Raw genomic sequence first — 144,179 nt, forward strand, 5'->3', positions numbered from 1 at the left:
GGAGCGAGCAAAGGTCCTGAGTTCAATTCCCAGCAATGACATGATGGCTCATATCCATCTGTACAGCTACAGTGTACTCATATACATGAAATAAATAGATAACTCTTAAACACACACACAAAGACGACAGCATGGTCTAACTGTGGAAAGAAAAGAAATGAGCTGGGGGGGAGGGGCAGTGTGGGGCCAGGGAATAGGAGGGCGTAGGGGAGTTGAACAAAAGAAGAAAAAACGTATATCACATATACAAAAGTACCATAAGGATGGGCTGACCAGCTCAGCTCCCTCCCAGGCCCAGCTCCTGGGCTCTGAGATTGGCCTGCCCACCCCAACATCTACCAATGAACTGCTGGAGTGCATGAAGGAGCAGGTCCTACATATGCAAAAATAAGCATCTCCATGACACAGGGCAACATCAGGATGCCTGAGAGAAGTCTCCGTGAGGATCCAGTATTCACAGAGTCGCAGAAGCCAGAGGCCTCCGACCTGAGCCAGGAGTCATTGCAATGAACATTCACAAGCAAAGAAGCAGGCTGAAGGGTACACCATGGGACACACTGTGACACAATAGAGATTTTTTTTCCTCTGTTGCGGGGAGGTTGCAAGGGTGGGCGGCAGGTACGAGGGGAGGGGGTGGTGAATGGGACTGGGTGGCATGATAGGACATTCACAAAGAAACCAACAAAAGGATAAAATGGACAGAATTGCCCTATGGCAGAGCCAGCGGAAGGACTGAAGGAGCTGAAGGGGGTGGCAACCGCATAGGAAGAACAACAGTGTTAACTAACCTGGACCCCTGGGACTGAGCCACCAACCAAACGCTATACACAGGCTGGTCTGAGTTCTCCAGCACATATGTAGCACAGGCTACTTTGTCTGGCCTCAGTGGGAGAAGATGCCCTTAATCCTGTAGAGACTTGATCCCCAGGCAAGGGGGAAGGGAGCACCCTCTCAGAGGCAAAGGAGAGGGAAGATGGGGCAAGAAATCTGTAAAGAGGGCGGGGGGGGGGGGCGGCAACATTTAGGGATATAAAAAATGAATAAGGAAAAGAGAAAAGAAAATTCGATAATGAGCCCATTACTTTGTATGCTAACCTGAAAAGATTAATTTTAAAAATTCCCTTTAACTAAGGCCTACCATGAAGCCATGACTATCTGTGACAGAAGCAACTGGAAGACTGGCGCTTTCCCAGGACTGTGGCTTGGGTGACAAGAGAGAAATCTGTGGGACACTCTGTAAATGGGGTGTGAAACCAGGATATGAACTACCCAGGAGTCACCTCCTTCTCACACATGAGCAAGTACAGCCTCCTTGCCTTCTCGCTCACCCGCTCGCCCGCTCGCTCACTCACTGCCTCCCTCACCACTTCCCTGGCAGCCAGTGAGGTGTTTTCATTCCAATGGGGCTTTTCCAGAGCCAGGAGCTCTGAAGCTGTGGAGCATCAGCAACGGGAACTGAGCAGCCAGCATCCAGGGCGCCTGAACTGGAGATCACCTTGGAGAGCCAGCCCTACCTCATCCTTGGAGCAAGCTGGCTTGGAGTGGACCTTGAACCTGGCTCTGCCTGCTTCAGAGCTGGGGTGTAAGCATACAGACCACTACATACAATCTAGCAGTCTGCAGGAAAAGCTGGCAGGTGGAATTTCATGCCTAAGTAAGTGGAAAGAACTGAGGTTGTAGTGGTCTTTTGGGGTTTTTTTTCCCCCGTTTTATCTGATGTGCTATTTCTTTTTAATCCACTTCTTCTAACATCCTGTTGGGCCTACGCTGCCTCTTATATATTTGGGGTTGGGGAGGAGGGACAGGAAGGGAGGCTGCAGGGAAGATTGTGATGGATCTGAACAGGAAATGTCTTTTTGACAAATGAAGGCTCTCTTCCCTTGCCTAGTTCTGAAACGCCTCTGGCTTGAAAGTTCTCCATATGCTCATAGCTGTTATTTAGGTACACCACGCAATTTCTAAACAAAGAGCTCCATTCTTGGCCCCCACTTACACAGCCTGCAACAGCAAGGCAATGTTCCACTGGAGAAATACAGGAGATCTAGGGCTGAGTGAGACCACAGGTCACAGAATAAAACGTGATTGGCAATGACAATAGGACGGTGTGGGTAGTCAGGGCCAATCAGCCTGCCCGAGAAGAAGCTTCTACCTGTTTCCAGAAAGTTCCAACATTCCCATGGGTGTTGCTTAGCTAGGCTTGCTATAACAAAGCACCCTAGACTGGGTGGCTTAAAGAGCAGGAAGGTAGCCTCACACTTTTGAGACTAAAGGGCTAAGACCAAGGTCTTAGCAAGGTTAATTCCTTCTGAGACTTTGTGAATCGGTCCTGTCTCTCTTCTGGATTCTGGTGGTTTTCTACCCATTGCTATTGACCCCCCGGGCTATCACCTTGAAATCCACATTTGTATCCATATACTGCCCTCCCCACGGGCATGGCCTATGACCACATTTCCCTTTCCATCCGCACACTGTGCAGCATGCACACACACAAACACACAAACCTCACTCGATTAGAGGTAAGCAGCCAGTGTTGGTAGATCTCTTCAGCCAGGTTCCAGAGAGAGGATCCATTCCTCTGTCTGAGCCTCTGAAGGAGGATTCCACAAGCCAAAGGGTGGAAAAGCGAGCTCACCTCCTAACCCCTTCCAACTCCTGATCCCGTCCACCTCCCCTCACCCCCTCACCCCCCCACCCCACCCCCCACCCCCAACTCCCATGCCATTCTAACCCTGGATGAATCCAGGCTCTTTTCAGCTCCCACCAGAATCACTTCAATTCAGTTTAAAATCAGGGAAACTACACCACAGGTTCTCAGCCTGTGGGTTGTGACCTCTTAGGACTTGACAGACCCTCTCACAGGAGAAGCCTAAGACCATCGGGGAAACACATTATATGATGCATAACAGTAACAAAATTACAGTTATAAAGTAGCAGTGAAAATAATTTTGTGGTTATGAGGTCACCACAACATGAGAAATATATTAAAGGTTGAGAACCGCCGAACTACAGGGCTTTTCTTCAGACGTGCCAGCTCTCTGCTCCAGAAAATTCTGATTTGACCCAATTTGGACTCACTATCCCAAAAATCATACCTACTCCAATAGAAGGAAAAGCTTGTGGTCAGCTCAGGGGTAGCCTAAGAAAAGCCAGTGGACACTTTTTCTGGGACACATGGGGCCCTCAAAAAGGTCAGGCCTTAAAAGGACAAAATCCTTTGTAACTGAGGGTGAAAATCAGCTCTGGAACACTGGGGCTTTGACACACGCACACTGGCTTTCGGGTACCTGCTCCCTATAGCAAAAGCTGCTACATTTACAACCCAATTCATGAAGGCTAAGCTTCCCACTTAAGGCGGCAGGTGTTTATTGGCAAATAAAATACCCAGCATCCACCTGAAACTGTCCCATATGTCCTTTGCGGGTATTAAGCCATTAAAATCCGGTAGCTGGTGAGATGGCTCAGAGGTTAAAAGCACTGACTGCTCCTTCCAGGGGTCCTGAGTTCAATTCCCAGCAACCACATGGTGGCTCACAGCCATCTGTAATGGGATCCGAAGCTCTCTTCTGGTGTGTCTGATGGCAGCTAGCATGTACTCATATAAATAAATAAACCTTTTAAAAATCAAATATTTAAATATTTGAAATCCACACAGCCGCTTGAAGCAGGTACAAGTATTCCCTCATTTTAGCAAGGAACATGGTGCACAAAGGCCAAGCAGCCCCCCTGAGCACACCCAACCTGTGAGTGCTGGAGCCTAGGTCTGAACTTTTGACATTAATAGTCTAGGTGCTGAACTGCTGCAATGGAGGACTAATGTAACTTTTAAGGAGTTGACAGAGCAAAACGTAGACGGAAATAACCGGAAGCTACAGCTGAACCGGAACCTGCTTGACTGTGCCACAGTAGCTGCATTTGAGAATGCGCTTTCTCCCACTCAACAAGCCTAGCCAGAGAATAAACAAAACTGTGTCCCCTGCCAGCCCTGCAGCATAGTGTGAACCGAAAAGGGGAGGCAGGGTGGGAGTGGGGAGTGGGGGTGGGGAAGGTGTGCCTGCTCCTATCAGGACAGCAATCTCTGGAGCTGCAGGCTGGGCTGTAATGTCCCCTAAGAGTCTTCCCTCTTTGCTTGCTCTTCCGTAAATGCAAATTCTAAAATGGCAAACAAACAAAAACCTGGCCCAGTTTCTACTTAAGAGTGTGATTTCCACCTGTGGGAAGAAGAGTGCTGCCTAAGCCTCCCACACTTCCGTGCGCAGCTGTCACAGACCTTGACAGCCTCACCTCAGAGCCGGGAGGATGCTGGGACTGGCTTCTTTGTTTTTGAGTCAGTTCTTAACTCTTGGGAAGAGAGTTGACCATCATCCCCTTGGAAAGCACTCAGAAGCCCTCCCCCTCTTTAAACCAATCTGGACTACAGCATCTGTCAGTTTCACCCCCAAGGTTACTGCTGCTCTGCAAATGCAGGGGTCAGAGTGACTACAGCTGCGCACTAAGTTAAGCTTAACAGCCTTGTTTACTCTAGCAGGTTCCTGGTAAACAGTGCTGGGGCTGGAGAGGCTTGTCCTGTTTACATTAGCATGACAGATCCTAGTTGGGGGTCCCAGAGCAGGGCAGAGGCTGTGCTCCCCCCAGTGCCAGCTGTTTGAAGAGCCTGTGTTTTGAAGAATGGTGTTTATGTAAGGAACCACTGTTGATGTGATCTCTCTATCAACTGTGAGCTTGTGACGTAGATGGACGTTGTTCTATTTCAGGACCTGCCAGGCCCCCCCGAAAGAAGAGAATCATCACTGTGTGCAAAGACTAGAAGTCCCCCACAGGTCACCCTCCATACACAGTGTGACCTTCATGAGTTTCAGGCTTTGTGTCAGCACTTCTTGACGTCAGCACTATTAGCATTTGGACAGGATAATTGTAGAAGCTGTCCAGTGCATTGTTCAGCTTCCTGCAGCATCCCAACCCTTCATGTCCTTTGTTACTTCTCCAAAATGGGGGGAGAGGGCGGTGCAGGGGAGGTTAATGTGTGTATGTCGGGTGTGTGTGTGTGTGTGTGTGTGTGTGTGTGTGTGTGTTTTGAAAGTATAGTATCAGCATGTGATTCTTATAGTTGATTTATAAGGAAAGGAACCTGACTGTGAAAATCAAACCTCGATTAAGACCAAAGGAGATGATCACCAAAGACTGATCCATCCAGAAAGTTGTACAGAGACCCTGTTGTAGGTTTTGTCAGAGGAGAAGTGAGATGTTGGTACTCTGTGCCACCCACCTCCCCAGATCAGCTCCACTTCCAGGGGCTCCTCCCACAGCCTGTCTCTTAAGAGTTATACCACCAAGAAACAGTCTAGTATCCCTGAACAGCTAATGTACTGTTATCATTTAAGCAATTGATCCTCACTCCCAGAACTGGAGTCCAAAATGCAATCCAGTCATAAGAGTAAGAAAATAAAAAAGTAGTGTGCACCGCCCGACTCAATAAACTTATGTTGTAATGGATCAAAAAGAATGCTAACCAAAAAAAAATTACTGCCCTGTATTCTAGAGGGATCTATGAGATGAAATCGAAGCAAAACAAAGTCTTTGCCTGAAGGAGAAGAGGGCTCAGGAAAAATTTGAAGTGGGTCTGGATTGTTGAAAATGGCAGGAAGGAATACTAGCTACTTCAGGCAGAAGTGAAATACAGCGAGACCTGGAGCAAAGATATCCATAGTGGGCGTCAGACTGACAGGACAAGGAGATCGGTGAAGGACACCAGAAGTGAAGGACACCAGAACATGAGCTTCTAGTTATGAGCCCTCAATAATGCTGCACTCTCTCAATGCAGAAACAATGCATAGATGGTTGTCATAACCCCAAGTTATAACAACACCGACAGATAGATAGACAGATAGATAGATAGATAGATAGATAGATAGATAGATAGATAGATAGAGGATGGATGGATGGATGGATGGATGGATGGATAGATGATAGATAGATAGATAGATAGATAGATAGATAGATAGATAGATAGAATGGAAAAGCAGGTGGGACTGTTAGAGTGACAGGGAGATGAAATGTGAATTAGCGTTCGCTACTTCCAAGTTGTAAGCACTCTGCCCATCCCTCCATCCAGCATCAAATGGGCTGAAACTAAGAGGAAAGGAGTGGGAAGAAAGCCATTGAGCAGCAATTGCTGCAAAAGGTGTCTTAGATAGGCAAAAGAATCTGCAAGTGTAGAGAATAGTGGATCCATTCCCTTCCCACCATACCATACTATGCCATCCAGGTCCCTGTCAAGCATTTCTGTGAGTGACGCAGCCAGAGGAGGAGGTCACTGGTACAGATCAATTGTTACCTTCCATGGATTCCACAGCAAATCTTTAACAGTAGGATTGTATTGTCTCAGTTCTGGAGGCTGCACGTCTTAGAAGGTGTTGGCAGGGCCATGGTTCCTCTAGGAGGTGCAGGAAGTTCTTTCTGGTTTTATTACTTGGCATGAAGATGCATCATTCTAGCTGGCTATTTCTATGAGGCACTCTCCATGTGCAGCTGTGTCTTCACGTCGTGCTTATAGAAGGACATCACCCACACTAGTATAACCTCAACTTAAAATGTATTATACTCACCAAAAGTGACTCTCCATTCTGGGGCACTGGGAATTAGAAATCCAACATAACTTTCCAGGGACACAACCCCCAGCACCCCAAAATGCGAAAGAAACCTCTTTCCTCTTCGTGTGGCTTACTCAGAGATCTTGCCCACTATAAGGTCAAAGACGACAGTAGACTGGGGTATATAATCTAATACAGAAAGCAAGTGTAGCTCGGTGCTTACAGGAGCAAAAGATAGTTAATCCCCCAATGCAGAAAGCTTGTATTAACCTGAAACTCCACTGTGATCTATGCCCCTGAGGTCTACAGCTTTCATTGCTCCCTAAACATCAGATTCTACAGTTTGCCTCATTATATAAGACCACACAGTGCTTTATGGAATCATAAAGGAGACAGCTCAGTCCTTAAAGCATATGTTTTAATCAGTTTGCAGCTAATCAGGCAAGGAAAGACTGTAAATGTCCTTCTTCGCAGCACACTGTACCCAAGATGTTAGCAAAGCTGTGCAGGTCTGCTACTCTGAGGGTTGCTATCTGCAGGCGAGGAAGAAAACAGACATGGCTTTTCCCCACTTTCTCCTCTATAAGTTTCAGTGTCTCTGGTTTTATGTGAAGTTCCTTGATCCACTTAGATTTGACCTTAGTACAAGGAGATAGGAATGGATCAATTCGCATTCTTCTACATGATAACCACCAGTTGTGCCAGCACCATTTGTTGAAAATGCTGTCTTTCTTCCACTGGATGGTTTTAGCTCCCTTGTCGAAGATCTAGTGACCATAGGTGTGTGGGTTCATTTCTGGGTCTTCAATTCTATCCATTGGTCTACTTGTCTGTCTCTATACCAGTACCATGCAGTTTTTATCACAATTGCTCTGTAGTAAAGCTTTAGGTCAGGCATGGTGATTCCACCAGAGGTTCTTTTATCCTTGAGAAGAGCTTTTGCTATCCTAGGTTTTTTGTTATTCCAGATGAATTTGCAGATTGCTCTTTCTAATTCGTTGAAGAATTGAGTTGGAATTTTGATGGGGATTGCATTGAATCTGTAGATTGCTTTTGGCAAGATAGCCATTTTTACAATGTTGATCCTGCCAATCCATGAGCATGGGAGATCTTTCCATCTTCTGAGATCTTCTTTAATTTCTTTCTTCAGGGACTTGAAGTTTTTATCATACAGATCTTTCACTTCCTTAGTTAGAGTCACGCCATGATATTTTATATTATTTGCACAGGGAAAAAAATTCCTGAATAGAACAGCAATGGCTTGTGCTGTAAGATCGAGAATTGACAAATGGGACCTCATGAAACTGCAAAGCTTCTGCAAGGCAAAAGACACCTTCAATAAGACAAAAAGGCCACCAACAGATTGGGAAAAGATCTTTACCTATCTTAAATCAGATAGGGGACTAATATCCAATATATATAAAGAACTCAAGAGGGTGGACTCCAGAAAATCAAATAACCCCCTTAAAAGATGGGGCTCAGAGCTGAACAAAGAATTCTCACCTGAAGTATACCGAAAGGCTGAGAAACACCTGAAAAAATGTTCAACATCCTTAATCATCAGAGAAATGCAAATCAAAACAACCCTGAGATTCCATTCACACCAGTCAGAATGGCTAAAATCAAAATTTCAGTTGACAGCAGATGCTGGCGAGGATGTGGAGAAAGAGGAACACTCCTCCATTGTTGGTGGGATTGCAAGCTTGTACAACCACTCTGGAAATCAGTCTGGCGGTTCCTCAGAAAATTGGACATAGTACTACCGGAGGATCCCCCAATACCTCTCCTGGGCATATATCCAGAAGATGTCCCAACCGGTAAGAAGGACACATGCTCCACTATGTTTATAGCAGCCTTATTTAGAATAGCCAGAAGCTGGAAAGAACCCAGATGCCCCTCAACAGAGGAATGGATACAAAAAATGTGGTACATTTACATAATGGAGTACTACTCAGCTATTAAAAAGAATGAATTTACGAAATTCCTAGGCAAATGGTTGGACCTGGAGGGCATCATCCTGAGTGAGGTAACCCAATCACAAAAGAACTCAAATGAAATGTACTCACTGATAAGTGGATATTAGCCCAGAAACTTAGTATAGCGAGGTATAAGGTATAATATGCAAAACACATGAAACTGAAGAAGAATGAAGACCAAAGTGTGGACACTTTGCTCCTTCTTAGAATTGGAAACAATCACCCGTGGAAGGAGTTACAGAGACAAAGTTTGGAGCTGAGACAAAAGGATGGACCATCTAGAGACTGCCATATCCAGGGATCCATCCCATAATTAGCGTCCAAACTATGACACCATTGCATACACTAGCAAGCCTTTGTTGCAAAGACCGTGATATAGCTGTCCCTTGTGAGACTAGGCCGGGGCCTAGCAAATACAGAAGTGGATGCTCACAGTCAACTATTGGATGGATCACAGGGCCCCCCAATGGAGGAGCTAGAGAAAGTATCCAAGGAGCTAAAGAGATCTGCAACCCTGTAGGTGCAACAACATTATGAACTAACCAGTACCCCAGAGCTCTTGACTCTAGCTGCATATGTATCAAAAGATGGCCTAGTCGGCCATCACTGGAAAGAGAGGCCCATTGGTCAGGCAAACTTTATATGCCCCAGTACAGGGGAACGCCAGGGCCAAAAAATGGGAATGGGTGGGTAGGGGAGTGGGGGTGGAGGGTGTGAGGGACTTTTGGGATAGCATTGGAAATGTAATTGAGGAAAATACATAATAAAAAAAAAAGATAAAAATTTAAGCCAAAAATTTTCAGTCTGATGAGTAGAGCACATTGGCTGTGTTAACAGTTTTATATTTATATTTATGTATTATAAAATTTAACTTTGGAGATGCAATAAATTTATGAAAAATTATAAAACCAAAAAAAAAAAAAAGAAAACAGACATGGCAAGTAGAAAGCAGAGCTAGCAATCAAGAGGAAACTCAAGGTCAGGACAGAGAAGGAAAGCCTGCTCTATAAAGACAGCATTTACCTCCAGTCTATAATAACTTAACTTTGTTTAAATATTCAGAGGCACTACCAGGCAATGGTGAGACACCCCTTTAGTCCCAGCACTTAGAAAGCAGAAGCAGTGGATCTCTGAGTTCAGGACCAGCCTGAAACAAATTCCACAATAATCAGGGCTATACAAGGAAACCCTGACGTGTGTGTGTGTGTGTGTGTGTGTGTGTGTGTGTGTGTGTGTGTGTGTGTGTTGCATATTTATAATATATATACACCACATGCTTATGATATATATATATATATATACATACATTTATACTTTTAGATATGCTACCAAATAGCAGATGCACACATTCTTTGCCTTATTAGCTGCAAACTGATTTAACAAATACGCTTTAAGAACTGACATGCCTACTTTATGCTTTCATAAAGAGCTGTATGGTCTTATATAATGAGGCACATTATATAATCTGCTATCTATGGAGCAGTAGATAGATAGATAGATAGATAGATAGATAGATAGATAGATAGATAGAGTATACCATATACCATATAAATATATATATGGATATATATATCCCACATATATACTACATATAGTATATATGTGGATGTATATGTGTATTGTATGTGTATGTATATAATATGTAATATGTTATATTATATATATATATGTATATATGCAAGGAGCTTGGAGCTGAACTTGTTATGACCTTGGCTTAGACTGAGTTTCTGAGAGTTCTGATAGAACCAACAGACCTTTTATTTTCCTGATACAAAGAATTCTGAACTTCTAGGTGACTTTTGCTGCCTCTGTGACTTAGTTTGTTTCTCTGTTGCTAGGATATAACATTGACTAAGAACAACTCAGAGAGAAATGGGTTTATTTCATCTTCCAGGTTACAGTCCATCATTACAAGAAACCAGAGCTATGAAGAGACCTGGATGCAGAAGCCAAGCAGAGACCATGTAGGAATGTTGTTTGGGGGCTCACTCCCATGGCTTGCTCAGCCTGTTCTCTTATACAGCCAGGGTAACCTACCCAGGGATGGCATTGCCCATAGTGGGTTAGGCTCTCACATATCAATCAGCAATTGAGAAACTGCCCTATAGACATGCCCACAAACCAATCTTATGATGGCAACTCCTCACCTTTTCCTCTCTCTTTTCAGGTATATCTAGATTCACGTCAAGTAGGCAAAAACTAACAATGACACCCTGCAAACGATGACTACTAGATAAGTAAAGAGCATCTGGACTACTATGATCTGGAAGCTTTTGGACTCACCTGGAGGTCAGGGCACCTTACATTCCACCAATAGCATCACTGGAGAGGCATGCTACTTCTTTTCACAGAATCCTGATTTTTAACCACAACATTTTTTATTGGATATTTTCTTTATTTATATTTCAAATGTTATCCCCATTCCTGGTTGCCCTCAAACATATGGGCACAGGGGAAAAATTCCTGAACAGAATACCAATGGCTTGTACTGTAAGATCAAGAATTGACAAATGGAGCCGGGCACGGTGGCACATGCCTTTAATCCTAGCACTCTGGAGGCAGAGGCAGGCAAATTTCTGAGTTCGTGGCCAGCCTGGTCTACAGAATGAGTTCCAGGACAGCCAGGGCTACACAGACAAACCCTGTCTCGAAAAACCAAAAAAAAAAAAAAAAAAAGAATTGACAAATGGGACCTCATAAAATTTCAAAGCTTCTGTAAGGCAAAAAGACACTGTCGATAAGACAAAAAGGCCACCAACAGATTGGGAAAAGATCTTTACCAATCCTTCATCTGAAAGAGAGCTAATATATATATATATATACAAAGAACTCAAGAAGTTAACAACAGTAATTAAGACATCAAGATTCAACCAAGGAAGCTGAGCGCAGCAGTGAACACCTTTGATCACAGCACTTGGGAGATAGAGAGGGAAGCCAGTCTCTGACTTTGAGGCCAGCCTGATCTACAGAGCAAGTTTCAGGACAGCCATGGCTACCCAGAGAAACCTTGTCTTGTAAACCAATGAACAAAATTGAAAGAGAAAGCAAGGAGAGAAGGGAGGAAGGGAGGGACAAAGGAAGGAAGGAAGGAAGGAAGGAAGGAAGGAAGGAAGGAAGGAAGGAAGGAAGGAAGGAAGGAAGGAAGGAAGGGAAACAGAAAGAAAGGTCAACCAAGCAATCGTTCACTAAGCAGCTTGCTGTTAGAGCTCTATCAAGCCCCTAGCCATCGTCCACTGACCACCTGAGATATACTTGCTCTCACAGCCCTCCATAAGAGAGCAACCCCACAGCCTTCTTTCCACTCTCCCACTGAAGTGTTTAGCAGCTTCTTTGACTCACTAAAGTGTCCCCATGTGTATTGAAAAGTTCACAGTCCATTTCCTTATTCACCCTTGGCCTCTGCCCTCCGCGCCACCGCCTTGCATTGCCAACAGAATTGAAGTAACGCAAATTACGTTTCATTTCTTTCTCCGCTTCCCTGAGAGATGTCAGGCAGACGGTCCATCATTTGATGAACTTCACTAAACTGAAATACTGTAGTCCTGTAACCCTAACATCTAATTCAGCATCAGAGCAGACAGGAAGTAGCCTCTACCTCAAGAGGATGCAGGATTGTGAGGTCTCACAACAGCCAGCAAGTACCTGGCTAGTACGTTGCCTATGCCCCATCCTATATACATATGGGTCCTGTTCTTTCTACCAGCATCCTGGTCCCATGTGTGCTGGCTAGTTTTATGACAACTTGACACAAACTAGAGACAGTGGAGAGGAGGGAGCCTCCACTGAGAAATCTGGCTATGAGCCAAACTGTGGGATATTTTCATAATTAGTGATGAGAGCGGAGCAGCCCATTGTGGAGGGGACCATCCCTGGGCAGGTGGTCCTGGATTCTATAGGAAAGCAGGCTGAGCAAGCATCCCCAGCATACTTACCGGGGAGCATGCCAGTAAGTATGGCCTCTTCATCAGCTCCGGCCTCCAGGTGCCAGCCCTGCTTGAGTTCCTGCCCTTACTGCTTTTTCTAATAAACTGTTATATGAAACTGTGAGTAGAATAAAACCCTTTGCAGTGCCCTATAGGAACTTCCAATATCAAACACAACAATGCAGCAGCAACGGGAGAAAGAAAGAAAGAAAGCAATGTTAATCAACATATCAAAAGTTAACATATCAAAACAGTTAAGAGCTAGGGATGTAGCTCAGAGGCAGAGAGACCTGGTGTGTGTGAAGCCTTGGGGCTCAATCCTCATTACAGAGAGAGAGAGAGAGAGAGAGAGAGAGAGAGAGAGAGAGGAGCTACATTATTAGAACCATGAATATTACATAAGTGTGACTCACTGAACTGAGTTGAGCATCTGGTTAATGTGAAAACCCAAGGTGGGTGGATTACAATTTCCCACCCTCAGAAGACTGGAGATTCTCTAGGTGTGGCCCTCCACCCCACAGCATCACCTGAGAGTTTGTATGAAATGCGCATTCTAGGTTCCAGCCCAGATGTTCTGAATCAGAAACTCTCGGTGGGATCGGCACTCTATACTGGAACACACTCTGCTCTAACCCAGTGGCATGCAAACATTTGAAAGCCAGTGGAAGAAACACGTGTGACCATTCAACACGCACGCACGCACCCACCCACGCATGCATGAGCTGTAGCACGAGGCAGTGTGAGAGTGTCTGTTTCTTGTGTGTGAGCCCCAGCTCAGGTCTGGAGAGGGCTCAAAGTGAATATGCGTTCTAGAATTCCAGCCTCAGCCCAGGTCTGGTAGGTCTGGGAAGTTTCTCTGTTTTCTCTTAACCAGCAGGTCCTTTCCTCGAATCTCACAGGGTGAGGGTTTGTGTGCCAAGGTGAGACTGTCATAGTGAGCTGCTAAGTTGCACTGCTCTCATCCAAATTGTATTTTAACTCTGTAACCGAGGACCCCAGAATCCCAGGTCCTATGCTCCTATGACAGGCTCTGTGTTCCAGTGAGGCTCTGTGCAGTTAAGGGCTCTGGTGAACTCAGAGTTGATTCTGTTGGGCTTAGGAACAGAGAAAGCAACTGGAATTTTTCCCTGTGGAAACAAACGCAAGCCAGCCTTCACAGACCTTCTCCCGAACTCTATTTCCATTTACAGCAGACTAGAGGATCCTGAAGACAACTTTCAAAGTCAGATGAAACACACAAAAATATTTTCATGAAAGGATCAAATAGCAAGCGAGAGAGTGAGCAATTGCTTGGCAATGGTCTAGGGGAAACTGGAAATTTGGAGACGCAGGACCTACATCTAGGGCTGTCACTGCCCCTGCGAGGCAGACAGAAGACAAGACAGTACGTTTGTCATTTTATGAAAATACCAGGAAGAAAAAGAAGACTCTCAGGAGATGCCAGTGCTGGGTGAACGGGGCTTCCCGAGGTTGGGGGCGGGGCTTCCCAAGGGCTGTATCCTAGAGAGGACCACGTGTGTGTGTGTGTGTGTGTGTGTGTGTGTGTGTGTGTGTGTGTGTGTTGCTTGCCTGCAGGTCTCAGTTTCTCAGTTCAAGTAACATGACACTGGATTCTATATCTAAACACCTCCAGGCACCTAGTGAGAGTCAAATAAAATCTTCTCCAAAAGAAAATATCGTATTAAGTCTCAAGTTATTTTTGCAAATTAAGCTTTTTAAATCCAAAGTCCAGCACATGACACGAGGTAAAATTGTACCTCTGTAATCGAGGTGACACATTCTTATATTCCAGCATTTGGGAGTCAGATGGAGGAGAACTATAAGTTCAAGGACAACCCTGACTATACAACGCATTCTAGACATAACATAGTTAAGGCATCTTAGAGACAGAGCAGGGGACAACACCACCATTCACCCCTTGTCCTTACAATAAGGCTCAGGTCTGAGCCCTGGACTAAAATTCTGACAGAAGCCAAAGAAACTGTGGAATGCATTGATATATATGAAATAAAATCGCACAGAGTTAGCTGTATGGCGGTCCCCAGTTCAAGAAACATAGCTTCCAATTGCTCTATCGGGACTCTAAGGAATGGAGCAGTCAATCAGAAACTTAGGAAGGGCAAAGACTCCTGGCTGGGGCACTGGCCCTGGGGAAGCATTTGCTGTGGTCCATCTAACTCTGATCCTTGTGTGGCTTCCCAAGCCAACAGCAGACGGACAGACAGAACCCAGCAACATTCAAATAAGGTATTCACGGCTTTCCCATGCAAAAATGAGTTCCCTATTATTTATTCCTTAGGTGCACAGAGAGAGAGACAGGGAGCAGTCTGAAGGAGAGACTGCCACTGACAGACAGCAGTGCACAGTCTTTTGTCATGCACAAATCAAGGCAGGGGGGGGGGCAGTCATTCTTAGCCTGTCTGTGCTGTAGATTTTCCCTTCCTCAGAGCATCAGTACCACAAGTGACCCCTTTGTCTGTGTATCCTCTTCACTTTGAGGCAGGATTCCAGGTTCCTCAGGAGCCATCCAGTATGTGTGTGTGTGTGTGTGTGTGTGTGTGTGTGTGCATGCATGTGTGTATATGCATGCGTGCATGTGTGTGTGCATGCGTGCATGCGTGCGTGTGTATGTGTGTGTGTGTGTGTGAGAGAGAGAGAGAGAGAGAGAGAGAGAGAGAGAGAGATCAGACACATTTCCTACGTTAGTCTGACCTCAAAATGCCTCCTCGGTAAATACGCTGTTGTGTTGTCTCTTATAAAATATCCACCCCTGTTTTTGCTGTAGAAAGACAGAAAGAAAGAAAGAAAGAAAGAAAGAAAGAAAGAAAGACCTTGAACATGCAAAGAATTTTTCAAGTTTCACCTGAGGCTCAAGACAGAGGTATGAAGTCTCCTGGCATGGAGGAAGGGTCACAGAGTCAAGGGCAGGCTGGTCAGAATTTCTGCATATTTCTCTCTCTCTCTCTCTCTTTCTCTCTCTCTCTCTCTCTCTCTCTCTCTCTCCCTTCCCTTCCCCCCTCTCCCTTCCCCTCTTCCTCCCTTCCCCTCTTCCTCCCTTCCCCTCTTCCTCACCCTGTTTCCTTAGAAAGACAATCCCAAATAAACCACAGAAGTTCTTTGAAGCCCAGTTCACCCTTGTACTGGCTAGTTTCATGTCAACTTGACACAGCTGGAGTTATCACAGAGAAAGGAGCTTCAGTTGAGGAAATGCCTCCATGAGATCCAACTGTAAGGCATTTTCTCAATTAGTGATTAAGGGGGAAAGTCTCCTTGTGGGTGGGGCCATCTCTGGGCTGGTAGTCTTGGTTCTATAAGAGAGCAGGCTGAGCAAGCCAGGGGAGGCAAGCCAGTAAAGAACATCCCTCCATGGCCTCTGCATTAGCTCTTTCTTTCTGACCTCCTTGAGTTCCAGTCCTGACTTCCTTTGGTGATGAACAGCAGTATGGAAGTGTAAGCTGAATAAACCCTTTCCTCCCCAACTTGCTTCTTGGTCATGATGTTTGTGCAGGAATAGAAACCCTGACTAAGACAACCATGAAACCTTATATTCACAAAAGAAGTAAACAACCATAATGGGGCAGGCTTCGGTTGAGGTTTTCTGGACGATGGGGTACAGTGTTTAGTGAATAAGATGAACATCCCATGTCGGGAGAAGCAACTTTGGGTGAGGTGCTTGGGGCTATTGGAGTCCTCGGAAAGAGAAAGAGAAAACAGGGAGAGATCATACAGCAGTCACAAACTCAGATTAAGTGGGCCTGTTGCTGCCTTTGCTAGAGTCAGCTAAGACCGCCTCAGAATCAGAGCTCTGGCTTGACGTGGTAGCATGGTACAGAGGCTGTGTTGAATGGCATTGCCCTTCAGAATGAACGCAGAGCTTGATGCATTGAGACCTAATCTTCAAGCTAGGAAACAAGCATTGAGGCTTTATAATTCCCTTTGAAGGATAACAACTCCTGGAGACAGGAAATGAAACACGTTCCCAAAATTAGCCTGCTGATAGGTGGCAGGTGCTGGCGCTGAGACACCCATTCCTTCTAAGACTTCTATCACTCAGCCATTTGAGTAAATGTCCCAGCTCCTGTATCCAGTAGGTGGGGCCCATTGTGTCATGTGCAGTCAAGTCACTGAGGTTTAAAAACTAAGTTTTGATGTCAGTGTAGCCTAACCAAGATCCTGTCACTACAGCGGCTGTAATATACTAACTGCTCCACCCTGTGTGTGTGCGTGTGTGAGCGTGTGTGTGTGTGTGTGTGTGTGCACACGCGTGTGCATGTGCGCGCGCTCGCACAGACTAGTTTAAGTAATTTTCTTGGAAACTTATTTGAATTCAAAATAGACTTGCAGCATTTTTGATAGATTGTGGGTGGATGGATGGACAGACAGACGGACAGTGAACGGGAATACTAGCAATGATCTAGCATGGATATTCGTGTCTTGGGAGCAAACCCCAGTTACACTTCTCCCTGCCACAAATCTATACCACAGACCAACACTAAGAAAAATATAATTTAGTAGAAGAAGGTGAAGTCTGGGATCTACTTCAAATCTGATTCAGGGGCACAATTTTCCTTAAGAGACACTCTCTAGAATGACTTCGTTTTATAAGTGAGGGAGGAGAGGTTACGGAACTCACTCAAGGTTGCATAACTCATGAGAGACCGCCATCATAACCCAGTGCTCCAAGCTCAGTTGGCACCTCTATTAGATGTTTTTACCAGAATATATCACCCAGTACCAACCATGTGAGTCCCGGAGACAGAGCTCCACTCTCTGCCAGCAGTGACCACACTCAGCCATCATATACAGCCAAATGTGGCACGTCTTTTCTCCCACAACTTAGACGGGGGAATCAGAAGCGGCAACTGAGAAGATATCCTGGCTTATCAGTCCCATCTTAAGCAGAGGAAACAGGATTAGAATGAAGCACCGAGCCAAATCCAGCACAGCTTTCTGACTGTCCAGTGCATCCTTCGAGACACTACAGGGTCATCCCTATGAGCACGCTCACAGGACCCCACCCCACCCCACCCCCCAGGGTTTACAATCCGTAACAGAGAGAGAGAGAGAGGCTGCCTCTCCCCAGAAGACTCAGTATGTCCTAAGAGGACCAAAGTTAGCAGTCTTTGAAAATGAACTGAGAGAGGTCCCTGCAGAAACACTACCTACAAGTGTGTGTGCTTGGAAAGCAAATCATGGAGCCAGGGAGGTGATGTGGAGGAAAACACAAAGCAAGCACAAAGATTTGAGTGAGGCTGGGTGCAGAGAAGCATCTTGAATATCAGGGCAGCTCTTTCTTGACGCTAGTCAGCAAACACCTCCTCTTTTACAGGAAAACAGCTTTGGAGCTCGAATGAATTTTTGCCGACAGTGTTTTGCCGCCCTCTAGTGTTCGATTTTTAATTTTAAAAAGGCATTTAACACACCTGGATTAACGTGGCCTTTCATCCCTTCCAGTCTCCTGGAAGTTAATGGTTTTTGGACTGTCATTGCACTAGGCAGATTGAATCACAAACGTCAGTTAAAGACACAAGTTTCGTTGCTGTTTACTAACACAGGATCTTAGTATATAGCTCAGCCTGGCCTTGATCTCACTATCTTCCTTCCTCATCCTCCCAAATGGAACATGCATGCACGATCATGCCTGGTGCATGTTATAATAGACTCTTATGAAAATGTAACATACACATATGAGTGAACATTGTGAACAATAAATATGCTGTACAGTTAAAAAGAAAGCTAGGGTGCTTTCATTTTGTTTTTCTTCACCAAAAATACTGCAAATATTTGAGAAGACAGACATGTTTGTCATCATGTAAACGTCACATAAAATGTACATTTATCAAGACATCATGTGGTACTGATAAATATGTAAAGATGTGTATACCAATTTTAAAATAATACTTCTAAAAATCTAATACTTACCTGACAACTTCTTAGCACATAAATGTCCTTTCTGGGTATAGAATTTCAGTTATGTGCTATGCGTGCATTCTTGAGATCTCATGTGCAATAAAAAGGATGGCCACAACACATAGCCCTGTATTATTCAGTTTAAAAGGAAATTTTTACAAACGTTCTTTCTGCCTCTCCCTCAGATACCACCCACTAAACTGGGTTGCTTGAGTCCCACAAGCAAGGAGGAAACTCGAAAGACCACATGATAAAGCCAGGCTGTAAGTCACTATCTGGGTTACTCTAATATAGTTTAAGAAGAAAGTAACGCTATGCCTGAGAGAAGTCTTCAGTGCTCCGGTGATTTCCCAACCAGATCAGGCATCTGGAGACTAGTGTTTTATGTATAGAACCTTGACCCCAGAGCTTTTGAAAAAGTAGCATCAAGATATATATAAAAGAGAGGCGAGTGCGAGGCGATGTTTCCTGCCATGATGATAATAGATTAAACCATTATCTGAAATGCAAGCCATTTTTTTTTAAGTAAGAATTGTTGTGGCCATGGTTTCCTCTTCCGAGCTATTGAAACCCAAACAAGGACAGGGTATACTTGGACTTGGACGAAGAACCATCAATGAGAAGAGGATGCTAGGTAGGGGACACCAAGGAAAGGGGCGCATGCTGCACACATGCCCCAAGGTCCTAGCGCTCAACCTTCTTCTGTGCTCTCTCATCAAACAACACACAGCCTGCCCCGTGAATTAGCTAACAGCAAAGTTATAGAAGGGATGAGGATGGAGAGCGTAAGACAACCTTGTCTGCCATCATGCCACTGTGGACTGCTGCCCGCCCTGCACTTATGATCACTCTTGGTAACCAGTAGTCAGTGTCTGCTGATAGATATATATACCAATGATCAATACACCACCTCTGTGGAACAGAGGTAGGACTCCTGAATTCCTATTTGAAAGTTTTGTGTGTGTGTGCATGTGTGTATATATATATATGTGTATATATATATATATATATATATATATATGTATATGTATATATATGTATATATATATTAAAGAATTATTACATTTGTTAAAGGACTTGTCATATATGGCAGGATTTATTTTTAAAACTGCCTTACAGAGGTGGACATTCATTGAAGTGGGGCGGCTAAGGATCTAGTGGGAAAGAAAGGTGTCATTCACCAAGACTCTTTGGTACCTTTTTTTTCCCCCAGAGAGTGGGATGGAGTGGAGTGGGGGGACATAGTTTCTCTGTGTAGCCCTGGCTGTACTAGAACTTGATCCATAGACCAGGCTGGCCTCAAACTTGACATCCACCTGTCTTTGCCTCCTGAGTGCTGGGATTAAAGGCATTCACCGCCACCACCAGGCCCTTCGGTACATTTTTAAATGTGTGTTTTGTTGTCAAATTACTTTTAAAAAATACATGTTTTTCCCCAAGGCAAAGTAAAGTCAGTGTCTAAAATGTCTGATTCTGGACCCTGGAATTGGAGAGAATGTGGAGGAGGGAAGCTATCTACTGAATCATTTAGTAGTTTGGTGGCCTTGTTTTTGTATGTAAAAAGCATTTCTTTCATAACTCTTGGGATTCTTGCAACAAGATACCTGTACAATTCTATGCATATATTAGCCTCACTTCCGTCAGAAAAATTAAAGCCATGATACTTTCTGGATACAAAGTTTAAACATTATCATGTGTGCTGTGCGAGTAGACATCAACAGCTCTTTGGCCCCCTCTGCTGGTCACTGAGATATATACCTGTGAAAATGATCTTCGAATATATTTGACATTTGTTGTCATGTCAGAAAAGGAATTATTTCCATTTCTGTGAGTCCAAAGAGCCTTTCTCCTTGGCCGATAATTTCACAAAGATCAAAGATATGTGTTTCTAAATGCTTCATCTGTATACAGAATACCAAGTAGAAATTTGCTAATCCCAGCACTCGGGAGGCAGAGGCAGGCAGATTTCTGAGTTCGAGGCCAGCCTGGTCTACAGAGTGAGTTCCAGGACAGTCAGGGCTACACAGAGAAACCCTGTCTCGAAGGAAAAAAAAGAAAGAAATTTGCTTCTGACTTTTGCTTGCTTTTCAGGTAGATTCGAGGAGCTACAGACAGAAACACTGGAGATTCATGAGTAGTCACAGTCTAAAGTTACTGATCGCTGGGCAGTGGTGGCACACGTCTTTAATCCCAGCACTGGGAGGCAAAGGCAAGCAGATCTCTGAGTTCAAGGCCAGCCTGGTCTATAAGGTAAGTTCCAGGACAGCCAAGGTTACACAGAGAAACCCTTATCTTGAAAAGCCAAAATAAACAAGCAAAAGAACAACAAAAAACCCAACAGTCTAAACCTTCCCCAACTCCTGTTCAGGAGAGGATTGTTCTGGAAGAGAGCCAGTACTAGCGAGAATCTACAAACATTAGGTACTAGATACTATTCTTGTGTATCTGGTGGGCATAGATAATTCCAGGGTACCCTATGGATTGTCACTATTTTGGATTACAAATGCAATATACAATTGCCTTTAAAGCTATACAACACTTTATTGTTTGTAAATTTTTAAAATCTCCTCCAGTCAGGTAGAGCACATGCATGTATCCAAGAACCTGTGAGGAAGCCGGAAGATTGTGAGTTCGAAGAGAACCTGGCTACACTGACTAACTCTGTGGTAAAATTCTGACGTGCAAGCAGTTCACATTCTACCGCTCATAGCAAGCCGAGCGTGACAGCACAAATGTGTAAGCCTGTTTCTTAGTTAGGGTTCTATTACTGTGAAGAGATACTACGACCAAGGCAACTCTTATAAAAAGAAAGCATTTCATTGGAGCTGACTTACAGTTTCAGAGGTTCAGTCTATTATCATCATGGCAGGAAGTATGGCAGCATGCAGGCAGACTTGGTGCTGGAGGAGCTAAGCGTTCTACATCATGATCCAAAGACAGCCCAGGAAGAAACTGTCTTCTACAACCAATCAAGAAGAGGCTCTCTTCCACACTGAGTGGAGCTGAGCATAGGAAGAGATCTCAAAGCTCCCCCTGAGAGCAACACATGTCCTCAAACAAGGCCATGCCTCCTAATAGTGCCACTCTCCGTGGGCCAAGCATTCAAATACATGAGTCTATCACCACCAAACCTATCCAAACCACCACAACTGAGTACCAGTGAGTGGAGACTGGAAGATGCCTGTGTTTGCTGGCCAGTTAGTCCAGCCAATCACTGAGTTCCAGATTCAGTATAAAGAGTCCCTGTGTGGTGGTTTCAGACCCTATCAGGTAACATGAAAAGCACCACACACACTACATACATAGGCTCATATATTTGAATGTTTGATCTCTAATTTGTAGAAATGTTTTGAGAAGAGTTAGGAGGTATGGGCTTATTGGAGGGGTTTTGTCACTGGGGACAGGAGGGAGGTGAGCTTTGAAGTTTCGAAAGCCCACGCCAGGCTCATTCTGTCTTTCCTCCAACTTGCAGATAAGATCTACTGCCCAAGCACCATGCCTGCCTGCCTGCCTGCCTGCCTGCCTGCCTGCCTGCCTGCCTGCCTGCCTGCCTGCCTGCCTGCCGCCACGTTTTCCACTGGTCATGGACTCACCCTCTGAAACTATAAGCAAGTCCCCAATTAAATACTTTAATTAGTAAGTTGCCTTTGTCGTGATGTCTCTTCAGAGCAATAGAACAGTAACTGAGACCCCCTACCCCAAAAACAACAACAACAACAAAACAAGATAAAAAAGTAATAAAGAAAGACACCTGGCATTGGTCTCTACCCTCCACAAGTGCATATAGGAAGCATAAACCTGTATGTATTGTATACACACACAGAAGTAAAATAAAAATTTTAAAACTTCCTTTGGATTATGAAACAAAACATATATTTGTACATTCTTTTAAAGGCATTTCCACAAAATTAAATAAAGGCAACTCCTTAGAATCTATTTTTAAAATCGTCTTTAACTTTTTATTCTCTGTGACCCAAAAATAATACATTTTACCTCTGTGAGTTTCTCTACCAAGGGATAGGCTGGTAAGATGGTTCAGTGGAGAAAGATACCTACCCAAGCTTGATGGCCTGACGTCAATCCTCAAGACCTACTAATGGAAAAAAAGAACTAACTTCTCTTGGTCCTCTGACATCCACAAATGCACAATGTTGCACACACCACACAGACACACACCCATACACAAACACATAAATAAGTAGAGAAATACAACAGGGAAAATTAAGAAGCTTTGGAGCAGAAAAGTATCTTATAGAAGGACCCTTACTACATGGTTCCAAACATTGTTACATGTATAAAAATCTCTTCCTGTACAGATAAAGCTACATAAATGGACAGAAAACATGAGGAAGGCTACATGTTCCATTAGGAATAATAGATGGAGATAGGATTACGAGTGTCAATCAAGGGACCAACTTTGCCTCTGTCTTTGTCAGTGTTCTATTGCTTTGAAGAGACACCATGACCATGGGGACCTTTATGAAAGAAATCATTTAATCGGGGCTTTCCTACAGTTTCAGAACTTGGTACTCAGTTGTGGTGGTTGGAATAGGTTTGGTAGTCTATTATCATAGTGAGAAGCATGGCAGCACACGGGAAGACATAGTGTCTACAGAGAACTACGGAGAGGTCGGCATCAGGATCCACTGGCAGCAGGATGAGAAGACACTGGGACTGGCTTGGGAACTCAAAGTCCACCCCCAGTGACACTTCCTTCATCCAGGCCACACCTCCTAATCCCTTCCAATAGCGTAACTCTCTGGTAACCAAGCATTCACATCTGAGCCTGTAGTGACTATTCTCATTCAAGCTACCACGACCTCTAAATTTTATTCACAAGCATAACAGATTTATTACTTGAGTAATTAAAGCTTAGCCAACAATTGTTTTTCTCCTTTCCCGTCCAAGTCCTCTCTTCTTGTTCAGAAACAATTACTTCTTAAGAAGTAGTTTGATAGAACTCTGCACTAAACCCGTCTGGTAGGGGATTGGGGGTGGGTGGGTATGGGGGACTTTTGGTATAGCATTGGAAATGTAAATGAGCTAAATACCTAATAAAAAATGGAAAAAAAAAAGAAGTAGTTTAAAACTTTTGCCATGCTCTGATGTACAGCTTGTGTGCACACAGACTTCTTTACTTTCCTTTTAAATTTCCTTTTAAACTAGCACCATCCCATACCTAATAATCTGCAATTTTCCTTTTTCACTTAATATCTCAAGGGTATCCTCCAGGCAAAAATGTAGAGATCTTCATTTTTTATGTTTTTACAATAGTTCATATTATGCATGTAATACCTTATATAAAATCCCTTTATGAAAATTTATGTTGTTTCCAGTGGCTTTTTTGGTATACAGGTATATGATATACATTTGTCACTTATATATATAATATGTGGTTAAAAATACAAATACATATGTAGAAGCATATATTTAATATGAAATAGCACCAAAAAAAAATCAAAAATACAAAAACCACTAGAACTGTTGATATTGACACCCCCTCCAAAAGGAATGCTAGACCAGAAGGCGTTCAAATGTTTAGTTCTATTTTATAAAAAGGCCACATTATTTCCAGAATTCATATCCCCACCAAAACTCCATGAAAGTTCACATTTAGCCAGGCGTGGTGGCACATGTCTGTAATCCCAGCACTCGGGAGGCAGAGGCAGGCAGATTTCTGAGTTCGAGACCAGCCTGGTCTACAAAGTGAGTTCCAAGACAGCCAGGGCTATACAGAGAAACCCTGTCTCAAAAAAAGAAAAAAAGGAAGAAAAAAAGAAAGTTCACCTTTCCCCATGCACACACCAGTTCGGCATGCTGTCTCTTACCATACATAAACTTGGGATGGAAATCTAAGCATTACTGCTTTCTTGTTTTTACATGAGAAAATTAAGACCTAAACAAATTAGTTGCCTAAATAAATAACTACAAACTGAACTGAAATTTAGAGGTGCCCTCTAATTAGTCCTTCCCCTAAAACAGCTCCCTGAATTGACAGTGTGGTGGGCAGAACAATGGCCCCCACAGCTGTCCCATCCCAACCTCTTTAACCTGAGAATATGTTACCTTGCAAGGCAAGCACTTTCAAATATAACTAAAGATTCTTGAGAAAGAGGATCATGAAGGGCCAACCAATAATCAATATCAGCTATATAAAGTACAAAAGAACCTCACTTGGGGTTGAGTATAGCAGACGCTGTTGCAGTGTAATCCCCTAAAGGCTCATCAACTGAGCAATCAGTTGCAGGCTACTGATAACATTTGGGAAAGTTGTAGACCCTTTAGAAAATTGAGCCTTGCTGAGCAGTGGTGGCTCATGCCTTTAATCCCAGCATTCAGGAGGCAGGCGGATGGATCTCTGAGTTCAAGTCCAGAGTGCCTGGTTTACAGAGTGAGTTCTAGCACAGCCAGGACTAAGCACACACACACACACACATGCAACGACAACAAAAAATCTATGTTGAAAATTAAAACAAAAGAAAAGAAAAGAAGGAGGGAGGGAGCCTTCCTGGAGGAAGTAGTCAGACTTGTTTTATGCCTGGCCCTACTTCCTATTTACTCTGTGTCCTGACAGCAAATGTAACGTGATCAGCTTCCTTGTTTGTTCAGTCATCAGCCTTGTAGTTATACTAGGTCCAGCTGGTATGAAGCCATTGGACATTCTTAGACCAAATCACTCTGGTCAGAGAAAGTCTTCCAATATGGAGCCTGGATATCCTCTAGAGGGAGTATGTTGAGATGCCTACAGACTGTGCAGTATGCTCCAGGTTTCTCAGCGTTTGTAAACTGGTTCACTCATATTGGAGTGGGCCTTGGTGCAGCTGTCTTTGAGTAATTTCTGCTCCTGTAAGTAACCTCCTACCCAGATTCCTGTAAGTAATCCCAATAAAATGTATTGATCAAGTTTGGGCTTTGGTAATATCCATACTTTGGTAATGTTATGAGATCCCTGAAGGGGTGAGTAGACAAACGTGTGTTCTGTCCCCTAGAAAAAGTTGTCAGACACTAATCTCCTTAAGAAAAGAAGACAAAACTAATGATGAAAAGGCTTTTTGCTCAAATGGCCGATTTTGAGAATGAAAATGAAGTATTTTAACCCAAATTCTGGGTACTGACCTGAGCTGCAGGCCTAAGTAGAGAGTTGGGACAGGGGGTAAGGTAAGCATAACCTGTCCACCGTGGCTAAATTGTGGTCAAGCTTATTATTATGAGTCCTGGCTCTTCAGAGTGAATGAGCAAACCCTTACTGTCTCTTTGTTGCCCGAACCCAGCATATTCTGCTTACCGAAACTCAATCTTCCTTTAGAAACTGCATCTGGCCTCCACCCACCCACCAAAATTCTCCAAAAAGCATTAACCAAAGTGTCCACTCCTCCGCAACCATGAGTGTGTGACCTAGGCCTGGCCTATGCCTCACCTTTTCTCTGCTCTTCTCCACAGAAGGCAGAAGCAGAATTTCCCAGGGTTGCTAAGCTTTTTGCATTAGAAGGCAATTTAGCAAAAGTTACTAGAACGTGTGCTTCAAGAATCTGGTTTTGCCGGGCGTGGTGGCGCACACCTTTGATCCTAGCACTCAGGAGGCAGAGGCAGGCGGATTTCTGAGTTCGAGGCCAGCCTAGTCTACAGAGTGAGTTCCAGGACAGCCAAGGCAATACAGAGAAACCCTGTCTCAAAAAAAAAGGAGAGAAGAGAGAGGAGAGGGGAGAGGGGAGAGGGGAGAGAGGGGGAGAGAGCGGAGAGAGTGGAGAGGGGGGAGGGGAAAGGGAGGGGAGGGAAGGGGAAAGGGGAGGGGAGGGTAGAGAAGAGAGGGGAGGGGGGAGGGGAGGGAAGGGGAAAGGGGAGGGGAGGGTAGAGAAGAGAGGGGAGGGGGGAGGGGAGGGAAGGGGAAAGGGGAGGGGAGGGTAGAGAAGAGAGGGGAGGGGGAGGGGAGGGGAGGGGAGGGAAGGGGAGGGGAGGGGAGGGAATCTGGTTTTATGGCCATCTTCCACATCCTCTGAAACATCCTCTCATTAACTGGTCACAGACAGTTTTGAGATCTGAAGATGAGGCTGAGTTAGGGATACATTTAGCCTGCAGTGAGTGGGATATAGTTTATATTAAAGTGGATTTACCATACATGTGTAAAGTCGTCAGATAATAAGAGGTATGGAAATTATATATATGGCAGGTATGGCTGCACACTTTTAATTCCCAGAACAGAGGAGGCAAAGGCAGATGGACCTCAACCTCAAGTTCAATGCCAGTCTAATAGCAAGTTCCATTGTTTCCTCTCCCTCCCTCCCTCCCTCCTCTACCCTTCTGACACACACAGCATACACATATACAGTAGTTTTAAACATTTTTTTCCTCCTCAGTCTCACTATGTAGCCCTGCTTGGTCTTGAACTCAGAGATCTACCTTCTCTGCAGCATTGGGACTGAAGGTGTTCGAAACCATGACACTTTTTTTTCGAAGATTTATTTATTTATGTGTAAGTACACTGTAACTGTCTTCAGATACCCCAGAAGAGGGCATCAAATATCATCACAGATGGTTGTGAGCCACCATGTGGTTGCTGGGATTTGAACTCAGGACCTTCAGAAGAGCAGTCAGTGCTCTTTAACTGCTGAGCCATCTCTCCAGCCCACAAATGTAAATGTTCTATTGGGTTGCTTTTTGTTCTAATGTCTTGGAGACAGTGTCTTTGTGGCATAGGCTGGTCTTCATTTCCTAGGCTTAAGTAATCTTTCTATTTAATAAAAATAAAAGTTAAAGACTTGGTGTAGTGACACATGCCAGCAATTTCAGCATTGAGCAGTGCAGAATCAAGACTGGTTCAGATACATAGCAAGCCTAAGGCCAATAATGGACTGCATAAAACCCTGTCTCAAGAAGCAAAAAGTGCAAGAGTGGCCATATCACATACATGCTTGATGGAAATCTCTATATATTTTCCTAGTCATAGAACTGGAATTCTTCCTGTCCTTCCTTTCAGTTACTTTGGTGAACTCCGGAACCACAATGCCCTAAACTGACTATAGGACAAGCAGTTCTCTTCATAGTCATCCTTTGCTATTCATGAGGGACTGGTTTGAGGGACACTAAAGATATCAAAATCCAGATGCAAAGGTCACCTATATAATTGTATAACCTAAACATATCCTCCCAAATATTGTACATAATCTCAACATACTTATAATACCAATGCAATGTAAATGTCATAAGTTATTATCCTATTGTAGTATTTGGAAGATTGTGCATAGTCATTTTTTTAGATATTTTCAATTCATGATTGGTTGACTCTATACATGCCAATAAACAGGGCTGGCTGTATTGACCAAAGTTCAGATTCCAAACAGTAACAGGGAAAAGAACCTATATTTTCCTAGACCTATGAGCTACATGTAAATAGTACCCACTCTTTTAGTCAGCAGTACATGAACCCAAAAATTCATACAAGTTCATGTATTTTGTAAGAGGCATATCAAAAACTTAAAAATGCAAAAATGGCCTTACCATTCTAAATGATATAAATATATGCTCTGGAAAAAAAAAAGACAGTCATAGAGAAATACAATGGCAAATGATTATGGTGAAAGGCCCATGATAACTCAAGAACCCTGCTAAGTATAGAACTCACCCTCTTAATCAGGAAACTAACTGCCATAGTGCGAGTCGTTAACATTTCCTGAAGAATAAGAAATGAGCAAACATGGTACACTTGTCATGTAATTGTGATACTATTTTATAATGAATAGGGCCATTTGAAGTTGTATCTAAACAAGAGGTGGGGATATAATTCATATAGTTTATTGTACATGTGCAAGACAATTTGAACTGTAGAAAAATCTTAATATATAGAAATAGCAATTTAAGTCAAAGGATGCTCAAATTTTATAGTCTTCCTAAGCTGTTTTGCAACATTATGACACTTGAGGGCACCAGAGCTCAATGTTTTCTTCCAGTTTCAGTTTGTTTGTTTTTCCAAATTTTGTTGGGCATGGTGGCACAAATCTGTAATCCTAACACCTGGCAAGTGGAAGTAAGGTCATCCTTGTCTATGCAGCATGTTTGAGGCCAGCCTAAGCACACTGACACACACACAGGCAGGGGAAGGTAGTTCATTCTCAAGAGTTCACACCTCTTCAGTGGGCCGTTAGACAAAAAGATGTTTTTCAAGCCATGGTGTCCCTGTGTAACTGCCCATCCTGGAACTTACCAAGCAGACCAAGCCTCCAACTCAAGAGATGCAACTGTCTCCGTACTCCGTACTCGCTGGATACCATTATAGGTTTTGTTTTGGTTTTTTGTTTGTTTTTTCCAGACAGGGTTTCTCTGTGTAGCCCTGGCTGTCTTGGAACTCACTTTGTAGACCAGGCTGGCCTCGAACTCAGAAATCCGCCTGTCTCTGCCTCCTGAGTGCTGGGATTAAAGGCGTGCGCCACCACCACCTGGCCCATCTTTCTTTCTATTTAGAGCCTCCACTGTGGCTCTATTCAGTGCTTAAAGGCGTGCACCACCACGCCCAGCCTCAAAGAGGTTATTTTAGATGATGCAGGAGGGTAGATGTAGATCTAAAGCCACTCTGAGGTACAGAATGAGTTCAAAGCCAGCTTTTGGTTACTATAATAAAAAAGAAAACATTAAAAAATTAAAAATCCTGGGGGCTAAGGAGATGACAAATATTAAGAGGTTAAGCATTCCTGCAGGGTACTTGAGCTGGGTCCCCAGCACCCACCAGAATTCACAACCACCTGGGACTCATCTCAAGAGGATCTGGAACAGTATCTTGGCCTCTGCAGACACCCAAGCTTATATGAGCAGCATATACTACCCACTGAGAAATAGCATACTACAATCAAAGTGGGGTGTTTTTTTTTTCCTTTTAGAGTCAAGAGCACCCTACAACCTAATTTTCTCAAAAACATTCATGTCACCTAGACCTGGTGAGCTTGATACCAAAGCATTCATTACAAATGGATTCTCTCCATATACCATTAGCATCCAGAAAACAATAAACTTTCAAAGAAATGAGTTGGCATGTCAAACTCAACTTACCTCACGGTAGAACTTACCTTATTTCAAATAATTATTATCATTATTATTATTATTTCAAATAAACTTTGTTTTGAAATATCTTCAAGTATAGAAGACAAACTTTCCAAAACTTTCGTGAGAAAATGATTTACCATTGAAATCCAATGATTATACTTTGTCAAAATGGCCAATCTTTTAAATACTGAAGAAAGTCAAACTACCAAGCTTACAATTGAGCACAATGCCAAATAAAGCAGAAATGGCAGCTGTTCATCTGAGAACTCAGCTACTTCTTCCTGTCCTTATAACAGTGTTTAGATATAATTCTAGACAGTCTTGGGCTCAAACACAGCTAGAGCCTGGCATCAGTGGCACATACCTTAAATCCCAGCACGTGGGAGTCAGAAAAGCAGAAGGATCGCCTTGAGTTTGAGGTTATAAGACTACTTCCAGGATAGCCAAGGAAAGAGGAAAGGGAAAGAGAAGGAAAATAAAGAGAAAGGAAAGAGATGGAAAGGGAGGAAGAGATGGGGAGGGGAGGGAAGGGGAGGGGAGGGGAGGGGAGGGGAGGGGAGGGGGGAGAGGAGAGGAGAGGAGGAGAGGGGAGGAAGGGAGGATGGAAGGAGAGAGGAAAGGAAGGGGGAAGGGGAAAGGGGAAGGAAAGGGGAAGGGGAAAGGGGAAGGAAAAGGGAAGGGGAAGGGGAAAGGGAAAGGGGAAGGAAAAGGGAAGGGGAAAGGGGAAGGAAAAGGGAAAAGGGAAAAGGGAAAAGAAAGGCAGGGCAAGTACAAATATAAAACCAGATGAAAATAGGTGTGGGGATTAGTTGGGAAGTAAGACTAACAATACAAGACAGAGGATGATGAAATAATAGGAAGGGAATATGACCAAAATATATTATGTTCATGTAAGAAATATTATAATGAAATAATCATGTATAACAAACATATCCTAACAAAAGGTATTGAATATCACAAAATACCTTGTATAGGTTACACCCAATAAGCAAACAAACTATTACTATAAAACATGTTACCTAGGCTAAGTAATGAAATAGACAGTCCCAAATACTGAACAAAGAACTCTGGGTTAAAACAATCACCTGTCTACTTAGAATACCGCTGCTATGGTTAAATGCCACTATCCAACCTCACCAGCGGAAGGAAACATGTTAAGCGGAAAAAAGAACTGCCGCCTCTGAACCGCTTGGTTCTTTTACAGGCTTTGCCCTCTGCCCATGGCCTTCCCAACGGCTACTATAATAAACTCAGAAAATCTTCCCAAAAGCCAAGCTTCCAGTTCCCAACTGTTGATGCTTTTAATTTCCATAAATATATGAAATTCAAATAAACATAGACGTATAAACCCAAATATAGCAATGTTGATTTATGATAGCAGTTTTGTTAAAATTTAGGCTGTTGGAATTTGTGGTTTTTAAACCCTAATTCTTTTGCTAATACCTAGAAGCATTGTTAGGTTATCACTTGTTTAAATTTTATAGAATTTAACAAATGAGTTTTGTGTATGATTTAAAAAAAAATGCTTCCAACATCAGAATCCCTTTGGGTGTTCCACAATCTCTTCGAAACTTCATAAAAGAGGTTTTACAATATAGACAGAAACTAGAAAACTAAGCTAGAAAAGACAATGAAGAAATTGCTAAAAGTGAGGTTTGTATTTCAAATAAAATTAGTTTTTTGGGTGAATTCAATATACTTATGGAAATTATAATCATTCTAAATCCTTATCTTAAATTAAAACAAGATATATTTTGAAATGCTATTTTAAATAGGATTAGCATAAGGATTCTGCTTATTAATTACAATTTACACAAGAAATGTGAGAGTGAGGAGTCAAAGACTTACAAAGTCACTACCTTGTGGTACTATGCAGAAAATGAGCATTCAAATCCGAGCTAGTTCTGTTCCACAGTTCCATATTACATCTACAATTTAACCACTCTGCATTTGTAGGCTCTTTTCTAATGACTCAAGCTTTTACTAGAAGCCAACTCTTTAGACAGCAAGTTAAAACTATGACTAAATACACTCGAATTACATGTATATGTCTCCATCCTCTGCTTATGCCATCATGAATGGGTAGAACTGTACTGCAGCTAATGCACCATATTTATAAAACATTACATTAAGACACAAACATTAGCTAAGAGCTGCCTAGACTAAAATAAAAGCAAAAGAACTGCCTGAATACAAAGATGCTCCAAAATAAGTTTTCATTATTCTATTTTGCAAATAATAGTGCAATCCAATAGGCAATGTTACACCGCCAGCTTTGCCATACTACCCATTAGGTATTCTCGTGGCTGATTTCATATATATATATATATATATATATATATATATATATATATAAATATAATATAACTTTTTCCATTTAGAATGAATTCTGGCAAACTCCAAAATAAAAGACCTACTTTTTAAAACCTATATTTAGTATTTTGTTATACTTAGACTGAAATTTTATGGGAGCAAAAACGTAGGCGTATTTTGGTTTAATTTCTAGTCTTGGCGGGAAACAAAACAAGGAAAAAGTAAGTCCTAGCTTATGGTGAGAGCTGAGGATTAATACAAAAACAGATAAAAATATTGTAGTCTGGCATAAAACGCCAAAACACCTGGTCTATGACTACTTTCTTTATAACAGACAAGGTCTTTATACTGCACCCCTATCAGGCAGCTCACAACTACTAGCAACTCCAGCTCCAGGGGATCTGACCTCCTCCTATGCAGAATATAAATGAGGTTGGGAGAGAGGAATATAAAAGCACCTGAGAGTAAACCAAGCTTGAAAATTGGCTACAATTATAGTTAGTGGTCTAACATGCTATCTAAACAAAAATGATTCTAAATTTGATGTGCAGGTGAGAAGTCAACATTCTTCAAATAGCTTTGTGAAATTGATAAAACTTTAAAAGCTTTTTCTAAGCTCAAGGAATTGCATTTTAACAAAGAAAAGTATAAACCTGTAGGAAATAAAGCATGTGTAGAGACCAGTATCTTGAACACTACAAAGAACAACAATATTCTGAAAATCCAGTTTATTTTCCATGTTGTGGACAGATCCAGTCAGTGATCAGGTTTTCTGCATGTGTAATAATTTATCAAAATAAGTTTTCCCACAACTCTTGCAATCCCCTCTGAGAATCCTGATCTGACAGCACACCGAACAAAGCTCCTGACAAGCCCCTCCTGAAGCTTGGAAGAGCGCCTGGCATGTCTCCTCTCCCACATTCACTGCTACCAAAGACTAAAGAGGAATTTGTTTGGAAAGGTGACTTAGTACAAGAGTTGAGTTCAAGAAGCTAATGTTTTAGTCACTCTGCTCCGGTTTTAGCCAACATGCTACATTTTCCTTTTTGCTGTTGTTTTGTTTTAGGGGGAGTGGATAAGGAGGTGCACACGTAGAGTTGAAGATTTCCACAGTTTGAAAAAGATAGGACTCTGCAAGCAAAACTGTAAGCTGCCTTGTACCTTAAGACCTGAACATTTTAAGACAGAAGCTTTGCAAAACATCACACAATTTTTTATTATTAAATGAGAAAATCTCATTTGTTACATCGTCACATTGCTAGTCAAGAGAAATGCTGCAGTGATGAAGAAAGTCAATGTTGGATCAACCAAAGTCCTCATTTCTACAACATTCATTTACAAAGAAATAATGTTCAACACAGCCCAACACAACATTCTTGGTTTTCTTCATATCGAAGTCCCCCAAAAAATCATCTTCTAATGGGGTAGGTTCACTACATAAATTATAGTTCTTCATTTTTACAATTCACCCCAAACTGCATGAGAGATGTATCACACTAACATTTCTAAAGCTGTGAGGATCTCCTTCACACATCGTCATCATCCGACGTGTCGCTGCTACTTGTCTCTGTGTCATCATTCTCAATTGTGGGTTTGAAAGTGCTGTTTTTCCAGGGTCCAAACTTGAAGTCACAGATCAGGCCATTTTTCAAAATACCATTTTTTCTCAGACCATTCTTCTGTAACTAAAATGTCAAAAACAAGCAAATTAACAATCATTATCTTACCCTGAAAATTCCTGAAACAAGTACATCATGCCCCCAAATAAGCTATTTCAATAGTCACATGCAACTGACCAACTTATCTAACAAAGTATCTGTAACAGAATTAATCTATTCTTAGTTGAACATGGTAGCCTAAATCTATTAGCACTTGAGAGGCTGGAGATCTTAAATTCTAGGTAAGCTCTAAGCTACATAGAAGAATTCCAGGCCTGTCTGGCTGCATAGCAAGACCTTGTTACAAAATGAGAAAATGGAAATTAAAATCTATTCTTTGAGTAGAACAAACACTAACCACCTACCAAGAAACTGTTAAAAAGTAAGAATAGAGATATTGGGGGGGGGGGGGGGCTGGTGAGATGGCTCAGTGGGTAAGAGCACCCGACTGCTCTTCCGAAGGTCCGGAGTTCAAATCCCAGCAACCACATGGTGACTCACAACCATCTGTAACAAGATCTGATGCCCTCTTCTGGAGTGTCTGAAGACAGCTACAGTGTACTTACATATAATAAATAAATAAATCTTTTAAAAAAAAGAATAGAGGTATTGGAAATACAAAGGGTAGATGTGACTCAAAACTGTTACACTAAAGTTTTAAACCTTTCCAAGTTTTTGTTGTATTACATAAACATTATGATAAATATACTTTGACGTGCTACTAAACAATAACTGTATGCTAATATGTAAATAATAACAGTAACTGTATGCTGATCTCTTCATTTCCATGACCTAAAGTAACAAAAAGTGGTGGCGCACGCCTTTAATCCCAGCACTTGGGAGGCAGAGGCAGGCGGATTTCTAAGTTCGAGGCCAGCCTGGTCTACAGAGTAAGTTCCAAAACAGTCAGGGCTACTCAGAGAAACCCTGTCTCCAAAATAGCTCCTTAAACATGACACTTTCATTACATTTAGGAATTCCAAAATCCTGATGCTTGTAACTCAGGTATTTTATATTCTCAAAACCATGTTACCTAACATCTCTCCAGTACAAGCTGTAATCCTGCAAACTGATAGTGTCTTGATATAATCCTTTCAGCTATAGATGACTTGGTAGTTCAGGCTGGCATTAAATTCAGTCTTCATTCTTTTGCCACCCACATGTTACAGGCAGAACTTCCAGTTTAGTAATAGGCCTCACATTCAATGACTGAATCATGTGGAGACTAACTGAGGAAGATAACTGACATGGACATTTACCACCCCCCCCAAATGCATTGACACACACACACACACAACTGTACACAGGTGTGTACCAGTATACACATACAGATTTTGTTTTCATTGGCATTCTTGACAGATGATTTTGTGTGATGTTTGTGGCAGATAAGATGATATTGGCTCATAAATTGTGTGACGTAAGAGTAGAACTTTAAATAGAGAAGAAACATTTTTCAGAGAGGGACCAGACATATTTATAAGTATGGTGGCTAGGGACATTAGAAATGGATGTGTTCAAAATGGTAGAGAGTGGCTCTTTGTGCTTGCACAGCAATCACTTTACCAAGTAACCCATCCCCTGAGCTCCAAGTCTTTTATTCCTTATATTTTCTATAAGCTTATACATCCCCCAGAAAAATCTAACATTTTAAAGCATTTTCTTAAAATAGCTCCTTAAACATGACACTTTCATTACATTTAGGAATTCCAAAATCCTGATGCTTGTAACTCAGGTATTTTATATTCTCAAAACCACGTTACCTAACATTTCTCCAGTACAAGCTGTAATCCTGCAAATTGCTACAACATATTCCCAATTCATCATATCCTGATATGACATTCCAAGTCCTTCATATTCTTATTACGGGTTAAGTAAACCAAATAAGTCAGCCAAACTTGAGTTCAAATTCTAATTGCTTTTCTCATAAACTTACAAGCTGTAGTCTTCTATCCAGCAGTAATAATAATAGTATCTACACCATAACAATAACTTACAGAAGCACTGTTAGGAAACACTTAGCATGGCACCTAGTGTAAATTATGAGCTAGTTAACAATCGTTGTTAAGAACCTTTAAAAGCTTTCCACCCAATTCTCTTTCTGATACTTTGAGCCCAACAAAAATATATTTTCTAACTTTTTTGCCTAATTTACATCTTGCTCCGGCAATATCATTCATCTTTTATCTTATCTGTCAAAAGCCAATTCAAATCTAACTTCTTAAATATTGCTAAGTCATTGCAAGTGGAACTATGTCCACATTAACCACTACAGGGGAAGAATTCTGAAAGAGGGAACATTTTTCTTAACAGTCTGTAATGATAATAGGCACTCAAGAAGGTCTTCATTTTGCATTTCTCCATCACCCCACTCACTCCTCTTTGGTCCTCATCAGCAACATTTAGAACTATTATCACAACCTGATTTACATAGGAATTTATATATTCTCACTAACTGGAGAAAGGAGTGCAACTCTAGACATTTAAACATATCTGAGCACTCAGTATATATTTGCTGAAAGAATGTTTAAACCCAGAACCATTAAGTTCCAACTCTGTTATCAGGAATAATACTAATTCTTTTTATAAACAATATCTTTAATTTTTCGGGTACCTAGTTATCAAATGTTTCATAGTATTTAACATAAACATGCTTTTATCATTAGTTCAAAAATATAGACTCTATGTATGTTTTACTAGCTTCAAATTCACAATATGGGAAAATAGTATCTTAGTTATTTTATTATCAAAATGGTTTAGCTACCTGCCTCAGTTATCACACGGTGTTAGAGTCAATTATCTTGGTAATATACTATCTTCGGAATACTACCCATAGCAAGAGTACTAGGTACATTTTCGATGATACTTTTCTTTAAACTCCAAGTGTTCCAGATGGAGGTAGCTTAGCTGTAGAGCGCTAGCTTAGCATCATGTACTGTAGAGAGGAGCTAACTTCCGTACAACAGACACCACATGAGTAAGTGGATGCCAGGGCCTGGACTGGATATAAAGACTGACTACAAAGGCAAATGGAAAACATCTAAGAAATATTGATTTAATATAACAAGGTTACAGTATATAAAAATCAGCACAGAAAAGTCAGATGTTTCTAAAAGAATGAACACTGATAACAACTAAATGAAAACTGATTAGAAGTCAATTCCATTTGTACAATGATTAAAGTTCACAAAGAGGTTTAAAATCTGATATACTCCAAACCCACACCAAACCATCCATCCCATGCTCATAGTTTGGAAGATTTAACTTTGCTAAGATATAAACATTACCCCAAATGTTTACAGATTCAACGAAATCCCATTTGAAACAATGGCATTTGTTAAGGGGCAGCAGGAAAGGGGGAATCCAACCTTCTACTAGAACAGGGCAGGGTAGACAAAAGAGTAAGGATTGGGTAGGGATATGATCAAACTTACTACATGCACGTATAAAAATCTCACCATGAAACCACTAGTTGTAATTTACATATATTAATATAAAAGGGTTTTTTTAAAATAGATATAGAGAAGCCAGACAATAGTGGCATGCACTTTCAATGCCAGCACTTGGGGAGTAGAAGCAGGTGAATCTGAGTTCAAGGTCAGTCTGGTCTACAGAGCGAATTTCAGGGCAGCCAGGGACACAGCAAAGAAACCCTGTCTTGGGAGGGGGTGGGGAGAGAGATATAGAGAGTCAAAGAAAATTCACTATAAAATTTACATGGAATATGAAGAGACCACAAAACAATCTTTTAAAGCAAAGTTATGAGACCTTCCTGACTTTTAAAAATTACCACAAAAATAGTTCTAAAAACAGTGTAGTTAAAACTTAACAAATGCAGAGTATTTGCCTGGCCAGCACTGCTTAGTGATCCTCACCACTGCATGAACTAGGCATGGTAAATAGAATAAGCCTGCTATTTCAGCACACCAAGAAACCCAACCTAAGTTGAAGGTCATCCTCCCAGACTACAAGGCAACCAGTGCTAAAGCCTGTCTTTATTTTTTTTAATTTAAAAAAAAAAAAAAAAGACTCAAACTGACAGACCAAAGAAATGGAGAGCCCAGAAATGAAACCCAAGTGTAGCTTGGGTACCTGCTACTTATCTATTTAAAAAATTTTTATAGCATTTAGTAGGTTCTCTCCTTATACCAAAGGGTCAAACTCAAGTTACCAGGTTTGATGGCAACTGTGTTTATCTGCTAAGCCATCGATCTCACTGGGCCTGGCCAGATCAGAAATAAATAAATAAATAAATAAATAAATAAATAAATAGCCACATTGCTCACGCCATAGCCTCCTATCCTTAAGTTGTCAACACTCGGTCACAGTAACACCAAAAGCCCCTTAATACCCATGTAAGGTTGGACCTTTAGTGTATACTATTATAAAAAGAAAACCTAAACACTAAGATCTAAAACTTGAAAGAGACGAAAAGCTTCAAAAGTTTAATCCAAAGTACAAGCACCAAAAACCTTAAATAAATAAATAAATCAGACTAAATCAAAGTATTTTCATAAACTGAGCTACAACCAAAAGCTAGGGTGCTTTTTGCCCAGCATGTACAAGGCTCCAGTCTTGATCCTGCCACACCATCCCTTCCCCCAGTCAACAAGATAAAAAGGCCTAATGTTTACAACATATAAAAAAACTCAATGACAAAATCTGATAGAGGTGACTCAAAGGTTAAAATGAAAAGCACTGGCTGCTCTTCCAGGGGACAGAGGTTCTAGTTATTTATCCACATGGTGGCTCACAAGCATAACTAACTCCAGTTCTAAAGGAGTCAATGACCTTTGCTGGCACACACACACACATAGATGGAAGGGAGTGGAGGATGTCGCAGTGATATGACATGGGTTGGCCTTGGGTATGACCTCCAGCATGGGGTGGGTGGAAGAGTGAGCTAGGAAAAAAAAACATCATTTGAATAGAAATTTACCCAAAGAAGTTAAGTTACACAAATGGAATTCAAGCCCATGAAAAGATCAAATTTCATCGTGGTAGATTGAATGAGAGTACCCAATTAAATTTGAAGGTCCCAGCTGCTGAAACGTTTGGGAGGATTAACAAGTATAGCATTGTTGGAGTACAACGTGGGCCACTGGGGCTGGGCTTTGAGGTTTAAATAAAAAAAAATGCATGTCACTCTCAGTTTCTTTCTCCACCCTCCCCTCCTCCCCCACCCCTTTCTATTTTAATGTAAGGATGTAAGCTCTGAGTTACTGCTCCAGGACAACCATGCCTACCTGCCACCCTATCCCCTACCATCCTCATCATGAACTCTAAACCCCTGAAAAAAACTATGAATTCCAAATAAACTATCCCTACCATGAGTGCCCTTGGCCATAGTATCTTATCACAGCAATAGGAAAGTAACTAAGACACTAGTCATTAGAGAGACATTTACTGAAACTACTAAGTTACCACTTATACTGTAAGAGAAAGACACATAGAAAAGTATGAAGAAGAGAAACTGGAACTCCTGTACTGTTAGCAAGAAGTGTAAAATGGTATATTCCACGGGAAAATAGCATAAGGGTCTCTCTGAAAGCTTTCTTATATTGTTATTTCTAAATTATTTTTGTTTAATGTGCATGTGTGAGTTCTTGCATGAACATCTGTGCACTATGACATGCCTAGTACCCAGAAGAGGTCAGAAGAGGTCAGAAGCAGCAATGGAGTCCCATTACTGGAGTTGCATACATGCCTATAGGCCATTGTCAAGATACCCAGAGTGAGTACTGGGAAGTGAACATGGGTCCTCTGCAAAAAGCTCTTAACACTGAACCATCTCTGCAGTCCCTAGATAGATCTACTATAAAATGTACATGTGATGGAGGACAATACACACGGGCTCGGTTCTCTCCTACCCAGCAGGTCCTAGTGATCCAACACAGGTCTTCAGACTTTGTGTCAAGTACCTTTACCTACTTGGTCATCATGTAACCCATAAAATTTTCCTTTATAAAGTGTGTCTATCAGTCTGTGTGTCATATGTGTATGCAACACATATGTAATTCACTTGTGGTCAGTTCTATCCTTCCATCATGTGAATTTTTTTAAATTTGTTTTTATGTGATCTTTTGTTTGCATGTATATCTGTGTGGGGATGCCAGAGCCCCTAGAACTGGAATTATTAAGTGCTGGGAATTGAACTCAGTTCCTCTGGAAGAACAGCCAATGCTCTTAGCTACTGAGCCATCCCTACAGCACGCCACCATGTGGATTTTGAGTATCAAAGTCAGGTTTTCAGGTTTGGTGGTAAGTGCCTTGACCTATTATCATAACCAGGGCCCAACTTTTTTGTTGGAAATGGATGGTGGTGATAGTTGCAAACAAAAAATATATTTAAGCCACTGGGGGGGGGGGGGGGATCAGTAAATTTTATGTAGTTTTAATGCAATTTTTGAAAGTACAATGAGGATAAAGTCTACACTCAAATTATTATGACTGCTTCATGAATGACTCCATTCAAAATATTTAGGCAATGTTTCTAAAGGTCACAATACCGACCATAGTATTTCTGTATAGAAAATCAGTTATATATGGTAACTATTTTTTAATCTATTATGGATTAAGAAAAATAATGCTCTAGCAAATATTTCCTAATAACTCAAAAGTAAAGGATAGAGACCAAAAACAAGATAGTTTAGTATATTAAATATTCTTTTTTCAAAGGATCAAAGACAAAGTTAATTAAAATTTGTCACTCATGTCATATAACCAAATCAAAAGTTTGGAAAACAAGACTTTGGAAGCATTTTGTTCACCTAGATACTGAATACACAAGAAGTCACTGCAGATTTGTCTCAAAGGGAATTCTGGCCTATGTAGTGTGATGGATAGTAAATTTCTAAACAAATAAAATTTAAACTGTCCCACCAGCCATGTTTCCCTGTGATTTGGTTAGGCTCAGATGTTCTTACCTGTTCACTAATAACTTGGAATTCTCTCATTTCATCCTCAGTTAAGGGAGCACATGTTTCATCATTTTCACTGTCTTCCTGCCAGCCCATTTCTTTTAATAATCTGCAAAGAAGGAAAACATGCTTAATTTAGAGCTACACCTAGGTTGTGTAATTATTACCTTTATCCTATATAGAAGAAAACATGATCCACAATCTATTATATACAGTCCCCAAGATACAAAATAACTTCTGAGTTTATTTTCTTAAAAATGAGTTATTGATCAAGTAAACCATATTTGGTAATAAGAAAGAATGAACTGCCTAATTGCTTAGATCTTTAGGGACAAGGTTCTCTAAGCTGGAAATATGCAACAGGGAGAGTCAAAAATAAAAATGACAAATCCTTGTAGCAACAGTAGTAATAATGCCACTTTTGCTGCTTCTTAAATGCCACCACAATCCAACAAATTCTCAACTAATCATTAGGACTTCCACTTGAGAGCGTGTAAGTCTCATCTATACTTCACTCTGCAACAGCTATCTATGTTGAATGTATGTCACCATCCTCAGGACACAATTCAATCTAAAACAGAGTAATTATGTGCAACAGTAACGGAAAACCTCTCAACTTATATAGCTATAGTGGAAAGAAAATGCTTCCATTTTAGGAAAAGAAAGCTAAGAAGACTAACAGAGAACTAACTGTTATGACTTGGGCAAGCATACCACACATGAGGCACTAACTTTAAATGTTCTGCTTCTTTTAAGGCCAATTTTAAGGCAATTTTTTAAAAAACGCACTCCACTCCTTAAAAGTATTTCTGATATTTCTATTTGCCTATCTTACAATTTGCATCTATCACATACCAAGTTATTATAGATTTCAGAGATTTTTTTTCAAGGTCTCAAAGAATTTATTAGTACTCATGAGTCCTAAATAGTATCTAACATGCTATTCCTATTTTACAGAGTAAGAATTACAAGTCATCTATATAAAACAATCTGCTTACTTCACAGCAAAACAAAAAATTTTAATTTTCTGCCTCCCAAATTATTATGTACCACACTGTACTGCTTCAAAACCAGTACTTCAAGTAAACATTAATTATTTCTTTCTCTCTATTCACTGGCTTTTCTGATACAGTCTTGACTATAACAAAGATAACTGTCCTTAAGCCTGGCATTTTTACTTAATCCTAATCATTGAGAACCACTTAACCCAAAGCGAAGACTAACTAAGATAATGAAACTTACTGCTTTTGCTAGGACCACATTTCTACTTCTTTTACTATAGGAGCTGACAAAACATTTGGGACAATGAGAAGGGAATCAAGTATTCTTAACTGTCCAGCTGATAAAGAAACACACACACCCCTTTGATCCCAGCACTTGGGAGGCAGAGGCAGAGAGGCAGAGAGGCAGAGAGGCAGAGGCAGGTGGATTTCTGCAAAGTGAGTTCCAGGACAGCCAGGGCTATACAGAGAAACCCTGTCTCAAAAAAGGAAAAAAGAAAGAGTGGAAATTGAAGCTTAAGAAAGAAATATCACGTTTTCATTTTAAAAACCTACAAGCTGTAACTCTGTGACGTAGGGAGACTGTTTTATGGGCTTGAGGAGGTGCTCAGTGGTTGGAAGCTTGTCTGGCAAACATGAGAGGTCCGGGTTCAATCTTCAACTCCAAAGTCACTCACATACAAAATAAGGCTAAGAGTGACCATAATTTATTTGCCCAGTGAATCAATGCTTACAAGCTTCCATTTGAGAATTAGGTTTCCTAAATTTAAACGCTAACTACACAATTTCCTGATTTTGAGACGCTAAATAATCATTAATTGCTGATGCGTTCATTTCTATATGTATACATATATTCATACAAAAGTATTCAGTAATCCAAATGGACATTTTTCCTTTCTCCTTTACACACTATGATAATACACAGTATCACTAACTGTAACTTGCACCCATGCAGAGGCTGTAACTAGATGCGCTTATTTTGACAAGTTCTATCCAGTGTTATAAAGGTTGTTATATACTATGTGCACACTCTGCTGTTAGCAGCTTTAGATAGCTTCTCACTTTCAGTCTCTCAACAAAATCTTTATATAACTAGTTCATATACCTCCCTGTGCACCAGTCATTATTTTCCTTTCTCTATGTATAATCTAACTTATATTTGGGCAAAAGGCCTATAAGATAGCATCCCTAATGTTTTTTTAACGTTCACAAAATGCACAAATGTTCACATATATGCACAATGCATTTAATCCCAAGCATCCACATGGCAGCTCTCAGCCATCCGAAACTCCAGTTCAATGGTATACAATGCCCTCTCTGACCTCCGTAGCCACCAAGCATACAGATAGTAGAGACTTAAATGCAGGCAGATGCTTAAAATGAACACATAAAATGAATCAATAGTCAATTAGCCATACTACTCAGTAATAAAAGAAAAAAAGTACTGACATACCCTACAAGAGAAATAAAAATAAAATTTAAACCAACAGAAAAAGCAGAGATACAAGTCCACTTATACAGATGTCCACTAAATCAAATCTATACAGAAAACAGACCAGTGACTACCAAAATGAAGGTGAAATGATTAAACTACAATGGAAACAGAACTATGAATGCAAAAACATCATCTGCTCATTTAAAAACAAGTGAAACTTTAAAATAAAAAAAAACACACACATTAAAGGCAAATAAATTAGAGCTAGGTGTGGTGGCTCACACCTTAGATCCCAGCACTCAGGAGACAGTGCCAGGCATCTCTAAGATCCAGTACCCAACATCACAAAAATAAACCTATCAATCACTTAAACTTAAACAGAGATAATGGCAGAAAAAAAAGTAAAAATAATGACTAACCTGTGTTCTGCCTCTAGTGAACTGGAAAGAACATCAGTTTGTGGAAAAGTCGAAGAACGAATGATCTGTTGAGAAATCATCGAGGCATTGCCGTTCTCCTGTGGAATTTCATTTTCATCAAAGTTTCTGTTTATATCTCTTTCTTGGTGAGTAGTATTGCTGTTATGCAAATTAAATGAGTCGTCGTCCTGATTTTTAGGGAGTTTAAAAAATAAACAGTGAGTTCTAGAGAACAGTTAATAACAAGTTACAGAACCTGTTTAGATTTTCATAAAAATACATAAATCTAAATTATTTCATTATCATTAAATTCCAAGGCATACTTAAAAATTTATATAAGGCCAAAAAGATGAAGATGAAAGAAAGGAAATATCCCTGCTGGACTCAGTCCTACATACACCCATCTTCCTGCTACAGGCTACAGGGTATTAAAATTAAAAGTATGTACCACAGTGCCCAGCATGGTTTTGTTTTGTTTTGTTTTTTTTAAGTATAGATTTGTGTTTAGGCATGGTGTAAATTACATATACACACCTGTAGTTTCAGTCTTTGACGAGTAGGCTAAGGTTAAGGATCATAAATTACATGTCAGCCTCCAAAAAAGATTAAGCAAAACAATAAGAAAAATTTTTTCTTTTTTTTCTCATTTGTATTGAAAAATACAAAATGAGAAAAAAAAAGCTAGCCATGTGATGGTGGTGCAAACCTCCAATCCGAGCACTGTGGGGTGGAGGGAGGCGGTGGTGGTGGCAGCAGTGCAGCAGTAGAGAGAGATCCATGAGTTCAAGGCCAACACATTTACAGAGTACCAGGACATCCCTGTCCCCTCCAAGCTAGCCGCTGTGAGGGCTTATTTACAACAGTGTGAATGTAAGCACACCACTAGGGATGGTGTCAACGTTGAGTGAGTATAAATCTGTTAGCACCAATAGGTCAGAAGGGAAATGAGGACAAAACAGGGAAATCATCAATAGGGAAGGAATCAGGAAGTAGCCTGCTGAGGATGCACACATCCTTCTATTTCCTGCTGGGGCTCCTCAAAGTTGAATCTAATGCAAAAACAGAGTTCATTTCTAATCTTGCAAAGGAATTCAATGATTAAAACAGAATTTAAAAAGTCATTAAGTATATCTGAAACTATGTACAGAGCTGACCATACTCTAATAACATTACTGTTATACCTATCACAAATCCTTTTATTCAAACAAGGTGTGGTGGTATATGTCTGTCCAGTTTTCCAGAGGCTGCACACACCACTGCAGGCTGCAGTGGTGGCAGGTGACTCTGATCCCAGGACTCAAGAGGCAGAGGCAGGCAGATCTCTGAGGACAGCCTGGTCTACAGAGTGAGTTCCAGGAGTCAAAACTACACTAAGAAACCTTAGCTATATTAGCCCTTAAAATATCCACCCAGAGAAGACAGGAACCTGCTAACATAGGCTTAGCAGGAGGAAAACCAAAGATGAAGTTTTAATTAGAGTTTGTCAAGGTTCTAATTATTTACCCACATAGTTTAAAAACATGTTAATGTCGAATTAAGACTCACTGCAATTTCAATTACCTTCTCTGAGCCAGCATGACTTTCATCTTCATGTTCCTCCTCCACTCTGTCCCTTTTCAATGCTTTCAAAAATTCACTCTTTTTATCGCTGCGCATTCGTGTCAGTTTAGTTAAACGAGGCTGCTGATTAAGTTTGTCAACAGGCGAAGAAGAATTTGAACGATTACACTAATGGAAAGTTCAGAAATGTTAATGAACATGTAACCAGGTCAAACACAGTTCACTATTATCACTGCTTCTTACTGTACTTTTGTAAGGTAAAACTGGTTTTAAAGTATGGTTCAAAGTAAACGTCTAACAGTGAATATTTTTCTTTGACATTAAATAGGTTAACTATGTAACAGCAATTCTTAATTCCACAAAAATAAATCATAAGGCATAATTATTTACATTAAAATGAATATTCTTTGTTAAAGAATAAACCAGTTAGAAATATAAATCCTACTTTAACAGTAGGTTTTGCAGATCCAAAACTCTGCAGATAAGAACATAAATCATGTATGGTTTTGATATTGCAATATGGGACACAACAGTACTAAAGATAAAGAGTCTTTGATCTGAGATTAGTCAAGAAACTCCCTAGTCTGAGTTCCAAAAAATAAAACTGCCTAAGCTGTCACATACTCACACATGCCTTTCCTTCCACTGCTCTCTCTAAATCATTGTTACTACTATTAAAGTATCCATCACTGCCAAAACAAGACAATGCAAATCCACATTCATAGTCAAGGTTTAGCCCTACAGCAAAACTTGTATCAAATGAAGCTACAATTATTTTAACACTTTCTTAACAATTCTTTGTAATAAATGGGTGTATATGAGAGTTCCACTATTTTCTGTGTCTAGAATACTTATGAAATTAAAATTTTAATTTCTATTCCTCAAAGTATAAAAATGCAAATAAAATGAGTAGTCTGAACTAAATTCACTGAATAAAAAAATAAAAGCATCTCATCTTTAGTGAACAGGTGTATCTAATAAGCTGGTAAACTAACAGGATTTAGTACCTGGGAATCATACCCTATGTCAGGAAGCTAAAGAAGAATGGTCCTTTATGAACATGAGCTTCAGACCAACTTGGGCAACACAGCAAAACCCTGTCCTTTTACTTTTAAATACATTTCTCAAGAAATGTTCAGTGGCATACCTCTTTCACTGAATTTGTTGATGGACTAATATTCTTGGCCGTTGACTTAAAAGTATTAAAGTTGCCAACACCATATGTAGATTCATGAGAAAAAGAAGTCCCGACTTTGTTTTCTTTAGTTTGGCTTTTCCATTGTGTAGGCTAAGAAAAACAGAAGAAACAATTGTTACCAAAAACAAATTTATGAAAACAAAGTGAAGGGGAACAACTAAGCAATGATTATAATATAGCTCATAACAGTTATTTATATACTACTTTCACCATCTCTGTCTTCATGTTCCTTTGACACTTGTGCCTTTTGTTTTATCTATGCAGCCCACTAGCTAGCCTAGAACTCAAATCAGGCCCCTCAGTGCTGAGATTACAGGTATGAGCCACAACATGTTTCTCTACAAATAAAGATTTAATATGCAATTCAAAACAAAACAAAACACCTAAATCTGGGGCTGATGAAATGGCTCAGTGGATCTTACAGACAGCTAAAGTTCAGCTCCCAATATCAAAGTCTTACCATAAACAACAACTCCACAATAACCTGTAGTACTACCTCTGGCCTCTTCAGGCACCTGCAGATATCCACATACAGACATACCCATATACAGGATTTAAAAGTAATAATGGGAACCCGGGTATGTAAGCACATGCCTTTAATCCCAGCACTCTAGAGGCAAAGGCTGGAATGAAGAGTCTGTAGCCTGATCTACAGAATCTAGGCTGGCCAGAGCTACATAGAGACCTGTTTTAAAAACACAAACAAAATAACACTGATGATAATGAGAGGGGACTGACTGGCAAGATGCTCAGTGGATAAAGGCACCTGTCTCCAAACCTGAATCTAATCCCTGGAGACTACAGGTAGAAGAGTCTTAAAAGTTGTCCTCTAACCTCCACCTGTACATTGTAGCCCATGTAAACATAAACAACTATACGCAAGATAAATATGACTTATAAACTAATACGTTAATCTTTTATTTTAATCTAAATCAAGGTTATTTCCAAACTAAAGTTAGGAATTTCCTCCCTTTTTTGCCTTACATCAAAACTCATTAGTATTTTAAAAACTTGTAACTTAGCACCAAGTAAATACTGCAATACATGTAGTGAACAAATATACATCCAACAGAGCAAAAATTTTAAGTTTAATTTTCTCCTCAAAATACAGAGGAACTAAAAAAGAAAAATTATATACATGAATCTACTTTTTACATTAGATGAAGACTACTATAAAAAACAACAACTGTGGTGCAGTGGTGGCGCACGCCTTTAATCCCGGCACTTGGGAGGCAGAGGCGGGCGGATTTCTTGAGTTCAAGGCCTGCCTAGTTTAGAAGTTCCAGGACAGCCAGGGCTACACAGAGAAACCCTGTCCCAAAAAACCAAAAAGGAAAACAAAAAAAACAAAAAAACAAAAAAACAAACAAACAAACAAAAAAAAACAACTGGTCAAAGTATGCAGAATAATTCAGTGTAGTGTGACAATTCACAAACAGGACATCTATACAAATCTGGCTTGCACAAAAGGACTTACTTTTGTAGGTGGAACAGCAGGTTTGGGGACTAAGCCTTTATAAACACTTGGACCAGTTCCATTCTTAACTGGCTGTGACTGGAGGTTTCCTGCTACTGGGAATCCAGATAGCTGTAAGTCTTTTGTATTACCTTTCTTAATGACCAGCATTCTTGGAGTTCTAGATTTAGGATTCGGGGGATAGTCTGCATAAATAAAGCACAAAAAAGTGTTATATACAATTTCAAATTTTAGGATAAAATCACCCTACCAAACCTTACAGCATTTTAAAAAATAGTACTCAGCTGGTTTGGGATTGAAATAATTAATCTGAATAAATCAATTTCCTGCCCAAGATATAAAGCTAAAATATAATCTTATGAAATGTAAGATGTGGGTAATGCTTACTAATACAGATAACTGCAGGGTAGAAGATACAAATGGAAAAGCAGAATTAAAATTTATGTATTTTTCACTTTTTAAAAAAAATTTACAAACTTCATGCTAATGAGTCAAAGCTTTAATTTCCCCTTAAGCTCTTAAAATTGTCAAAATTTCCTATTCTTTTTTTTTTTAATTTTTTTTTCCATTTTTTATTAGGTATTTAACTCATTTACATTTCCAATGCTATACCAAAAGTCCCCCATATCCACCCATTACTATTCTTTTTTAATCCTTTCATTATACTAACAAACTCATAATGAGTGAGGACCAACAATCCCAATATTTCTAAACATCTATTAATCGACTATAAGTTAAAAATAAAAAATAATTTTCATAATACCAATTCATTAAAATATTTAACAGTCCATCTAATTATAAAATAAGACATATCATGTGAGATCAGGGCAATCAACTCAAATTGTTTTCTAAAGCTAGTACTGGAAAAAACTAGTAGAGCTTTTTTTCCCCCCAAGACTACTGTACTTGTTAAAAATATGAAAAATCTTCCCTGGATTATCAGTTTGTATTTATAAACAGGCATTATGCCTACTTATCATTATCACAATGAAGTATGTTCTACATTTTTTATAAAAATCTCTGAAAGTTACCTGTTTCACAATTAGAAATTTTACAACAGTTAACTTAAGATACAAGCTCAGAATATTAATGACATACCATACTTTATGAATTGATAAGCTAGGGAGGCATTTGTGTTGATACCCATCCCCAAACCATCTATTTCTTATCATGGTAACACAACTGAAAGGACTCCTAGGGAAAATTGGAAGGACTCAGTTCATCTAACACTCCATACTCTCCAAAAGATGAAACTGATGTTCTATCTACTGCCATGCTGGCAGATAAATGAGGGGTCCCTTACCAACAATCAAATATATGTGGAATAATGAGGAAAAATATCCCATAAGTTTTGGTTACCTAAAAGACTTTAATAGCTTGAAAAAAGTACCTTCAAGCACATAAGAACAAAGAAAGCTGTGGAAGTATAGTTTAACTGAGTGTATTATTATTATTATACAATGAAGAAAAAAAATAAAAATGAAGATCACAAATGTAGAATAATGAATACTAGGAACTAACTGTTTTAGCAGTTTTTGGGGAAAAAAGGTAATAGCATGAATAAACTATTAATAAAAAAAAATAAGAAAAGCCCAGGCTCTTAGCTGAATATGGTTGGTGGTTAAGGCAGAGTTTGGGCCTGCTTGTGTTAAAACTGAGACACTGCTCGATTCCTCCTACCAAAAAGGTTCTTCAAGAGTGTCAAGACTGCATTTATAGTCCCAGCACTTAAAAAAAAAAACAAAAAGAAACTTGTGTTTAGGAGTACCAAACTGGTTCCACTAACACAGTATGATCTCATCTTACAACAGTGGGGAGGAAAATTCCTGGTAGTCCATGGTTAGGATTCAGTGCTCTCAAAAGGGGAGAAAGAAGTTGTAATTATATAAGACAGTATCTGAGGCTAGAATTTAAATAACATCAAGGAATGTGAGGCATAACTGATGTTTACAAAATACAAAAGGTAATGACTTTAAGAGGTTTCAGATATCAGGCTTTGAAGCAGGAACATTTCAATCAGTGTCTCACAAACATGACTAATGAGATTTGGTCCAATATGGCTTAAGCAACAACTAAGTTGATCTTCCTTCCCTCAGAGATTCTTTTACATTAAGCGACTGTAATGGGAGAGGTAAGCAAATAAGGTATATAGAAGTAGACGTGCCAGCAAAAGGGTGATCAATACATACTGCCAAAGGTAGATGGGAAGGGAAAAGATTCAGTTTAGAGTGGGCACAGAGAAACGTACCAGCTGAGCGTGATCTAATAATCTGCCCTGTAGCCTCTCAGAAGCGGTGAAATGAAAATGTCAAGATAGGATGGAAGTAAAACAGAGCTTTTCCAGCCAAAATTATGTAATTCACAACCTATTCTCTGTTTTTAAAGAAAATGGTTTGACAAAGGTTGAAAACATATTAACAAATAAAACTTTTATAAATATTAGTCATCATTGATTTTTAAAAACACAAGACAGATGTGGTAGTTGGTACATGCCTGCATACCCAAGGTTTGAGAAGTTGAGGGAAAAGTCACAAGGCTCATGTCAGCCTGCACTGCATACTGAGACCCTAACTCAAAAAAGGAATGTGGGATAAGAACAGTAGGAAGCAGAAAATACAGAGTATACAGACATTCGCTTTTGTTTTAGTTTGTTTTTGAGCCTCAAATTGATTCTGACTACAAATTTCACCTTTCCTAAAATTGGATTCCTTGAAGCAAGAAATATTCTGGCTGTTTCTTCAATGAGGTCCTCAGTGCAAAGAATGATGGACTTCCCTATAAAGAAGAAAGGTGAAGCCTAAGAAATCACTCTCAGAAGACTAAGTAGCAAAAGTAAGAGATGACAAAAGTCTCTGAAGATGATAAGGAATTAAGAGTGAAGAGTTGTGTTACGATGCAAAGAAAAATAGGGTTTTGTACATGATTATCAAACTCTAATACTAACTTCTAAGTAGATCTAACCATATTGTACCATTTATAGAGTTGGTCTTTCACTTATAAAAAGCGGTCTTGTTGGGGCTGAAGAGATGGCTCAGTAGTTAAAAGCACTGACTGCTCTTACAAAGGTCCTGAGTTCAATTCCCAGCAACCACATGGTGGCTCACAACCATCTGTAAAGGGATCTGATGACCTCTTCTGGTATATCTGAAGACAGCTACAGTGTACTCATATAAATAAAATAAATCTTAAAACAAAACAAACAAACAAACAAAAAAGCAGTCTTATCTTATATTTAAATAACTTATACAAAACACACAAAAAGGGATATGCTATCTGTACAACAGTAACAACTCAAAAGGTATGTTTTTCCTAGAACTTAATGTTAACATGTAAAAGTAAAAAGGGGTGGGAGTGGAGGGATGCAGTGGTGGCACACGCCTTTAATCTCAGAACATAGGAGGCAGAGGCAGGTGCATCACTGTGATTTGAATTGGAGGTCAGACAGGACTGTTACACAGAGAATCCCTCTCTCAAAAAAACAAACAAACAAACAAACAAACAAAAACAGAAAACAACTATAAGAAAAATAAAAAATAAAAAAGGGCCTACTTATATCCTATAAAGCTATTCTGAATAAACTATACAAACGTTGCCTGGTTAAGAAAATTTCTTGAAACCAGTGAGATAACTCAGCAAGTAAGGACAGTTGTCACCACACCTGACAAACTGAGTTTTAATTCCCATGGATCTAAGTGTTGTAAAGACAGAAGTGACTTCCACAAGCTGCCTTGTAACCTCTACATGCACCACTGCCATTTGTGTACACCAACCACAAAATAATAAAAAGTGCAATTCTTTAAAGGAAGCTTTAAAGACTAGAGAGATGGCTCAGTGGGTCAAAGAGCTCCCTGCAACCATAAAGACCAAAGTTCAAGCCCTTAACACCTACATCAAAGTTGATGTGACCCTATGTGTGCCTATAACCCTAGCATTGTGGGGAGTAGAGACAAGAGCACCACTGCCTCTTACTGGCTGCCAGCACTGCTCCAGATTCAGTGAGGTAACCTACCTGGAATAATGTGGAGAATAACAAAGCAGAAACCCCACATTCTCTTCTGTTCTCTGTGGTCAAGTCTGGACCTAACCTGCATCAAAACTCCTACACTCTTTATTGAAACAATGACCTCAAAGTAATGAAAGGAGTGCTAGACAAATCTTAATTTGTACAGCTACATGCATTTTATACTAATTTATTCTGTCTCCTCACATTATTTCCCAATTCCTATATATCTCCATAAGCATTAACCTTTTAGATTCAAAAATTATCTCAGATCTTTGTCAACTGTTAAACTTAATGAACTTCCATTCAAGAATACCTAAAGATAAATGTGTTTGAAATTTTCATATTATTATTTCCTACTAGCCTCCTAAATAACTAATCTTAAAGTAGGTGACTTATTATTGCTATCTTGTCATGTATGCCTTTATAACTACCAATACAAAAAAAATGTTAATACAAAGTCACTAGTAGGGGAAAACTGGCTAAATGTTTTAGGAAAAATCAGAACACTGCTTCATATAATAAACTCAGGTAGTTGAGACAGGCAGACTAATAAGCATTTGAAGACAATCTGGCTACAGATCTTGAACATTTCAATTCATTGATCAAATCTCTTTGTTTCTCAATATCGTCTTCATAGAGGTACCCACTGCACACAATCTGATTCTATCACTGTCTTTATTACTTCCTTTCTGGTCTACTATCTATTAGTTTCACTTTTGCCTTTTAATGATTTTCTAATTCCTTTCACTTATAGGATGTGAACAAAGCAATTGATATTGTCCAAACATTTGTGTCATGATAAAAGTCTTCAGAGTAAGAAAACAAAAGCAGTAATTTTGTGTTTTGTGATCATCCTCATCTTTCAAATAAGAGAATTCACTCAAAAATAAAGAAATTAAGTTATCTATCATATATAAATAAGATATAAAGCCAGGACCTAGATCTAGCTGATTTCAAAGCCAGTGGTCTTAACAACTATACTGGTGGAGAAAATGGAAATCCAGATATTGGCATATCAGTTATTTTCAAAATGGATAGTATCCCCTGAATGGTCCAGATAAGAAACTTGCAATATACTTATTTCCAAGTTGAGCCAAGGCTAGCACTGAGTTGAGACTACTTTAGATTTCTGTCTTAACAGAAGGGTCAATTTTAATAAAAAATAAAATAAAATTGTATAAATGCACACAACCAAGTAGAAAGAAAGGAGAATTTGAAGTACATTTTCAAAATAATTTCAAAATTCCTATGACAATGACAATATATCAGGCTCAAAAGACTCTACATCAACCAATTAAATTCCTAGTGTGAATTTATTTTAACAGAGAAAAACAATTTGCTAAACATTATTTCTTTAAAAAAACAAACACACACTGGGTTTTGCTGGGTTTCAATGTTCTTATTTAACAAATCTGTTTTGATCTGCAGCTGTTTTAATCAATTAAGTTTGCATTAGTACCAACAGATATAATGACTTTCCTTTAATGAGATCTCCTACTCTATTCATATAAAGACTACACTTAAGATACTTCACGAGCCATGTGTAATGCCATACCACCTGGCAGAAAGCCCTGCAGCCCTGAAGACCTGCCTCAAGAGGCTACGTAGGGGAGAGTAAAGAGGCAAGGGGTTTAAGGGGGTGCAGTTTGTTAACTGTCTGTGCTTCCAAAATATTAGGATTACAACTGTGTGCCAGCATACCCAAGTTATGTACCAAGCAAGTTATGTTCCTGACAAAACATTTACTTTCAACTTGTCTACTCAGGCTTAAAACTGCTCAATTCCCTTTTTCTTATGTTATATTTTTCACTGCTTTTACACAACACAGACAATAAAGGAACGTATTTCAGTACTCAAGCAGAATGACCCATCACTATAATACTATCTCACGTCTCCATCTGTACTGTTTGGCTGACTGTTCCGGTTCTCCAGTCAACGAGAAGAATGACTTGTGTTTCTGTTTTTGTTTATGTAATGGTAGTTTTGAGAGTTGTTTTAGTTTAGAAGGCTAAACAAAAAGATTTTAATAATGTGCCTTATACCAAAAAGTACTATACCAGCTATGAGCAAAAAATCACAGACAGTCGTCATATTATCACATACAAATCTAAATGTTGACCAGAAGACTTCCATGACTTTGTGTCTTAAGCACTAACTTCCAAGAACAATCCTGGTGATGTGCTATTCACATATAGCAGTCATTAGGACGTTTGACAGTTGCAAAATCTACCAACAGCCATTGTATCCTCAGTTGCTTACACATACACTCAGCTTTCTTTCTCCTTGCTCCTCAACCCTCACTGTTACACACTGCCAAGTACCTTGAATTGCAATTTCAGCATCGTGTTATTAAGAACACAGAGATTACGTAACAGCCATTAACCCTTTTTAACCAAATATAGCTTTGATACAGGTTAAGACAAACCACTACTGTAGCCCTAAGTATATAAGCTTGGGTGCAGATGTTCCCAATAAAGCCAGCTAAATCCTAAGTAAAACACTTAGGTAATAACTTTATTTTAAATAACTTAATTTCCCTCAAGTTGTTTTTAAATTTGAGTATTATATTAAGAATAGGCCATTTGCGATTGACAAAGTCATAATTTGGGAAACAATTTTTTTCACTTTATAAATACTAAATTTCTTGCTTACCTGGTAGTACCATTAGAAAAGTTCTACTGAAGTCTTTGCTAAAATCCTTTCATCCTCCTCAGGAACATAGCTACTCTAAATGTTGCATTGAGGAAAAGCATGCTTGGGAACCCAGGGCATTAAATGAGAAAGGAATAGTGTGTCTTATGATACAATAAGAGTTTCATTGTACTCCGATGGGAAGCACTCAAAATTTAGGCATTAACCATTCCACAATTAACCTTTTGTTTTAGTTTTAATGCAGACACATATCTTAGTTTACATAAACAAAGAGTTTACCTCTCCTTTAAATATCTTTTCGACTAGTATTCAAAATCCTTTAATCAAGAGAAACAACAGAACCATAATCTTTATACATTTAGTCTAGTTTTCAAAGCTGTCTGTCTTTAAATCTATCTAAAATTAAGTCAAGCACGGACAGTACCACAATAGTATCTTATAGTTTATATGACAAATGCTGACATTCATGATTTTTAAAATTTACTTGCATTCCACTAAAATCCAAATCATCCCTAATTTCTTAGAGAGTCTATTTAACACTTTTCAGGTGATTCTATATTCTTATGCAATCAGTTGTTCCCAGAAAAACTGAATAATAAGGAAACATACCTAAGAGAGGAGCTTGGGAGATTTTTTTGGTTGGGTATGTGTGTGTCTGGGCGTGTAGGCCTGGGGAGAGTGGTAGAAATACTAATTTGCAATACAGAAAAAACAATGCCATTCACATGGTTCTAACAAAAATGTCTGACCACCCCCTCCCCCACCCTCAAAAGACATTAAATTAAGAGGGAGAGCAAATAAAAACAAACTAATTTCCCAGTTTCATCTCATAAATACAATTAAGACCAGCATGGAAAGTGGCAAAGTTTAAAATAATGCCATGATCATTATTAGGACTAGCCATGCTCTCGTAAGCCACAATCCTTTTATATAGCAGGTTGTTGGTTTTCAATTTAAATATTTCAAATGAACATGTCTACAAGTTTTAAAATGGATAGCACTTTTAACATGGTATCAAATTCAAGTTTATTTTTCAGAAATCTTATAAAAGCTTCATTATTTTAAACTTCACTTAAATCTTTTAAAAGCTTTCTAATTTGTACTTTGAGTTCAGTTTCTTCTATAAGATATTATCAAATTAAACTCAGCAGTTTTAAAAAGGGAGTTATTTGCCAGAAACTCATTAAGCTTTAAAAATCTAAATCAATTAATTTCAAATATAGACTAGTCAAAAAAAGCTACACAATTAAGCAGTCTGTAGAAGACAACTTCAGACAAAGATTAACTTCATGTTACAATGACTAAAAGTACTTGTTTTCCAAGTTAGCCAGTTTTAACTACAAAACTAGGAATTTAACTAAATATTGAATTGCTTGAGATCACTACGCTGCTCTCAAAACTTCATTAACAATGAATCATTCTCAAAAAGATCAAATATATAATGTACTCACATGTGTAAAATTAAGTATTTCAAATCAAGTTTATACCCCAAAGTCTCCTTTTTAAAGATATTACTTCGGTATCTAAGCACATCAAATGCAGCTACTAAAGAGTTTTACTGTATCCTATTTTGTACTTTCTAAAACAAGAAAACCTACAAATACAATATATTCTGTCCCTCAAAAATTAAATAAAACATTACTTACCCCAAACACCCGCAGCTAAAGATTTATTCTGATTTGGTTCTCTCTCATATTCAGGATTTAAAGATGGCTAAAAGAAAATTAAATTTTAAAATGTAACAGGGTATGTAAGAATTTCACGTATCAAAGATCTTTTAACAATCACACATGTTTTATAACTGAGGAACATGAATTAGCTATAACTAATTCTCCATAAATTTTGCATTCAATTTTCTTTGCTAACCATTGCTAGTTGGAGACAAAAGACAATCTTTTTATCTTCATCTTACTGCCTGAGAGATATCTGGAATAAAGTGGAGAACACAAGACACAGAGTGGGAATGTAGCATAATGACAGAGTGCTGGTCTAATACATGCCAGGCCCTGAGTTAATATTCAACACTACCAAAAGGCAAAAGCCCCCAAGAACCCAGACTCAATATTTAACTCAGAGCCTGGCCCCTATAGCAGCTGCCATTTAGGAAGTACAGGAAACAATGACTTTAGTCAAGTAGTTCAAAGCAGTAAATGGTAAACCCCAGACAGATATATAATACTTTCTGCACTATAAACTTATGACCAATGAGATGAAAACTATACTGTGGTAGCACATCATTGGACTGCTTCTGTTAAACATACATTCTGAACACATTGAGGATGAGGCAAGAGCATTCAGAGTGCCATCCTGAGTACATAATAAGATTGAGGACAGTCTGAGCTACGTGAGAGAGCCTGTCTCAAAGAAATAATAGAGAGAACTAAATAGGATTGTATGCTTTTTCTGTAACTTGAATAAATAAACCCTGTTTCAATAAAGTAACAGAAAGAAACACATACATTCCCAAAGCACAGTATGAAATTGTTTTCAAGGGATGTTAGGGATCACTCAATAGAGATAAAAGCATTAATGAGTCCTCACTCTAAAGCTAATCTTGGGAGATGGCTACTAGAATCCTAAGACTTAGACTATTATACCAGGTTACAACCAGGCAACACAATCTATTTTCCTTAAGAAAGATACTTAAGAGGAATAAAAATGAATCCAGGTACAAATATTTTTAAAAATACACAGAAATGTATTATTATTAGCATAGAATTAACATTACTATAAAGCCCACAAGAATGTATATGTATACCAGTATAACTAATTCCTTCACAGAAAACAAAACAGAATTTTAAGATTATTTGTTGGCTATATCTCCTTTTAATTATACTATAGCATTAAATATACAATAAACTATATAGTTTATAAATATATTCCAACATATACATAACTATGCCTATATTCAAAGTCTAAAGTTATAATAACTAATTACCACTATCTTAGAACTGGAGGTGAAGGACAATAAAATAATAGCAATTGGGGTGGGGCATTTTTTATTTTGGGTGGGGAGTTGAAACAGGGTCTCATTCTGCTGTAGCCCTGGCTAGCCTGAAACTCACTATGTAGACAAGACTGGTCTCAAACTCAGAGATGAGCCTGCCTCTGCTACTATGCCAGGCAGTCATTAGTTTTTACTAAGAGCTTACTTACTTGATTTGAAAAAGAAGACTGTTTATATGGGATGATAAGGAAAAAATAATATAATTTTATTATGATCCCATAAAACACACACACTTTTTTAAAAGAGCTTATAATGTGCTATAATGTTCAATTCACTACATTGTTTAATGCGTTGTCAGAGAGCACTATTATCCCCAGTCTGATGGTGTAAGCTAAATTTTCTGGTGATTATGAACTAGAAAAACAAACCATTCAAATTTTAAGGTACAGAAACTTCCAATGTTACTTGGTAATAATATCTAAAATAAATCAATTACTATTCATTTTTTGTAAGCACTCCCTTGCCTCAAGTCCATTATGTCCACTTTTTCCTTTCAGCTACCTGAAATACAGCCAAAAAATATCCAAATACCTTATCTTCAGTTATCAAAGCTTCCAGTCAAAGCATTATATTTAGAAACTAAAACCCCTTACACTAGACGCATCCTTTCTTCCCAGGTTCTTAGTGGTGCTGGGGACTGAAACAGGCAGGGCCTCTTACAGAAGAAACACATGTCCTACCACGGAGCTACATACACTCCCAGTTTTATAGTGCTGACAAAGTTTGTTCCTTCTGATCAATTAAGTCCCAGATTCAATGTTAGACTCTTGACTTCCCTATCCAAAGTGGCTATTTAGTCACTTCCTCTTCATAGTCTATGCAAAATACAAATTTTTTCATTTAATTAAATTTTTTAATTTAATTGAGTCTTCCCACTAAGAATAAGAGCTCAATAAGAACAGCTCACCTATCATACTAAAATGTATTTTCTATGTTTCATGAGCAGCAACAAACTCATACAACCACAATAATAATAATAATAATAATAATAATAATAATAATAAATGAAGCATGTTATCAGGAATAACTCAGAGCCAAGCACAGAGGTTAGTATACACCTACAAACCCAGCAATTGGGAAGTAAAGGCAGAAGGATCAGTTCAAGGTGATCCTCAGCTACATAGTAGCAAACTCAAACAACAAAAATCCCAAAAGTCAGACCATTCACTGGGTCACTTTTCTGTAACTAGGAAGTGCAGTGAGAGTGCAGTGAGAAGACACATACTGAGATTAAGGAAAAGTTAGAGATGAAAAATCTGCTTTCATTAACTCAGGAGGAACTTCCAGACCAGTCTAGCCTGAGCAGTCTATTAAAAACTTACCTCTCAGGGCTGGAGAGATGGCTCAACAGTTAAGAGCACTGACTGCTCTCTCAGAGGTCCTGAGTTCAATTCCCAGCAACCACATGGTGGCTCATAATCATCTGTAATAAGATCTAATGCCCTCTGCCGGTGTGTCTGAAGACAGCTACAGTGTATTCATACACATTAAATAAAATTTTAAAAACAAAACAAACCAAAAAAAGAAAAACTTATGTCTCAATCAACCAGCAAAATGCCTTTTCAAGATGATGTATGCATACATATTTACATGTATTTAATACACACACATGAATGAGAGTTTATGAGGTTTGTAAGTAGGTCATTCATGAGGCTACTAGTTCTAAGGTAAAGTACTAAATTTCCTATAAGGAATAAAACCAACATAAATATACCGAAAGAGTATGGAAGAAGTTGGAAGAAAAGAGGAAGGGAATTGATTTAAGGCAGCAATGGTCAACATACCGTTTCAAGTGGCCATGGGAAACAACTAAGGAGGTAGAGGTACCTGCCCTCCAATTTGCCAACCTGACTTCAATCACCTGGATATACATTCTAGAAGGAGAACCAACTCCCAAAAGTTATCCTCTAGAGGCTGTATGAAGTGGCTCATGCCTTTAATCTCAGCACTTAGAGACAGGCTCTGTGAGTTCAAGGCTGGTTTGGTATATATATACTGTGAGTTCCAGGGTAGCAAGAGCTATGGTGAGACCTTGTCTCAAAACAGCAGTAATAAGGACAATGTTTAAGACAATTTGTATCATATTTTCACATTATGTATTATAATTTATATTAGTGGCCATGACTATACTTTAAGAAGTGAACAGAGGAGGAGCAAGCTCTGATCACTGGTGTAAGGAGGTCATAGTAGAACACAGAACTTCACCTCATGAGTGCAGGAAACAGGGAAGGGGACGCCTCCCCGTACTAGCATTCTCCTTGGACTCCTTTTCCACGCTGCCCACATTTTTAGGCTGAGTATCACTCCTTAGTTAATCGTAATCCTCTTTGGAACTGGCAGCCTGGTCTACATGACAAGTTCTAGGCTATACAGTGTTACGCAGTGAGACCCAGTCTCACTAAGAGTCAAAGTCTGCCCTCCACAAACAAACAGACTGTAGCCTGCACCAACATACATACAAGCTCAAACAAAAAATTAAAAGGTAATAAAAAAAAAATCTGTGATTCCTCATAAAATAAAGAACCAGGTAACAGTGACTCATGCTTGAATTCAACTCAGCCTGGGCATGAAACCCTTACTCAGTACTAAATACCCACAACTGGACAGGTACCTTAGGATGACGCTACAGATGATTGCCTGTACTCATTTAAAAAAACACCCTACGAGTGCCTTGATACTAAAATGGCACCTGCAGAAACATCATTTGTATTAAAATTATGAAAAACTTACAAAATCCTCAGCCTCAAACTGTCTGCGTTCTCTTTTGTCTTCTTTCCTCCCAGTTTCATTGTCAGGGATGCTGTTTTCATGTAGTCCTTGGCTTTTTCCAGAATGGAAAATACTGCTACGAGAACGGGAATTTCCACCATGGTATCCCCCACGATGATTTATGTTTTCTGTACCATTTCTGCCATGCGTACGCCATCCATTTTTCTCTTTCCTCCCAAAATTACCTTTATTTGATAACAGTAAAGTAATATAAATTCAAAGATAGTTACACTTAATGACTGAATAGCAATCAAAACATCCTAAAGGTTATGAAAAAAATCATGCGTTCTATTATTCCTTAGAACATTACCTCCATTAGGACGTCCAATACCAGAATCAAAGCCATCTGAAGAATTGTGTCGTCGACGACTCACATCATAACGATTTTCTGTCCATGAAAAATTTTCAGAGTGCTTCTCAAAATTCAATGATGACTACAAGAAATACAAATACATTTATTAAACCTAAATTTAACTTTAAAACCAGTAACACACTAACTTATGTCTAATAATTTAAATGATTAAGAATACAGGCAGTTACTTCCAAGGTATTTGAAATACGTATGAAAAATAACATTATTCTTTTTTTTTCTTCTGCTTTGCAGGGAAAAAAATGTACATTTTCCTGAAAATTTCAAGAACTACCTCTATTTTTCCAATAATTATAGCAATAGAAACAATAAAATACTCTAAGAAAAACAAGTTAAAATGTACTGATTTTTCTTGTAACATAGTATAATAATCTGTACTACATTCTACTTGATATAAACCTTTTCATTCTGTTTTATTCCACAGCAAGAGAAATTGTCAGCTAGGTATGGTGGCACACACCTTTACTCCCAGCAGAGGCAGAGGCAGGTGATCTTTGTGAGTTCAAGGCCTATAGAGATAGTTCCAGGCAGCCATGGCTACACAGAGAAACCCTGTCTTGAAAAATCAAAACCAAAACCAAAACCAGGAGAAAAAAGTAAAAGGAGGAGGAACAAGTAAAATAAAAATTGTTGTTAAGTGTGAAACATTCGGAATTTTCCTAGACTCTTCATAAAGTAGTAAGTACAAAAAGAGGAGGAAAAAAACACAGAAAAACTATTACAAAAATTACAACTATAAAAGTACATGCTACTTATAATTGTTACTTAAAATATATATAAATGATATAATCACAATCAAAATTCCCAACTTCAAAAACTTCTGATGTTAATGGAGATTTATACATCATCAGAAATGCAAGCTAGATATAGTAGTGTCTGCTTGTCTTTCTTTGCTTTCCTTTCCCTTTCTCCCTTTCCCCTTCTTTCTTCTTTTCTTCTCTTTCAAGACAAAGTCTCAATATGTATCCTTAGTGGGCCAAGAAGCCTAAAAGGTTATGCTGGCCTTAAGACAAGGGAGCTTCTTTAAAAAGATGTAAAATTCATGAACAAACAAAACAAGAAGCTCATACTTGTCTAGATCTGGAGAAATGAAGAAAGACTGAAAAAAATAATATCTAAGGAAGAAAAATGTAAGTAAACCTTAATTTTAAACGATTTAAAAGTCATTAACTTGAGACCATCAAAACCTCTGACATGTGAGTTATAATGGCTCCATAGACTTACTAATGACTTGAAATCTTTTGCTAAAAGCAAAACTCCTACTTGGCCTTGCAGACATCCATCCTAAAAGGTAATTAAGCAGGGCAAGAGGCTTTGCATCTCTTCCTTCACAGTATCCACTCCTTTGCTGCCCTTACCCTTGAATTCATCTCTGCTCAACTACCCACATAGATAGATACCTTAGTCATTTAGGAAAAGTTTATCCTAAATTGGCTGTACAGACTGACACAATGAAATCCCAAACATCTCTTTTGTTTTCCTCAGATTAATGAGGATAAAGAAGATAACAAAACCTTTTGAAGAGTCACAGGGACATCATAACTCTGTGCTTACATATATGGAAGGTCCCATGATACCCCATCCCAGACCACCTGAGTGAAGCCTGAAGGTCTCCACTAAAACTACAGGGGTATATCACCAATGCCCTGTCTATCTGGTACTGGGAACTGAACCAGAACATCATGAATGCTAAGCAAGTACTCTATCTACCAACTGAGCTACATCCCAATCCTTATGTACTATCTTTAAATAAATACAGAACTACTCAATTTCCTTAATATACCCTTAATATACTACTAAAGCAAAGTGAAAATAAAAACCACCAGAACACTTAACAATCATCAATAAAATCCTCTATCATGACTTTCCAACAAAAATTATCTGACATTATATATCAATGCCTATAATAGAGGTTGGAGAGAGAGATAGCTTGGGGAATAAGGAAGGACATTGAGTGCTTTACCAGAGAACCTAGGTTCAATCCTCAGTACCCACATGGCAGCTCAAAAGCTGTCTGTAATTCCAAAATCTGACACCCTCACACAGACATATAAAGCCAGACATTGAGAGAGAGAGAGAGAGAGAGAGAGAGAGAGAGAGAGAGAGAGAGAGAGAGAAAGGGAAAAAAACCTATAAATAACACAGTATAGGCCTGTAATCCCAGTACTAGAGCAAGGCAGAGGGATCTGAGTGCTAGACAGTAGTGGCTACAGAAAGAAAGACCCTGTCTCAAAAAAAAAACCTATTCAATGCTATTGGATACACAGAGCTATTGGCACTTACATTTTGATCGTACTTATGCCCATCTCTCTCGTCTCCTACTCCTGCTAATCCCCCTTTCTACCTTTTTCTGTCATTTTTCTGGTGACCCAATGCATTTCATTAAGGTTTCTTAGCTTCTTATGAGCAAGAGTGGTGGCTTTTTACAGCAGCATGGGCATCTTAACAGTGCTACATCAGTGAAGAAAATGTTTGCTCTATCAGCAACCACTGGCTACCTATACATTCTAGGGAAGGGGTGAGAGAGAATTTGTTTAGTCCCTCCCATTCCTAACACCAGGAGAGCAGGCAAAATCTTGTGTTTCACAATTGCTATGAAATCAAGAGTGAACAGCCATGCCATGCATGGAAGGCAGCATTCAGCAATACTCCACTCCTTACAAGAGCCATGCTTCAGAGTCATGCTCTATTGTCCACGCTGGCCTGAATCTCCTGGAAATCCCTATGCCTTGTCTTATCCTTCAGATAACAGTTGTACACCAAACTCAGTTATATTCAACATTTTAGTTAGGTCCTTTGCTTTAAAACAGTCTATTATGTAGCTCTGGATGTCCCAGAACTCAACCAGGCTGGCCTGAAACTCCTTGCCCCTTTCCCCACCCCTGCCCCTCTGCCCCTGGAGTGCTGAGCCTTGCCCCTCAAATAGCTGCTGAAGGGTGGGGGTGGGGAGCAGGGCAGGATATCATCTCTGTGAAAGGAGGAAAAAAGCATTTTATCAAGCTCAAGATTACCTACTTGTGACTGTTTAAAAGCACCTTAACTAAAAATCTGGCATGGATGAAAAGAGGAGCTGGTACTGCTTGTCCACTTGACATTTAACATCACCAGTTACATTTAGCTATGTGCTATTTGTCACAGTTATTGTGAGGGTCAATCTACCATGGGTCCAAAGAGTCTGTACACTCTTTGCTGAGTGTACACCAAAATACAAGGTCTTAATCATTTTATACCAGAGCCCATTCTAAACAGAAGAAAAACCTATTGGACACTTAACCTATCATTAACAAAACAACCTCAAAACTGGAGTGACAAATGTTCATTAAGTACAGTATTTGCATGTTGGAATTAATCTTTTTTCTTTTCTTTCTTTTTTTTTTTTCCAAGACAGGGTTTCTCTGTGTACAGGGTGGGTACATGGTAGATTTCCTCTCCCAACAGTCCTGGCTGTCCTGGAACTCACTCTGTAGAAACCAGGCTGGCCTCAATCGACCTGCTTCTGACTCCCAACTGCTGGGATTACAGGCATATGCCACCACTGCCCGGTCTGGAATCAATCTCTTAACCCTTCTCTCTCTAGCTTCCCTCCATAGGCTTGTCTAGATCCAACTTTTGGGTTTGGTTATATTGTGCAACAGTAACACCTAATATTAGGTTACTTTAAGCTGCCTATCTTGTCTGTCCAGAAAAAGAAAGTATATCACCTACACAGCTCCATCATCCAGCACTTTTCCACAGCTTGGTGAATTCTGGCCACCTCCTGAGCTGCTAGGAATAATAATTACATGTTGTACCAGACAAATTAAATGGTTCCAGCCATTGATCAGTATTTGACAAAACTAAAACATCACATGAAAAGTCAGGTTCAGCAAAGAGTGTGTAAGGACTGATAAGTAGGTAGTTGGGAGAGGAAATCTACTATGTACCCATCCTGTGCATCCCCCATCCAATTTTTTTTTAATACCAATACCACTATTACTTTTCCCATGGACCATCTCTTACAGTCATGCTTGCATGAATGAACATCAAATAGCAACCTCCTCTGAAACAAAGAGTAAGGTTTTATGTTTGGAGTTTTTGGTTTTTTTTTTTTTTTTTTTGGTTTTCTTTTTTTTTTTTCCATTTTTTATTAGGTATTTAGCTCATTTACATTTCCAATGCTATACCAAAAGTCCCCCATACCCACCCACCCCCACTCCCCTACCCACCCACTCCCCCTTTTTGGCCCTGGCGTTCCCCTGTACTGGGGCATATAAAGTTTGCGTGTCCAATGGGCCTCTCTTTTCAGTGATGGCCGAGTAGGCCATCTTTTGATACATATGCAGCTAGAGTCAAGAGCTCCGCGGTACTGGTTAGTTCATGATGTTGTTCCACCTATAGGGTTGCAGATCCCTTTAGCTCACAGGGTTTCCTCTATGTATCCCTGGCTGTCCTGAACTGGCTTTGTAGACCAGGCTGGCCTCAAACTCACAGAGAACTGCTTGTCTCTACCCACAAAGTACTGGGATTCAAAGTGTTGACTATCACCACCTGGCAAAAACAGGTTTACCATAAATGTAGATGATTCTATAGACTAGATGCAAAGGAAGTACCTTCCTAGGCCCCTCCTTCCTGTTGTAAACCTCCAAAGACCTCAGGAAGCAAGACAAACCAGTGCCTGTTTCAGTTTTACTGTTTGCTAAGTCACTAGTCATATACTTGTCTCCTACCTAACATCCCAAAACAGTAGAATATATGTTTATTTGCTTGCAAAAAAAAGATACAATGCAAGACTTTTCAAAGTCTCCTGAAAAATTGCCAGTGCAGTAAAATACAAATAAGAAACAAAACTGTAAAAAGACACAAAAAGTTAGTATTCAAAAATGATTGCCTATATAAAAAATTCAAGATGGGGCTGGTGAGATGGCTCAGTGGGTAAGAGCACCCGACTGCTCTTCCGAAAGCCCGAAGTTCAAATCCCAGCAACCACATGGTGGCTTACAACCATCCGTAATGAGATCTGACTCCCTCTTCTGGAGTATCTGAGGATAGCTACAGTGTACTTACATACTTACATGTAATAAATAAATTTTTAAAAAAATCTTTAAAAAAAAAAAATTCAAGATGGACTAGGGCATAGGGTTACTAGTGGTAGAGCACTTGCATTTGATAGGCCCTGGATTCAATATCCAGTCACAATAAAGAAGAAAAAACAATACCAACACCAGCAATACCCACAAAGTATGGATTAAGCAAGAATGCTAGATAGAAGACTAACATGAGATACATTATTACTACTAAAACCTTAAAAAAAAAAAAAAAAAACTTGGGCTGTAGGGGTGGCTCAGTGGTTAAGAGCATCAACTGCTCTTCCGAAGGTCCTGAGTTCTAATCCCAGCAACCACATGGTGGCTCACAACCATCCATAATGAGATCTGACTCCCTCTTCTGGAGTGTCTGAAGATATCTACAGTGTACTTACATATAATAAATAAATAAATCTTTAAAAGAAAAACTACTTAAAATACACTAAGGTACTATATCTAGAGAGATTTGTAAAGAATGAAAAATAATTTAACTTAAAACACACTAAAAGGGCTGGAGAGATGGCTCAGTGGTTAAGAGCACTGACTGCTCTTCCGAAGGTCCTGAATTCAAATCCCAGCAACCACATGGTGGCTCACAATCACCCATGATGAGATTTGATGCCCTCTTCTGGAGTGTCTGAAGACAGCTACAGTGTATTTATATATAAATAAATAAATCTTTTTTTTTAAAGACACTAAAGAAAACTCCAACCCATAGTAAGTAACTCAGAAAAAATACAACACATAAACAGATAAGTCACAGAAACATAAGCCTAGTATTCCCAACAAGGTAGGAAGTAGATTGTGAAGAAGTAAATAGTAAGGACATGTTGAATATATAAGTATGCTCTATTTCCAAAAGTAATACAAATGAGGCAAAATGTTTAGGATATGACCTTGTAGGTGATTGTATGCTTAAATATTTCATTAAAACCTCTGTATAGTATTTTTCATGACATTAAAACAGGACTGGGTATGACATTACTTTCTTAGCATGTACAGGATCATGGCCTCAAACTCCAGAACCACCCCACCAAAAGGACAATTTTTTCTCCTTTGAGACAGACTTAGCCCTGGATGTCCAGGAACTTGCTCTGTAGACCAGGCTGTCCTGGAACTGCCTTACAAGAAATAGGATTAAAGGCATGCTCAACCACAGCCTGGCCAAAAAAAGGGGTGGGGGGCAGTCTTAAATGAGTAAAATGAGTTATCTACAGGAACTTATGAGGTTCTAATACTTTAGGGGAAATTATCTCTCTTCTCCCAACCCGTAGCCCTACTTGCAAATGAGTCTCTATAGAACATTAGACCTCAACATTGAAAAATTGTCTTTCAGCACTCCAAGAACTGTTTTCTAAAACAGACCATATTGTAGGACACAATGCAACTCTTAAAGACTAAAGAACAAATAAGTCATTAATGAAAAAGAATTTTTTAATTCCTAGAATTAGGAACTGGGAATACAGCTCAGTGGGTAGAGTGCTTATCACCAGACTTGATCCCTAGAATGCCAAAAATGGACACAGTAAAGCACACTTTAACTCCCAGCACACAGGAAGTGGAGAGAAGAAGGCCAGAAAAAAAGTAAAAGTCATCTCTCAGCTAGACTTTGAGGCTAGCTAGACTGTTTCCAAATACAAAAATGGTTTCCTCTATTTTCTCTGAACACTACTGTACCTCAATAAAAATTATATAAACACACAAAAAAAGTTACATAGTACATTATATCCCACAAAGATACTTCAATTAACTAAACTACCAGTCTGAATTTTGGGATTCCCTTATCCTACTAAAATGCAATTAAAAGGTATTTCAATACAAGCCTACTTAGACACACAGTTAAGTGTTAAAATAGTCTTACTATAACCACTGCATTTTAACTGTGGTCATGAAAGAACAAATAACCAGGCTGACCCAGTGTAATGAACTATAGGAAAAGGTTAAGACAGGAAGACTGTAAATTTGAAGTCAGCTTTAGATGCAAACCAAGCTGGGCTACTAAGTACATTTGAAGCCACTCAAAGATACACAAAGATCTTGTATTTTAAAGTAAATAAAATTTCAAAGTGGTAATGATACTCTTGATAGCCATATAATACTAAAAATATGCAGTTTTTCACTCTAGTAGAATTTCATCATAATGTGTTTTGTTTTAAATTTTCTACAGCCAACATGCCTTTTGCCCTCCTTTCTTGCTTTCTTCTTCCAATGCAGGAGACTGAACCTACGGCCCTTGAGCACACTATACAAAGGGCCAGCCAGCAAGGTACAACTCTAGTTCATCTACCCTTTTAACAATGCACTCCTGGGATCTTCTTTTTCTAACAGTTCCTACTATGAAAGTTAGTAACCTGTTCATGGGATTGCTTATCTCTTCTATATTAAAGGTAACAGATGAGGTGGGGTCCCTCACTGACCTGGAACTCACCAATTAGGCTTGGCTGACTCAGGAGTTCCCAGGGACCCGGCTACTTGTCTCATTCTCCCCACAGGGCTGGAATTAAAAAGGTACAGACCGGATTTTCCAAGATGAAAATCAGGTTGTCATACTCCACAGCAAGCCTTTTTACCTAGAGCATCTCCCCAGCTCAAAATGCTTTGGTTTATATTATTGTTTAACATGGTCTCATCATATATCCCAAGCTGGCCTGGAGCAGAATTTGGTATACAGACCATACAGACCTCAAACTCAAGAGATTTACCTGCCTCTACCTCCTAACTGCTGAAATTAAAAGGTAAATGCCACTACACCTTACTGAAAGGTTACTTTTACTGCAGGCCAGATACAGGTGGGCTAAATGGATGAAGGTGCTTGCTTCTGTGGACACCAGGTATATGCATGGTACACAAACATACTTGCAGACTCATGTATACTCATACATATAAGATAAAATTTGGGAAAAAATATTAACACTCAGAAAGAATTTAAAGCAACTGCTTACAGAGAACAACCATGAAAGTATGTACTAGTAAAAAGGAAACTGAAACTTGTTTTAATTAGATCTATATGCAAAAACACTATGTAAACTGACCTAAGGCACAGGCATAATCAGGCACATGTAGTTTATATTCTGACCACATGATGGAGCTAAAATACTACATATCTCAGGCACAAAGCCACCGTTTTAACATCACCCTTAATCCATCTAATCTGTACATCATTCCAAACAAAAACTGAGGGCTATCATTATACTGAACTAAAGAACATGATAGTAATGTTTGTTCCACTTACTCAAGATTAAAAACAGAGACATGATACAAACAAAACTGAAAATCCCAGTAGAGAAACAAGCAGTTAATGACAAACAGTAATCTAAGATTATTGATAAGATGATATTTAAAAAAAAAAACCCTTGTAATTAAAGCTTACAGGCTTGTAAGGTTGTAATTAAAAAAATTCACTAGAGTGAAGAACGAGGTCACAAGCAGAGGCAGCCAAAGATACAGAGACCTTGTCTCAAACACAAATAAAAAAACCCCAAAGGGGGGGGGGGGGGGGGGGCACAAGAACAATATATGCTTATCAACACTAAAAGCAAAAGCTTGTATTTTGTCCTTTTTAAGGCAGTAGTTTAACTTGTGGGGAAGTGGCCATCATGACCCCTTTGGCAAAACTCCAAAACTATCTACATACTCATAAAAGCAAAATTTTAGTTATGAAGTAGCAACAAAAATAATTTCATGGTTCGGGGTCACCATACATTAAAGGATTGCAGGCATTAGGAAGGTTGAGAACCACTGCTTTAGTGCAAAAGAAAAAAATCTCAGATGCTCACTACCTAAGACTTCAGTTTGACAGGCTCCAGGTTGATGACTACTCTTGCTTGGTTAGAAAAATCTGGAACTAAACTTGGGTGTCCAGAACCTATTAGAAGCTCAGCTACTAGAGAGCTGAAACAGAAGACTCATACAAGTTCAATACCTGGCTGAACTACACAAAATGTTTGAAACTAAGCTGGGCAACTTGATGAGATTCTGTCCCCAAAAATGAAAAGCAGTGGGCACTATCACAAATATGTAATCTCAGAATTTTGAAGTTTGAGGAAGACGGTTTAAAGGTCAAAGGTCATATCCCATCACACAGATTCAGAGGTCAATATGGGCTACATAAAATCCTATCTTTTAAAAAAGCTTAAATAAACAAATAGTAAAGAGTGCTAGCGCAGCAACGGAGTGTTTGGTGCTTGTCAGGCATGGTTAGACCTCAAGTTTGGAATGGGGAGTTAACTACACTCAACTTAAACAGAATCAAAATCTATCATCATAAATGACTCTACAGATTAGTGATGCTCCCCATTCTAGAAAAGCACTAAGAGTTTACTGCACTGTAACAATTTTCTGCCCTTACCCTGTGTTATTAATGTTTAAATAATAAGACGTACAAACTTTAATGGCAATTTTACTTTTCAAATAGCTTTTGGCGATATGTTTTATGTTAGTCATAAGACTTTTACAAACAGAATAAGCCTTATATTACCTCACACAAAATGGCACAAAAAGAGAAGGGTAATCAAGAAACCCATGTGTACAAATTCCAATAGGCCTTGGGTGTGGGTTGCCTATAAAGTGGATAAGGGTTCTGAGAAAAGATTGTATTTTAACTGTGCACTGGGAAATAAGCACAAAAACAGTTAAAATTATTCTAGTTTGGATGTGGTGGAACACACCTATAATCAACCCCAGCACTTGGGAAGCAAAGACAGCAGGATTAAAAAAAAAAAAAAATGCTTGAGACCTTGGGTTAAGAAATGATTTTTCAGGGGCTGGAGAGATGGCTCAGTGGTTAAGAGCACAGACTGCTCTTACAGAGGTCCAGAATTCAAATCCCAGCAAGCACATGGTGGCTTACAACCATCTGATGCCCTCTTCTAGAGTGTCTTAAGACAGCTACAGTGTACTTACATATAATAAACCTTTAAAATAAGAAAAAAAATTATTTTTCTCCTAATCCCTAGCCCGTGGTGGCACATCTTAAATTCCAGCACTTAAGGCAGAGGATGCAGAGGCAGAGGCAGATGGATCTCTTGGAGGCCAGTTTGGTCTACACAGAGTTCCAGGACAGCCAAGGCTATACAGAGAAACTTGCTTGGAAAAAAAACAAATAAGGTCAGGCATAGTGACACTAGCCTTTAATCCCAGCAGTAGTGAGGCAGAGGCAGAGACAAGAGGCAGGTGAATCTGTGTGTCTGAGTGTTAGCCTGGTCTACATAGTGAGTTCCAGGACAGCCAGGAAAAATCTTGTCTTTAAAAAAAAAAAAAAGAGGATGGGGCTGGGCACAGTGATGTGAGCCTTTAATCCCAGCACTCTGGGAGGGCAGAGGCAGGCAGATTTCTGAATTCGAGGTCAGCCTGGTCTCCAAAGTGAGTTCCAGGGCAGCCAGGGCTATACAAAGAAACCCTGTCTCAAAAAAAAAAAAAAAAAAGATGGGGAGGAAATGAAATTTTAAAAATAAATGACTCTCCAGTAAGTTCTCTTTCCTAACAATTTCAAGTCTTTTTATTAATAGTCTTACAGTCTACAAAATGAAATTTTCATCATTTTTCTCTAATTCCAAAATGAATCCTATGTCAAAAACAGAGAATAACAAGTCTAGATTCTAGTCCAGTATTACACTAATTATGTAAAAAGGAATGAGCAACTTAACACTCCAAAGAAACTTATACATGACAGTGAGCTTAGATGATCACTAAGATTCATCTTCAAAATAAATTTTATTGTCTAGGGAAATAGCTCAACATGGTTTGGTTTTGGTTTTTTGGTTTTTGTTTTTTCAAGACAGGGTTTCTCTGTGTAGCCCTGGCTGTCCTGGAAGTAACTTTGAAGACCAGGCTGGCCTCAAACTCAGAAATCTACCTGCCTCTGCTGGGATTAAAGGTATGCACCACCACTGCCCGGCTAACTCAACACATTTTAAAGGAACAAATTTGCAAACTAAAATCATTTTCCTGAGTTATTTTTAATCAACTTTTATAAAAACTACCTATATACTAAAAGTACTAGATGGCTACCTGATCATAGTAAAGGCTCAGATTAACAAGCAAATACGATAAAGACTGGATGGATTCCTCTGTAATACAAAGAAATAAAGTAGAAGATGGACTGTTTCTAGCAAGGAGTAATCTGTCTAATCTAGAATCTAGATTAATTTGAAAATACTTTCCTTCCTTTGTGCGAATTAAAGAGGACATCTTAGAATAAGCTAGATGTTACTAAACTAGGTAAAATATGGTATCCTTTAACTTTAAATACAGAGTAGAAACAAGTTATTAAATTTGATCTCTGCTATGAGTGTGTGTAGTACATGAAATATTTTTGCTCTCTGTCGCTGTACCTTGTTACAAACCTCCTAAAAGCTGTAGAAATCCCCAGGTGATAAGACTATTTTTTCTTACTCATAATGAGTTCTTTTAACTACTCCAGAGTTTATGCTAATATAATTACTGTGGGCCCACTGACAGCCTGGGAAAGTTTTTGAAAGGATTTTCCCAATAATTCATCCTATTCATCTCTATCCTATCTAAGGCTAACAAAGCAAGTACTTTCCTGAGTCCTGCAAGGCATCCTGGGAAGTCCATCTAGTAGATGGAAGAGGGTTATAGGGGTTCTGGTTTGTGACCAGTCAGAGGGGATATGGTAGCACAGACCAGAAATTCCACCTAAAGGAAGAAGCAAAACTGAAAACACAAAGCCATCCTGGTTAAGTAAGATAGCCTCAACCAAACAAACATTTAAAGATACCACTAACAAGTCAGCTGACTCTCAACCTCTGTAACTCAATCAGAATTATATTGTAGGCTATCCAATTGGTGACCACTAAAAACTTGCCTAGTGTATAAAAAAAAGAAAAATCTGGTCAAAAATGATTCAGATTACAAGTACAAAGGAACAAAATGTGTTCTTCCCCGCTCTCTTGTTAATACAAAGAGGAAAGGAGAAGAGAGAATAAGACAGAGAGGAAGAACAGAAAGGGGTGATGGTGTGTGCCTGTAATCCCTGAACTTGGTAGGTTGATTCCTAACACTCTCTGGAGAACTTACTCTATTTTGAAAAAAGATGCCACTTCCAATGTGTCTTGAATGTTAATATACATAATTCATATCATGAACTATGGCCATTCTTATTATGAATCAGTATGTCTTGAGTCAATGTCTCTCTTCATTTGTTATGTATCTTAAGGAAAATTTTAGAGACTTTACATGTGTATTTTGTTTTTACCCATTTCTCCCCTGATTGCTTTATGGTGTGTAGCACTTGAGCCACCACCTACTCTCCAGTCTCCCTGTAACTGTAGAAAAGGATTCTGTCCAACTGTAAGAGGATATATTCCAAGTGAGTAGTCATGAAACCAGGGTTCTTCTTCTCTGCCCAACCCCCACTCACAACGGAGAGTTCTATTCCAGATTTTTCAGGCCAAGAATATTGAGGTCCAAATTTCTCTCAGTTCAGCTACCTAATAGATTTTTACAATGGTAAAATGTAGTTTTCAAAGGAACTCTCCAAAACACAACAAGAGGAAGTTTAAAGAAGAAACAAGAGAGATTTGGGCTACTCTCAACAAACAGCAATAAGCTAAGCCAATAATCCAGGTAACAGAGAGAACCAGGCAAACAACTAAGAAGAGACTTCCTTCTGAGGTCAGAATAAACTTCAAAAGACTGGCCTCAAAAACCACCCTTTATCTAATTAAACTGAGTCAGAAGAGGGTGCAATTTATGCCCTAGGGCATTGTTGAAAACACAGCAACCAACCAGCAATTAATGGAGCCTAGCAGGAGTTGTGATATCAAAAGAGGCAGACAGCTTTACAGAGAAATCAGTAGGATGCAGTACAGAAGCCCTAATTTTTTTTCAGAATGACTGTGCCCATGTCCTTTACTCTGGAACACAATCATTTCACTTCTGCCGATAACACACCAAGGTCAGTAATTAAAATTCAAGGGACAAGAAGTAGGAATAAATCTAAAACATAACATTCATATTATGATCAAATAAATATTTGGCAAAGTATTCTGCAAACTTAAGGTATACCGTGTATACTAAGGTATCATTACTACTTAGCAGAAAAGCAATACAAATATTTTTAAAAGTAAGATAAGCTCAAAGTTAATCAAAATTAAAATACATAGACTCTCAACACTACAAAAGCCACCTTGAACAAAGATAGGACACAGAAACTGTTTTCACTTTTCTCCTTAGATTGTGACTTAAACACAGGCCTTACACAGGTGAGGGAGTACTCTTACCACTGAGCCACACTCCACTCCACCCCAAGTCTTCACATTTTGAATGCATTTGTGTACAACATGAGCAAAACAGAGGCAGACAGAAAGGCAGAGATGCAGGGGAAAGAAGTACCTTTGTTGATGATGGAGGAGTAGGAAAATTAAGCCAGGCTGGAGCAAAGTCATGCTGCGCCATTTAGGTCCAGTCTCTCCAACTCAGTGAAACAAGGCTTCAACACCTCATGGCAAGTCCCTGTCACATAAAAATGGAAAAAAATTAGATCTGTAGTTTCTTGCCAAAATTATATCCTTATTTTGTATCTCCCTGAAATTACAATTGGCTGGAAATGGTGACACATGCCTTTAAAACCCAGCACTCTATATAGCAAGTTCCAGAACAGCTGTGGTTACATAGTGAGAGAACCTGTCTCAAAAGACAAGGAAAAAAACTAAATTACAATGACCAAATTTTAAGATTCCATTTGCAATTGCTAAATCATAATAGAAGGCCATTGTTTTGAACGAAGTTCCTGAAGTAGACTCCAACAGACCAAACTAAAATAAAAATGAAGTTTCCCAGCCACAAAGGGGTGATACACATACCACCTTTGATCCCAACACTTAATCTAGCCCTTGGGAGGCAGACATAGACAGATCTCTTGAGTTCCAGGCCTACCCAGTCTATACAGCAAGTTCCAGGACAGCCAAGGCTACAGAGAAACACCGTCTCAGGGGGAAAAAAAATAAAGTTTCCCATACTAAAATTCCACATCATCGACCTGAAAGTTACTTGTTGCCAACCCCCGCTACAACCCCCCCAAAAAAGGGAAGAGAGATAGTAGCCAACTTTCTAAACAGACCAGTTTCAAAACACCCTATTAAAGAAGTTCCTCTCCAATTTCATCTTTGCCCAAAAAAAGTAACCTGACTTTAATCAAATGGTATTTACTACTGTCTCCCTGATCTAACTTTTTCTTCTGTTTCCTTCTTCATCTCATATATCTACAAAGTCTACTTACAGCCCATCTAGACATGTTCTTTCTATAGAAAAGGTTTCCTAATTTCTGAAAGATCAAGTAAGGCCCAGTAAGATCTTCAAACATGTAAACTTCTCTTTTCACATAATGTTCTAATTATTAAAAAGATCAGTTGCAGCTAGGTGTGGCAGCTCACACCTTTAATCCCAGCACTCAGAGACAGAGGCAGATTTCTGAGGCTAGCCTAGTCTACATAGTGAGTTCCAGGACAGCCATGACTAAACAGAAACCATCTAGAAAGAAGAAAAAAGGAAACCAGACCCTTGTACATTAGTTATGAATTTAAGATTGTACAACAGCACTATTCATTTGGCAATCCTTCAAAAAGTTAAACACATAATTATCCTATTGTTCACAATGCCTTTATTCAGTATGATCAAAGAACTGATCATGCTTAGCAATTTGTATAGAACTGATCATGCTTAGCAATCTGTATACCAATGTTTTCAGCACTCACAATTGTCAAAAGTCAGACTCTCACATTTCCATGGACAAAAGAATAAGCAAAATGTGGCACACAATGAAATGTTAGTCATTAAAAACTTAAATACCAGTATATGGCATGAGCATAAACAAGCTAAAACTAGCCAAGTAGCACCTTGATAATCCCTGAATTTAGGAGGCAGAAGCAGGCAGTGATCTCTGATTTCAAAGCCAGCCTCATTTACAGAGAAGGTTCCAGGACAAGAGGTACACAGACAAACTGCCTTGAAAAAACAAATTATATATAAATATACATATATGTATATACATATATAGGTGTGTGTATTATATATAAATATATATATATATATATATAAAGTGTATGTTAAATGCTACTAGAAAAAAGGCAAACACAAATTTAAAAAAAAAAAAAAAAAAAATCGCATGATTCCAGCTATCTCTCTTAATAAATCAATCTAGGGCTAGAAAGACAGCCTCACTGTCTGCTCCTCCAGAGGTTCAATTTCCAGCAACAACATAGTGGCTCACAACCATCTGTAACGGGATTCAATGGTGTGTCAGAAAACAGCTACAATTAGAAAAAAAAAAAAGACCGAAAGGAAAAGATCAGCAAGAACTGGTGGAAGGATGAAATGGAAAATGCTAAAAATTGTTAGGAAGGTAAACACATTATGCTAAATACATAAAAATTGTTAGGAAGGTAAACACAATTTCATGTAAGTACCTCATGGATGTGGAACTAAGTTATCAATAAAAACATACAACTTAGATGTTAATTTAAGTTTTACCTCAATGAAAACAAGCAACAGGAACAATGTATTAAAGCCATTCCATAAACTATAAATCTAGACATACACATGAGAATAGCTTCCCTATACAACTTTAAGTACAACCCCATCCTAAAATTTATTACAACTCTGCATATAACAGGTTAATAAACAGATCACAGTGAAATTCATTAATAATGAACAATTTGACAATGCTGTGTCACAGAATAGAAAGCAATAAACAAAACCAAGCATCTCTCCTTATTCTACCCAAAGATGCCTAGCTTATATATATATATATATATATATATACACACACAAGAGACTTAGGCAGACAAGATGATGCAAGGTTACGGGTACTTGTTGCCAACCCTGACTATGTAAATTTTAGAGCCCATATGGTAGAAAAGAGTCAATTCTCAAACATTAAACTCTGGTCTGGAAATCAACATAGCAAGCAAGTCCCACCCCCCCCCCAATGAAAAGGCAATCAATCAAATTAATCAACTTAAGAGAAAAATAACTAGCTCAAAAAAATCAAGACTAGCATGTTATAAGGCTGGAGAAATGGCTCAGTAGGTAGGTAAAGGCGCCTGCTGCCTAGTCTGATCAAGCAGAGAGCAGAGACCACCAGGTTGTGCTCCTCACATGCACTATGGGCACACATGTGAACAAACAAAATAAGTGACTAAAATGTAATTTAAAAATTCAAAAACAGGGGCTGGTGAGATGGCTCAGCAGGTAAGAGCACCAGACTGCTCTTCCGAAGGTCCTGAGTTCAAATCCCAGCAACCACATGGTGGCTCACAACCATCCCTAATGAGATCTGACTCCCTCTTCTGGTGTGTCTGAAGACAGCTACAGTGTACTTACATATAATAAATAAAATAAATCTAAAAAAAAAAATTCAAAAACAGGGCAGGCGAGATGGTTCAGTGGTTAAGAGTACTTGACTGCTCTTCCAGAGGTCCTGAGTTCAATTCCCAGCAACCACATGGTGGCTCACAACCACCCATAATGAGATCTGACACCCTCTTCTGGTGCATCAGAAGACAGCTACAGTGTACTTATGTATAATAATAAACAAATCTTTGCGTAGGAGCAAGCAGGGACTGAGCAAACGAGGCTGACCAGAGCGAGCAGAGGTCCTAAAATTCAATTCCCACCAACCACATGAAGGCTCACAACCATCTGTACAACTAACAGTGTACTCACATACATAAAATAAAAAAATCTAAAAAAAAAAAAAAAAAATTCAAAAACAACAATCAGGCTACGAAAATCAATAAGAAAATTTGTTCACAAATTGGCCCAGCTGTGAAGCATGTCCATTCTTTGATATCTGTGTGCATGCTAAGGCACAGGTGTGTAGGTAGACTCACAGCATGGAGAATAGAAGTTGTTTCTCAACCATTCTCAATGTATTTACTGAGTAAAGGTTTGAACCTCAATCTCAAAAACTCAGCTGGATCCCATCTCTACCGATGGGATTACAGGTGAAGCTCCACAACCACTAGTGAGTCTGGTCTTCTCAGAATGAAATATGGATGTTGGAATTACCACTGGTAGCTTCTCATTAGTTTATCCAGTTCAATCACCTTGCCTTCAAGCTCAGATATTTTATCTTCTTGACTCATTCTATTCTATTCCACAAAGCTTTTTTATTGACTTGCAATGTTTTTCATTTCCAGCATTTCAGGCCATTTTTTTTCTCCAACAGTTCAATCTCTTTTATTAAAAAAAAAAAAAAAAAAAAACCCACAGTTCCTTATCTTGTAAGGTCTTGCTTTTCTTTTTTTCTATTTTGTTATTTTCAATCACAATCTTACTTTGTTTCATCTCTCTGAACTTACTTTTTAAAAAAAATCATTCTTTTGCATTGTCTGGAATTTCATTGGGACTCTTACTAGATGCCAATACTGTATGATTAGTAATATGAGGACGAGGAAGGGCTATGTTGCCTTCTATTTTCATGTTTCTTATGTTACTGTGGTGAGACTTATGCCTCTGGGGTTGTCTGGGTTGTCTTGTGGGTCTCTTTACCACCTGACAGTAGAATAGTAACAGTTGAGAATGGCAACAGCTGCTGGCTATTACCACTATGCAAATATCATCCTACTTGCCAGTTAACGACAGTGGCCCCTTTAACCTCAATAGCTGTTAAAAGTTTAAGCAATCAAAAATAGTATGGAGCATATTGGGATTTTAGTTACTAAGATTAGGATTGGAAGGGAGTGGAATGGGAAAGGATAGGGATTCGTATTGAATGGATTTTGAAAAAAAAGCCAAGGTAGGTAAAGCATTAAGAAAGGGCAAGCTGGGGATACCATTAAAGAATATTAAAGCTATGGGTGGTTGTAATTAAGAGATTAGAAAAGGAGGGAAGCTGGGCAGTGGTGGCACATGCTTTTTTCATCTAGGCACTTGGGAGACAGGTGAATCTCTGAGTTTGAGGCCAGCCTGGTATATATAATAAGTTCCAAGACAGCCAGGGGTATAGAATGAATCCTGTCTTAGGGGAAAAAAGAAGAGTAGTGGTTACTATTCTAAAGGACCTGGCACACGCATAGCTGCTCACAATTGTCAATACCTCCAAATTTCAGGAGATCTGACTCCTACAGCTACTCACACACACACACTTGTACACACGTATATACATTTTAAATCTTTAAAGTAGCCTAGGCAATATATATATATATGTATATATATACACACACATATACACACACATATATATATATATATACACACACATATATATACACACACACATATACACACACACATATATATACACACACATATATATATATATACACACACATACACACACATATACACACACACACACATATATATATATACATACACACATATATATACACACACACATATATACACACACACACACATATACACACACACATATACACACACACATATATATACACACACACATATATATACCATACACACACACACACACACACACCCTATGACCTAACACTAGGAAGTAGAACCAGAAGTTCAACTCAAGGTTATCTGCAACTACTATGCCAGTCCTTGAAAGCTGCCTGGGTTGTGTGAGATCATGTTTACTAAATGCTATATCAAAACAAACAAACAAACAAAACACGTATGGAGCATAACCTTTAAGCAGGGGGATTCTACTGCTTGGCTAATTTTAAACAGTTTGGTAGGGCTGACGAGATGGCTGAGCGGGTAAGAGCACAGACTGCTCTTCTGAAGGTCCCGGTCCAAATCCCAGCAGCCACATGGTGGTTCATACCCACCCGTAATGAGATTGGATGTCCTCTTCTGCTGCACCTGAAGAGAGCTACAGTGTACTTATTTATAATAAATAAATAAATCTTTGGGCTGGAGTGAACAGAGCAAGCAGAGGTCCTAAAAAAAATTCAATACCCAACAACCACATGAAGGCTCACAACCATCTGTACAGCTACAGTGTGTTCACATACATAAAGTAAATCTTTAAAAAAAAAAAAAGTTTGATCACAGAACCAAACAGTTTTTTCCTGATATCAAACTGATTATAGAAATAAGACCTCCTTAGGTTTGCCACTTACCAGAACCATTCTGCAAAACATACAAGAAAATTATAAAACTGCTGTATTTGTTAAAGAATTGCACAAATACAAGCCAAATGTTCTCCCCTCCAAGAAACCACTTATTTAAACAGGAAATATACTATATTCTAGAAACAGGTTGTCTTTAATATGCTAAGACTAGAGAGCAATACATAAAATATACTTACGATAGAAACACACACCTAAAAAAAACAAAAAAAAACTTTACAGGGCTGAAAAGCTAGCTTAAGCTGGGAACACAGCTCAAGCTGAGCTAACATTTAACCTAGTAGTATGGTGCATATTTTTCAGAAGAGAGCTTGGTTTTAACTAAAATTCATCAGGAAGGGAGGGAGGGAGAGGAGGGAGAAGCAGGCAAAATCTTATAAAGACTAACATGGAGCTAAAAAATAAAAAATGATGTCTATCACCAGCTAAGAGCACTTCATTAAGTACTCTTGATAGAACACAGCATCCACACTGGGCAGCTGACAACTTGCAATTTAATTCAGTTCAAAAAATATTATTACTGGTTTTGGTTTTGAGACAAAGTCATTACAGCAGGCTGGCCTGAAACTAGTTAAGAGAGGATAACCTTGATAAACTCCTGACCCTCCTGCCTCTTCTTCCGAAGTATTGAAACTACAAGTCTCCCTCCACAAGGCTAGGTTATCTGGTGCTGGCGATTAGTCTCGGGAGCCTCAGGAAAGCACACCAACTGAGCAACGTTACAGTCCCTACACAACACACACGTGTAAGACCGAAGCTTCCTGAGCTCCCTCCCATCTCTGACAGACTGAGAGGCCTTGAACCTGCAAGAATTGTGCATGAAAGGGTTAGAGGGACGACAGATAAGGGGTAAAAATCATTATCATCTCAAAAAAAATTTTTAATTAAGTACACATATTTATACTTACTGGGTTTCCTCACAAATTGAAGCAGACTAAATCTTCAACAAATCAATCTACAGGGACTTTTTGTGTGTTAAGAGGTGGTAATAGTAAATTTTAAACTAGAATTTGTACTGCAGTGTGAACTAATTGGGGCAAATTTTAATTCAAATCAATTAATGTATTGAATGGCCAACAAATACAATTTGGACTAAGCAAAGAAAGATACTAGTTGTAAAACTAGTCTGCAACCACAGATCCCTTCAGGAGACTTTTGAGTATAACCCCTCCCCCAAGAGTATTTACTACTAGAAACGTGCCAACGGGATACAGCATGGCCCCACGGGCTGGAATCTCAGCACTCGGAAAGCTAAAGCAGGAGTACTGCTATAAGTTCATGGCCAGTCTAGGATACCTAGGATACACAGCAAGACAGCCTGAGAAAGCCAAAAAGTACAGCCAGGAATGGTATCACCTGTCTGTAATCTAAGTACTTGAGAAGGAAGCAGAGGATTACAAACTCAAGGTCATCCACTGCTATATACAGAATTACAGGCCAACTTTAAGTGCCAACATTGAAATGCTCCTATGAAAGGATAAGGGGGGCAGAATTAGAATTATAGTCAAGTTAGTCTATCCCTGACTCAGTCAATAAATGACAGAACTTGGAGAATAGAACCCCAAGTATTTTATACACTGTAAAGGTTGCCTTAAGGCCAGGACAGTGATACCCCTAAATCTCAGCACTGACTGGAAGGCAGGGGTGGAGAGAAAAGAAGGGAGGACCAATCTCTCAAACTTTCCCTAATTTACTAAAATAATGCAATCTGTTGCCTACTCTTTTTTTTAAGATTTATTTATTATTATACATAAGGAAGAGGGCGTCAGATCTCATTATGGATGGTTGTGAGCCACCATGTGGTTGCTGGGACTTGTACTCAGGACCTTTGGAAAAGCAGCCAGTGCTCTTACCAGCTGAGCCATCTCGCCAGCCCTGTTGCCTACTCTTAAGTAGTACTGAGTCCTCTTTTATTTTATAAATGTACAAAAATTTCTGTAGTACACTACAATACAGCCATAGTCTTGTTTTTAAAGATCTTCGTGTTTATCCAAATAAAGAAACTGTAAAGCCTTAGTAGGTGCTTTAGTTTATCTTTAATTTGTGTTTCTTACACCTAACACTACTAGGCTTAAGAAATCCCACAGTTGGGGCTTAGTTCAATGATACAACACTAAATGTCTTTATGGCAAAAATATGATCAAAAACAACATTCTTGGACTTAAAATCACCTTATGATGTAGAATTCCACTTTTTAGAACAAGATTTATACATGAGGATCAGTATCATGTAGCTATCCTTTAAAGTAAAAGAGTGGCCACTGTTTCGTATTTTCACGTTTCCACAGCCCAAGACACAAGACTTTTAATACACTTTTAATTAAGCAGAAAATGAAACTATCTTTGATGTCCAATACATAAAGATGATATTTACGTTTCTCCCTGCCTTAAAATTACACGATGAAGGGGGTGGGAGGCGTGTATGTGCAACAGGTTGTGTTGAAATTATAGAGCTTTGGTTCTCTTTCACACTATAGGTGTTCTAAGGATCAAACTCAAGCTACCAAGCTTGGACCCTTATGCACTGAGCTGTCTCAACCCTCAATAAATGTTTTAAAAGTAATTTTGCTATCTACAACAAAATAACAGGCCTCATAATTGTGTATTTAAGGCCGACCAACTTTCTAGAATTACATAATCTTTAGCTTAGCATGTCAGATACTACTGAGTTACACTTATATAAAACTATAAAATGCAGACATAGTGTACACAGAGAAAACTTTGCTCCCCATCAACTCTGTCCCCTTAAAGCTCCAAACAGATATTGTCTTCTTAGAAAACTAAGTGTTTGGAAGGTTTTACCTTAACTAGACTAAGATCAAAACATTTGCAGTCACTTTTACTCCCCACCTCACCTTTTATTGGGGGATGGGGAGAGATCTACTTTACACAAGGAAGTCTTTAAAGCACATTTAAGTAGTTTTCAATTCAGTTTCCACAATCATTTCAGCACTCACCTACTAATTACCTGTCACAGCTCCAGCTTAGCATTTTTTTCAGAGCTTTGTTTGATAAATCCCTAAAAGGGATGTGTAACATTCCTTCTTACAGATCTAAAACAAGTTTATCCAAAAAAAAAAAAACTTTTAAATACCGTAATAATTAAAACTTCAGTCCCTGCCAGGCATAGTAGTAGTTAGTACACACCAGCACTCAAGAGACAGAAGCAGGAGGATCTGAGGCCAGCCTGCTCTACAGAATGAGTTCTATCTAGGACAACCATGGCTATACACAGAAACCCTTGAAAAACCAAACAAAAACAAAGCAAGAGGAAAGAAAACACTGCCTTCTCTCATTCCCTCCTCTCAAACAATACCAGGCATAACAGACATACAATAGCTAGACATTATTTGATGTAAACAGTCATAGCCAGATGGGGAAACATAAAAACGCTTGCTATGCAAGCTTGGAAACCCAAGGTAGATTTCCAGAAGCCACATAAAGGTGAAAGGAAAGAACATACGTGTCCTCTTACCTCTACACACACACATATCATGCAGACAAAAATGTCAGCCTCCCTGTCAAAACCTCTGAGCTGCAAACTGTGTTTACCACCTTATTTCAAAGTGGATTCTGGTGTTTTAGCGATAAATGGCAAAATAACTGTGTTCATGTGGTTCAGTTCATAATTTAAAAAAAATTTCAAGGGGCTAGATGGCTCAACAGGTAAGAGCACTGACTGCTCTTCTGAAGGTCCTGAGTTCAAATCCCAGCAAAACACATGGTGGCTCAAAACCACCCATAAAGAGAGCTGATGCCCTCTTCTGGTGTGTCTTTAAAAAAAAATCCAAAAATAATTTAGCTGGGCGAGGTGGCACACGCCTTTAATCCCAGCACTCTGGGAGGCAGAGGCAGGTGGATTTCTGAGTTCGAGGCCAGTCTGGTCTACAGAATGAGTTCCAGCACAGCCAGGGCTACACAGAGAAACCCTGTCTTGAAAAAACAAAAAACCCTCAAAAGGGTCAAAGTAGCGAAGTCTTTATCAGGTAAACAAACACAGACGTTCATACAACAAATGATGCAAACAAGCAAGAACACAGTCTCTGAACAGCCTGAAGAGTCAATTTGGCTACAACCCTGTTAAAGATGAACTTCACTAGTCCCCCAAGCACTGAAGCATTAACCTATAATAAAAATACTAACTACATATACCAAATGTAAACCTCAAAAAAGAATAAAATAACTATAATGTGAATGATCCTTTGACTTTCCCTAATTTCACTCAATTCAGTAAATAAATGAGAAAAGATCCCTGCCCTCCAAGTTTACATGAGGACAGGCAAAAAAAAAAATTAAATGATGTGATTTCAGGCTCTGATGAACTAGGATAGACTAAAAGAAATGAAAGAACATAGACATTTGCCCACTGTATACAATAGTTAAGACACAGAGTAGTAAAAGAAAGACTATCATAGCTGAGTTAAAAACCAAACTAGCCAAGTGAAGTAGTACTGAACAAAAACACAACTAGTTAAAAGGTTATAGCAACAGAATTCCTGGAACCCAAGAGTTCCAAATCAGCACTCTCCCTGCAAAGAAAGGAAATCAGGGAGAGAAAGGTAGCAGAAGAGGGTGGATGAGCTAATGAAAACAAGTGAAGGAAAAACAAAGCCCGATACCTGTGAGATGTGACCTCTTTGGGGTGAAGAACCCTTTCATGAGGATTGAATATCATATATCCTGCCTATCAGATATTTACAATTCATAGCAGTAGCAAAACTACTGCTGAAACAGCAACAAAACAATTTTATGTTTGGGGGTCACTGCAACCTGAAGAACTGTATTAAAGGGTCCTAGAATTAGGAAGATTGAGAATCACTAGTCTTAGACAATAAAAAAACTAGTGTTGGGCTAGAGAGATGGCTCAGCGGTTAAGAGCACTGACTGCTCTTCCAGAGGTCATGAGTTCAAATCCCAGCAACCACATGGTGGCTCACAACCATCTGTAATGAGATCTGATCCCCTGTTCTGGATGTTTCTGAAAACAGCTACAGTGTACAGTATATTAATATTAATAATAATAATAACAATAATAATAAATTTTACATTATATAAATAATCTTTTAATTAAAAAAAAACTAGTGTTTTCAAGGATAAGAAAGGTAGCCAGAGGCCAATGGGCACTAAGATCACAAAGTTGCAGATGGAAAATAAGAAACAATAGAAAGACTTATACAATAGTATGTATAGTTCCAATTAAAGACAATGCAGGCCTTTAAGCAGGAACTTTACCTTGTATTGGTTTGTACCTATGCGTCCACTACCATGCTCAGCACAGCTGCAGAGGATAGAAATATAGGATCCCCTGGAACTGGTGTTGCAGGCAGTGTCATCAGCTCATGGTGGTTGCAACCAAACTTCTGCAAAAGTCCACACTCCTCACTACTAAGTCATCTTTACAGCCCCAATCACCACCACTTTTAAAGGCTCATTATACTCGGTAAGTAAGCTATATACAGTGCAAATGGCAAAGAAGGAGGCCAATGTAGTCATTCAAATGAAAATAGGATGTGCCTTGTACAACTGTAGAAAGGATTGGAATAGAAAGGCTTAAGATTTGAGGTGGAACAAATAGAATTGCTAAGAGTCCATGGAGAATGGAAGCTAAAGGTGATTCCCAGCTGCTTGAGTTTGATAAGGTAGATCAAAAAAACATTAACTGAGATAAAAAGGAAAAGGAAAAAAGGTAGCAATTATGACAGACAACTTGCCTAGCATACATAAAAGTGCTTAAGAATCCCTTCCCACAAAAGGCCAAGGCTGTAGCTCAATAGTAGTGTGCTTGTCTAGCCCAATCTCTAGTCCTATCAACTGGGGGGCTTGGGGGTTGGGGGAACACCACTGGTCTGAGGTTGTCTTGAAGGTATGGAATAACATCACAATTTTATATGTGTAAAATTCAAGAAAGATAGTTACATAATATGAAGATCTGGACTGGACATTCAAGGTTATCTAAATAGGGCCAGGCCTTCTGATCTATACCTGTAATCCCAGAACTCAAGAGGGAGATGGACTGCCACAAGTTCAAGGTCACTCTGATCAACACAGGTTTGCAGGCCAACCAAAATGTTATCTCAAAAAAAAATCACAAACTTTTATGTAAAAGTTATTATTTAAAGCTATGATGCCATACCACAGATTACCCAAGTAATCATAACCAAGTAGGAGCCAAAAGTATAATGCATTCATTGTCTTAACAATTTTAAATGTGTGGTGTATAAATGTAATATTTGAAACACCATACATATTAAACCTATTGATCAAATTGGTACCTTCACTTTATATTTACCTACATTCTCCAATTCACTCTCTCACTCTTGGCTAATCCCATGGTACTCAACACCCTATTTTAAGTTGTTTTGGGGTCTGGGTTTGTTTTTTTGAGGGTAGTTGTTGAGACAAGGATTCACTGCGTAGCCAGAGTTGTCCTAACCTTGCTTTGCAGAGTAGGCAGAACTTGACTCTGCTTCCACTGTGCTGAGATTTCAGGCCTAAGCCATCACCCAATATTCCAAATTCTTAAACTGTAGATCTCAGCCCCAAATGGTATCATCTAACTGAATGTAGGAGTGGTGAAAAATCTGACATCAGCAAAAGGATTAAAAGGATTCTCAGTGCTTAGCAACCAAAAATAATGGTCAAAATTTAATAAATCTGATGTCTGACGGTATTGACCCATACCACATCAGGCACTTTCACTGCACAGAGCCCTGCACCAGGCAATGCTCTAAGTCCAACATTCGCTTCATTCTGCCTGTGCTGCCATACCACATAGGCTGCTAACACAAACAAAAACTAAATGCTGCCTCAAACATCAGATTCAAGGCTCTATTAATCAAGACTATCTTATGCTATCAAATGCATTGCTTTAGACAAAATTTTCTGCTTTTAAACACAATGCTTTAGTCACAGGAGACAGACTTGATTCCTATTACCTTCCTCATCACATAATACTTGGATTGTACTGTGTTAGATTATGATTTTTAAGAAACATTATTTGAGCCAGGCAGTGGTGATGCACCCCTTTAATCCCAGCACTTGGAAGGCAGAGGCAGGTGGATTTCTGAGTTCCAGGACAGTCAAGGCTACACAGAGAAACCCTGTCTAGGGGGAAAAAAAGAATAAAAAAAAAATTAAGGGTCAGAGAGATAGGTCTGAAAGTTAAAAGAGGTCAATCCAGACTCTACTTCCCAGGAGATATGGGAGGAGAGAGCAAGTTATTATCTTTTGACCGTCACACGCAGGTCGTGGCACTTATACCCAGATGGACTGATGATGATGGGTGGAAAAGTAGATGAGTAAATGAGAAAAGAAAAGAAAAGAAAAGAAAAGAAAAGAAAAGAAAAGAAAAGAAAAGAAAAGAGAAAGACAGACCGATCTTGAATTGCTGACTTTAGTTACTTGGGAGTTTTGTTTGCTTGCTATAAAGTGGAAGGTTTACTTGTTGCTTTTGGTTGTTTCTGTTGTTTTGCTGGTACTTTTTTTAAAGGTCTCACATATAACAACCTAGCCTACAATTTACTACATAGCTTAACTCCTGATCCCCCAATCCCCACCACAGCCTCCTCCTCCCAAGCACCAGGATTACAAGAATGAATCACTATGCTGCTAATAAGTTTAACTGTTAAATAAACTTAAAGACTTTTCCAACAATTTCTGAAATGGCTTTAAGCATGCCTCTGACAACATGTGGAAGTCCATGATCTGTGCTCTCAGGTAAAAAGGAAGCTACTTTTGCTGTGGTACTGATGACTGCCTACTCATAACTGCTCAGATTACAGGGACAAAAATAAACAAATTAAATGGAATCAAGACATTTTTATTTTAATTAAAAACTTGTGAGTATGAAACTGTACAAATGCACAAACAGGATGTGTTTGTGATGCTGTGTGAGCCTGTGTGATGTGTGCTAGAACAAGAGCTCCTGTCCTCTCAAGTGCACAGCAAGCCAATCACCCTTAACACTGAGGCATCTCTCCAGCCCCAAAAAACCTTTAAAATATTTTTAGTGTAAAAATATAAAATTCAGCCATTACCCAAGCTTAATGTTGATATTTATCTTCTAACTGGTGATACAGGAAAAGTAATAACCACTTTCAGTCTTTTTTTAAAAAACAAAACAAAACACGTCATGCCAGGCCATTGCAGACTTTAATTCCAGCACTCAGGAAGCAGAGGCAGAGGCAGGCAGATCTGAAATCAAGGTCTACCTTGTCTACACAGTAAGTTCAAGGACAGGCAGGGTTACACAGAGAAACCCTGTCTCAAAAAAAAAAAAAAAATTGCTATTTTTGAAGACAGCAGATGAGCTGGTAGGGGTGTGTACATGTCTTTGATCTCAGCACTGGGAAGGCAGAAGCAAGAGAACCCCAAGTTCAAAAGCAGCCTGTTTTATGTGAACACGGACATGGGCACAAAGTGCAAAGGAGGTTTTATATTCTAGATTGATCATACTTAGGATAATAAATTCCATTCATTTACCTTGCTTATTGCAAGTATGTATTATTTTGATCTAATATGAAAGAGGGTATTTTGCTTCAAAAAGATGGTTAATTCTATCAACTAAGCTGGACTGAGAACAACCTAAGAGATTAATCAAACACTGTGTGTGTCTAGTATGCACTTGCACAGATTAAGGGAAGGGTCTACCCTAAATACAGATGGTGCCCTAATGAAATTAGACAGATGAGAGGAAAAAGAAAAGAGCCAGTAGAGTTAGCTAGTGCAACCATTCTCTGCTTCCTACTTGCTAATGCTTTGAGAGCCACTCTGCTCTACCCTTGCACCATGATGGACTGAAGATGTAGGCTAAAATCTTTCCTTGAAATCAGGGTTTCCTTGAGGTTTTTAATTACAAGAAAAGTCTAAAAGATAACTTTTAAAAAGACTTACAAGGCGAAGACATAGTTCAGTGCTTTATTCTTTCCCTAGATGCACTATTTGTGTTTCCCTGGGTTCTATCTCCAGCTCCAAAAATGCATAAAGTATACTTAAGCTTGATAACATTTGCTTATATACCCAGAACTTGGAAGAAAAAGGTATACAAGTTCAGGGCTAGCCTGAACTAGAGTTCAGATCTTTTTTTAAAGATTTATCTATTTAATAATGTATATGAATGAGTACATTGTAGCTGTACATGAGTCTTCATGTGGTTATTGGGAATTGAATTTAGGACTTCTGCTCGCTCAGTCCCTGCTCACTCCTGGCCCAAAGATTAATTTATACATAAGTACACTGCAGCTGTCTTCAGACAGCACCAGAAGAGGGCATCAGATCTCATTACAGGTGGTTGTGAGCCACCAAGTAGTTGCTGGGATTTGAACTCAGAACTTTGAAGAGCAGAACTTTGAACTTCAGAAGAACACTGAGCCAGCCAGTGTTCAGACTTTATAAGAGTGAGGAAGAAAGGGAAGAGAGGGAAGGGGAAAGAAGAACGGGAAAAGGAGGAAAGAAATGGCAAGAAGGGAAGAGAAAGGACTAAGAAGGATGGGGGAGATAAGAGGGAGAGGAGGATTTTCAGAGATTTCCACCAAATCACAAAGTTCTAATAGACAGGAATATTGGGATAAAAGTTACTTTACATGAACAAAAATTACTTGGCAAAATTCAGTTGCGGTACCATCTCAAAAGAGAAAGGAGGAGAAAAAAAAGAAGAAAAAACAAATTCAAAATCAGGTTCTGTCACCTAACCTTTTAAATAAATTATTTAACTATACACTGAATGTCTTTGTGTGACTCAAGATGGTTCAGAGGTTAAGAGCATCTACTGCTCTTGTAGAGGACTTGGGTTTGATTCCCAGAACTTACATGTTCCTGAATGATTATTATCAACCTGCAACTGTATCATATTCACCTAGGGATATAAAATTTAGTTGCTACAAGAAATGAAATGTTATCTTTTGAAACAGAATAGCATTTTACTTTTCTCATTAATACCTTATAAACTAACTGTAAGCCTTGATATGGGTTCAGAAGAAACACTACTTGTATAACCTTGGAAAAACATTTGAAATCCCTGTGCCTACTACATTTTCTCAACTGTAAAGTGTGAGTAAACAGGCCTTCCCACACAGGGTATCCATGAGGACTAAAACTTAAAAGGCTCAAAATAGCATAGATCATGGTATAAACACTGATAAATATTACTTAGTTATTAGGATTCATTCGTTGCTGAACATAATAGAATACCCTGTAATCGCAGTATTCACCAGTTTGAGGCAAGAAACCACAGAAAGTTCAAGACCAGCCAAGGTTATATGGTAAAATCCTGTCTCAAAAATAAAAGACTGTCTATAACAACAAACTTTTAATGGACAAATATGCCAACTATAGTGAAATATACCTGTGATCTCAGCAATAGAGAGGTTGAGGCAGGAAGATTTGTAAATTCTAGGCCAGATTAGGCTACATAGCAAAGAATAGAGAAGGGATGAGGGAAGGGGGACGGGGGATAAGAGAAAGGGTAGGCCATCTTTACCCTTAAATACGTAAATACTTCTCTGAAAATATACAAATGACCCAACTAGTATATAAAAACACCCTATTAGTCATTAGAGAAAGTTTATCAAAAACTGATTACAAATGGACCACTAGGGGCTGGAGAGACAACTTTTTGGTAAGTAAGGGCCCTTGCTGCTGCAGAAGTTAGGTTCCCAGCATCCACATCAGACACCTCACAACTGCCTGTATCTTCAGCTCCATGGGATCTGGTGCCTCTGGCCTCGAGCATGCACTTAACACAAACACACACAAATGATTTAAAAATAAAAAGGAGAGTATTTGTAGCCCTTTAATCTTGGCACTCAGGAGGCAGAAGCCAGCATAGTCTATATAGAGTGAGCCAGAGCTACACAGAGAAATCCTGTGTGAAAAATTCAAGAATGTTATTGGGGAGGGTGGGCCTAGAGATTTTGCTAAGAACACTGAATGCTCTTCCAGAAGACCTGAGTTCTCATTCTCAGTTCCCAGCATCCACATGGCAGTTCACCTGTGTCTGTAACTCCAGTTCCAAAGAACTCAATGCCCTCTTCTCATTAGACACAAACTCAATGCCCTCTTCTCATTAGATACCAATGCTAACTGAAAGACCAGTAAAAAGCATAAACAATAAGCACAGGTGAGTTATATAGCTCAGCACTTGTCTCAAATGCAATTTAAGTTCATCCTTTAATATGGACCCCTAAAAAAAGAAAAATAACAAAATACCTTACCTCCACAAGTCATACAGCAGCTGGAAAGTTAGTAAGCCTATTGAGTAAGAGCTGCTCTAGGAGATCCAACAAGATTGTGGTCCTAGCTTATATTAACAGGTATTTAGTGAAAAACCTAAAGGGAGGCAAAACATCAGCTAAGCTTTTTCTTTTTTTAAATACAAGTACACTGTAGCTGTCTTCAAACACACACCAGAAGAGGGCATCAGATCCCATTATGTGCTTGCTGAGAATTGAACACTAAACATTGTTTGACATATAAACTGAATTGAGTAGATTCTCTTAATATTATATATAACTTTACATACAACTTCACAACATCATTTCTATCAGTTTAATGAAAAGGCAAAAAAAATTAGAGTAAATACACAATATCACATTTCCTTTTTCTAGATACCTCATATCCTCAAAAAATTACCCTTTTCTTACATCATACCTGCATCTAAATAAACTATTATATCAAAATCTCATCAGGGCCTGTGACATAGCTTCCCAGGTAAAGTCACTTGCTGCAGATCCTAATGACCTAAGCTGGATGGCAGAGATACACATTTTTGAAAGAACCCAACTTCTAAGAGCTGTCCTGACTTCCTCATGAATGTAGGTGTGCAGACAGGTATCCCATACACACATACATACACACAGAGTCTTGCATTATAAGTGACACAGACAAAACCAACTACAGTGGTGTGGATCTGTAGTTCCTCGAAGAGGTAGAAGCAAGAGGATCTCACCAACAGCTTTAAAAACAAAACAAACAAACAAACAAATCTATGTAGTAATTTCAGTCCAAAAGCAGAAAGAAAAAGCCCTAATATTTAGATCCACATCTGTAAGGAACTATATGGTTAAAAAACCACATTTTAATTTGTAACTAAAAGTAAAGATCATCCAAATAGTTATCAACAAATAGCAAAACTAAACAGCAGCTTCTCTTTTCTAAGCTTATCCAACCTCTAGAGTATGTATAATCAGGGTTAACCCAAGAGGAATGGTAGAGAGGAAAAAAATAACTACAAGGAAAATGTTCAAAAAGAAGGACAGTGTAAGTAAAGTAACTGCCTGAGAGTACTGACTGGGCTGGGCTAGACTGTGTCTAGCACAGATGAGTAAATGAGTTGAAAGCATAACAACTAAGAGTACAGACTGGGCTGAGGGCACTACTCAGAGAGAGAGCTTGTCTAGCATGAAAGCACATCCTCAAAATCAAACAAAAGCCGTCAGGGGGATTGAGTGTGGGCAGGGTCAGATCCTAATTCTAAGCAAGCAACCCTTTCCCACACCACTCATTACACTGCTCTCCTTATAGTATTAAGAATGGATATCATGTAAAAGGAGCAAAACATGACACCATATTCTGTAACTGCTAGCTATTGTAATTACATTAAAAACTCATTTAGGACAAGAGTAAAAGGAACTAGAAGTATGAAAGAGAAGGTTTTTTGAGGGGTCTCCTCTGCCCCCCATTTTTTGAGCTTGATTGCTCTGAAACTGTAGATTTAGACCTTCCTGTCTCTTGAATGCTGGGATAAAAAGGCTCACACACCACTCAGGACCTACTTCAATTTCTTACTCCTATTAAAGATACACACTTTTATACAAGTAACTTCAAAAGCCAAATAATAGACTGTCCCAAGTGATAGATGGATGTTCTCGTCCTCATCAATTTTTACATAAATTAAGACAAAACCAATTAAAATGCTGCACACAAGACCTGGCATGGCAACATGCAAGTCAATTTCAGCATATTTAAGTCAGGAGGAGCCCATGTTCCAGGCCACCCTCAATACATAACTGTCTCAATATTTTTTAATTTTTAAGAACTACTAAAGATCTTTCAACACAGAAAACATATATAATCCAGTCTGTTAGAATATAGAGAACTGAACTCTAACTCCAACTTCGGAACAGAACATGTTAAACATGACTATCTGAATACTAACTTTTAGACTATCACTTCTTTAGGTTTAAAGAAACTAACATACTTCAACAGATTAGCAAGGGGGAAACTGTTTAGAAATAAACAACTTACTGAAGATATAAAACCTTGGAAAAGAGTTGAAAAAATTACAATTTTCTACTGAATTAAAAAAAAAACCTGCAGAATGCCTCAACACACAGAAAAATTAAATGTAATAACTAATAGCAACTAAAAAGCAGCCTAGGTTGAAGAACTGGCCCAGTGGTTAAGAGCACATACTGCTGTTGCAGATGACCTGAGTTTGACTGCAGGCACCCACATCAGGCAGCTGACAACTGCTTTTAACTTCAACTCCAAGTGATCTAATACCCCTCCAATCTCCCCCTCAAGCAAGTAATAAAATGAAAATATAAGAGAATCACTAAAGATTCCTACATTTGTTAAAAGAATTTCCGCTACAGCACATACTATCCAAAACTTAAAAAAAAGAAAAAAGAAAAAAACCTATCTTTGAACTTAGGCCATCAGGAAGAATAGAGTTTATAAGTTTACACGTACATATATCATGTTATGTATATGACACACACACATATACAGTTTAAAGATTAAGTCAGGGGTTGGAGACACGGCTCAGCGGTTTAGAGCATTGCCTGTTCTTCCAGAGGTCCTGAGTTCAATTCCCAGCAACCAGATGGTGGCTCACAACCATCTGTAATGGGATCCAATGCCTTCTTCTGGTGTGTCTGAGGATAGCTACAGTGTACTCACATACATAAACTAAATAATTCTTTAAAAAAGAAAAATTAAGTGGACTTGCTCAGTGCTTGTGCTTATTCCCAGTAACCTTTAACTGAAGCGTGTTGACTACAAACTGCTTCAATAAGATGTTTCAAAAACTTTTTTTTTTTTTTTTTTGGTTTTTCGAGACAGGGTTTCTCTGTGTAGCCCTGGTTGTCCTGGAACTCACTCTGTAGACCAGGCTGGCCTCGAACTCAGAAATCTGCCTGCCTCTGCCTCCCGAGTGCTGGGATTAAAGGTGTGTGCCACCACGCCCGGCTATGTTTCAAAAACTTGTCTGTAATGTGTTAAACATATAGAATTGTTGTACCTTAAAACAAGCTATTTCTTAAGATATCAAATTTAAAACCAAACTTGCATTATTCTGTGTTACACTACCGCTAAACTAGATCTCTAAACTATGTGTTTAGTAATACAGTCTAAACTCACACTTAGAAAATAAAGTAGTAATCAAGACCCATGACATTTACAATATAAAACCAACCAGACATCAACTGTGTAGACTTTCCTACGTTTGCACTATGCGCTCCCGCTCGCTCTCTCTCTCTATATATATATATATGCTATCATAAAGCAGAAAGTGATTTCTCTCTCTCTCTCTCTCTCTATATATATATATATATGTATATATATATATATATATATGCTATCATAAAGCAGAAAGTGATTACTGACCAGATGCATTTATGTTTTTTCAACTTTAAAAATACAAAAACTTTTAATAAGACTAATGTCTGAAACATTTGTAAACCTTAAAATCATCCCCATTTCAATTTGCTATATAGCTAAATGGCTGGCTATTTTCAGACTATCCAGAAATGTAATCAGAAACATTTTTTTCAAGAAACTGAAAGGTTTCCAAATATAACACGGGATCAATCTGACTCTTATTACAGATTACAGAGGAACATCTATTTGCTCACAAGTACTTACAAATTCCAAAAGGACTGCACAAGAAGGTGTTGATTTCTTCTCTATAAGCTTTATGTTTTCCAGTTTGTTTTTTTATTTTGTATCCTCTGAAATATCCAAGTTCTTTGAAGATACTTAACCTATGACTATTTGACATAGAGTTACTTGAAGTCAGCTACCCATATTTACTTTGAAGTTTTCATATGGTCAGATCCAGAGTTAGCCAGGTTCCTTGGATTTAAGAGCAAGGTCTTCTTTACTGTTCCATGTATTTGTCACTGTTGTACTTATCCACTCCAGAAGAAATAGCCAATTTATGTGCCAAAAAGCAGAAACAAAAAGAAAAATTTCACATCTGAAGATTACTTCTAAACATCAGCGTGTATAGACAAATAGCTATCTCAATACTACCATGCTGGTGTGAAAATGGAACATCTTACATTCCCAAGTAAATAAAAGATAAAAAGAAAAAAACGCTGTATTCTTTCAATGTCTTCATTTAGAAAAGCTGTCCCATTGTAATATGAAAAAAGCTGAAGTCAAAAATTACTAAAACTTTTAATAAAGGTAAAAAGAACTGCCACAAAACTTCAGCAATATTTAAACAGTAATTTGAAACTGCTGAAACTACTTGGTACACAAATCAAACATATCTTACAGTTTTGGCTGAAGAACACAAACAGGAGAGGGGAAAGAGACAAAAATAACACCAGATGAAATGCTTTAACCACTTATATAATCCGTTTGACCCAAAATACTGAAGAAATGGCTGGGACTTTTAGTAGCTCGTTGAATTTGTTCACTACTATCAATTCACTTCAGAGATGATTCTTGTCAATTTTAATGAACTTCTGGAGCAAAATTGCCCAAAACAAAAACAAAACTGTAATTCCAAAATGGCCACTTGAAATATCCGGGGCCTTTTAAACAAAACCTAGATGATGATCTTCATACGCCAAATTCAACCACCTGTAAAAGTTGTATTAGGAAAAAACAAAAACAAAAAACTTAAGTCAGTTTTTATTTTCAAATCAAAATTAACCCCCATTTGGAAAAAAATTTAACCTCTGGGGAAAAAATTTTTCCCACACAGCCGTAAAAAGAGAGCTGGGGAAAAAGTCTTTTCCTAGCCCTCGATGAAGTCTACTGAATGAAGGGAGTTAGAAAACTGTGGGCGACGATATCACTGAAGAGTTCCGATTTGAACTGGGAACTGGGTGCAGGTAGTACCCTGGAGGTTGCAAGCGCCCAACTTAAAAACTTTGAGCAAATATTCAAACTACGAAAGTGGCCCACGGTCTCAGCAGTGCTCTTCCCCGATTCTCTCCCATGTGCCAAAGGAAAACAAATGGACAGGTGGTGCTGCCACGGAGCGTCGGGGAACCCGACTCCGAGAGTGAGAGGCGGAAAGGAGCGTGACGCTCCTTCCAAAACGCAATCTCGGAGGACGGAGCAGCTGGATTGTCCCCACTACGGCTTAGTAGGAAGGCCGGCGGGCAGGCCGGCGGGCGGGAGGGGAGCGTGGCAAGGCGAGCGTGGCAGGGCGAGTGGCTACGGTTCGCCCGGGGGCTGACTCCCAAGCCCGGGAGAGCAGCGCTCGGCTCCAGGTGCTCGGCCCCATTCCCTTGAAATTAAGCAAACAGGTTTCGGCCAAAACTCCAGGGGTGGGAGGTGCGGGACGCGACCCGTCCACCCCGTTAAGGACCGTGCTCTCCCCGGGAAAATAAACAGGTCCCGTCGGACTCGGGAGCCGACGCGACTTCGGAGCGCTCGCCTTGGGCGAGCAGCCACCACCACCACCGCAACTGCCACGGAGCCCGGCGCGGCGGGGAGGGCGAAGCGCCGCCGAGCACACGGCGGAAGTCCACGGCTCCGCACGCCGCGACTCCAGTCCCCGGTCCCCCGGTTCCCCGGTTCCCGGGGCCGCCTTGCTGGTGGTGGCCCAGGAAGGCGCGCGTGCCGGGGCCTGGGGTCTTAGCCCGACGCCGCGGGCGCCCCGGCCGTTCCCGGCCTTCGCCGCCGAGCACCACCCCCCCCCACCACGGCCGCCGAGGCCCGCCGCCCACCTCGCCCCACGGCCGCCGCCGCCGCCTCCGCTCCGCCGGGCTGAGTCAACGCCGGCCGGGGGGAGGGAGGGAGGGAGGGAGGACGGGCGGGCGCCCCGCGCCTCACGCCTCACGCCGCCCCCCGGCCGCCCGCACCCTCACGCCTCGCGCCACCAACGCCGCTCCCGACCCCTCAAGCCCCAACGCCGACACGGGCAACCCCTCCCCCGGTCCCCGAGACTCCCGTCCGGGGCCCAGGGGACTGTGTTACCTTCTGCCCCACCAGAGGTGCCCCTGGCCTGGGGGTGCCGCTGCGCTCGATCCCGGGAGGAGGTTTTCGGTACTTTGAATAATCCCCTTTTGCCGCTTTTCCCTCCCCCACAACCAGTCTCAGTCCCAAAATGGCGCCGACCCGATCCGCAATGTTCTGGGCCAAGTCTCGCGAGATCGTGGAAGGTGGCGAGGGAGGGGGGACGCAGCGGAGAGGTTGAGAAGTAAGAGGAGGGAGGCGGGGCGAGGGGAAAAGAGGAGGAAGAAAGGGTGCGGAAGCCGCGGTGCAAACGAACCCACTGGGCGGAGCCGGAGGAGGAGGGCCTCCACCACAGAACCTTCTGGCCCAAGTAGCAGCTCACGCCCCAGGTCAGGGAAGCTCCGCCCTCTACGTCGGCGCCTGGGGGAGAGGAAGGGGCGGGGCTAGACCGGGGGCGGGGCTTTGAGGAGGACCCGGAGGCTGGGCCTGGCGCGGGGGAAGGGCGGGGGCGGGGCGGGGGGCGGGGCGGGGAGGCGGAGTCTCGGCGCGGTGACGTCAGGAGCAGCTGGAGCCGGGGATTACCCCCTGCTGCTGACGTGAGGACGGTGAACAATCCGGAACGTTCGGTGGAAGGGGGAATTCCCGTCCGTTCCCTGAGGAGCGCCTCTGTGCAGCCGCGGGCCCTCCCCGAGCTCGGGAACGGTGGGGTGGAGAGGACGAGCGCAGGCGGTCCGGACGGGCAGGCGGGCTCGCAGGGCGTGCGGCGCTTCTGAGTCTGCCCGGCAGCGCCGCGCAACCCGGAACGGCCGGCGGCGGGCGCCGTTCGTTCGGCTCCGCCTGAAGCCCGCCGTGGCTCGCAGGCCGCTCGGCGCGGGCCCTGAGCGCTCCGTGGGCGGAGCCGGCCCTGCCTGAGTGATTGGGCGCCGCAGTCGCGCGCCACGCGGAGCGTGCGGGACGTTAACACGCGGAAGCCGGGTTAGGGAGGCGCGCGAGGCTCGGCTGCAGCCACCGTTCCCCCGGAGTGCGAAGGGCTGCCAGAGAGCATCGCGCTAGTAATTCCTATTTCTAATAACTCCAAAGGAGATGGATTATTTCATCAGCGTTGTCCTGGGTATCCGCATAGCACAAACGATTATTTAAAAAAAAAAAGTTACGGTATTCACTTTCTCTACATATAGCCAAAGGTTCACTCTGGAAAGGTTGGAGATTTAATTCTAAAAGGAAAAAAGTAGAAGAAATGAGGGAGAAGCGTCCTAAAGAGGGAAAATCACCGGAGCGTCATTTCCCAGAAACTTTTTATATGCATTATAGGGTTTGTAGTTTAGTGCGTTACCCCTATAAGTTCGCCGAATGTAAACTCGCCTTAATTTGTACCTCAATCTTTACCCATCTTGCCCCCTAGGTACAAAGGGAAAAAGGGCTTAAAACTAAAGGATGCTTTTTTCAATCGTGCCAATGTCTAAGATGTGTTTTCCTCACTTTTTACATAAGCTGGTTTCATATTTTAGAAATGATCCAGTTACTCCCTGGACCTTGACTACTCAACCTACCCGGTTTAAACTTCCGTTTGTTTTAGGTGGGTTTGAATATGGGTCGAGTGGGGACGGGAGAGGCAAGGATTCGTGTTGCTTTCTCTAAAGAGCTATGTAGAGAACCTTGAACGCCCGATCCTTTTGCCTCTGCTTTACAAACTCTGGGGTCACAACCATGCCCCACCCCGCCCAGCTCTGTTTTAAGTCTTAATCCAAACTCTTTCCACTACACGAGACCTGAATCCATAAAATTAACGTATATTGAAAAAGAACTTGGGTTGCTTTTGAATTTAGCTCGGATCTCAGCTATGTAACCCAAGCTGGCCTGGAGTTCTCCTTATCCCTTCAAAGACACACCACCTGGTTTCTATTTCTAAGAATTGATATCAAACTAGGCAGAACAGGAAGAGGAGGGAATGCATGGGGACATGAGAAGAAAAAGGGTACCTTTCACCAAGAGTCAGGCATTAAATAAGATGAACAGCACCTGCTTTAGAGAAAACTATTCCAAGAAAGTTAAAATATCCTGGAGTCGTGCCTTACATCTATAATCCCAGCATTCTCTGAGTTCAGATTAACCTCGAGGACATAGCAAAATTCCAGGATAGTCAGGGCTACAAATGAGACCCCGCCTCAGATTTAAAGAATGTTAAAATAGCAATGAACTGTGAATAGGTAAGAACATGTAACCTTCAATATGGTCTTACTCCTTTCCCAGATATTTTCTAGAAATTTGAAAGAAGAAACAGAAAACATCCTAACTTCTCTTACAACCCTAGTGATTTAGGGTTTGACTTTGGTGGGAGAGGGGTTCGAGGCAGGGTTTCTCCGTGTAACCTTGGCTGTCCTGGAACTCACCCTGTAGACCAAACTGGCATCCAACTCAAGAGATCTTCCTCTGCCTCCCCTAGTGCTGGGATTAAAGTTGAGCACCACCTGGCTGGTTTAACCTTTTCAACTGTTAACTGCCCAGTATACCTGGAGAACCACCCTGTGATCTTACTTAAGTTCTGTAACAAGCTTTCAAACTTAACTTCAAAGCACATCAAAATCTTAAATATTTTGATACTGTAAAGACAATGAAATGTGCCGGACTTGGAAAAGCCCACAGCCTTGCTCCTGGGTGTGGTGGTCTTTCACTGAGCCCCTCGTTTTACCCACTGGAGTGAGCAAATAATCTACGCTTTAAAAAGCAATCTCTAAGTCTACTCTAACTCCGCTTCACACCGGCTTCTCCTGGAATTCTTTCTGTAGTGAAGTCAAAGGTCCCACATTACCTGAAAACAGTTACTCAGGCTGTTGAGTTCTGCAGTGCAGGCTGCGTCTCAGTCAGCTTGTCCCTATACCACGAACAGAACCAAAGAACAATTCTAAAGGGCCAAGTTCGACAGTGTGCACACTGTGGAATCCAGGAGCTCAAGACCACAAGACCCTGTTTCAAAAAGCCAAAGGAGGATGGGAGAACACGGTTCTTCTAGACGTCAAAGTGGGGGTGTCTTTACTCTTTATACCTGCTAAGCAAGTGTTGTGTAACCACAGAAAAACCAAGGACCTGTTAGCCGTTCCACCAGCCTGCCCGTCGTTTTCTTTTCCCCAGTTAAGGAAGTCTCCACAAGGCACATCAACTGATAGATTACAAGTGAACACAATATTACACCTTCTGGGGGAAGAGATCTTTCTGTAACCAAGCTCTCTGAGATTTTTCTCTTTTGTTTTCAAGAAATTTTAAATTAGTTCTTACTGTAAATATATATATGCCACATGCATCAACTAATATAGCCCAAGATATCAGCCCAAATATACAATGCTGTAGAAGCAAAGGGTTTTTTTTTTTTTTTCTCGCAACTTGCAGGTAAGAGTGAAAACTGGGGAACAGAAAAGTCCACCAACTGAGAACTGGTTTTAAACAAGTATAGGTCCACCAGCACCTGCCTAGCACACGCCAGACCCTGGGCACTGAAACTCTCTGGAGCCACGGAAAAGGCTTTATTCTCCTTCAATTACAGATTTAAAAGGCAGAATTTTGAAAGTCAAGCAAAGCCAAAGTTTATTCAAAAAGGACAGTTTGATTAGGGTTTAAAAGAAAAGCCGGCAGGCAGGTAAGCTGTCAATCTCAGCAGCTGCCCAGAGGTGAAAGAACTGATAAGGAGAAAGACTTTGACTTAAGCCAGCAAGGAAGTCAGGCATATAGAGTAGACAGGACACTCTAGAGAAAGAATTAAAATGCTCACAGAACCAGAAAAGACGTGGCTAATAGGAGTTCTAGGGGCTAGGGACTCTGGGAAGTAAAAGGGCATTCTCTCATTAAAGGGAAAAATTTCCACTGTCTTTTTGAGGAGAGTGGGGCCTTTTGTGTTTTGTGCTTTTGCTTTGCTTTGCTTTTGCTTTGCTTTGCTTTGCTTTGCTTTGCTTTGCTTTGCTTTGCTTTGCTTTGCTTTGCTTTGCTTTGCTTTGCTTTGCTTTGGAGACAGGGTTTCTCTGTGTAACAGCCCTGGACTAGGCTAACCTGAAACTCACAGAGATCTGCCTGCAGAGTGTTGGGATTGAAGGCCTGCAGCACTACCACCTACTCCCGAACCTTTCTTCTTGACCATAAAGAAACGGATAGTCTCATCATACCAAGCCTTTATAGTCACTGTGTCAGTATGATCTCCCAAACCCACAAGAAATAATAAACAATAATTTGAATAGTCATCACAGCAGGACTTTCACTTTAAATATTGTTGTGCATATATTTGAATATATGCAATAGTATATATTTGAATATACTATTTTATAATTAATATTTAAAACTTAATTTCCGCACTAGTAAGATGGCTCAGCAGGTAAAGACATTTGCAGCCAAACTGACTTCAATCCCTGAAACCCATACTGTAGAAGAGAACTTACCTCCTATAAGTTGTCTGCTAACCAAAACACAAATTCACTCATTCATACACACACACACACACACACACACACACCCCACAATAAACAAGTAAAATAACTAAACTGCCCCTCAAAGTGTGCAACCACTAAAAGGAATAAAGTTATGTATTTGAGATAATATATATATGTGGAAAACTGCCTGGCATAGTGGCACACGCCTTTAATCCCAACATTTGGGAGGCAGAGGCAGGTGGATTTCTGGGTCCAAGGCCAGCCTGGTCTACAAAGTGAGTTCCAGGACAGCCAGGGCTATACAGAGAAACCCTGACTCGACAAACCAAAAAAAAAAAAAAAAAAAAAAAAAAAATGTGGGAAACCTTTAAAAATTGTTTTGAAGTCTGGTCTTCCTCTTCTGTGTTCTCATTATAAAGCCCTATCTACTTCCGCATGGGTCTTTAAAAAAAAAAAAAAAATGGTGGCTCCTGGAGAGTGGGTCTCCTCAAGAGCAGGAAAGGATCTTAGCCTCTGAGCTGTATCTCTCCAGCTTCTAATGGCTGTGTGTTTACCCGTCTTTCCCACTGGACTCAAGGATCCCGAGAAGCAGTATTCTCTCAGCTCACCCACAGCAACCAGTACAGTTTCAGCCAAGCTCTGAATTCCCAGGCATGTTTGTTGAATGCATGGCTTCCCACTGTGAAGATTAACTTTAATTGCCAACTTGATTGAACCGAAGACTGCCTACAAGATTAATAAAGCACACCTCTGAGGGTGTCTGTAAGGGCAATTACAGAGATCAAGAGTGCTCTGACCTAATGAATGGATTAACCATTGATGAGTTCGTTAATATGATGAATGCCATTCTTGGGAGGTAGGAGGTGGGGATATTCCCCGTGTGCTGTATTTTTGCCGCCGTCGCCCTTTCCCATCTCGCCTGCTTGGCTTCCCAGTCACTGTGATGAGCTGCTCCGTTGCCCAGTTGCAGCTTCCCTCTCCCTGCCTGGCCCTGGCAACAGCAGAGACTGGCACACCCACCTTTAGACTTGGTGTCCACTCCACACTGTCAGTACTCAGGATTTCTGTTATCCTTGAAGGAACTACCCAAGAATTCTTTCCTTCACCTGCTCCGCTTCTCAAAGCCTTACTATCTTCAAAGACCCAGTTGAAGCAACAACATCCCGCAAGATAAAGTGTGACCCTCCTCTGGAACTACATGCACATTTTATCCGGCCTCCTTTGTAACCTTTCCTGATAGAGGCTATGGGACACTGTTCTTTTTTACAGTTTCTTTTAATATTTTGCTCTCCACCCCCCTCCCCTTTTTTGTTGATAAGACCTCACTATGTATCTGTGGCTATCCTTGAACTTTCACAATCCTGCCTCTGCCTTCCAAGTGCTGAGATTATGGGCATGTCTCACCAAGTCTGTCTTTCAGGGACTTATGCTATTCATCCGCTCTGCCCCGCCAGTGTTCAACCCCTAGCAGAATTCAATAAAAGGCAGGTTTTTGAGACATGGTCTTGCTAATTCAAATGACCCCACACGCACACTCTACCTGCCTCCACCCCTTGAGTGCCAGGATTATAAGCATGTACCCCTCCCTCCCCACATGGCTCGTAAGTTGAGTTTTACTGCTTCCTGATGCTCCCTTAGTATAGCCAGGCAGTGGAAGCACCTGCTCTATCATTAGCAGACCAGTCTCCGAGGCGACTGCCGAGGTAAAATACAAAGAAGTCTCCCCATCTTTTCATTTTTGAGGTTCTGCCTCTCCACAGATAATTCAAACGGAAGCTCAAGTGTCTTACTTGGAGAAAAATCAGAAACACAGAGAGTATCTCCTTGGCATGTCCACATCCTCCTTAATTTCTGGCAAGTTTCACAGATATGTGCTACTGATCAATGAGTCTGTCTCCTCAAAGGATGGCAAGAAGAGCTCATGCGCTGCTCACTACAACATCCCCAGTACCTAGTGCAAGGCTGGCCTAGGGCAGGCAATACATTATAAAGAATGAAGAGTTAATAAACATTATTATGTACTATTTATTTAGCCATAGTGGAGCCTGATACATGCTAGGCAAATATTCTAGTCTCAATTTATATTCCAAACACAGACTTTTTTTTAAAGAACAATTTCAGGAGTACAGTGTTGTGGTTTTGCTTTGTTTTAGCTATCATTGTGAGAAGGCTAAAGAGATGTCTCAGTGGTGAAGAGCACTGACTGAAGGTCTAGAGGATCCACACTCAATCCCTAGCAATCTACATGGCAGTTCGTAACCCTTGTTACAAGGGATCCATGAGTTCTTCAGGCCTCTCCAGGCACTGCACACACATGTGGTACACAGACATACATGCAGACAAGACACATTAAAAAAAGAAAAAGAAAAAATCCAATTTCCCTGGGTGTTTGGAATTTTCATGTCTGAAACCTGGTTAGATAATCATTATGGTTCCCTTTTTAAATTAATGTTGACAAGTTATCACTTGAAAATGTATACATATATACAATGTATCCTGATCACATTTTCCTCCGAATCCCTCCTTCCAACACCACCAGCCCCCCAACACATCTCCCCAACTTCAGGTCCTCTTTTTTTATTATTGTTAAATAATCCACGGAGTCTAATGAGGCCTATCTGAGCATAGATGTGGGGGTCATCCCCTGGTATGGGCAACCTACCAGTGCCACTCCCTAAGAGAAAAGGGAATCTTCCTTGCCCAGCAGCCATCAACTGCCAGTAGCTACTCTTAGCTGAGGATAGTTCCCCTGTTGTGGGGTTAACGTTGATGGTTAGGGCTAGGGATGTGACTCAGCTGGTAAGGTGGTTACTAGCACTCATAAAGCCCAGGGTTCGATCCCTAGCACTTAAGAAGTAGAGGCAGGAGGATTTAAAGTTGACCTAGAATGAAACCCTAAGCCTAGCATGGTGGCGCACACCTTTAATCCCAGCACTTGGGAGGCAGAGGCAGGCAGATGTCTGAGTTCGAGGCCAGCCTGGTCTACAAAGTGAGTTCCAGGACAGCCAGAGCAATACAGAGAAACCCTGTCTCAAAAACAACAACAAACAAACAAAAAAGAGTGAAACCCTGTCTAAAAATGAATAAAAGATTGCAACTTTGAGGAATCTAAAAATCATACAACACACACACATATACACACACATACACACATGTGCGCACAAAGCTTTGGAAACTTTATTGAGTTAGTGGCTGCCCATTACAATTATGTGGAAACCCTCACAATTATTCCCCTCAAACAAACTTATATTCCTTATAACATCAAGATCAATTGCCGGGCTAGAGAGATGGCTCAGCTGTTTAGAGCACTGACTGCTCTTCTGAAGGTCCTGCGTTCAAATCCCAGCAACCACATGGTAGCTCACAACTATCCATAATGAGATCTGATGCTCTCTTCTGGTGTGTCTGAGGACAGCTATACTGTATTTAGATATAATAATAAATAAATCTTTGGGCTGGAGTGAGTGGAGCCAGAAAGAGCAGAGGTCCTGAATTCAACTCCCAGCAACCACATGATGGCTCACAACCATCTGTACAGCTGCAGTATACTCCTACACATAAATAAATCTTTTTTAAAAAATCAATTGCCTAATGAGCATATAGGAAAACTGACAGGCTAAAGGATATGATCAAAGAAAGCCATAGAAGGAAAACAAAGAATTTCTTCTTTGGTACCCAGGATTTGGGCTTTATGTTTCTGAATTAGCATAGTCACGGGTCAACTAAACATTAGTGAGCATAGGAGTTGCGGTCACACTGTGAGTCTTGGGGACTGGACACGGTTACACGCATCTTGTGGCCCACTAACTGGCTTTTGTTAAAAGTTAGTAAGAATCCGTTGGATCTTGTAGAGGTGTCTAAAAAATCCCAGCTCTCTGGGGGGCAGAACAGTGAGAAGTTCCAGAATGGCCCAGGCCCCGCAAGATTCCAGCTCAAAACAGCAAAAACTCAAACAGTGTTAAAAATATGCATAGGAAAGCAAGGTCTTAGTGTATGCTTCAGAACTAAATATTGTAAGTTTGTCGTGACCCTTCTAGATGTTTTCCCTCAAGCTGATACATACCATTTACATACACAGGTATATTTTAGTAAAATTGGGGTGTTTTCTATACGATAAATACTCTGCAATTTGCTTCTTCCATATGTATTAGTCAAGGTTCTCCAGAGTCGCAGAACCTTGGAATGGCTATATATATTAAGAAAAATGATTGAATGACTTACAGTTTGCAGTCCAACTAACGCAACGCTGGGCAGCCGTGAACGGGACGTCCAAGAGTCTGGTAGATGGCTCAGTCCCTCCTCTGATGTCCTTATGTAGGCCTCCAACAGAAAGTGTGGCCCAGATTAAAGGTGTGTACCACCATGCTTACACCTATTTGGAACTTTATTTGAAACTTGCTCTGTCCCAGGCTGGCCTTGAACTCAGTGATCTGTTGCCTCTGTCTCCTGGGATTAGAGGCGTAGATCACTGTGCCTGGGCCTAAGCTTTTCATGGCCACGATGCGTCAAAACCCAGATCAAAACCCTGTGTCTCCCAGCCTCAAGATCTGGGTCGCAGGTGTGCCTTCCATTTCTAGATTGTAGTTCATTCCAGATGTTATCAAGCTGACAACTGAGAATAGCCGTCACGATCCACCGTCTGTCAACTTGACACAAATCACATCTCATGTCCAAATGAAAACTATAACCAGGTCATAAATACACCTAACATAAAACTATCCTTCACATAACTGCACTGTAAATCCAGAATAGGTCAATGCCCCTTTGGGAAAAATCCTTTCAGTAACAAATAAAACAGAAGCATCCATATTACTCTATAATCCTCATTTCTGCAACTGGACACGTAGCCTTAAATGGAATTTTTTTTTTTTTGAGACAGGGTTTCTCTGTATAGCCCTGGCTGTCCTGGAACTCACTTTGTAGACCAGGCTGGCCTCGAACTCAGAAATCTGCCTGCCTCTGCCTCCCGAGTGCTGGGATTAAAGGCGTGCGCCACCACGCCCGGCTTTAAATGGAATCTATGACTACCTTCCTTTACTATCCATTCTGTATTTCCTCCATCTTCTGTGAGCATCTCAGCAGGTCTTGGCTTTTTTCCTGGAGGAGTGACCCATACCTTCATTCCTGGTGGGTCTGTGTCCTTTGTCATCCTGCTTGGATTAGGCTGTTGTAGTTTCTCATTGACTTTAATCACAGGACATGGTAGTACTAAGAGATGCCCTAAGGGATCTCCTGCACTCCAAACATAATCCTGCTTACCTCCATTGTGGAGAGGCAATCCAATGTCCCCATGGTAATCTGGATCTATCACCCCTCCTAACACTGTTATTCCTTTCTTAGCCTGTTGGTCTAATGGCACTACAAGCCCAAAATGACCACAGGGACATCAGAGCTACCAGTTCAATGGAATGTTTGTTGTGGTTCCTGGAAAGAGCGCTTCCCACTCTGGAACCAAAAATTCTAGGCCAGCAAAACTTAGGCCTGTAGGCACAAGAAGCAAAAAAAAAAAAAAAAAAACTTTCCTAGAGGGTCACTAAGAATGACAGTGTTGGGAGCCGCGCCCACATTCGCCGTTACAAGATGGCGCTGACAGCTGTGTTCTAAGTGGTAAACAAATAATCTGCGCATGTGCCAAGGGTATCTTATGACTACTTGTGCTCTGCCTTCCCCGTGACGTCAACTCGGCCGATGGGCTGCAGCCAATCAGGGAGTGACACGTCCGAGGCGAAGGAGAATGCTCCTTAAGAGGGACGGGGTTTCGTTCTCTCTCTCTCTTGCTTTTTCGCTCTCTTGCTTCTCTCTCTCTTGCTTCTCGCTCTCTTGCTTCTTGCTCTCTTGCTTCTTGCACTCTTGCTCCTGAAAATGTAAGCAATAAAGCTTTGCCGCAGAAGATTCTGGTCTGTGGTGTTCTTCCTGGCCGGTCGTGAGAACGCGTCTAATAACAATTGGTGCCGAATTCCGGGACGAGAAAAAAACTCGGGACTGGCGCAAGGAGGATTCCTCATTCCGGAACCAGAACTGCGGATCACGTTTATAAAGGTTCCCGTAACACAGACTGTTGAGAAGGATTCAACTGCCGAATTCAGAACTCATCAGCTGGGGAACGACGGTGATAAAGGTTCCCGTAAAGCAGACTGTTGAGAAGGATTCAACTGCCGAATTCAGAACTCATCAGCTGGGGAACGACGGTGATAAAGGTTCCCGTAAAGCAGACTGTTAAGAAGGATTCAACTGTATGAATTCAGAACTTTTCAGCTGGGGAACGAGAGTACCAGTGAGTACAGCTTTACGAGGTAAGCCTGGCCTTGAACTTTCTAACGAAATTCAAGACAGTCTATCAGAAGTAAAGTGGAATATGTTTGGCCTTGAATTTTTTCTGGTGTTAGGAGCCCTTTTGTTCCTTTTCACATGTTATCAAGTGGTTAAGATAGGGCGGATTCTAGATGAAATTCAGGACAAGCTATCAGAAGTAAAGCGGGGAGAGAGAGTAGGAGCAAAGAGAAAATATGGTACACAAAATAAGTATACAGGCCTTTCCAAGGGTCTTGAACCCGAGGAAAAGTTAAGGTTAGATAAGAATACCTGGAGAGAGATTAGAAGAAAAAGAGGAAAAAGGGAAAAGAAGAAAGATCAATTAGCGGAGGTCTCTAGGAAAAGGAGCCTGTGCTCATCGCTGGATGGGCTCGGGGAGCCAGCTCTTAGTAGCTCTGAAGCAGGTGAAGAATTCTCCTCTGAGGAAACAGACTGGGAGGAAGAAGCAGCCCATTACCAGCCAGCTAATTGGTCAAGAAAAAAGCCAAAAGCGGCTGGCGAAGGCCAGTTTGCTGATTGGCCTCAGGGCAGTCGGCTTCAAGGTCCGCCCTATGCGGAGTCCCCGCCCTGCGTAGTGCGTCAGCAATGCGCAGAGAGGCAGTGCGCAGAGAGGCAGTGCGCAGACTCATTCATTCCCCGAGAGGAACAAAGGAAAATACAACAGGCATTTCCAGTCTTTGAAGGAGCCGAGGGTGGGCGTGTCCACGCTCCGGTAGAATACTTACAAATTAAAGAAATTGCTGAGTCGGTTCGTAAATACGGAACCAATGCTAATTTTACCTTGGTGCAGTTAGACAGGCTCGCTGGCATGGCACTAACTCCTGCTGACTGGCAAACGGTTGTAAAAGCCGCTCTCCCTAGTATGGGCAAATACATGGAATGGAAAGCGCTTTGGCACGAAGCTGCACAAGCGCAGGCCCGAGCAAACGCAGCTGCTTTGACTCCAGAGCAGAGAGATTGGACTTTTGACTTGTTAACGGGTCAGGGAGCTTATTCTGCTGATCAGACAAACTACCATTGGGGAGCTTATGCCCAGATTTCTTCCACGGCTATTAGGGCCTGGAAGGCGCTCTCTCGAGCAGGTGAAACCACTGGTCAGTTAACAAAGATAATCCAGGGACCTCAGGAATCCTTCTCAGATTTTGTGGCCAGAATGACAGAGGCAGCAGAGCGTATTTTTGGAGAGTCAGAGCAAGCTGCGCCTCTGATAGAACAGCTAATCTATGAGCAAGCCACAAAGGAGTGCCGAGCGGCCATAGCCCCAAGAAAGAACAAAGGCTTACAAGACTGGCTCAGGGTCTGTCGAGAGCTTGGGGGACCTCTCAGCAATGCAGGCTTAGCGGCCGCCATCCTCCAATCTCAGAACCGCTCCATGAGCAGAAATGATCAGAGGACATGTTTTAATTGCGGAAAGCCTGGGCATTTTAAGAAAGATTGCAGAGCTCCAGATAAACAGGGAGGGACTCTCACTCTTTGCTCTAAGTGTGGCAAGGGTTATCATAGAGCTGACCAGTGTCGCTCTGTGAGGGATATAAAGGGCAGAATTCTTCCCCCACCTGATAGTCAATCAACTGATGTGCCAAAAAACGGGTCATCGGGCCCTCGGTCCCAGGGCCCTCAAAGATATGGGAACCGGTTTGTCAGGACCCAGGAAGCAGTCAGAGAGGCGACCCAGGAAGACCCACAAGGGTGGACCTGCGTGCCGCCTCCGACTTCCTATTAATGCCTCAAATGAGTATTCAGCCGGTGCCAGTGGAGCCTATACCATCCTTGCCCCCGGGAACCATGGGCCTTATTCTCGGCCGGGGTTCACTCACCTTGCAGGGCTTAGGATATCAATCATGTCCCACTATAAGCTCCGTTGCCTTGACGTGGGAATCCTCTGAAGGACAGCAAGGGAAATTCATACCTTATGTGCTCCCACTCCCGGTTAACCTCTGGGGAAGGGATATTATGCAGCATCTGGGCCTTATTTTGTCCAATGAAAACGCCCCATCGGGAGGGTATTCAACTAAAGCAAAAAATATCATGGCAAAGATGGGTTATAAAGAAGGAAAAGGGTTAGGACATCAAGAACAGGGAAGGATAGAGCCCATCTCACCTAATGGAAACCAAGACAGACAGGGTCTGGGTTTTCCTTAGCGGCCATTGGGGCAGCACGACCCATACCATGGAAAACAGGGGACCCAGTGTGGGTTCCTCAATGGCACCTATCCTCTGAAAAACTAGAAGCTGTGATTCAACTGGTAGAGGAACAATTAAAATTAGGCCATATTGAACCCTCTACCTCACCTTGGAATACTCCAATTTTTGTAATTAAGAAAAAGTCAGGAAAGTGGAGACTGCTCCATGACCTCAGAGCCATTAATGAGCAAATGAACTTATTTGGCCCAGTACAGAGGGGTCTCCCTGTACTTTCCGCCTTACCACGTGGCTGGAATTTAATTATTATAGATATTAAAGATTGTTTCTTTTCTATACCTTTGTGTCCAAGAGATAGGCCCAGATTTGCCTTTACCATCCCCTCTATTAATCACATGGAACCTGATAAGAGGTATCAATGGAAGGTCTTACCACAGGGAATGTCCAATAGTCCTACTATGTGTCAACTTTATGTGCAAGAAGCTCTTTTGCCAGTGAGGGAACAATTCCCCTCTTTAATTTTGCTCCTTTACATGGATGACATCCTCCTGTGCCATAAAGACCTTACCATGCTACAAAAGGCATATCCTTTTCTACTTAAAACTTTAAGTCAGTGGGGTTTACAGATAGCCACAGAAAAGGTCCAAATTTCTGATACAGGACAATTCTTGGGCTCTGTGGTGTCCCCAGATAAGATTGTGCCCCAAAAGGTAGAGATAAGAAGAGATCACCTCCATACCTTAAATGATTTTCAAAAGCTGTTGGGAGATATTAATTGGCTCAGACCTTTTTTAAAGATTCCTTCCGCTGAGTTAAGGCCTTTGTTTAGTATTTTAGAAGGAGATCCTCATATCTCCTCCCCAAGGGCTCTTACTCTAGCTGCTAACCAGGCCTTACAAAAGGTGGAAAAAGCCTTACAGAATGCACAATTACAACGTATTGAGGATTCGCAGCCTTTCAGTTTGTGTGTCTTTAAGACAGCACAATTGCCAACTGCAGTTTTGTGGCAGAATGGGCCATTGTTGTGGATCCATCCAAACGTATCCCCAGCTAAAATAATAGATTGGTATCCTGATGCAATTGCACAGCTTGCCCTTAAAGGTCTAAAAGCAGCAATCACCCACTTTGGGCAAAGTCCATATCTTTTAATTGTACCTTATACCGCTGCACAGGTTCAAACCTTGGCAGCCGCATCTAATGATTGGGCAGTTTTAGTTACCTCCTTTTCAGGAAAAATAGATAACCATTATCCAAAACATCCAATCTTACAGTTTGCCCAAAATCAATCTGTTGTGTTTCCACAAATAACAGTAAGAAACCCACTTAAAAATGGGATTGTGGTATATACTGATGGATCAAAAACTGGCATAGGTGCCTATGTGGCTAATGGTAAAGTGGTATCCAAACAATATAATGAAAATTCACCTCAAGTGGTAGAATGTTTAGTGGTCTTAGAAGTTTTAAAAACCTTTTTAGAACCCCTTAATATTGTGTCAGATTCCTGTTATGTGGTAAATGCAGTAAATCTTTTAGAAGTGGCTGGAGTGATTAAGCCTTCCAGTAGAGTTGCCAATATTTTTCAGCAGATACAATTAGTTTTGTTATCTAGAAGATCTCCTGTTTATATTACTCATGTTAGAGCCCATTCAGGCCTACCTGGCCCCATGGCTCTGGGAAATGATTTGGCAGATAAGGCCACTAAAGTGGTGGCTGCTGCCCTATCATCCCCGGTAGAGGCTGCAAGAAATTTTCATAACAATTTTCATGTGACGGCTGAAACATTACGCAGTCGTTTCTCCTTGACAAGAAAAGAAACCCGTGACATTGTTACTCAATGTCAAAGCTGCTGTGAGTTCTTGCCAGTTCCTCATGTGGGAATTAACCCACGCGGTATTCGACCTCTACAGGTCTGGCAAATGGATGTTACACATGTTTCTTCCTTTGGAAAACTTCAATATCTCCATGTGTCCATTGACACATGTTCTGGCATCATGTTTGCTTCTCCGTTAACCGGAGAAAAAGCCTCACATGTGATTCAACATTGTCTTGAGGCATGGAGTGCTTGGGGGAAACCCAGACTCCTTAAGACTGATAATGGACCAGCTTATACGTCTCAAAAATTCCAACAGTTCTGCCGTCAGATGGACGTAACCCACCTGACTGGACTTCCATACAACCCTCAAGGACAGGGTATTGTTGAGCGTGCGCATCGCACCCTCAAAACCTATCTTATAAAACAGAAGAGGGGAACTTTTGAGGAGACTGTACCCCGAGCACCAAGAGTGTCGGTGTCTTTGGCACTCTTTACACTCAATTTTTTAAATATTGATGCTCATGGCCATACTGCGGCTGAACGTCATTGTACAGAGCCAGATAGGCCCAATGAGATGGTTAAATGGAAAAATGTCCTTGATAATAAATGGTATGGCCCGGATCCTATTTTGATAAGATCCAGGGGAGCTATCTGTGTTTTCCCACAGAATGAAGACAACCCATTTTGGTTACCAGAAAGACTCACCCGAAAAATCCAGACTGACCAAGGGAATACTAATGTCCCTCGTCTTGGTGATGTCCAGGGCGTCAATAATAAAGAGAGAGCAGCGTTGGGGGATAATGTCGACATTTCCACTCCCAATGACGGTGATGTATAATGCTCAAGTATTCTCCTGCTTTTTTACCACTAACTAGGAACTGGGTTTGGCCTTAATTCAGACAGCCTTGGCTCTGTCTGGACAGGTCCAGACGACTGACACCATTAACACTTTGTCAGCCTCAGTGACTACAGTCATAGATGAACAGGCCTCAGCTAATGTCAAGATACAGGGAGGTCTCATGCTGGTTAATCAACTCATAGATCTTGTCCAGATACAACTAGATGTATTATGACAAATAACTCAGCTGGGATGTGAACAAAAGTTTCCGGGATTGTGTGTTATTTCCATTCAGTATGTTAAATTTACTAGGACAGCTAATTTGTCAAAAAGTCTTTTTCAGTATATGTTACAGAATTGGATGGCTGAATTTGAACAGATCCTTCGGGAATTGAGACTTCAGGTCAACTCCACGCGCTTGGACCTGTCGCTGACCAAAGGATTACCCAATTGGATCTCCTCAGCATTTTCTTTCTTTAAAAAATGGGTGGGATTAATATTATTTGGAGATACACTTTGCTGTGGATTAGTGTTGCTTCTTTGATTGGTCTGTAAGCTTAAGGCCTAAACTAGGAGAGACAAGGTGGTTATTGCCCAGGCGCTTGCAGGACTAGAACATGGAGCTCCCCCTGATATATGATATATCTATGCTTAGGCAATAGGTCGCTGGCCACTCAGCTCTTATATCCCATGAGGCTAGACTCATTGCACGGGATAGAGTGAGTGTGCTTCAGCAGCCCGAGAGAGTTGCAAGGCTAAGCACTGCAATGGAAAGGCTCTGCGGCATATATGAGCCTATTCTAGGGAGACATGTCATCTTTCATGAAGGTTCAGTGTCCTAGTTCCCTTCCCCCAGGCAAAACGACACGGGAGCAGGTCAGGGTCGCTCTGGGTAAAAGCCTGTAAGCCTAAGAGCTAATCCTGTACATGGCTCCTTTACCTACACACTGGGGATTTGACCTCTATCTCCACTCTCATTAATATGGGTGGCCTATTTGCTCTTATTAAAAGGATAGGGGGAGATGTTGGGAGCCGCGCCCACATTCGCCGTTACAAGATGGCGCTGACAGCTGTGTTCTAAGTGGTAAACAAATAATCTGCGCATGTGCCAAGGGTATCTTATGACTACTTGTGCTCTGCCTTCCCCGTGACGTCAACTCGGCCGATGGGCTGCAGCCAATCAGGGAGTGACACGTCCGAGGCGAAGGAGAATGCTCCTTAAGAGGGACGGGGTTTCGTTCTCTCTCTCTCTTGCTTTTTCGCTCTCTTGCTTCTCTCTCTCTTGCTTCTCGCTCTCTTGCTTCTTGCTCTCTTGCTTCTTGCACTCTTGCTCCTGAAAATGTAAGCAATAAAGCTTTGCCGCAGAAGATTCTGGTCTGTGGTGTTCTTCCTGGCCGGTCGTGAGAACGCGTCTAATAACATGACAGTAAGTGGAACTATTTCCTTTTCCACACCTTGATTCCTGGACCTGTGGATCCTGGCTATGGGGGAAACTGTACCACATATCAGATGCTGATTCAAAGCATATACTGCCTTCTGTAGAACCTGACCCCAGCCCTCCATGCTGTTGCCACCTAATTGGCGCTGTAACTGTGTCTTCAAAGGCCATCCCATCTTTCTATCAGGCCAACCGCTTCAGAATGGTGGAGAACATGCTAAGACCAGTGGACTCCATGATCGTGGGCCCACTGTGACACTTCTTTTTGTTTGTTTGTTTTGTTTTTTTAGAGACAGGGTTTGTCTGTGTAGCCCTGGCTGTCCTGGAACTCACTCTGTAGACCAGGCTGGCCTCGAACTCAGAAATCTGCCCGCCTCTGCCTCCCAAGTCCTGGGATTAAAGGCGTGCACCACCACTGCCCAGCCACTGTTGCACTTCTATGGCTAGCAAATGAGTTCGTTGGTCAGAATCAATAATGTAAGTCCACCGGTGACAGTGGCGTGCACCTTTAATCCCAGCACTTGGGAGGCAGAGGCAGTCGGATTTCTGAGTTCAAAGCCAGCCTGGTCTGTGAAGTGAATTCCAGGACAGCCAGAGCTCTACAGAGAAACCCTGTCTTAAAAAAGAAACCAAAACAAAAAGAATAGTAATAATGTAAGTCCACGGATGATGGTTTTGGCAGATACATTACACCCAGGAAAGGCAAATCCGTAACCAGATTAAGTATCTACTCCAGTAAGAACAAAACATCCTTTCTGTTATGCTCTGTCCCCTCCCCGTAGCATAGCTATAGCCATTTTGTTTCATGCCTGTCAGCTATCTTCATATTGTTGCTGTAACATGCCCGCCAGTCATTGACATGGAGAAGTGACCTGGCTCAAGGACATGCTGACCATATACACCCTGTTTTCTTCTATGTGTTCTGTATGAGGTTTGCTAATCTTTAGAAAGTCCACAAAGCTTTATGCAGGACTCATCAAATCAAAGGTGAATATGAACTGTTATATCTACAATGGCTCGAGTCGGAGCTGACCACCGGGCAGCCCTTCCTTTACCTACATATGAGCTCACCATGGTTTTTGTGGCTGACACTGAATAATGCTACTAATAAGCCAAAAAGTTATGATTATAATACTCATCTCTGTCATCTACCTCAATGCTCTGAAATTCCCCTGTTCACCACCCATCTACCATCCCCCTTTCCTTACATTTCATGGCCGCTATGTCTCAAGATCAGGATCAAAAGCGTGTGTCTTTCCACATCAAGATCCAGATCAAGGGCTGGAGAGATAGCTTAGTGGTTTAGAGCACCGACTGCTCTTCCAGAGGTCCTGAGTTAAATTCCCAGCAGTCACATGGTGGCTCACAGGATCCGATACCCTCTTCTGGTGTGTCTGAAGACAGCTACAGTGTGCTCATATACATAAGATTAAATAAATCTTTTTTTTTTTTTTTAAAGAGCCAAAAATAAATAAATAAATAAACGATCCAGATCAAAACCCTGTGTCTCCAGCTTCAAGATCTGGATCACAGGTGTGTCCTCCATTTCTGGGTTGTAGTTCATTCCAGATATAGTAGTCAAGTTGACAACTGGGACTAATCATTACACCATATATATTTTTTGATGTTTATTTTTATTTTGGTTTATGTGTATGTGTTTGGGTGTCTGCTACATGTGCAGGTGCCCACAGACGCTAGCAGAAGGCATTAGAGCCCCACAAGCTGGAATTGGTAGGCAGTTGTGAGTTGTCTGACCTGGGACCTGGGGGCTGCTGTGGAACTCGGATCCTCAGAAAGAGCAGCTATAGTGCTCTTCACCTCTGAGCCACTTCTCCAACCATATATGTATATTTTTCAAAGTGCTATGTGGTGAGTGTATATTTATATAGAACAGAGTGGCCTTTCAATACATGTCTACACTACACTGTACTATTCAAAGCAAGTCAGTATCTCTTCAAACCGTTATTTCCTTTTTTCTTTCTTTTAAAAACTTCAAGCCAGATGATGGTGGCACACACCTTTAATACCAGCACTCAGGTGGATCTCTGTGAGTTCGAAACCAGCCTCCTCTACAGAGCTAGTTCCAGGACAGCCAGGGCTACACAGAGAAACCCTGTCTCAAAACAAAAACCAAAACCAAAACCAAAAACCAAACAAACAAAAAACTCCAAACCAAAACTCAACCAACTTCCTACTTTTAAAGGGGGCGGGGGAGAACGTGCCACGGTGCATATGAAAGTCAGAGGGCAGCCTGGTGAGATGGTTCAGCGAGTAAGAGCACTGACTGCTCTTCCAGAGGTCCTGAGTTCAAATCCCAGCAATCACATGGTGGCTCATAACCACCTGTAATGAAATCTGACACCTTCTTCTGGTGCGTCTGAAGACAGCTAGAGTGTACCTATGTATAATAATAAATAAATCTTTAAAAAGAAAGAAAGAAAGAAAAGAAAGCCAGAGGATAATAACCTTATGTGAGTCCCAGGGACCACACTCAAACTATCAAACGTGTACAGCAAGTGCCTCTCTGCCATGAACCATCTCACCAGCTGCCATCCTTTCTTTACGACGAAGCCATTAGAATCCTTTTGTACTATATATTCCATAGTTATGTATACTCACCGCACTGTGAAGCCGTATAAGCTGTCTGCCCTGGGTACCACAGTGGAGCTCAGATCCTGAGACAGAGCAGCTACTGCTCTTAACCCCTGAGCCAGCTCTCCGGCCATATATGTATATAAAGTGGAGCACCACACCTTCTGCCCCCATTGATCAATCCTGATAACTGCCCTTTTACTTCTGTGACATCAACCTGGCTAGCTTCTGGCAGGGAGAGATGTCATCCGTCTTCCTGCGTCTGGAGTATTTCACTTAGCCTGACAAGTCTCCAACCCTGTTGCATTGAGTGACAGGATTCCAGTTCTTTCAGGCGAAACCGTATTTCATGGTATATAAGTGCCACACTTCCTTTTACTCACTCACTAGTTCATCGCTTCTTAGGCTGCTTCCATTTCAGAGTCTTTGTGTTTTCACTGCAGCAAACACACATGGGCTCATGTTTGTTTCTTCAGCATACTGGTTTCATTTTTTTCACTGGATCTATATCCCAGAGTGGACTTACCACTAGGCATGTAGCTGTTCTGTTTCTAGGTTTTTTGTTATGTTTTGATGTGTGGTTTTGGTTTGGTTTTTTTTGTTTGTTTGTTTTGTTTTTTTTTTCCGGATAAGGTTTCCAGTCATTGAGCCTTGTCTTAAACTGACTAAGTAGTACTTATGTTCCTCCTGAGGGCACCTTCCACGCGTTGAGGCTACACGTCTGTGGCTCCTCTCCTGTCCCTTTCGTTCCTTCAGCTTTCATCCTCCTTTCCAGGATGGTGGCACTAGCTCACCTTACCATCGAAAGAGTGTGAGAGAGGCTGCGGAGTCGGCTGAGCAGCGGAAAGCACTTATTGCTCATACAGAGGAAGTGGGCAGGGTTGCCAGCACCCACACGGCAGCTCACAACCATGCAAGCACCCGTAACTCCAGTTCCAGATGATCCGGCATCCTCTTCTGATCTCCAAGGACACGTGTAGTGCGCATGCATGCATGCAGGCAAAACATGTATATACACAAAAATATTTCAGTAAACCTACAAAACAAAAAATTTAACTATGAGAGTCCCCCTCACCAGAATTTACCATTTATCTACTTCCTTTTGGTGCTAGTAAGGAGGCCCCGTCTTTGGCTCTTGAGTAAAGACAACAGAGTTTTGTTTAAAGATTTATTTATTATGCATATAAGTACACTGTAGCTGTCTTCAGACACACCAGAAGAGGTCATCGGATCCCATTATAGATGGCTGTGAGCCACCATGTGATTGCTGGGAATTGAACTCAGGACCTCCGGAAAAGTAGTCAGTGCTCTTAACTGCTGAGCCATCTCTCCAGCCCAAGATAACAGAGTTTATGTCGTCTTTATTGAGGAGCCGGGTGACCATAAGAGGCATGAAGCGGTGCCTGTGGAGAGAGGATCTGCCACGGTGATCCTAGGTGAGAGGGCCCATTGCCGCTGCCCACAGAGAGTAAAGCTTCCACAGTCCTGGGTCTGGTACACAGGAAGTCAGTAAGACCATCACAGAGGAGACCTGGGAAGTCACTGTCCTTGGGTCTGTACCCAGGGTCTTGTGCATAGTGTCTCCATAAAGACAAAACAAGGGCTGACTGCTTCCTTTCCCTTGCTTTGGGGGGTTTCCGGTGTCCTGTAACCTCATCAGCACGTAGAGCACTGCCCGTTTACGCCCCTTTGATTGAGACTCTGGGAAATAGCTCTAGACAGCCTGCAGATCGTTTCCCTCAGAGGCAACTTCGCCTTCAGCTTTGCATTCCAGTAGAACAGCCCTGGTTTCCCAGTCACTCCAAGATCTAATCAGAGCGCTTGGGGCCTTCCTGCCTCCTCTCGCTCCTTCCCCTTCATCTACGCAGGCTGTTTCTCAATCTCCAGTGTGGTGCACTGCACGTTTGCTCCGGAGGGGCACGCACTGTGTAGGTGGTGTAGCAGAGCCTGAGTGCGTCCTCTCACTCCCCTACCCTAGGAGTCTCTCTCTTTTGAGACAGGGTCTCACGATGTAGCCCAGGCTATCCATGAATTCATAACCCTCAAACCTTAGCTTCCAAACTGCTTGGCTTATAGGCATGATCCACCATGCTCAGCTATCTTTTTTTTTTTTTCCTAGTGTGCATGAGTGATTTGCCAGTGGTTTGTATGTCTGTAGACAAACGTGCCTGGTACCCCAGGATGCCAGTTCTCCTAGAACTGGAGTTTTACAGATGCCTGTGGACCACTATGTGGTACTGGAATTGTGGTGCTCTTAACCGATGAGCCATCTCTCTAGCCCCATTTTTTTTTTCCAAATACTTATTAAATTAGCTATGGTGGGATGTGTCTTTAATCTCAGCTCTTAGGAGGCAGAGTCAGGAGGACCTGAGTTCGAAGGCAGCTTGGCCTACATAGAGACTTCCAGGACAGCCAGGGCTACATAGGGAGACTCTTGCTTTAAAAGTAAGGGAGAGAGACAGAGACAGAGACAGAGAGAGACAGACACAGAGACAGACAGAGAGAGACAGAGAGAGAGATGGAGACAGAGACAGAAGACAGAGAGAGAGAGAATGTATTCTCTGTGTGCATGTGTAAGATGTGCATTCAGAATTACAGGCAGTTAGGAGTTGTCTGACATGGGAGTTGCCTAATGTGGGTGCTGGGAACACAACTCAAGCAAGCTGTGTTCCTCTACAAAGGCAGTAAATGCTCTTAACCCCTGGGCCATCGAATCCCTGGCTGTCTTATTTTTAATAATAGCTATTTAACCAGAGTGAGGTGAAGTCTCCTTGTGGTCTTTTGTTTTCTCTCCTTCCTTCCTTCCTTCCTTCCTTCCTTCCTTCCTTCCTTCCTTCCTCTCTTCTTTTCTCTCTTTCTCTCTTTCCTCTCTTCCTTTTTTAATTTTCAATTAAATATGTAGCCCTGGCTGGCCCCTAAAGCACTATGTAGAACAGGCTGTCCTGGAGCTCAGAAGCTCACAGTGATTCTACTGCCTCTGCCTCCTAAGTTCAGGGAATCCAGGTGTGTGTCACTGTGCGTTCTCTCTCTCTCTCTCTCTCTCTCTCTCTCTCTCTCTCTCTCTCTCTCTCTCTCTCTCTCTCTGTCTTTGGCCTGCTTAGTCTTTCATTCCATGATGATTTATCTCGACTGTCAGCATCATTTATTAGATGAAGAAACACCTGGGAGATTAAGGAAACACAATTCTGGGGTGACTCTAATTTGTCTCCTGGATGGCGTATTGTTAGACCGGGAGACTCTAATCTTTTGTGATGTGATGGAATCCTTGGGAGGTGGTACAGGGAAGGAGGCAGGACCTAGCTGGGGGAAGTAGGTCACTGAAGTGTGCCTTGCCCTTTTTATAATCCCTCTTTCTGCTTCTTAGTTGCCAGGGTGTGGATTGCTCTGCCGGCTGAGTTCTCCGTGCTGTGATGAGCTGACACCTCTAAACCCAGGAGCCCAGCAAACCCTTCCTCCCTTTAGTTGTTCTGTGAGGTATTCTGTCAAAGGTGACTGTGAGCTGACGCACCTTAGAGCTCAGATGCTTGTTAAGTGACACACAGCCCATTGGTCAATTTTTGTTTCCATTGCTCCTGTTTTGGACTCTTCTTGGAAAAACCTTTGTCCAGACCAACGGTCAGAAGCAACTTCCTTTGTTTGTTTGGGTTTTATGACTTCATGGTTCCTAGTCTGACATTTACACCTTTCATTCTTGTTGAGTTGACAGTGATGGTTCACACCTTCAGCCCCAGGTCTCCGGAGGCAGAGGCAGAGCTCTGTGTTAGAGGCCAACTGGATCTACAGAGCTAGTTCTAGAACAGCCAGGGCTACACAAAGAAACTCTGTCTCAAAAGAACCATTTTGAGTTGATTTTTTTTTAATACAGTGAGAGAGAGAGCTGCTTTCTTGTACATAGGGTATCCAGCTTTCTCAGCTCCATTTGTCATTTTTATTTCTTTGTGTATGTGTCACATGTGTACATGTGATATGCATGTACAGTACACACAGGGCACATATGTGTGGAGGGCAAAGATTGACATCCAGTGTCTCCTCCACATTGGTTTTTGAGTCAGAGTCTCCCACTGAAGCTGGAGCTGCCCCGTGAGCCCCAGAGCTTCTCCCACCTCTCCCACCCAACACTGAGATCAGAGACAAATGCCATTGCCTCTGGCATTTTCTGTGTGGATGTGGGGACTCTGGCCCTCATGCTGGGGTAGTAAGCATTTTGCCAGCTGAGTCATTTGCCACACGGACCACCTACCCCCAGCACCATTTATTAGAAAGATATTTCTTTTCCAAAGTGTTTTGCTGCTGTCTTAATTGGCAGTAAATAAATGGATTTATTTGGGGGATTTTCTGTTCTGTTTCCTCAGTTTCTGCACGTATTTTTATGCCAATATCATGCTATTTCAGGTAATAAAAATTTTATTGCGATTATTTATTTGGGGGGAGGCACACATATAGAGGTCAGAGGAAGACATGAATTCAGTTCTCTCCTTCCACCTTGTGGGTCCCGGGGATTAAACTCAAGATTGAACGGACAAGCACCTGCCCTCTCCTGTGATGTCTGCCACTGAAGCCAGATTGCTTCAGTTTTTATAGGTTTTCTTTTGCTGTCTTTGTTTGTGTGTGTGTGTGTGTGTGTGTGTGTGTGTGTGTGGTGTGTGTGTATGTATTTATTTGTGTGTGTGTATGTGTGGTGTGTGTGTGGGGTATGTATGTGTACTGGCTAGTTTTGTGTCAACTTGACACAGCTGGGGTTATCACAGAGAAAGGAGCTTCAGTTGAGGAAATGCCTCCATGAGATCCAACTCTAAGGCATTTTCTCAATTAGTGATCAAGGAGGAAAGGCCCCTTGTGGGTGGGACCATCTCTGGGCTGGTAGTCTTGGGTTCTATAAGAGAGCAGGCTGAGCAAGCCAGGAGAGGCAAGCCAGTAAAGAACATCCCTCTATGGCCTCTGCATCAGCTCCTGCTCCCTGACCTGCTTGAGTTCCAGTCCTGACTTCCTTTGGTGATGAACAGCAGTATGGAAGTGTAAGCCAAATAAGCCCTTTCCTCCCCAACTGGCTTCTTGGTCATGATGTTTGTGCAGGAATAGAAACCCTGACTAAGACAAATTGGTACCAGGAGTGGGGTATTCCTGTGACAACCTGACCATGTTTTGGGGAGGTCTGTGGAAGGACTTTGGAACTTTGGTCTTGAAGATCCATTCATTGTTAAGAGCTCTGTGGAATGTTGTGTGGGAGCTTGGAAGATAATATTGAGAACAGTGCAGAAGATGGAGGCCTGGCTTGTGAAATTTCAGAGGGAAAATTAAAGACTCTTTTCAGGGCCATTGCTGTTTTGATTATGAAGATTCTGTAGTTCTGGTTAGCTGGGGCTGAAGAATCAGCTGTGATTAACAAGATACTAGAACTACTAAAGCAAAAACTTTGCATTACTGGGACTATTGATGCTGGTTAGCTGGAGCTAAGAAATTAGCGGTGATTAAGAAGAAACCAGCATCATTGAGGTGACATCTTCTGGGAAGTGTTTTCTGAGAGCACAGTGGCTGTGTTCCAGATATAGCCAAAGTTGTACCTTGTGCTGTGGCTGGACTTGGTAATGTGTAAGGGTCACCCAGGTGGTACTGGTTTTGAAGGCATGAAGGAGTTGAGCAGAGCAGCTGAGGCTTGGCACTGTGAGAGGCCAAGGAAGGCCATTGGTGAAAGTCCAGCCTCAGTTGCAATTGATGGCCCAGGACTGAAGGGGTCATGCAGTGTTTTGGAGATGCCAGTACCATGAGATGACCACCAAGAGCAGCAGCAACAGCAGTGGAGTACAGGCATCTGGAGCCTAGAGGATGACGCGTGTGCTACAAAGGGCATAGCTGGAGAAGTGACCCAAGCCCTTGGAGGAGCCCAGAAGATCGTAAGTTGGATCCCAGACATTGGACGGTTGGAGACTGACTTTTGCTTTTGATTGTGGCTGTGCCCTGATATTTTCCCTCTTGAAGGAAGAAACTGTTTTAGTGGAGCCCACAGTTAAGAGACTTTTAATTGTAAAAAGACTTTGGATTTTAAAAGAGATGGATATTTTAAAGAGATTGAAATTTTAAGAATATGTAAAGACTGTGGGACTTTTAAAGTTATTTAGATCTTGGGGATGAATAAGAATGTAAGGGTTGAGGCTTACTAGTGATGTGTTTGTGTGTCAAGTTGACAAGGGGTCAATTGTACTGGCTAGTTTTGTGTCAACTTGACACAGCTGGGGTTATCACAGAGAAAGGAGCTTCAGTTGAGGAAATGCCTCCATGAGATCCAACTCTAAGGCATTTTCTCAATTAGTGATCAAGGAGGAAAGGCCCCTTGTGGGTGGGACCATCTCTGGGCTGGTAGTCTTGGGTTCTATAAGAGAGCAGGCTGAGCAAGCCAGGAGAGGCAAGCCAGTAAAGAACATCCCTCTATGGCCTCTGCATCAGCTCCTGCTCCCTGACCTGCTTGAGTTCCAGTCCTGACTTCCTTTGGTGATGAACAGCAGTATGGAAGTGTAAGCCAAATAAGCCCTTTCCTCCCCAACTGGCTTCTTGGTCATGATGTTTGTGCAGGAATAGAAACCCTGACTAAGACAGTATGCATGTGTGTGTATATGTGTGTATATGTGTGTGCATGTGTGTATGGTGTGTGTACACATGTGTGTGTATTTATGTGTATGTGGTGTGTGTACACATGTGTGTGTATTTATGTGTGTATTTGTGTGTACATGTGCGTGTGTGCGTGTGTGTGTGTGTGTGTGTGTGTGTGTGTGTGTGTGTGTGTTTAGTGAGTGCCGGGGATCCAGCCTAGATCTGCACACATGTTAAACATATGCTCATATGCTCCACCACAAAGTCAAAACTACTCCAGCTTGGGTTTAGCTTTGTAGTTCCTTTTGAAGCCAGGTATTACATTTTATTATTATTATTATTGTTTTGTCTTTGAAGTAAGCTATTTTAAGACATCCAGAGCTGCACTTTTTGTTTTGTTTGATCCCGTGTCTCTCTATATAGCCTCATCTGTTCTGGAACTCAGTTATCCAGAACTGTTTCCCAAGTGTTGGGATTAAAGGTGTGCGCCATTATGCCTAGTAAGATTTGTTCTTTTTGCCTTTCCTATTCTGTTCTTTTTGCTCTCTGCAGGTCAGAATCCTAGGAGTAGCTGTGGGGTGTGTGTGTGGGTGTGTGTGTGTGTGTGTGTGTGTGTGTGTGTGTGTGTAGAAATGCTATTTTGATAAGAAGCACATGGAAGGGGAGATGCACAGCTCGGCAGACAAAGGCTCTTGCCTGTAGCCTCACAAGCTGAATCCAGCCACTGCACCCCCATGGTAGAGGGAGAGTGCTAACTCCCATAGATTGTCCTCTGACTTCCACACAAACATGATGTCATGTGTCCCCACACCCAAAGCATGAAAATAAAGTCAGATGAAAGGAAATTGAATTGAACCTGTAGGTCACTTCGTGTAGACAGTTTGACATTGGTTCTTCCAATCCAAGAAGGTGAAAACTTTGTTTTGTCGTGCATTCTGTTTGAATTTTACGTTTGTTTTATTTATTTTTGTGTGTCCTTCTTAATGTCTTTCAACTGTGTCCTGTCAATTTCACTGTAGAGGTCATTGGTCTTTTCAGCTTACACTTTTCTGACAGTGTTTTTGTCCGGTCCAAAAGAAACCCCAAATAAATAGCTAACTGTGGTGCCAGCTGGCACACTCAAGTATCTTCTGGCCTCCAGGACCACTCAGTATCTTTGGCTCCCCTCATCTCTTCCCACTCTGCTCCTCCTATAAACCTCTCCAGCACATGAACTTATTTTCCCCTAACTCCTCATTACTCTGCAACTCTGCCATTTTGACCATGGGATCTCTCTCTCTCTCGCTCTCGTTCTTGCTCTTTCTCTCCCTTCTCTCCACTTCCTTCCCCCCTCTCTTTGGTATTCTGAGACAGGATTTGGTTTCTATGTGTAGCCTTCACAATCCTGAACCTCACTCTTAGGCCAGGCTGTCTTGGAACTCACAGAGATCTACTGCCTCTGCCTCCTGGGATTAAAGGCGTGTGCAACCAGTCATTGGATCTCTTGGCTCTCTAAACCCAAATATGCCTTGGAGCAGTTATGTTCTCCTTCTATTATAACGTTTTGTTTTGCTTTAGAGTCATCATGAATAAAATTGTTTCCGAGCAGTTATTTTTCTTAATACTCCTTCCCTCCCAACCTTCCTGTTTTGCCTTGATTGATTTTTTTTGGTATATATTCTCACTCCGTAGCCCAGAGAGGTCTAAAACTCATATGCAGCCAAGGCTGGCCTCCAACTCTTGGCAAACTCTCTCTCTCTCAGCCTTCCCAGTGCTGGAATTACAGCCATGATCCCCAACCCTAGCTTGTTTGTTGAGAGACCTCACATCTTCTGTCTCAGGCTGGGCTCCTACTGCCTGCGTAGCTGAGTCTAACCTTGAGCCCCACCCCCACCCCCCACCCCCCATTCTCTCTCCAGCTGCAGGTTCCTGTTGTTGGCCACCATGCTGAGCCATGTGTCCTTATGTGTCCTCCTCTAACTCTGAATCTTGCTCCAGTTACTCTGTTAAGGAATGATTCACAAGTGTGTGCCGCTTCGCCCAACTAACATGTTACTGTACTTTGAGAGAGAGAGAGAGAGATTTATTATTTATTAACTGTCTTCAGAAGAGGGCATCAGGCCCAGTTACAGATGGTTGTGAGCCATGTGCTTGCTGGGAATTGAACTCAGGACCTTCGGAAGAGAAGTCAGTGCTCTTATCCACTGAGTCACCTCTCCAGCCCAGTTACTGTACTTTAATGACTCAGATTAACCTGAATAGACACAGCTATGGAAAGAGCCTGGGTCTCAAAGCAGACAAACAAGAGCTTGAGTTTAGGCTCAGTTGAAGTCAGTTTTAGGTGCTGGTGCTGGGCTAGCTATTGAGGGTGCAGAAATGACTGAAACCTAGGTCCCACCCTTTAAATTACTAGGAACCAAGGAGCGAACTGACATAATACCTACTTTGTTCACTACCATATATTCTAGCACCCAGAGATAGTGGCCACTCGATGAATACCACATTTGCTGAGTAAAACAGTTTGGACGTTTTGTACTTGTGCTATGGTAAAGGCTATCAGATTTTTCAAGAGGAAGGCTTTAAAGTTGAGGCTGGCAGTTTGAGAAGAATTCCAGCGAGAAGGGCCTTCCCATCATAGGCTGTTGCACAACTAAGGCTGCAAAGATAAAAATTAGCTAGAGCAAAGGACTTCCACGGATGAGAAAAGAAGTGGCTGTCGCCACCAAGACTGCCAGCCTCCCGGAACTAGGGCTGGAGGACAGAGATCATATCCTGATACTGCTGGAGAGATTAGCTGTTTAGCCTTGAGCTTTGGATTCCTGCTTTAGGAAGGACTTTTTTTCTGATCCTCTGAAAGGAGATAAGGAGGAGGGAGAATGTAAGAGACTTGCAGTTATTTAGGTGAAAAACAATCCTGGCTGGGGCCACGTCTCCATCTCTCCTACAAACCATAATTCTCCTTTAAGAGTCTCTCTCTCTCTCTCTCTCTCTCTCTCTCTCTCTTCTTTTTTTAATTAACCCATTACTTACTGTAGTGTATGTGTGGCATGATGTATGAGAAGTTATATTTGGCCTTTGCCTTTTAAAAAAGTGTGTGTGTGTGTGTGTGTGTGTGTGTGTGTGTGTGTGTGTGTGAGTGTGTGTGTTGTACAAGTGTACATGAACCATGGTGCAAGTATGAGGGTCAGTAGACATCTGTGTGCAGTTAGTTGTGTCTTCTTCCTCCTTTCTGTATGTTCTGGGCATGGAAGTCAGGAGGCCAGGTTTCTGAAGCAAGCACTGTCACCCACAGCTCCCAAATGGTTTCTTCTCCCATTTTCTACCACCAGCTTATAAACATTTAAGGCTTAGCACTAATACCAATTCTGTGGGTAGTGGTTCTAAACCCTCCCTGCCTCCCCTGTCTTCTCTTATAACATCGATCATAGCTTAATACAAAAGTTGGGCATGCCTGTATTTACTTGCTGTCTACCTTATTGGTTGGGCTCTGGGTTTCATGAGGAATTGAGTGAGTGAATAAACAAAAAGTGAGGGAATCAATATGGACTGAATTAAAAGCAGCACAGCAGAGCTCGTCATGGGGCACACTTGGGAGGAGTAGGCATAAGGGACCAGGGCTTCATGGTCATTCTCAGCTACAGATCAAATTCAAGACAAGCCTGGAGTATGTGAAGCTCTGTATCATAATGGGGGAAGGATACAGGGTGTTGTGGTCCAGACATTAAGCCAAGTAGTGGGTCTCTGTGAGCTGAAGACTAGCCGGCTTTATACAATGAGTTCCAGTCTGTCAGGACTACATAGTGGGATGATACAGTAACATAAGTAAACAGAGCAAAAACAAGGACTGGAGAGATGGCTCACGGGTTAAAGGTACTTGCTGTGTAAGCCAGATGGACTGAGTTCCAGCCCCAGAATCCATGAGTCTGCGGGGCCATTCCTATTCAAAGCACCACGGTGTCCTTGCTATCTTCCCTCTGTGCCTGGACATCTGTCCCTGACTCCGGCCTCCCTAGAGCAGCACTGGGATTGCAGCTGTCTACACCTTCCCAGCTGGGATTGCAGCTGTCTACACCTTCCCAGCTGTTGGACTCTAGGGATTCAGACTTTACAGGTATTTTGGGCCAGCTGCCATGTCGCACTGTCTAATATTCCATCAATCCATCCATCCATCCATCCATCCATCCATCTATCTATCTATCTATCTATCTATCTATCTATCTATCTATCTACTTTTTAGAGACAGGGATTCTCTTTGTAGCCTTGGCTGTCCTAAGACTCCTAGGATCTGTAGACAAGGCCTGCCTCCAACTCAGAGATCCACCTGCCTCTGCCTCCCCAGTGCTGGGATAAGCCACCACTGCTTGGCAAAAAGCTTAACTTAGCATGTACGATTGTCTTTCCAGGTCGATAATGGCAAACCTGCATAGCCACTTGGTCAGTAGTCCAATTGTGTGCCGATTTTACTTAAGTAATTGATGCTATCAATCAACATTAAGATTGTCTTCAATCTTCTGTTATTAAAGCTAATTAGGGGCCAGTGAAATGGCTTAGAAGCCAGAAGAGTTGAGCTCAATCTCAGAAATCCAAAGAGTGGAAGAAGAGAATCAGGCCTCCTGAGTTGTCCTCTGATCCACACACCTGGTAAATACATCCTCAGCTTCCTCACACTCCTGCCTCCTCACCCAACCACACAAAAAAAGGATGTAAAAAACCACACACTGATATTGCCATGTACATTCTGATACGTTTTATACACAACACTGCTACTTAGTGAGGTGTTAGATGACCTGTAGATTAGAGCCCAGTGCAGTCTCAGCTTTTCACAGTCACCTGACCTCTCTCTGGGTAGTTTTTTCTTTCAACAGCGAGCTGTTTGATGAACACTTACACTCCTTTGTTTACTGTGCTTCCAGACACTTCCAGCTTTATCAGAAATTGCTTCAGAGTCGGCAGGTGAAAGGACAGGAACTGAATTCAGACAGAACACTTTAACTACTTCTCAATGGGAGTCAAGGCTAAAGGAGTAGGAAGCCTGCTGATACCGGCATGCTTGCTCCATCTGTCCAGCTTCTGGTTTCTTGTTTCAGAACGTAACCAGGCACTGTCTTGTCGGCTCATCAGCAGGACTCCATGTTCGCCCCAGTGATAGTCAAGGTTCTTGACTGTCTCAGGACCACCCTTCATTTGTACAGCTATGCCATATCTAATTGTTTGTGTCCTTTTCTTCCTTGTGTTTATCCCCTGTTCTCTCTAGTTTGCTCTCTTTTTAAGCCATAATGTTATTAAAGTGAACTGTAGCCTCTGTCTCAAAGGAAAGCCAATAAAAAGTTTGATATATCTATAATCCTATCAAGATTCCAACTAAAAGCCGGGCGCGGTGGCACACGCCTTTAATCCCAGCACCCGAGAGGCAGAGGCAGGTGGATTTCTGAGTCCGAGGCCAGCCTGGTCTACAAAGTGAGTTCCAGGAAGGCCAGGTCTATACAGAGAAACCCTGTCTCGAAAAACCAAAAAAAAAAAAAAAATCCAACTAAATGTATTAGAGGTTTTTATTATAAATAAAGACAGTCTCTCTCTTCCTCTTCTCCCCCCCTCTCTCTCCCTCTCTCTCTCCCTCTCTTCCTCTCAATAGTCTCAAACCCAGGGCTTCACATATGTTAAGCATGCTCTCTACCATGAAGCAGTACCGTGAGTCCCCAGAGATGATTTTGTTGGCACCGTTGTCTCCTGAATGCTATGATTACGTGGGCAGCACCTGCCGGGTTTTAGCGTGCCAACTTATTAAGACTTATTTTTATTTTCTATTATGAATGTGTGAGTGTGACTGTGAGTATGTGTGTGTCTGCATATGGATGGGTGTGTTGGAGTTGCAGGCAGTTGTGAGCTTTCTGACTGGGTGCTAGAGCAAAGCCCAGGGCTTCTGGAAGGACAAAGAGAAGGGTCTCTTAACTACTGAAAGTTTCTCCAGCCGCTAGCGCCTAGCACCTAGCGTGCAAATTCATTTCTTTGCTTCCTTCCCTCCCTCCCTCTTTCTTTCTTTCTTTCTTTCTTTCTTTCTTTCTTTCTTTCTTTCTTTCTTTCTTTTTGTTGTTATTGCATTTATTTTTGTTTTCTGAGACAGGGCTTCTCCGTGTAGCCCTGGCTGTCCTGGAACTTGCTGTGTAGACCAGGCTGGCCTCGAACTCAAGAGATCTGCTTGCTTCTGCCTCCCAAGTGCTGGGATGAAAGGCGTGCGCCACCACCGCCAGGGAGCATTCTCATTTCTTGAGGAGCTTATTTGCGTTTGGTAAGTGGGACTGAGCACACCCGCCTGACCACTTCTCCTATACCTACCCTGGTTCCAGCTGTAGAAAGGGGTATTTGAACACATAACACAAATAGGACCTCTCACTAGGCCATTGCTGACTCGGAGGCACATGACTTGGCTACACCAATTAGAGCTTTCTCTATTGCTTTGCCAGAAAGGCCACTGAGGAGTCATTCTTTTTTCTGCACGGGTCACTCAAATTAAAAACAAACAAAACAAAACAAAAAAAACAATATAAATGTAGACGTTTTAATAGAAAAAACTTGGAGTTATCTTTTTGCCACTGCGAAACTTGCAGATACCATCAGCCTTAGCATCTTTTGAGCTACTAGATCCCGTCCCTACTGAAGTGATGGCCTCTGGACTTTCACGGTGACCCAAGCAAATAAAATCTGCTGACTTTGCGGTGAGTTCCTGTCACCCTCCTTCCAGGGAGTGCCTGAGAACACAGAGCTTCTGTCTGAAGGTGACTGACACTGAGCAAAGTCTTCTTTCATTCATGACAACTCAAGCCTCTCTGGTAACGGATCTGGCGATCTGAGACAACCGAAGGCAGGTACACTTCTGTCTTCTTTTTGTCTCAGTAGCGTGCTTACCTGAAAGAAGAAACCAATTCACTTATTTTGTGTGTAAAGAAGTTTCCCCTTGAAGCAGGATGCCTTTTGTGGGAAGTAAATTGAAAAAGAAACAATTTCTCCTCCGTAATTCCCCCTGTTATCCAGGGCATGAGTTCTTTCACCTTAGCAGAGTGGAAGGAATCTGAGCGAGACCCCAGAAATCACCCTGTACCCCCACATCCTTCTTTGCTGTACAGGACAAGTTCAGCTGAACTTGTAGAAGTGGAAAATGAACAGGTGAGAAATACAATCACTTTGATGGCAAAAGAAGTGGCTGGATTAGAGATTGAGAGAAAAACAGGAAAGGGAAATTAAACTGGAGGATTAGGATAGGAAGAGAAGCAGAAAGGCCAATACTTTTACCCAGTCCCGGTTCCCTGTGTGTGTGTGTGTGTTTTTTTTGTTTTTTGTTTTTTTTTTTGTTTTGGTTGTTTGTTTGGTTTGCTTTCCCGGCTCGTGATGGTGTAGTCACCTATCTACCCATTAGACTGACTCACAGGAACCAGACGAAATGCTGAGAATTCAACAGGGAGTGAAAGATACATCTCTAACTGTATTATGAAAGTCAAAGTCTGATTCTAGCCGGGGAAGGGAGACAACCATTAAGTATCAGCAATGATATTCAGATGATGAAAGAGAAACGTTTCCCATGGGCTCACATCTTCAAAGCAGTTGATAATGCTGTTTGGAGCAAGCCATGGAACCTTTCTGATATGGAGCCTTGCTGGAGGAAACATGTAACCATGTAACCAGGGGTGGGGAGTGAAGGGTGGGGCTGTGTTTGAGTGTCTATAGCTTTGTCCCACTTCCGGCTCTACTCTCTGCTTCCTAAACTAGATTGCGATCTGCTCTCAGATTCCCACTGCAATGTCTTTATGGACTCTCCCTCCGGAGGGGGGTGGTAAGCAAAAGCAAACTTTCTTCTTTAAGCTGCTTCTGGTATAAGAGTTTTACCACAGCGATAGAAATGTAGCTAATACACTGATCACCGCCGGGCGTGGTGGCGCACGCCTTTAATCCCAGCACTTGGGAGGCAGAGGCAGGCGGATTTATGAGTTCGAGGCCAGCCTGGTCTACAAAGTGAGTTCCAGGACAGCCAGGGTTTTACAGAGAAACCCTGTCAAAACAAAAAAAACAAAAACAAAAAATACACTGATTGCCTCTCTGCTACCCAGACATTCTTTGCAGTTAATAAGGAATAAACCTGCCTGAAACAACCCCAAACCCATGCCAAGGTCATAAGCCAAACAGCTCAGACTCACTTTTGTTTCTGAAGCTTTACCTAATGAGTTCTCAAGGCTGAAGCAACTAGTTTTGAGCTTGACCTACCCCAAGAAGTTGAGTTAGGGGTACATGCAGTTTTGTTGCATTATGATACGATATGCTATGCTTTTCCTTTTAATTAATCACTTTGTTTTAGTTTCTGAAATGAGTTTTGAATTTAACCCCAAAATGACTGCTTGCCAGGGGGTGATGATTCCAGAATAGACGGAGACACTGGAACTCCTGAAGACCGGGAGCCAATGAAAGATCAGACAGGCAGTTCTCAAAGCCTTTGCAGCACAAATAGAATTTCTCTGATGCTTGGTTGGTTTTGGCTTTTGGAGAAAGGGTCTTGTGTGGGTGTCAGCTTGTCCTTCGCCGCCTTCTGCTTTGAGTCCCTGTGCTGGAACTACAGCTGGACATCACCACACACCTGGCTCCAAAGAGATCCTTAGGACCAGGAAGTCTCCAAGTGAGTGCCTAGCCAGCACTCCCTAGGAAAGAATGGGCATTTGGAATCTGTCCAATTTGGAGGGCACCTGCACCAGATCACAGCTCTGTGAGCCTTTATGTCCCTTCTCAATGTTCCCTCTCTCCATCCCCCTCTCTCTTTTCTGTCTCTTCCCCCTCTTTTTCTCCCCTCCTCCCCAGGAGGCAAATATGACCTTGAATTTGGAAGTGAGGTTGGGGCAGAAAAATAGGCCAAAAAAAAAAAAATCTCTTTCCCATACCATGCCTTAAAATCCTGAAACAGGTGTCACACACCTTTGATCTCACCACTCATCACTTAGGAGGCAGAGGCAGCAGATCTGTGAGTTCAAGGCCAGCCTGGTCTACAGAGCGACTTGCAGGACAGCCAGGGTTATACAGAAAAAACCTGTTTCAACAAAACAAAGCCAGAAACAGATTTCTGTCCTCAAAAGAGGAGAGAATGGGAGAGAGTGGACCTTCAGGATACAGATCGCCGACCTGACGGATCTTACAATCTCACGGCCTGCAGTAGCAAAATGACTGTGGGCCATGCCTAGGAGCCTGTCCTGGGCAGACAGGAGCCATTCTTCTACACAGGGGGTTGAACAGCCACCATCAGGAAGGGTAACATTGTCCTCCTCTTTCGCTTAGCCTGCCTGAGTGAGCCCACATCCAGACTGAACATGGGTTGCTTATGAAAATATTTATGGTTTTGTATAAAAGGAGGTGTTCCTGGGATATGGATCTGTTGGTAAAGGGCTTGCCTCCCATTGCTGAAACCTTGAGATCCATTCCTAGAATCATCTCATCAACAGGTCATCGTGGCTCTCAGCAGGTGGAGACAAAACAAAAAGAGATTTAAGTTGACCCCAGATCAAATGTCTATATCTTGAGCTCAAGGCCAGTATCAAGGAGATGCGTAAGATATTGTCTCAAAAAACCAACCAAACAAAAGCAAACACAAAACCTATTTGGTTTCATTTTTGTATGCTTGCTAGCTTCCTTCATTAAACAGAGTCTCACTATGTAGTACAGGCTAGCCTCAAACTCACAATCCTCCTGCCTCAGCCTCCTCCAGAACATGGATGTGCAGGTACATATGACTAGGCTGGCTCTAAAAAGTCTTACTCTAGATTAGTGGGTCTCAACTCTACAGAGCTAATGCTCCCCTTTAACACCTACTCAGCGTCCTCCTTTGCTATAATAGACTAGAGCTGACTGGTAAACAAATTCAGCTAACATGGAAGTGCTTAGCCAGTTTCACTAGGAAGCAATGGGGCACCCAGACTTCTTAGAATCATAGTGAGAATCGTGGAAAAGCAGCTGATATAAGACCCAGTGTATTACATTGTCCCAAATAAAACCAGCTGGCATGTTATTGGTGACATTTCTGGTTTTGTTCTGTTTTCCAAGGTCTGCAAGTTTCTTGGTAAAGTTTCCCACAAAGGGAAATAACCGTCTCCTAGTTCATCAGAATTTCTATTCTTAGTATTGAAACCTGTAAGAAATACTGGTAAGTTTAGGCTCACTAAATGCTATCTGTGTAACAACCAGAAGCATCCTCGAAAATTCCCAGATCACCCTTGGGGAGTTTTTTAGGGCCAGAAATGGGTGGGACTCATGCCCCACCCCCACCTCACACCTCTCTTTCTTACCTATCTCTTCCTTTCAAACTTCTGGGGATCCCTGGGGCTGAAGGGAACTCTGGGTTATATCCATCTTTGAAAATGCTAGTGAATTGAGATCACTTCATCAGACCATCTCAGGACAGGAGTGGTGGCACATTCCTTTAATTCTAGCACTAGGGAGGCAAAGGTAGGCAGATATCTGTGAGTTCAAGGCCAGCCTGGTCTTGGGAGTGAGTTCCAGGATAGTCAGGACTGTTACACAAAGAAACAGTCTCTCAAAAAAAAAAAAAAAACAACCAGAAAACAAAAGAACCAAAAAAAAAAAAAAAAAAAAAAAAAAGGAAAGAAAGAAAAAAGAAAAGGGGGGGGGAGAAAAAGACAAAAGAAAGAAAGAAATCTGATTGCCTTCTCATGGAACCAAGACTTGGTTAAATTTCAGATGTTCTAACAGTCTCTGGTCACTCACATACTCACTTTTATAAGTTACTATTTATGAAAGAGTGGTAGAGTGGTGGGGGCAAACCTACAATCTCGACATGTTGGAAGCTGAAGCAAGAGAATCTTGAATATCAGGCCAGCCTGGGCTATACACACTGAGTTCCAAGCAATACATGGAGTGCCCAGGCTGGCCTGGGCTATGGCTATGAGAGTGAAAAGAAAAGACCATTCTCTCTCATTCTCTCTCTCTCTCTCTCTCTCTCTCTCTCTCTCAAGCTTTTTTTAAATTGGGCTTGTAGTATAGAAGAGTCAGAGTGGCAGAATCACATGGTGGCAGAGAAAACGCATGGTGACAGGGACAGAGAAGGGAATGGTAGATTTTTCATTCTTTTTTCTCCTGAGACAGGACCTCACTATATAAATCTGGCTATCCTAGAACTTATGTAGACAGGCTGGCCTCCAACTCATAGAGATCCTCCTGTCTCTGCCTCCTAAATGCTGGAATTAAAGGTGGCTGAAAGGAATATATTCTGCAGGTGGGATTCTATTTCTTTGTTTCTGAGACAGCCTCAGATGTCTTGGGTTGGCCTCCAACTCACTAGACAGGGCAAAATGACCTTGAACTTCCGACTCTACTTTCCAAGTGCTAGAGTCCCAAAGATGTACCAGCAGGTGTAGACTTAGGGCCTCTACCACTCAGCTGTGTCCTCAGCATCAAAAGAAAAACAATTTTCCACAAGGTTTTAAACCATTTCTTGATTTGCTCTCAGGGGAATCTCTATCTACTTTCGGGAGTCTTTTCTGTAGAAAATTCCAGAATCATGTTCACTGGTCCTCAAACAAATGCACGGTCTCTAATTTCAGTTCCCATGGATCTATGTACTGCTGTACCACTTTCCTTTCTCTTTTGACACAAGATATCAATGTGTAGCCTTCACTGCCCTGAATCTCTCCGTGTAGATCAGGTTGGCCTTGAACTTGCTGTGATCTTCCTGTCTTTGCCTCCTGTGTAATGGGATTAAAGGTTTTTGCCCAACAGGCCAGCTTTGGCAGGATAAACATATCTATCATAGTCTCTTGTTGAATGATGTGTGGCCTAACTGTAGGATCATAAATAAAAGCAAGAATCTTCACACTAAAACGTGTTGCTTGCGTGTGTGTAAGTGTATGTGTGTTTAGAAGGCAGGCCCAGGGTGGTATTTATGTTTGCCAGTAACCAATGAAGTACTTGACCACTGAGCTCCATTCCAGCCTCTTAACAGGCTACATACAGGGCTAGTATAGCCAAGGGGTGGTAAGCCAGCTCATCAGGCCCCAGCACTATAAACAAACAAACAAACAAACAAACAAAAAACTACAACTTCTTAGGTAAGGATGGTGGTGCCTGCCTGCAACTCTAACAACTGCCTCTCTTCTTACCCTTCTGGCTATGCTCATGTCCTCTGTCCCAAGAGCAAGTCACGCAGGTCAAGTGACAAGTATAAAAGACTAGGAAGATAACTGTGCTGGGGGCTTTTGATTGTTAATGGTAATGGATTTAGAGACTGTGAACACCTCTATAGCATCCCTGTGGGGACAATGGTGGGGCATCAGTGAAGAGAGACCCACCCTGAATTTAGACAGCTCCCATCCCAAAGAGAATTAAAGCAGAGAGCCAGCCCACCCAAGCCATCTTTTTCTCTGCTTCCTGGCTGCCATGATGTGAACGTCTCTGCTCCACAGCAAACCCCCTCTCTCTCATCGTCAACGGAGACTTCCGAAATGAGCCGACATAAGTCATACCACAGCCTAGCGGCTTTAGTTTGCAGCATGCAGGTATGGGTGCTGTTTCTGTTTTCTTCAGAGCCCTGAAACTCCCTGGTTTTACTCTGACCTTTCTCCTGATACAGTAGATTCTCTGCAGAGAAGACTGGGGGCAGGGGCAGTCCTTATTTTTTAGCATGATGATAATCTCAGCATCAAGGCAGGAGAGGCCAGCCTGGGCTATACAGCAAACACCCAGCTTTGAGGAAGCTTTTTCTGTATCGATTGAATCTCAAGTGTCTTTAACTTAAAGTAATCTTGTGGTGTTGTGTTGTGTGTGTGCTTTTGTCTGTGTACATGCATGTGAATGGTGCCGATGTACATGTGCAAATGATCATGTGCGCTCCACAGGTCAACCTCAGGTGTCATTCCTCAGGAACTGGCCAACTCCAGTCTCAGGGGATTTGATTCCCTCTTCTGGCCTCCATGAATGTGAGGCTTGCATGTGGTACACACACTAACATGCAGGTAAAACACTTATACATGTAGAATAAAGGTAAATATTTTTTTGAAAATGTATTTTGTTCATGGTTATTTTAAAATGTACTTAAAATTTTATTATTAATAACATTGCAAATAAAATCATGTTATATTTAAAAGATTTATTTTACTTTTATTTATGTGCGGGTGTATTCTTGTGTGTAGGTGGCCAAGCGGGCCAGAAGAGGCCATCAGAGCACCTGGAGATAGAGCTAGAGGTAGTCGTGAGTCATCCACTGTGGGCCCTGGAAATTGAATTCCAGTCTTCTATAAGAATAGAAAGTGTTTTTAATGCTTTTAACCTTAAACACTGAGATGGATGCATATAGTTATTTTGCAAAAAAAAATATATTGGCTAAATATTAGCTAACACAGAACATAGCACATCTTTGTGGTTTTATAAAATTTACGTTAAAACTTTAATTAAAAAGTTTTAAAATGTATATGTGTATTTTCCCTATATGAATGTATGTATGTGTGTGTATGTATGTGCGTGTATATGCGCACTGCCTGTATGCCTGGTGCCTTTAGAGTTTAGAAGAAGGCATTGGTGGCGGGGCGGGAATCCCCTGGAACTGGAGTTTAGAAGGTTGGAGCTACCACATCGGGGTCCTACGTAAGAGCAGCAAGTACCACTCAGCCATTTCTCCAGCCCTTCCCTGTTTGCTGATATTTTGATTTTGTAATTTTCAATGCTGAGAGTGCCGCCTTACATAAATAAGCACAAAATACAGAAGTACATTTAGAGTCATTTTGAAATAGTTGGAATTTTTGTCCTAGTTCCAATCCAAAGTCTGTTTAATAATTATTTATTTCATTTCATGATTATTTATTCATTCATTTATTTGTTTAGTGTTTATACATATGTTCGTGTAGGGGTATGTGTGTGTGGGGGGGGTGCTTGTTTGTTTGTTTAGTGTTTATATACATGTTCCTCTGTGTGTGTGTGTGTGTGTGTGTGTGTGTGTGTGTGTGTGTGTGTGTTTGTGCTTCAGTGCAGGTGTGGGTGCACATGCACACATGTGAGCACAGGTGTAGAGGCCTGATGTTGAAGTTATATATCTGCATCAACCACTCTCTCTTCCTTTCCTTTCCTTTCCTTTCCTTTCCTTTCCTTTCCTTTCCTTTCCTTTCCTTTCCTTTCCTTTCCTTTCCTTTCCCTTCCCTTCCCTTCCCTTTCCCTTCCCTTCCCTTCCCTTCCCTTCCCTTCCCTTCCCTTCCCTTCCCTTCCCTCCCCTCCCCTCCCCTCCCCTCCCCTCCCCTCCCCTCCCTCCCTTCCTTCCCTCATTTCATCCCCTACTTTATCTCCTTGAGATGGATTTCTCTCTGAGCCTGAGCTCACTGGTTTGCCTAGCCAGGCTGAGCAGTAAGCCCTAGGGGCCCGCCCCCACCCTCACTGCACTGAAATTGCAGACATGAACTGCTGTGCCCAGCTTCTGTACGTGGCTCCTTAGGAATCAAAAACCAGACCTTTGTGCTCACCCAGAAAGCAGTTTACTGACAGCCATCTCTGCACACACCCCTGCCCCCCAGCCTGGCTAGCTAGTGCCTTGCACTTTAATTATGTAAAGTAATAGGTTTCTTTGTGGCCGTTTTCACGTGTAATTTATTTTTGTTGGTCCTTTCCTCCCTGTACATGTCTACTCCTGCCATTTTTTTTTTCATTTCAAGTCAGATAGTGTTCTATCTATCATCTTTTCCTCGATATATCTTTCTCTGGAATATCTCCCGATTTCCAGTTTCACAATTTGATTTCATGACCGATACCCGCACCAACACCCACATATACGTATAAATGAAAATTAAAGTCTCTGAGGGAGATCAGATGTGTCCTTCTGAATCAGGTGACCTCACAGTATAATCATGTCCACACCCTTTTTTTTTCTGAAATGTTCATAATTTTATTTTTCTTTAAGGCTGAATGAAATTCTGTTGTGCCTAGGCATCGTGTTTTCATTATCCTCTCGTCTCTTCTGGGCATTTAGATTAATTACATTTCCTTATTATTGTAAATAGAGAGGCATGAACATGAACATCCAACAAGGGCATCTCCATGGTAGATATACAGTCCTTTGAGCATATGCCCAGGAGTGGTATAACTAGTTTCCTTCCTTCCTTCCTTCCTTCCTTCCTTCCTTCCTTCCTTCCTTCCTCCTTCCTCCTTCCTTCCTTATTTCTTTTCTTTTTTCAAAACAAGGCTGTATATCCCTGGCTGTCCTAGAACTCGCTCTGTAGACCAGGCTGTCCGATTCCTGGAGCTTGGCTTACAGGGGGTTGACATGGATACTAGGAATTGAACCCCACTCCTCTGTAAGAGCAGCAAATGCTCTTAGCTGCCGAGCCATCTCTCCAACCCCTATACAAGTTGTTTGAGATATTTATTAATGATTAAAGTCAGAGATAACCCTGTCTCTGCTTCCCGAGTGCTGGGATCCAAGGCGTGTGCCACCGCTGCCTAGCTTGCAATCCCCTATCTGCTCCCCACCTCCCCCTGCTCCCCAACCCACCCACTCCCACTTCCTGGCCCTGGCATTCCCCTACACTGGGGCGTAGAACCTTCACAGGACCAAGGGCCTCTCCTCCCATTGATGACTGACTAGGCCATCCTCTGCTACATATACAGCAGCTAGAGCCATGAGTCCCACCATGTCTACTCTTTGGTTGGTTGGTGGTTTAGTCCCTGGGAGCTCTGGGGGTACTGGTTAGTTCATATTGTTGTTCCTCCTATGGGGCTGCAAACCCCTTCAGCTCCTTGGGTACTTTTTCTAGTTCCTTCATTGGGGACCCTGTCCTCTGTCCAATGGATGGCTGGGAGCATCCAATTGAGATATTTATTAATGATTAAGGAAGGAGTGCAGTATATATGGGACATATTTTTCTTAATCTTTCTTTTTTTCTCTTTTGTGGTTTTGAGACAGTATTATATGTAATAGCAGTAAAGGTTTACTGAGGAAGAGCTCCTCTGATCAAGAGAATACAGTCCCTGACCTGGCTGATGCTAGGTCCAAAGAGGTCTCCCAAATGGCAGTGCTGGTGACAATGTCTAAAACAGGACTTTGGCTTGGTAAACAGAAGGATTGTTGTTGTGTAAAGGCCTAAGGTGGGTTTCTGTTTGCCAGGAGCCTTCCTTAATCCAAACTCAAAGGTCATCCACATTGAGCAAGGGAACCTTGTCTCCAGGTCAGTTCACAAAGCTTGAGTCAGCTCAAAGGCCTTCGTCCTGTTGACTGTCATAGAGCCCACCCCTTGCTTTTCTGCCATTTTGATCTTCTCTCTGCCTACCTCTGTAGCTTTGGCAGTTTGACCCTCAATAAAATAAACCCTTTATTGTATTCATGGAGTGGTCCAGTTTGTGGTTTCTCTGTGCCCTTGCTTATAGCTGGGTATATCGTCTAGTTAGACAGGTCAATACCCTGGCTAAGGAACCCCCATTCTCCCCACCTGCCCCGCCCACCTTCAAATTCCTGCTCGCCTGCTCGCCTGCTCGCCTTAAGCCACCTTAACCAGAAAGGAGCAACAATTAGCCCCGTGATGGGATCACCTGCTTTTCTGTCCCGTGATCCTCACGTGCCGCCAGCAAAGCTCTATTAGTCCTACCCGCCTTTCTAGTTCCTGACTTAGAAGGGACAATTTCTGCTCCTTTCTCTCGTCTTTCCAATGCTGGCCACACCCCAGTGTGCTTTTTCTGGGCCTTTCCACTCCCTCTCTATTGCTCCCCTACGCTGTGTGGTTGCTTGTGGGCCTGGTGGCTGACCTCCACGCCAGCTTAACTAGGACAGTGTGGCCTTTTCTCCTTGTCCTTCGCATCTCCCTCCTCCGGACAGCTGCTAGGATGGAAAGCTTGCCTGTCCCGGCATTTCTCTAATAAGATTGTCCTTGAGGTTTCTTCTGTGTCTGTTATTGTTTTATTGATAATACTAAGGACAGGCATGTAGATGCATGCCTTATTCTCACCACTGGGTGGCAGAGGCAGGGGGATCTCTGGTTTTGAGGCCATAGTGGTTTGTTTACATAGCAAGTTCCAGGACAGCCAAGGCTAAATAGAGGGACCCTGTCTCAAAACAAAGCAAAACAAACAAACAAACAAACAAACAAACCCTTCTTCTCTTTACCCCCATCTTCCCAACATGCCACGTTTTTCTTATTTTCTTTCTTTCTTTCTTTCTTTCTTTTTTTTGGGGGGTGAGGTGGGTGGGTGGGTGTCTTGGTGGCGAAGATTGAAGTGAAGGCCTTGAGATCCTGGGCTCGCTGTCTTCATCTCCCTAGTGCCAAACTCAGCTCATTTAATTTCTTCACATTTTTAGAAAAGGCAATTTAACAGACATCGAGGAACAATGTTATCTGTTCTCTGGTTGCCGCTGCTGCTGCTGCTCAGTGGGCTTTGTTTCTGTTTTTATGATAAGGTTTCTTCTTCCCAGGCTGCTCTTCATTTGACTTTGTATCCTAGCCTGGCCTCAAATCCTTAGCCTCCTACTTCAGCCGAGGCTGTCCTGGGTTTACCGATGTGTACTCCACTATCTGCTTTCATTGAATCCACTTTGAGTTTTGTTATCTGAAAGGCCTTAGCATTGCTTCCTCCCTCAAGCCTTCCTGATGGATAAAAATAGCTACATTATGAGATTAAAAAAAAAAAACAAAAACCCGAAACAGAACAAAACAAAACCCCTTGTAATCCCAGCCCACACCCCACACCAGCCCCCCAAGAGTCTGAGATTGAAGGATTGAAAGACCCACAACGTGAGGACTCCCCCACCTTCTGACTCAGGAGAGGTGACACACCAAAATCACCCACAAGAAACGGTCTTGCTGCAAACTGCAAGAGGATTTTTATTCAAGAGTGCTCTAGGGCCCACGGTCATACACCACGCAGGGGTAGAGGACCGTGGCGCCCCGAGTAGCTGGATAAGGGGGTATTTAAAGGAAGAAAGCACAACTCAAGGAGGTGGGAAGGGCGTTGTTGGAAAATACCAAAAATACCAGTTAAGAGTCACAAGGAAGTACAAAGTCACAGGTGTCACAAGGAATACCTGGTAATTGTGAGGGTTATTTCTCAAGACAGTTTCTAAGAGCCCCTAACAATAGCACATTTGCATAGCGGGTTCCAGCAATGGTCAGGGTGGGTCAGGGTGACTTTCTTTGAATGAATACTCCTTGAACCCAGGAAGTGGGTGGGTGGGGGGATGTCACTATCTGTTTTATGATTAGCATACCTTGGAGCATTGAGCCACAAAGATCACATTCCCAAGCCTGGGCCCAAAGGCCTAGAATTTTGTTTTTACTACTCTTTCAGGATCAAGAGTTTGAGGTTACAGACCAGAGACCCTGTCTCCAAACACAGACAGACAACACTACAGATGTAAAACAATAGAGTAATAGGGTAAAATAACTCTGCCTGGATCCCATCGCTTCAGAATAAAGTGAAAAGCAGCCCCTCTCACTACCTCACTTGGACTTGAACTCAGGGGTGGCTGCTGGTCCACAGGAAAGGGTGACTTGGGGACCTAACCCCAGAAGAGGGCAGTCAAGAGCTGCCTGAACTGTAGAGCCCTCGGTGGTCAAGCGTGCTCATGGGAGGGTTCCTTGCCCATTAGAAGAGTCCCAGAGAGACCAATTTGGAGTTTGAAGAAGTCACACTTGGCTAGAAGAGGAGTGGAAGTTAGTGGAAGTTAGGCAGCCACCGGCTAATGTGGGGAGTGAGCGACGAAGGAGAGGCTTCATCTCCAAAACCATTGTTGAGTGCCCAGTGCACATGCACTCGTGTGTGTGTGTGTGTGTGTGTGTGTGTGTGAGAGAGAGAGAGAGAGAGAGAGAGAGAGAGAGAGAGAGAGAGAGAGAAGACAACATACAGGAAAAGTGACTCAGCAGTTAAGAGGCTGATCTTCCAGAGGACCAGGGTTCAACCCTCAGCATCCAAAGGGTGGCTTACAACTGTCTGTAACTCCAGTACCAGGGGAGTCAATGCCCTATTCTGGCCCCTGCAAATATCAGGCAAGCAAGTAGCACACAGACATACATGCAGGCAAAACACTCACGTGAAATAAATAAAAAGTTTTTTTTTTTTTTTAAAAAAAGAAAGAAGGGAAGAGAGAGAGGGAGAGGGAGAGGGAGAGGGAGAATATCTGTAAATCCAGTTTCAGGATCCAAAACCTTCTTCTGGCTCCCATGCAAGTGCTGCACAGGCATGCATGCAGGCAAAACACACATACACGTAAAATAGAATAAAATTAAAACTAAGAGGAAAACCCCCAGGGCAGCAAGCCGTAAATCTCAGCAGCTGCTTAAAGGAGGAACATGGAAGTAAAGGAGGAACATGGAAGTAAGAAAAAGATGCCATTTGAGTTAAGCAGGAATGGAGGGCAGCCACATGGAGCGAAAGCCGCCCTATGGTGGGGAGGGGCGCCTTAGGAAAAGAGGAAAGAAGCAGAGGCATTGGGAAAGCACAACTAAGCTCTGGCCAGAGCCCACTAGAGAAAGACAAAGGAGAAGAAATAGAAAAGGGGGCTATTTTCCAAGTCAGGACCGAGACAAACACACACACATACACACAGGGTAGGAGTGGTTGGAGAGGTTGTAGTAGGGGCTGGGAATTCTGGGAGATAATTTTCTTGCTAGAAGGCTAATGGATTCTCCCATCTCTGTAGCATAGCTTAAGGGGGACCTGACTCTCTGGGAGGTATCCTATGGCACAGGTGATTAACTTGCCAAATGGGGCTCTTTCTTTCTTTTTCTTTTTTTTTAAAGATCTATCTATCTATCTATCTATCTATCTATCTATCTATCTATCTATCTAGATATCTATCTATCTATTATAAGTACACTGTAGCTGTCTTCAGACACACCAGAAGAGGGCATCAGATCTCATTACAGATGATTGTGAGCTACCATGTGGTTGCTGGGAATTGAACTCAGGACCTCTGGAAGAGCAGTCAGTGCTCTTAACCACTGAGCCATCTCTCCAGTCCCGGTTAGTTCTTTTTGTTGGTGATGGGTTGTTTGTTTTGTTTTGTTTTGTTTTGTTTTGTTTTGTTTTGTTTTGTTTGTTTTTCGAGACAGGGTTTCTCTGTGTTGCTCTGACTGCCCTGGAACTCACTCTGTAGACCAGGCTGGCCTCGAACATAGAAATCTGCCTGCCTCTGCCTTCCAAGTGCTGGGATTAAAGGCGTGCGCCACCACCGCCTGGCTGTGATGGTTTTTTATTATTTGTTTTTCAAGACAGGGTTTCTCCATATAGCCCTGACTGTCCTTGAACTCACTCTCTCTCTCTCTCTCTCTGTATATATACATATATATGCATATGTGCATACACATATGCATATACGTGTGTGTGTGTGTGTATGTATGGTTTATTTACATCTATATGTGTATGAGTCTGTATATGTGCCTGTGCCTGAAGTTAGGGGCATCCCATGAAGCTGGAGTTAAAAGCAGTTGTAAGCTGCCTGATGTAGGTTCTGGGAATTGAACTCCAGTCTCCTGCAAAAACAGTACAAGTTTTTAACCACTGAGCCATCTCTCTAGACCAGGATGAATTTTTAAGAGAGGAGACAATGGCATGTCTCCACCTAGAGGCAGATTGCATTCTTTATTGTAGCACAGCATGATGTACTTTGTCACCGCAGGCCCGGAGAGGAAGCACCAAGCAACCCTGGACTAGAGCCTCTGAGACAGTAATCCAAACTGAACCCTTTCTCCTTACACTGAGTTGTAGAAACCGGAACAGCAACATACTCTCCTTCCCCGTGTTTGTTTTTAGTATGTCTCATTCCTTACAAACTGGGTTTGCCTAAGTTTGAAGCCCCTAGCCTGAAACTGCTATGCTACTCTGGACACTAGATCTACAAATGGGAACTCCTTGCCCTTGCCCTGGGAGGCCCTACTCTCCAGCGTCTGTTCCTCATGGTAACTTCCTGTAAATCTCACTTGCTCTACCGACTTGTACATTGAAGAGGGGTGTGTGTGTGTGTGTGTGTGTGTGTGTGTGTGTGTATGTGTGTGTCTTTGTATCCAATCTAGGCCCTCACAAATACTTTACTGTTGAGCCCTACTACAAGTTCATTAGCCTGAAGCTGTCAATCACAACGTCTTTTGAAGGGGTGTGTATAGAGACTGAGAAATAAACATATTTTTGTCCTGTTGAAAATTTGGTTGGATTTGAATATGCAAACACGGATCTGGACTTTTGCACGGAAACAGGCTCCAATAAGAACTACTATGTTTTATATAAGGAATAAGAATTTGTATTTAAAGGACTTGGCTCAGTGGCAGAACAATGACCCAGCACACACAAGGCCGTAGATTTGATTCCCAGAACCACAGTTAAAAGCAATAATAACAGTAAAAAGGGAATTTGGGGTCAGTAGATGGCACAGTGGGCAAAATTTATTTTTTTTTTTTTTGTTTTTCGAGACAGGGTTTCTCTGTGTAGCCCTGGCTGTCCTGAAACTCACGTTGTAGACCAGGCTGGCCTCAAACTCAGAAATCTGCCTGCCTCTGCCTCCCGAGTGCTGGGCTTAAAGGCGTGCGCCACCACGCCCGGCTCAAAATGTACTTTTAAAATAAGACAAAGAGGTGGGTCGTGGCTAAGAGTGCAT

The 144,179-nt window shown here is 41.4% G+C and overlaps 1 protein-coding gene and 1 long non-coding RNA gene across 10 annotated transcripts in view; both read right to left on the minus strand.

Moving 5' to 3' along the window:
* Positions 1 to 32,453: 32,453 nt before the first annotated feature.
* On the minus strand, positions 32,454 to 96,902 carry Gpbp1 (GC-rich promoter binding protein 1). 9 transcript variants are annotated; one of them, NM_028487.5, is made up of 13 exons: positions 96,492 to 96,901; positions 94,197 to 95,144; positions 73,625 to 73,744; positions 60,147 to 60,270; positions 59,798 to 60,021; positions 55,707 to 55,773; positions 54,670 to 54,729; positions 47,406 to 47,590; positions 45,878 to 46,018; positions 44,731 to 44,898; positions 43,171 to 43,358; positions 40,322 to 40,424; positions 32,454 to 33,425 (listed from the first exon to the last, which is right to left on the minus strand). In NM_028487.5, the coding sequence occupies exons 3-13, from the start codon at positions 73,685 to 73,687 to the stop codon at positions 33,267 to 33,269; spliced, it is 1,482 nt and encodes a 493-aa protein (NP_082763.3). In that variant the 5' UTR covers positions 73,688 to 73,744; positions 94,197 to 95,144; positions 96,492 to 96,901; the 3' UTR covers positions 32,454 to 33,266. The 9 variants fall into 9 exon arrangements, with proteins under 9 accessions (NP_082763.3, XP_006517835.1, NP_001348854.1 ...); XM_006517772.2 differs by lacking the exon at positions 96,492 to 96,901 and adding an exon at positions 96,242 to 96,373; NM_001361925.1 differs by lacking the exon at positions 73,625 to 73,744.
* A 32,221-nt stretch (positions 96,903 to 129,123) lies between these two features.
* Gm15290 (predicted gene 15290) overlaps positions 129,124 to 144,179 on the minus strand; it is a 27,560-nt gene continuing 12,504 nt past the window's right edge. Inside the window, exon 2 of the long non-coding RNA NR_151444.1 lies at positions 129,124 to 129,484. This is a non-coding gene — a long non-coding RNA (predicted gene 15290). The remainder of the gene's footprint in view (positions 129,485 to 144,179) is intronic.

The sequence above is a fragment of the Mus musculus genome, chromosome 13 (genome assembly GCF_000001635.26).
Source record: "Mus musculus strain C57BL/6J chromosome 13, GRCm38.p6 C57BL/6J".
NCBI lineage: Eukaryota > Metazoa > Chordata > Mammalia > Rodentia > Muridae > Mus > Mus musculus.

What these genes read in the sequence shown, in the direction of transcription:
- Gpbp1 (NM_028487.5), bottom strand. Translation starts at nt 73,687, where the DNA reads ATGGCGCAGCATGACTTTGCTCCAGCCTGGCTTAATTTTCCTACTCCT. An exon ending in TATTGGACGTCCTAATGGAG is followed by an intron (nt 60,022 to 60,146) that starts GTAATGTTCTAA and finishes TATCAAATAAAG; the next exon opens with GTAATTTTGGGAGGAAAGAG. An exon ending in CAACAAATTCAGTGAAAGAG is followed by an intron (nt 44,899 to 45,877) that starts GTATGCCACTGA and finishes ACTTTCCATTAG; the next exon opens with TGTAATCGTTCAAATTCTTC.